The sequence below is a fragment of the Thermobia domestica genome, chromosome 14 (genome assembly GCF_964235325.1).
Source record: "Thermobia domestica chromosome 14, izTheDome1.hap1.1, whole genome shotgun sequence".
NCBI lineage: Eukaryota > Metazoa > Arthropoda > Insecta > Zygentoma > Lepismatidae > Thermobia > Thermobia domestica.
In genome coordinates this window covers 10,256,803-10,388,503 of record NC_137467.1, presented here as the reverse complement: position 1 = coordinate 10,388,503, position 131,701 = coordinate 10,256,803, and the positions used below count along the sequence as shown (strand labels likewise).

The window sequence follows — 131,701 nt, the reverse complement described above, 5'->3', positions numbered from 1 at the left end:
CATCCTTAGAACCGTCCGTATAAAACACATTAAAATCGGGGTACTGATCTAACAGTGCAGCAAACTTCTGCTGGTACACCTGGGAACTAGTAGCCTGTTTCGAATGTACAGACAAACTGGTATCATAACGAGGTATATAAAGCAGCCATGGTGGAATAGCACAAAACTGAACCAATGAAAGAGAGGGCCACACGAAATCATCAGCACGGAAACTCTCATACACCCGGATGTACCATGGACGTGTAGAACGAGGACGTGCGGCATATCGCTCGTAATTCTGACCACCACGGACACGTGGTTCACAAGGGTGGTCTGGAATACAGCGCACATGTGCAAAATAATTAAGAAGGAGCCTCCCGCGACGATACGCTAAGGAAGGTTCATTGTCTTCAACGTACAGGCTGGCAACAGGACTCATACGATAGGCGCCAGTAGCAATCCGAATACCCAGGTGATGCACTGTGTCAAGTTGTCGTAACAGAGAAACACGAGCAGAACCATAGGCAATACAGCCGTAGTCTAACTTGGACCGAATTAGACTACGGTACAAACGAAGTAGAACAGTACGATCAGCACCCCATGCGCGGTAAGCAACGACACGAAGGAGATTCAGAGCTCGAAGACAAGTATACTTAAGATTACGAATATGTGGTGCCCACGACAAGCGACGGTCAAAGACCAGACCCAAGAAACGGACCGTATCAATGAAGGACAAACGGGTGCCACCGAGATACAAGTCCGGGTCAACAATGCAAGTACGCTGACGGCAGAAGTGAACACATTGGGATTTCTCGGTGGAAAAGCAAAATCCTGTCTCATTCGACCAGCGAACAAGACGATTGAGAGTCAATTGAAGCTGTCGAGTAATGCCCCGAAGATGACGGGAGCGACAGATGATTACAAGGTCGTCAACATAAAGCAGACCAGACGCAGGAGCCTGGATCTGCGAAAGAACACTGTTGACGGCAACAGCAAACAACGTGACACTAAGGACACTGCCTTGTGGAACACCATTTTCCTGCACAAACCGCTCTGAGAGACTATATCCCACACGTACTCGAAAATGTCGCTCGTGAAGGAAATTCCTAATAAATTCTGCCATAAGGCCACGAAGACCCCAGTCATGTAATTGCCTTAGGATACCGTAACGGCATGTAGTGTCATACGCCTTTTCTAAATCAAAAAATATAGCCACAAGGTGTTCGCCGCGGAGAAAGGCGTCTTGAATTTCAGCCTCAAGATAAGCGAGATTGTCTGTGGTGGAACGGAAACGACGAAATCCACTTTGGAACTTGCTGAAAAATGAATTGGATTCCAAATACCATACCAGGCGCTTGTTGACCATGCGTTCAAACAACTTACAGACGCAGCTCGTAAGATCAATGGGTCTGTAGCTCCTGGGGCTAGTTGCGACTTTCCCAGGCTTTAGGATGGGAAGAACCAGAGCCTCACGCCAAGCAGGCGGAAAAAACTCCTCAACCCAAAGGCGGTTATACAGCTGTAATAAAGCCAGCTGAGTATCGCGGGAGAGGTGGCGCAACATTTCGTAGGAAATACGGTCAAGCCCTGGGGCAGTATTGGACGATTCACGAAGAGCAGAATCGAACTCAACAAGCGTGAAAAAGGCATTGTAATCCTCGCTGTTGGCGCTACGGAAGTTTAACGGGTTCCGCTCTAACCGAGTCTTAATACGTGCGAACGCGGGAGGGTAGTGTCCCGACTCAGAGATAGATGCAAAATACTGGCCTAAAGCGTCACATATCTCTGAAGGGTTAGTCTCAAGTACATCATTCACAGATAAAGCAGGGACATTGATACAAGAATAAGTGCCAGTAAGGGAGCGGACCCGCCGCCACACAGTAGACATGGATGTGCGACTATTTATGGAGGAAACATAAGTCTTCCAGATTAGGCGCTTCGAGAGCTTGATAAGACGTCTAGCCCCAGCACGCAAAATGCGGAACTGCTGAAGATTTTCGTCAGTGGGATGACGATTGAAAGTTACAAGAGCATGTCGACGAGCCAGGATAGCCTCACGGATCTCCGCAGACCACCATGGAACACGTCGGCAGGACACTTCGCCACCACATTCCGGAATGGAACCATGAGCAGCATCAAGAACAGTCTGCTCAAAATTCTTTGCAAAAGCAGCTACAGGGAGATCATCACGGCAATGAAACTCACTGAGCTCGCTAAATTTATGCCAGTCAGCACGCTTCGGATTAAAGCGGCGGAAAGGTAAGCTAGCTGCTACAGGGAGACCGTCAAGGAACAAAGGAAAGTGATCACTGCAACAAAGATCAGGGTGCACTCTCCATGTCAATGAGGTCAAGAGACCAGCACTGCACATGGAGAGGTCGATACAAGAATATGTGCCATGGGCAGTGGAGAAATGAGTAGGACTGCCATCATTAAGGAGAAGCAAGCCACTCTCCTCAAGAAATTCCGTTACCTGACGGCCACGACCGTCAGTGCGGACAGAGCCCCACAGGCGATGATAGGCATTAAGGTCTCCTACAAACAAGACTGGCGGCTCGAGCTGATGGAAGAGCTGAAGCAGATCGGAGGTGCTAAAGGCTTCTGAATGAGGAATGTACAATGAACAAACTGTAAGCGGGCGAGAAAAATATACTCGCACCGCAACTGCTTGCAGGCGGGAGACGAGGTGAATCTCCCGAGAATGAAAAGAATCGGAGGCACAGACTGCCACGCCGCCAGCAGCGTGGTCACTATCGGGCTTATCACACCGATACATAGTGTACCCAGAAAGAAGGAAAGACTGGGTAGGTTTGAAATGGGTTTCCTGCAAACAGATGAGAACCGGCGAGTGGTAAAATATGAGTTGTGTTAATTCCTCACGATGAATACAAAAGCCATTCAAGTTCCACTGAAGAAGCGCCATACTGGAAGGTGTCAACGTTTAAGGCGAACTTTCCCACGAGGTCCAATAACAGCCCACTCGGAATCCATCAGTTCGTCCTCCACCATGTCAGATTTCAGAGAAACTGCAGGTGGCTTACGAACGGGAGTAGATTTTGCTCTCTTGGGAGTAAGAACAGTCTCGTTCAGCTGGCGAATATGTTGACTCAATTTCAGGCCAGCGATATAAGGTGATCGGCGATGGGCTGGAGTACGCCGAAGACCACCACTAACGGAAATCCGTGGGGTTCGGGGAAGTTCGCTTGTTGTCGCAACTTGGGTCCTGGGGTCACTACTAGGCTCTGGGACAAAGTCGGTTTGGGTGGAAACGTCGGACGTCTGGGTTGATACAGATTTCTTACAACTTGCTGCAACAGTAGCGAATGGAACAGAAAGCGAGGAAGGAATGCTTTCTTTCAAACGACGCTTAGCATCAGCAGCAGAAATTTTTTCAACAACCATGAGCTCCCTTATACGCTTCTCGCGCTGGAAGGCTGGACAATCCCGAGACCAACCAGAATGCTCACCCTTGCAGTTGACACAAAAGGGCTTGGTTGCTTTACAGGGATCCGCACCATGACTAGCCTGCCACAATTGGCACAAAGAGCAGCACTCGCATTGCACGAGGTGCTGGTGTGCCCAAAATGTTGACATTTATAGCAGCCCAAAGGACTAGGTATATAGGGCCGAACTTTCAATCGATAGTAACCAGCCTTTACATATTCTGGAAGCATTGGCGGGTAGCGACGAGTTCACCTGACTTCTTACTTTTTATGCGAACTACGTCTATAACATGTTGGTCTGCTAACTCCGACTTAATCTCCTCCTCAGTGGCATTCAGGAGATCCCAACACGATATCACCCCTCGAGAGACGTTCAGGAGACGATGAGCTTCTACTAACACGTTCACAGGTCCAATCGAAGTTAATTTCAGTAGCTTCGCTGTTTGCTTTTCATCGACCGTTTCCACCAATAGAGTGCCGTTCCGCAATTTCTTGATGTCTTACCTGTCCTGTCCTGTCCGGCTTGGTAAGTAATAACTTTATTAATAACAAAAGGGGATAAGCCCTTAATAGCACTCGGACGGTTTGCATCATACGTGGCACTATCAGCATCTTTATCTTTAATTACAAGATATCGTACGACGGGCGCGGCGATACTTGTCTTTTCCACACTTTCGCTTTCACTCGGTTTGGGCTTCTTCAGTGAGGGAGAGCCCGGATCAGATTTTAAAGTTTTTGTACCCATAAAAGTATGATTTTGAATAAATATTTGTAAAGAAAAAAGGGGTGTGAGGCCACACCAGGGCGTTAACAGGGGAACTAACGCTACCCCCTGGCAATCCCTTCAGCACGCCCGACACCTTAGGATCAGCGTGGGGCCGACGCGGTCAAGGGGAATGGGAGTGCAACAAAACCATTCCCGTCGACAAAAACGCGTGGGCCCGGAAAAAGAAGAAGAGGAAGAAAACAAAAGAGACCTGTCCAACAAAAAGATAGACCCCCACCAGCCCAGGAAGAACAAAACAAAACAACAAGGTGCGGATTTTTTTGTATTTTTAATTTTTTGTTGTTTTTTAAATTATTTTATATTTTGCGCTCTTCTTTTGGTTTTTTACTATATGTTCAAAGACTCAACACTCCGGACAACACAAACACTGGACGGACACAACATTAGGTCGGGTTGGAGCACGTCCCCCCTCCAAGGGGAGGATGACGTCCACTAGACCTGCCTCTTCCCGACTCCCACCAACCACCCGCGAGTCCGGTAGCGGTATTAGCGGCTGAGAGGGCGTGCAATGATATGAAGATGAGGGGTGATAGATGAATGAATGATGAAACTGCCCTCTCAGCTCCACCCCCTCCCCGACGATGACGGTCCGCTACATGGAGGGGGAAAGATATTGAGGAGGAGCAGTTCGGGTTCAGAAGAGGCAAGGGCACAAGAGATGCTATTGGATTATTAAGAGCGATCGGTAAAAGATTTATAGAAAAATGGAAAGAGATGTATGTTGTATTTATTGATTTAGAAAAGGCTTTTGACCGCGTGAATTGGAAATTGTTGTTGGGAGTTCTAACGAACATAGGGTTGGAATGGAAAGATAGAAGACTCATAAGAAACTTTTACATGAACCAACAAGTAAGTGTTAGGATAGGGGAAGAACTGACGGAAGAGAGTGCAATTGGAAGGGGAGTTCGACAAGGATGCTGCCTCTCGCCAACACTATTTAATGTCTATCTAGAAGAGATAGTGAAAAAGAGCCTACATGATGATGATGGCATTTTGGTAGGAGGTAGAATGATTAGATGCATAAGGTTTGCAGACGATATGGCGCTTCTTGCAGAATCTGAAAAGAAAATTAATAAAATGTTGGAAAAAATGAGAAAGGGCTTTCAAGAATATGGGATGAAAATAAATGTTAGAAAACAAAAGCCATGGTGATTGGAACGAAGGGGTCTGTGTCAAATATAAAAGTAGGAGGGGAGAAAATAGAACAAGTGAATAGTTTTCGATACCTGGGTAGTATTCTTAGTAATGACATGAAATGCGAACGTGAAATAAAAGCAAGGATAGGAATAGCGAAAGAACCCTTTAGGAGGAAGAGAAGTCTGTTTTGTGGGACCTTGAATAAAGAGTTGAGAAAAAGACTCATAAAATGCTTCGTGTGGAGTGTTGTACTGTATGGGGCGGAAACGTGGACATTACGTAAAGGTGACGAAAATCGACTGGAAGCCTTCGAAATGTGGGTGTGGAGAAGAATGGAAAGAATTAGTTGGGTAGAGCGGAAAACGAATGAGAGAGTGTTAGAAATGGTGGGTGAGAAAAGAACACTTTTAGATATTATTAGGAAGAGGTAGAGAAACTGGTTGGGACATTGCCTAAGAAGAGATTGTATCATGGGGGACGTCCTAGAGGGTATGGTGGCGGGAAGAGAGGGAGGAGGCGAAGGAGACTACAATTAATGGATGATATTAAAACAGAAAGATCATACGTGAAGACCAAAAGGTTAGCGGAGGACCGTGGAGCATGGAAGCTTCTCAGCTGCGGCAAGTGACCTGCCAATAAAGGCAGAATACCTATGATGATGATGATAGACATCTGCATCAGCCAGGAAACATTTTTATCCAATACCACAAATAAAGACAGATGTATCGCTTTTCTTTCTCAGACACTTGCATTAGACGGTTATGATATTACCCAGTCTACTGGAGATGCTGACTCTCTAGTTGTTCAAACAGCTCTGAAACGTGCTGCCTCGGATTATTTTGATATTGTCATCGTGGTTGCTGATAAAACAGATATTATTCTGCTAGTATACAACTTCAGACCCGAAATGTGTAATATCCTTGTTTTAAAAATAAGGTAGAATGAAGAGCAGTGAGTGCTCACGTGTGAGTGTCTGTGAAATATGTAATAACACCAACTATGTTATCACATCTACTGACGATTTATGCCATCAGTGGATATGATACCCTATCTGCGTCTTTCGCTATTGGAAAACTTAATACATATAACAAATCCCAAAGTTCACAGAAAGTGACAGAGTTAAGTAGTTCACTCCTGACTTGCCCAGTAAACCTGCAGATGTCGCTGGAATCTGCATGCAATGATGTCGATTCTTTATGGTGAAGACCCTGACACATCTTTAAACAAACTTCGGTACTTGAGTTACATGAGAGGAATCGACAGATCAAAGAATGTAATTATTCCGGAAAGACTGCCTCCTTCGGAGAATGCTGAATATTTCCACATTTTAAGAACGTATCTGCAAATAGTACGTTGGAAAATACTTACCTACAACACTCTCGATCCAGCTAAGTGGGGTTCGATGGTTAACAATAACACTTCAAACCGACCTGGCACCACCGAAAGAGATTCTTCTGAAGGTAATCCGCTGTAAATGCAAATTTTCATCCAGCATTCGTGCAACACATATATCGTCTCATGTCGAAAACATGACTGAGGTATGTATCATCACGTGCTCATTGTCACAGTGGATCATGTTGCAGTGCTGGTATACTCCATGTGTGTGATAGTGACGATGAAGATCTTGATAATGAAATGTAAATGTGCACATTACGTTCAGTGTGTAATATTTTTTTTTAAATGAACATTGTGCTCACTTTCAGTTGTAATTCAGCCTGCTTATTTATAAAAGGTCAGATATTATTGTTACGTATTTTCGTTTTACCTGATTTAATTCGTATGGTAGCAGCTCTCACGCATAATTATACATTGAGAAGCGTGCAATTCTTTCACACTGCAAAATAGCTCAAACATAATTCACCGAAATTATAATGTTTGGAATCGTTTTATATCTTCAGCAGAATGTATATTGCTACATCTCTGCTTACATTACGTGAAAGAACAATAGCATTTTGTACCATCCTATATGTGCGCTATACCTGTGACTGAAAGAGGATGTATATATATGTAAAACTGCATTCTTCCACTTTGAAGGGATTGAAGTTCTCATGTGAGTATTTTTCCACTACATAAAGTTATTCTACATAATATCATTTTACGCGTTTTATATGGTAATTTCAGCAACATTGAACCACCCTGTATACTTATCCCAACTTGGATAACGGTGGGCTTTTCATGCGTCAATCTTGGATTGATTCTGCTTCAAATGAAACCAAAGTCAGCTTTATACCAATTACTTCTAGGTTGGCCCTATTTTTTCAGCTGGTGCACCTACACTACACTGAATGCAACCAGTGCCGTGCCGTGGGAGGGGAAAGGACGTTGAGTAACGTCCCTTTCAGCAGCGAGGCTATATGAGACGGGACCTATTGATTAACATGGAATCCGAACCACGAGCTCCCGCCGGGAACCGAATCCGGGTCTCCCACACCAAAGGCGCGTATGCAAGCTGAGTTGCACAAAATGGGAACGTCAGAAAAATAGCTAGGGAGCAGATTTATGAAATGTTGTAACTGGAATATTGGTTATCAACTTCGAAATAAAATCCTATTTGACAATTGACGTTTTAATGGATCATTACGGCCATAAGCAGTTTAACTTGTATCACTACACAGCAAATAGTTGGTACTACACACGATAATACATTCAATATTATATTACATTGCCTGCTTCTAAAATAATTCAAAGTAATATTTATGTATTCTACTGCGCGCTAAATATATATGCAAGGTGCTATGATTTGTTATAAACTCACTAACATATTATTTTTGCATATTTCCTGTCCTACGATCCTACACAATTCCTGCCACTTCCTCAATGCAAAATATCTGCTCTAAAAATGGATATTAACAATGTTGTAAAGCTTTACTGCATGATCTTTCTATCCAATATATATACTATGCTCACATGGGTGCTGAACAGTATTTTGATATTGCACTAATATTCAGTTGGAATTCACGTTTGACTATACCACTGGTTTAAGATTTACCCGCCCACTGCCTTGACTCACTGAAGCAAAAGATTTACGAACATAGAGTCAGACAACGGTTTGATTGTTGATTGGCTAATTTAAGACACGTGGTTTGTGACGTATAATATACATGGTTCGGTTTTGCTGTACTTGCTGATGCAAGTTTGTCAAAATGCATTTTCCCAACACAAGATGGAACAAAGGAATGTACTGTCCCTTATTTCGGGACATGTGTGTCATATCAGAAGAGTGCAGTTTCCAAATGCACATATTTACCACAAACTGTAGAAAAAAAATCACCGAAAAATTTGTATGGTAAGAGTCTGTACGGACTCATTAAAATGCGTAGTCTTTTAATGAAGATTTTTGGACCATGCTACTGGCTTAATTTGGTTTGAAGATTAATTTTTGGTACGATCTGTATAAGTGTCCATTTACTTATGGATAACACTTAAACTATCTTACTTACTAAAATTACTTGAATAAAATATGCATACATTAGATGACTATTCATTATGGCAAAACAGTTATTAACTGAAAAAAAATTAAACTTCCTTTGACAAGGTACAAAATGCTTTTTGTTACGTAAAAATTGGTTAATATTTAAAAAGTTATAAACAGTCTAAAGAAAGCCCTTCGGCAGAGACGCGATTTAGGGCAGTCGTCTCCAAAAAGGTGTCATCAAAACGCTTTCTCGTCTCGAAAAATGTCTTTTCTCCTCTTGAAAGACTTCTTTCTGCTCCCATGTCTCAAGAAAATCCCGCCTCGTCTCATGTCGTGGCCAACACTATTTGTGGCAGACATTTTGAGATTACGGACACTCTAGATGCCGGTATTGAAATACTGAAGCGCTAATTAATTAGAAAACTGTGCTAATGTTGAAAGGGACTATATGGTAAATTAAAACTAATTTGGTTTTCCTGCAGAGGTTCCTTCCATGTCAGTGCAAAGCATGCTGAATCACTTCGTATTTGTTTAAGGCATACATAGAGTGTACGATATATCATTAACCTATTAATGCTCTTGCCATATGCATTATGATTTTATTGACAGCTTTCTATGGTATGAATACGAGACGCAAACACTTGTTAACTTTCTCGCCTAATATTGTCTTGAAATTGGCTCACCAGTAAAAGAAAATCTATTAATATTGTTGGGTACACAACGAAAATATAAAATAAGTAAATAATAATAATAATAATTTGATTTCACTGATTTCAGCAGCGACGCTATACAATAAGTGAACCTACAGCTTCACGTGGGATCCGAACCACATGACCTCCCGCGGGGAATCGAACGCGGTCTCCCATGCCAAAGGTGCGTACGCTAACCGGTTAGCCACGAGGGAGCTCAATAATAACATGTTTCTTTTACTACACTAAGTTTCTCACTGACGAGAAGATTGAAATCTAATTGATAACTGTGGAATTATAGGGGCATTGTGGCTCAGTGGTAATACGCTTCTCTCTAGTCCCTGGTTCGATTCTCGGCCAAGTATGTGAAGAACATCGTGTCCGTGGGTTTTCACAGGGTGCTCCCGTTTCCTCCCACATTTTATTAAACCAACCCTTCCATTAGTATTTCCGTACCTTCATCATCCGTCTCCCTTAGTCCAAAGGGCATCATCATGGGACGTTAAATTCAGTGATTTCATTTCATTTCAACTGTGGAATTATGATTTTGGAAAGATTATGTGTGCATCCAAATGTAAGTATACAACCCTGCATTGATTAACTATGACATTCTAGCTTATTGATTTATTTGTTTCAGCTGCTCTGAGCTTAAGATATAAGTGCAAACACATTAAGAACAAATAATAAAGAACCCACCAATATGAGAAACATACAAATATGAAATTCAGGATGTCACAAATTATAAATATATCACAGTTTAATTCGAAGCTTTTATTTCGATACAAAAAAAAGTATTAACACAAAGAAAATGAATTAAACCTTAAACGAGACGCAAACACTTGTTAACTTATCGTACAAAGAATGATGTATGATTCAGAATATAAGGTGTGATGTGGCAACCTAACATATGACATAAATCTAGAAGTTTTTTCTTCTTTTTATAAGAAGTGGCAACCCATGCTAAAAATGTTGTTTTACATCTTGGCTAGTACGTTCATTGCAATATTTTGTTTTTGTGTTATTTTATTATGAACGTACTAGCCAAGATGTAAAACAACATTTTTAGCATGGGTTGCCACTTCTTATAAAATATTGCAAAGTGTTGCCAAAATACAATTTACGTTGCATTACACCATTATCTTAAGTACAACACAAACGGAGTCTCTTCTAGATTTATGTCATATGTGACATACCACACATCTCTTACTGGCTTTCCGGGACCATCGTCGATGCGGCAAAATTTAACATCGTGAAGGTGCTTGGTTTCAAATCCGAAAACACACGAGGTTTTCTCTGCAGCTTCCTCGTACCTCTTGATGGCTTCATCCCAGTTGTTGCGAACAATTACTTTGGTTGGATATTCTGGCGGGATTTGTGTGAAATATATGGCCTTTCCACCTTGGCCTTGTTCACTACGGAGTAATCTGAATGACAAGAGGATTTTTCCGGTAGCCTTATAGTCAGTGTAATGGTATAAGGACTCTGGCGGTATCTGAAAATAAATAATATTCGAAGAAGTTTAATCATTTGATTATACATATATGCACTGACAATGCAATGCACGGCAAGAAATAATATTTAGTATGGGTGTTTTCTTTCAATTCCTTGAATATAAATGGACAAAAAATTCCGGACGAAATATTTCTTGCCGCATATATATGGTGTTAATGAACTACACCGACAAACTGTAAGAGATGGTTCATCACATCAAAATATGAAAAATGGCGAAAAGTGCATAGTTCTCTGTACACCCTTTGAACATTAATGAAAAATGCATTTTCGGATCCCTTACGCTGATAAGGACCACCATTCACAGTTCCTCCAATTCGAAATAGGGCCTCTTGAAATTTGGCCACATGTCTTATTAACTTTTTTCTTATTTTGATGTAAGGAATCACTTCTTACAGTTTGTCAGTAGTTCATTAACACCGTATACATATATATTTTACATTATTATTACATTATTCACAATCTTCACTGGAACTATTTATCGTTTTGCAATAACTTGGGAACTCATGTTAATCGAACCGTTCGAAGAGTCAAAAGAAGTAATGTGCTATATTACGTTAACATGGCGCCCTTACGATGTTCAACTTCAAATAATTATTACCCTAGTTTCCTACATCACCCTTCTTACACCCACATACGCGAAACGTTTACTAGTACATTTCTTTACCAGTTTACGGTTCTATTTTAACTTTTCTTCCTTAATTTCAACTAATTTTATAACACAGGATGCAACTGTTGCAAAATGGTCTACTTGGTACAACTTCGTAGATCTTTTGCCCTCTCGGGGCTAGAATCATATTCACCTCTATAAACATGAATTACGAACTTTATTCGTTTTGACATTTAAATTCTTTCCTCATTAAAAGAAAACTAACCTTTATATTTTCTAATTACACGATTCTAATTTTATAAAATTGTTCATTTTTTCCACCCACGTAATCCATTTTCTCAAATTAAAATCAAATAACTGAATTTAATGGTACGATTTGCAGAAAGCAGGATCGTAACATATATAGATATTTAAATATATTTACCCTTTTAACTGGTGTACCAGCATCTACGAGGCCGCCACCACCTCCTTCTGCCGCACCCGCCCCTGCTCCATCCAGCCCTGTTTTTCCTGCGAGGCCGTCACCACCACCTGCCGCAGCCGCTCCTGCTCCATCCAGCCCTGCTTCTGAAACATAATGACACTTGCCTAAGTAATAGTTTTAAAAGTAAGTGATTTAAATAAAAAAAATCAACAAAAATGATTTTTTAAAGTCATGATTTCCCCCCACCCTGTTAAAACTTCATATACAACGTGTTTATTTATTATGTAGCTAAAATCCACTGGTGAAATCCTCACTCCTAAACAATAAAGTCCCTGTGAACATAGGGTGGAAAACGCATTGTTTCAAAGTTACGGGATGCCGAAAACTAGAAAATTCCAGTTTAGAGTCTGCCTAGCTCGAAAACTTTCGCCCTACGTTCATATGGATTTTTTTTTGTGAGAGTTTCACCAGCAGATTTTGACTACATAATAAATGAACACCCTGTATATGTTTACAAGTTTACTACTTAACCTAATACCAAGGATGGGTGGAAGGATTAAAATTTAGTACAATTGAGACATTCTTGTGTAAGTGGGGGCTAGCTCCTCACATGTTCTTTTTATTTAAATCAAATCTTGCTCCTCGTTTAATACAAATCGCGACCTGAAGAAAAAGTATACGAATTAGCATTAAATGTTAATTATGCCATTTAAGTGAAACTACTGGGGTTGAATTTTTGAATTATTCCCAATCGTTAACCTATATCAACCCCAATGTTTCTTAACCCTTTTAAATTGTTTTTTTAAAGGGAAATTATAGACTTTTAGTCAAGCAGCTACATCATCCCTCTTTATCCTAGGATCATGATACATACACTCTTCAGAATAGAACAGCAGTAGATAGGGGTCACTTGGCGCAGTTTTTTTCCTACTGCGCATGCGCAAACTCTTGACGCTGATTGGCTGGCGCAGGTCACGTGACCCCGCCCCCTTGGCCACGCCCCCTGACGCTGATTGACTGGCCACGCCCCCTGACGCTGATTGGCCGGTTCCGGCCACGCCCCTTGACGTTGATTGGTCATGCTCTTTTACGACCTCCTATCTACTGCGCCGACTGGCTGGCGCGGGAGCCCCGCCGATTGGCCGGCACCGGTCCCGTTCTCTTGACGCTGATTGGCCGGCTACGCGCACCTCGGGATATGGGAGTTTGCCACATGCCACATAAGATTCGTTCCCTTTTATGAGCACTTTACGAACACATAGCAGAGCAGATAAAACATTGTCCATACACCTATTTAACATAGCACATATTACATAAGACTTGTTCCCTTTTATGAGCACTTTTAACATAGCAGAAATTACACAGAGACTACGAACACATGACATAGCACATATTACATAAGACTATATAGGATAGCAGGGGTGCACTCGTTCCCTTTTATGAGCACTTTTAACATAGCAGAAATTACACAGAGACTACAAACACGTAACATAACACATATAACATAAGACTATATAGGATAGCAGGGGTGCACTCGTTCCCTTTTATGAGCACTTTTTTTCAACATAGCAGAGAATGGAGACCAATTTTTGACCTACTGCGCATATGCGCAAAACTGTTCCGATTCCGCCGGAGCAGAACTGCCGTTCTCTTTATCAATGGTACCAGAACACACACACACAGCAGACCGCAGACTGTTCCAGTTTAGGAGCAGATTACGGCTATGCGCAGAAACATAAAATAAGACATAACACCCCCGTTCTCTTTTACGAGCACTTTATAGCAACATAATAGAGCAGAGAATAAAAAAATAACAACACACACACACACACAGCAGACCGCAGACTGTTCCAGTTCAGGAGCAGATTACGGCTATGCGCAGAAACATAAAATAAGACATAACACCCCCGTTCTCTTTTACGAGCACTTTATAGCAACATCATAGAGCAGAGAACAAAAAAATAACAACACACACACACACACACTTGATTGCTTATGCGCAGTAAAATTAAATTTCTAATTAATTACACATTGCACGTACACGCAGAAAAATTACACTAGACTACAGACTGTTCCAGTGGCAGTCCTGGTTCCGGTTCAATAGAGCAGACTACGTGCAACGAGCAGGTCATAAAAGACTATGACCTATTTTTCATTCCCTAAATAACATAGTATACACACACACTTGGTTGCGTATGCCAAATCCGATTTAGTACAAATAACACGCATGCGCAGAAACATTTACATTTCCGATTTTTATGAAACTCGGCATATGTGGGTTTCCGACCATGCTGATTACCAATACCACACTTACTTTTACCTGGGTCTTATAGTTTATGTGGGATACGTCGTTTGTATGACACTTAAAACCTAATAACTCAAAAACGGAGCCACATGTTTAGGTCGTGTTTCCACATTTAGTAATTGGTCATCAACTACCACAAGTTCCAAAATAATGACCATCGAGGTCAAAGGTCAACATACTTAAAACCTAATAACTCGAAAACGGAGTCACATATTGAGATGGTGTCTCCACATTTAGTAATTGGTCATCAGGTACTGCATGTTCCAAAATAATGACCATCGAGGTCAAAGGTCAACATACTTAAAACCTAATAACTCGTAAACGGAGCTACATATTGAGATGCTGTTTCCAAATTTAGTAATTGGTCATCAGGTACTTCAAGTTCCAAAATAATGACCATCGAGGTCAAAGGTCAATACACTTAAAACCTAATAACTCGTAAACGGAGCTACATATTGAGATGCTGTTTCCAAATCTGGTAATTGGTCATCAGGTACTACAAGTTCCAAAATAATGACCATCGAGGTCAAAGGTCAACATACTTAAAACCTAATAACTCGTAAACGGAGCTACATATTGAGATGCTGTTTCCAAATTTAGTAACTGGTCATCAGGTACTTCAAGTTCCAAAATAATGACCATCGAGGTCAAAGGTCAACATACTTAAAACCTAATAACTCAAAAACGGCACCACATATTGATATGCTGTTTCCAAATCTAGTAATCGGTCATCAGGTACTACAAGTTCCAAAATAATGACCATCGAGATCAAAGGTCAACATACTTAAAACCTAATCACTCGAAAACGGAGCCAAATATATAGATGGTGTTTCCAAATCTAGTAATTGGTCATCAGGTACTACAAGTTCCAAAATAATGACCATCGAGGTCAAAGGTCAATATACTTAAAACCTAATAACTCGTAAACAGCCCCACATATTGAGGTGGTGTTTCCACATTTAGTAATTGGTCACCAGCAACTACATGCCCCAAGAAAACGGGGAAGGAGCATTTTATTTAATTTTGTAGTACTCAAAATATACAAAGATATAAATCTGTGTGACCCATCCAGTTTTGTACTAAGCAGAAAATTTGTTGGCTTTTTTAGAAAGACCATTTTATCTTTTGTATTCAGATTTTCCGGCTACTTTTTGTGCTCTACAAATAAACGGAGGAAAAGCAAAGAGAGACCATTTTATGTGCCTTTTGTAACGAAGAAACAAATTTGAAGGAGGTTCATTTTAACTAATCCTGCTGCGAGTAGATCAATTAGTACATAGTAAAAAAATAAAAAATATGGCATTATTGCGACTTTTCATTTTCGAATACATACGAATTAAGCCACTATGGCAAAAAATTCTACTCTCTCCTTATGCTTATTTGGAGCAGACTTAAGAGGACCAAGCATTAGAAACCCGCTAGTAGGGCGTCGATTCAGTAAACTCGTTATGCTTTAGAAAACAAAATCCATATTGGAGTATACCTTTTATACAACAAACAAGCTTTTTAGCCCCACTCCAGAAATTTGAAAACAAATTCTTTCTTCTACAGTCTTCGGCACGCATTTTAGACCAAGGGCAGCAAGACACTATATTAATTAACACTTCTGCTGGATAGAAATTCGATTCTCTCGATCTTCTGCTTTATCCAGCAACTTTACTTGGAAATTATCCACATCTTAGAATTTATCAGGTTACATCTAGTAAAAGAAAATGAATAGATAATTTTGAGACAGTTCCATATGGGTAAATACAGTATTAGTAGAAACGATAGTTTTTAATTAAGTAGAGATAAGGAGAGAGTGAAAAAACGGAAAATTAAATTTTAAATCATTATTATTATTATTTTAGAGGTCAAAAGGAAGAATAAATGAATTTGAGTGGCATATGTACGGAATTTAGTTTTGTACCGGGCAAAAAAAGAAGTGAAGAATTAATAAAATTTGAATGGAATATTTTATTTTGTACCAGCTGGGAATTTAGTGTTGTACCATTGTATCAATTTAAGTATTTTGTACTATTTAGTACCACCGAGAAGGTGTAGAATATTTAGTTTTGTACCAAGCAGAAATTTGTTGGCTTCTTTATTTTGTATTAACGACTAAAACCTTTAACACATACTTGGTTGTGTGCATTACAATGGCCGAAGTTTTTCATTTCCCTGTGGTACAACGTAATGGTCGCCCCGCTTATTCTAGGTCTACAGTTAGATATTTTCGATTGGATAATGGTATAAAGCCATGTTTTGTTGAGCACAATGCCCACTATAACGATGTGGTAGACAATTATTTGATGGATACATATTTGTTTAATAGTCGCTATAACAAATGGTATATGATAGAATTTGTTAAGCATTTATCGCAGATAGATATTAAGATAGACTTTTTGTCGTTGGTTACTCGTTTAACCGCACACAGTTCTCTTTTCCAATCAGCTACCTTTTTTGCCATGAAAACTAAGGGTAATAGTTATACTGTGACAGCTTTCTTTCGCTATGGGGGAACGCAGGACACTTTGGATGAGTTATTAAAGTTTTGGAATCATGTGTGCGAGTTCAGGCCAAGTATTCAGATTGCAGATTTACTTGGTTGCTTTACACGATGTGGTAAAACTGGCCTTTTTGCGGTATCTCCTGATACCTATCTGTTGGACCTCGCGTCCCTTAGACCGGGTTCGAACCCCGAACATCGGCGAAGTATCAGCCCATTACTTGAGATCCGAAGACCACATTGCACCTTGGAGTGTTCCTACTGCAGAACTATTTTAGAAGAGAAATTCAACCCGAACAGATCTCCGCCAAGTAAGTACTATTTTTTTAAAATTTATACCTGGCGCGCTTTTTTATCCCTGACCTCTGACTTTGTATTCTTCTTAGACCAAGTTGCCAATTAGATGGATAGAAGATGGAGATAATCTTAATTAGTTTACGATATAATTTTTATAAATTGTTCCTTTTTTATATCCTTTTCCTTTAACAACGAACGTTGTTATAAGATTAATTCTGTTTACTTAAATTATATTCAGATATGATAGTTTAACTCATTACAGTATAGGATTGTAGTTGTATCAAGTATGTTTACTGTTCGCAGGAAAACAATAATAATTACATTCCTTAACATGTTTGTAGTTGGACTAGGAAATATTAATTCAGAATCTCCTGTCATTTGCTGTCATGAAAGGCTTCCAATAAATCAATCCCACATATATTTCTTTTAATCGAACTATCCATATCGTGCAAAAGGTAATCGCTTATTAGTCGTTAAATATTCATACTAAGAAGTTGTCGGTTCGAGTTACGTTATATCAAACCCACTTAAAAGATTTCTATCAACATATGAAGTAAATATTGACTTTGAAACTGAATGATATAATAAATCTTTATTTTGTTACAAACTGATTCTTCCATTTTTCTTCTTATTTTATAAAGAAAGATATATTGAACCTTTTCTAATGTTAATATTATAAAACCAAATATAAAACAACAAAAATATGTGTGTGTGTGTAATTGAAATGTTAAAGTTAGGTAGGTAGGTCCGTGCTGCCTTAGTAACAGTGCGTTCACCTCTTGAGAGGTGGATCATAAATTCAATTCCAATTGGTGCCATATGGGATTGATGATGAGTCAACAAAATGTTCGTAAGTTTACACAAAATTATCTCATCATTTCTTATTTTACCACTTCATCAAATAAGCATTACTTTGCAATTATCTTCTAATTATTTATCTCAGATAAGTAGGGAACAAATACTTATTTTTTTACCGCTTTAACGAAACACCTATAACCAATTGTACTTTTCTTCTATCCAGTATAATTATTTTTGTGCTTTGATGCTGTAATCTCCAAAGTGTCTACTTGACCGTAACTTTCTTAATGGAATGATATATGATCAGTACATTGGCTCGTACTCTCTCCATTTTTAGACTGTTTTATATTTTTTTTAAATTTTCTTATTAGCTTACGATGCTTGATTAAAACCAAAGTTTTATCTACATCTAGAATGGAATCCGGGATGTGTACAAACGCTTACCATTTGTATTCACAACATTTTCCGCTAGTCTAGTTGCTAGTGCATGCGGATCTTTGGTGCAGAAGGTCCCGGTTTCGATTCCCGCGGAACATTATTTGGTTTTCAGTTTAGCGTCCCATTTAACAGGGAGGCTATAGGAGATGTGGACCCATAGCTTAACGTAGGATCCGTACCACAGAAGATCCCGCAGGGAGTCGAAGCCGGGACTACGTACAACAAAGGAGAAGACCACTAAAGGCATTACTGTGGTTCAGATTTCATCTTAAGTCGTAGATATAACTCTCTTATAGTATTGGTCCTTAAAGGGAACGTTAAACTTAAACAAATAAAACGATCACAAAATCAAGATTCACATTAATGCAAGGGAAGAATTATTTTCAATTTCACTTCACATTTTTACCGTCCTCTTATCGTTCTATGGTTCTAATTTTTGTTATCCGTGTGCAAGATTCGTGGTGTAATTTTAAAATAATTCTGCCGTTTCTAAATGTTGTATGTTTTAAAAGTGAATAAAGTAATTCAGATCATATGAAACAAAATTGCAAAAAATATACATAGATATTTGGTTTGTTGGGGATTGAACTTCAGTGATGGCCTAACAAGAAGTTACTATAACTAAAACACATGTTACATATTAGGCTTGCTTCTTTCAGTGTACTATTAACTGTCGAGTCTAAATTATCTAGGAACACTATGATAATTTCTTGGAGACACAGTACTCTATTGTGTTATTGAGATTTGACAAATGTGTGGAATCAGCAAAAATAAAATAAGGTGCACCAAAGCAGTGGCGTAGCCTGAGGGAGATTGACTCGGCTCAAGTACTCCCCTTAATGCAAATATTGAAAATGAATTGTACAATCAAGCAAAACAAAACTTCTGCCTTTCAAGTCATACAAAAGAGAGAAAATATACCCAACCTTATCTCAATGCATGTTGAAGGCTCTTGTTTGATGTACTTCATTTTGCATTCTGACGAACCAATCACGGCAAGAGAATAGATAGTCACAACTGTTTTGCTTCCCTTCATTGTGTAAAAAGAGAGAGCCCGAAAGAGAAATGTGAATGATACTTATTTTATGTAAAAAACAAAATAAAATATGATATTTAACTTATCCTTGACATTCAACGTTTTAAAACCCAAACAATGTTTTAGAAATCTACTTTTTAATATTCATAAAATAATAGAGGAAATTGTTTAATACTTCTTTCAAAAATATAATAAAATACATTTGTATTGTACCCATCTTGCTGACAGTAATATATGTTTAAAACTTCTTTTTTGTCTACGTTTGAACACTTTGTACCTTCATATTAGTATTAGGTTTGAACAAAACACGTTTCAGATTTAAAAGTTTTGTAAAAAAAAAATCTTTTTAAGACTATCTGTATGTCAACACTCCATGATTATCATTTCCCGGTGCCTTGTATACGTTAGTCTGTCTTATGGTGTGCAAAAATTAGTGTTGCTTTCAAACACACTTCAGAGGGAGAAGGACAAACCCTCCTGGATATGACAGCGGCATGATGAACATCTAAGCGCGAAAAAGACAGTACGTTTGTAGCACATGTATAACGTATGCTCCGTATAGATTTCCGTATAAACATATGTATCCCGTATATTTGTACAATATACCGTTGTCCCGCGCTGTCCGGATAAAATTAATTAGCTCAATTATTTTTAAAGATATAGCAATGATATAGGTGTCATTTGCAAGCTCATAAAATGCGTAATTACATTTACTTCAAATTGTTTTCGAAAACGTAGTTGTTTCCTAGTTATTAGTCCTGAAACACAAGAATTGTAGTTCAGAAATGACTTTTTTCCGTTTTCAGGTGCCATATTTTAAAATGGCGGCCATACAAAAAAGTTTTTACTATTGAGATTGAGATCTGGAGTATATTTTCGGAAATAAATCAAGAAAGAAGTTTCTATCTTGAACGATAATGAAGTTATTATTTTTAAAATTATATGAGGTGAAATCTTACAATTGTAACACTTTTACTTCTTAAACACCCTGTAGCGCGTATCATGACTGGTTTACGGTTGTAAGAGTTACATTTTCGAATTCCTGAGATTTTTTCACATTAGAATCGACTTTCAAACCTTTTGACCTCGTTGGGTTAAATCAATGTGTCTGGGCTCTTGGACTATTACACTATTCTCCAAACTTTAGTAGGTATTGTGTAACGGAGACATAAGCAGACATTATTGGATAAGGATGCTGAAGACGAAAATGGCAAAGGGGTTTCTTGTTTTGATGTTACAGAGAAAAGGGAGGAAATGGAAATAATGGAAACAGGTTCGGGGTGAAGAAGCGGGGAACAGGAGGATGTAGTTGTTGCCCTCTGAAAACTTCTACGATAGTTTATTACTCTCCAAAGGCAAACTTTTTCTCAGAGTTGCCAGGTATATGGTGAATGCCATGTTTGTGTGAAATCCAAAGAAATGCTCCCTTCTGATCATTTGGAGGGAGGAGATGCTGTAAATCAAGCTTGTGACACCTGCCACATTGCTAGCCAGCAGTTAGAGCAGAGAAATTCCGTCTTAGTCTTTAAGATGAAGGATAAAAAAAAGGAACGCGTTTGAAAAACTTATCAATGAATATATTGTATTTGAGAGTAAATATGTTACTCATTTTGCTATAGTTTAATTTATTAGACTACAGGGAAAATCTGGAGAGATTGCTTGAAAAAATAAATACAAATTGACATATTTTTGTCTCGATACTTCCATAGCTAGAAAGTAAAATTATAAATCAATTTACCTCGCATCACCATTGAATTTGTACTTCTTGCAGCTAGCATTCATTATCGACTCATTATTATTATTATTATTATTATTATTATTATTATTATTATTATTATTATTATTATTATTATTATTATTATCTCTTATATTTTGGTTTAAAGTACAGTAGAGCGTCGATTATCCGAACGTCGGTCAACCGAACGACCGCTTAATCGAACTGTACTCGCTCGCACCAGTTACTCTCCCACCCTACCGTCCATCATCCCCCTCACTCCCAAACCGAGTTTCCCACAGTAGTTGCCGCATGTTGCGGTATCTAAGTAAATTAATACTAAACCGCTCGGATAGTACGTTTTGCGGTGTTTTCTCAGGTTAAATATAGAATTAAAGATTTGAATTTCAACTAAACAAATATAACAAATTTTATTAATAAGCCAAAATCGGAAACAAATGCAGAAATAACTTCTTAAAAATGAAATCTTTGACTCGAACAAATATAAGTTAAAAATCAAGTAAATTTGACTATCCGCTATCTAGTCGAAACAGCAATTTAAGAAAAAGTTTACTAATAAGGATGTTATCTGAATATGCAAAATAAATTCCAAATCAATGTTCCTTTTCAGTCGGCATGCCAAATATAGAAAATTAACAAATACATACCAGAAGTCTTCTTGTACTAACATCTATATGTCCAATTCAATTTAGATTTTGTTTCGTAAAACAGGTAGTACATTTTCTACAACAACAACACAATTTTCTTTTTCAATTTCGAATTTAACAAAACTTAACTTTCTTACTTTTCATTTTGCAATTTCAAATCACTTTGCACTTTTAACTTTTCACGCAGCACTGAATAATATAAATTTACAGGATATAACATGCTTTCATATAGAAAAATGCCTACAAACGAAAAAGTAGGTAATTCTAAGCTTACCTGTTCATCACAACTGAAGAGGGGAGGTTTGCGGCACAACCACGAAAACTCGTAGAGGGCAGCACCTACCACTGAACAGTCATGAGACAAGGTAACCAGCTCGTAAACTTCTAGGATAGTTACCTATCCAAGAGGCTTACTTCTGCTGAGGCTTATTTTACCTCTTTTTTTTTTCAGAACAAATAAATTTAGTCACACAACAAAATATCTCGGGGGGCGCACAAACTATTCCTGAACACTTCACTGAAAAATTTATTTGTTCACCAATCACATCCACTAGATCTTCTTCATCACTAAGTTCAGATTCTTGAACAGTTCCAATCTGTAATCCATATGTATTCCAAGGGCCCTTTTTACGTAGAAATACAAAGATGATCGTTTGAAGAAAGTCCTCCATCCAAAAATCTAGATGACAACATTTAGAAGGTGGTACCACTTCCTCCTAAATCTGGGTCGAAAAGTCTCTCATGTCTGTTTGGTAACACCCCAGGTTACAAAACTGTGAAATAATAAACACAAAACAGTATCCTTTTTCATATAAACATTTCCTTAAATATATGAAGATGTACTCCCATGCGCAAAAAAAAAAAAAAAAAAAAAAAAAATTGCGCGTATACTGTAACTCACGATTTTCCGTATTTATTCCTTTTTCCTTACGTTTATGGGTAAAATTGAGTTATTAGTATGTGGAGATAATAGAGAGCAATCCATCTAAGGAGATATTTCAAAAAAATATAATAAAATAATAAAAATATAAACAAAAACAAAATTATGCTCGGTTTTGTGTATACTGGCAACGATGATTTCTAGGGATTTTTTCAGTAGTACAGCACGATTGCGGAGGGAATTCAGTAGGGAAGTCGAGGAGATGGATCAAGGAACTGGATACTGAACTAAAATGTTGCATTTATTGGTTAAAACCTAGTGTGTAGATTGCCTGCCAAATATAAATTAGCTTCTGTAACTAAGATGTCGTACGAAAATATAGAATTAAACAGAAAAACTCTTATGTTAAGGTTCGAAGCGATACGCACCATGGTTATGAAGATTATTTCTTAAGAAAAAAGAACAAATACAACGTAGCCTCTGTGGTTAGGTGGATAGAGTGGCGGACTCGTGGATATTTTATTATTTTGACACCACATCGAATCCCATCCTATCCCATCCCATTTTTTTTAACAAAACATTATTGGAAGTGTATAACTTTGATGTTAATAAGAACCGAAACAGTATAATAAGGAAATAACTTATTGATAGTATCCTTTAATCGACGTATTTATTCAGTATTAGAATACGTGTACTATTGCAAACAGTTATTGTTTTCAGTTTATGGTCTTGTATGTTACCTGCCCGTTCTTGAACAGCAGACAACTCACTTCGGATTTGTGTGTCAAGAACAGGAAAAATAACATACGCGACCTTGACAGTCTTCCCAAGTTTACCCCTTGTTATATCGACATGACGTTACATCGAATGATGCTTGTTGTCGTAAAAAAAAAAAAAAAAGGAAGAAAGGAAAAAGCTGATGTCAAATTATCGTTTGTCTGTGTGTGTGTGTGTGCTTGTGTTTTTTTTTCTTTTTAGAGTATTGACTTTCTCCCTCTCTCTTTTTTTTTCATATCCACAATTGCAAGAAATTATGGCCGACCTTTGTGGGTTTATTGGGAATAGGACGATTTATTTTGGATTGCTAACAGACGACATTTTTTTTAACCATTTGCTTTAAACTTTGGCTTTGTGGCTCTTAGCACCCACGAAAGGTCATTATAAACTATATAAGCAGTTCCCGTTTTCACCGGCCGCTGAAAAGATATTGAGGAAGATAAAAGTGCTTGCCGTAAAGATAATGAATAAAAAAAAAACAAATTAAAACAAATAATTTATAAATCTTTATAATACACTGTAAAATTACGAGCGATTACGGTTAAGAATTTAACGTGAGATTAAAATTACGAGTATTATGTACTATGATTAAACAAATAATATACAATAAGTAAACTACAAGCAAATTATATATTTAACAACCTGAGTGCTTAAAAACAATTACTTTATTTTTAATTTTTATTTTTTTTAATTATTTACTTTGATTAGATGGCCTTTTTTATTTATAGGAATGATTTTTTAAAAATTTTATTTATAATTTGTGCTAGCGGCAACGAATGAGAGTAGGGGATAATTTATATAACACTTGCGTTTTATTATGCACTGCACAAGGAGGGTGGGGATTAAGTCAGCCGCAGTTTTTTTCTTTTGGGCTTTTTTTTTTTTTACAGAAATTTGGTTTTCTTTAAAAGTCAAAAACTAATTTGAGTGTTATCCTTATATTTACTAAATTCCAACGATGACAAAAACACGATTTCGAAATGCAATCATAAGTCTGTGTAAGGAATGTTTTCGTTGAACGAAGCTAAATTATACAGATCTATGTATGCGGAACACGAATATTTCCAAAAGATAGCATGAATATGAACGATAATCATACCATATTTCTACACTATATAGTAGCGTGAAAAACTGATATTAAAATGATATAACAAACAGGCATAAGCTTTTTTTCTAGCACGGCAACACATTAAACTTAACTCATTAAATTTTGCGAATTACAAATTATCACCTTACGTGTCGTTGTATTCCTATTCGTTTTCACGTTCGAGCGACGAAAGAAGAAATTGTAGTAATAGTGATAAAAATCGAATTCGAGATTTCAATGAATTCAAGTTTCACGCCCCCACATATCGAAAAAGTAATTTTGATGTCTGTCCATCTGTTCGTCTGTCGGTTCGTCACGCTTTTTCATGTATTCAAATAGAGGCCATACTGTTTGACGTATCTGGACCGAATTCTAGACATGAAGTTTTTATAACACTTTAAAAAAAACTAACTAACTATATGGCCTATGGAACCCGGAGGTTCAATGCCGCGTTCACAAAAGCTCTCCACTGACTTCTATTCTTAGCTAACTGCATCCAGTTTCTACTTTGTATTCCAATCTCTGCGAGATCCATCTTAATATTGTCCTCCCATCTGCGCCTAGGACTTCCTAATGGTCGTTTTCTGATTGGTCTTCCAGTCAAGACTTTGAAAGCATTTCTACTTTCTTCCATTCTAGCTACATGACCCGCCCACCTAAGCCTCCTAGACTTGACGACCCTAACAATGTTGGGTAGATCATATAAATTGTGTAGTTCCTCGTTATGAAGTTTCCGCCATTCCAAATTCCCGTTCCTCTTGGGTCCGAATATTCGTCTCAGGATCTTGTTCTCAAATACTTTCAGTCTATGTTCTTCCCTCAGAGTAAGTGACCATGTTTCGCAGCCATACAGAACAACAGGCATAATAATCGTTTTGTATATTTTAAGCTTCAAATTCCTCGACAGAATTCGCGGCAACAAGAGATTTTGAACCGAATAGTAACACGAATTCCCTGCTTTGAGTCGACATTTAATTTCTTCGTGAATATGATTTCCCTCTCTTAATATTGATCCTAGATATTTGAAACTATCCACTTTACCAAAAGTATTATTTAATATTTTAATGCATCCATAACTTGCTGTATTCCGGTCCCGACGCACTTCCATGTATTTAGTTTTCTCTGCATTTACTTCTAAACCCATGTCCCTGCAAGAGTTTAATAAGATTTCTGCATTTCTTTCTATTGTTCTCCTATCATCCCCTATTAAATTTACATCATCAGCATATGCCATAACCTGGTGAATACCGTTCAACTGTAGGCCCTGGTTGCTATCTTTGATTTTCCTTATAGCGTATTCCAGAACGAAGTTAAATAATAATGGCGACAACGCATCTCCTTGTTTCAGGCCATTTTCGACGTGAAAACTCGTGGACAAAAATTTTCCTACCCGGACTTTACTTTGGGATTCATTTAAACATATCTTAATTAATCTAATTAGCTTTCTCGGTATTCCAAGTTCTGTAAGGACGTTGTATAATGTTTCTCTCCTAACCGAGTCGTACGCCTTTCTAAAATCAATAAATAGTCGATGTACCGGGGTATTGTATTCCCACTTTTTTTGGAGTATTTGGCGAATGGTAAATATTTGGTCGATAGTTGATCGATTTCGTCTAAATCCGCACTGATAATCTCCAATAATTTCATCTGCGTATGGGGTCAGTCTTGCTAAAAGAATATTTGAAAGGACTTTATAGGATGTTGATAGAAGAGAAATGCCTCGATAATTATTACAGTTTTGTCGCCTTTCTAGTAAATTGGAACAATGATTGATTCTTTCCACTCTTGTGGCAATTCTACCTTGTTCCATATAAGGAGAATGAGTTTGTGTATCTTGTTCCACAATTTTTCACCCCCAGCTAAAATTAACTCAGCCGGAATTTCATCTACACCCGGAGATTTGTGTTCATAACACTATCGTTTCGAATTCTATATCCTCCGACACCTAAAAATAAGGGTAGTTTACTGAAGGATGAAAATTTAAAATCATTATATTGTCTCAAAAACGGCTGTAAAGATTTTGTTTGTATTTTTACAAATATAGTATGAATCATTGCTCTGAAAAAATACGTAAGGTGTATTTTACTGTATGGGATGCATTTTTTTGAACAATTTTCTCAATCACATTTTATAAATAAATGTATCATTAATAACCTGACAATATGACACAACTCGTTCGTCCTGTAAACATTCAGAAGAGGTAGTTTAGCCTACTCTTCGACGATTTTCCCATTAACGCCTGACCCAGTTTTGTTCATATTTCATAAATAAATGTTACATAAATAACCTAACGATATGGTATAATTCCATCATCCTAAAAAGCTAGAAGTGGTATATTACTTTTCGGAGCAAGTTTTACCCTACGATTTTGTCGATAATTACTCTGGCAATTTTGTTCGTATTTCATAAATAGCATAACTCGTTTGTCCTGAAAAGATATACAAGGGATATTTTATTCTTGGGGATGACTTTTTTAACGATTTTCTCAGAAAGTACTCAGACGCTTTTGCTCATAGTTCACATACAATTATCTGCTTAATAATTCTAATGTATGGCATAAGTTATTTCTAACAGAAATATGACGAATGGATACTTTACTTTTGGACGTAAGTTGCTTCGAACAAAGTTTTCTAAAACACATTATTTTATTCACATTTCCCAAATAAATGTTTCAGTAATAGCTACAGCCTAACACGAGTCAGTTTAAGAAATTCGAGCGAGAAAATTCAGTGCGTTTCATCCGTACCCATTCTTAAATATATTTTTAAATGTTACACCCAATCACAATTTTCCTAAGAAAATCGAAACTTCTTTTTAAATGTGCCTTGCTGTGCCCAAATGGTTCAAGTGCATTGGTTCTGGATTTGATTCCCGGTGAGAGCTAGTGTATTTTTATCCAACGCTAAGGAATAGGTGCAAAGAGAAAAGTGTTTAAACAAGTCTAACCAAGCTAATGAATAATACAAAGAAATAATACAATATTACGAAATTCTAGAAGAAACGTTGTTAATATTAGATATTTGCGTGTAAAAGTCCAACCCATGACTGTCAACTCCAAAGGTAAGAAAGTGAAACATCCAATACCAGGTTAATCAATGGTCTCTAGTTAAAGCTATCCTACTGGGAAGTGATTGAGATACCAAAAAATATTGTAATCGCTGGGAGACATGTTAGGAGAATACATTGGGTGAGAGAATTTAATACTGGAACTCATGAATAGTCTCTGTATCTTCGCTTAGTATTGAAGTGCGTAGGTCTATATAGGTTTGCATTGAAATGAGCATTAATGCACAACATCTGTTGGACATTACGGAGGGCTTGCGGACAGGTTTGCAGTATATTTTTCGGGGTTCGATATTGTAACGATCCTAGCAAACTCCTCAGCCTTTCCGCACTGTACTCTATAAGTTAAATTCGTGCTTAATTAAAACTATGTGTTTAAATTTAACACTGTTAACCGTTAATACCTGTGCACAACGGGAAACAATCCGCCAGTAATTCTTCATTTTTGTCCTTTGTTTTAGCGCCATAAATGTCTTTGTTCATAAATTTCTTTGTCTATGGTTTTGCATATACGTAGCGTGGACATTAAATTTTGACTTATACGCCATATGCATCTAATTACAAACACACCTATAGAACGAACACAACAAACTTAGAATATATATGTATGTATGGAAAATCATACACGAGGCGCTGCACGGGAGAGCAGTGTGCATACATATGGCAGTCAATTTCCTAAGAAATTTATAATAATAATAATAATAATAATAATAATAATAATAATAATAATAATAATAATAATAATAATAATAATAATAAAAACAGAAAACGAAACAGTTATTTACATAATGTATTTATTTAAGCATGGAAGTGCAATAGACTTAAGTTATTTCTCTCTCTCTCTCTCTTTGAAGGCAACAACCTTTAGGGTGCCAAGACGTAGAAAAGGACTTGTGGCACTCATGACTATAGAGTGGTGTGTGTTTGGCACATCGGGTTCCTTCGTTGTTAGCCCCAGCTTTCTAGACCGGATGCAGTTATTCCCGGTAGAAAATACAAGAAAATATACCTTTCTATTACTATTAAAGTAAATAATTACACTCATTCCCTCAACGTGATACTTGTTTGTTTAACTGTATACAGACAGCTGATCCATGGGAGAATCGTTGATAATAATAAATAAAATAAACCCGACAAATATTCTTGTAATTTGCTGGGCACGCCAGTGTGCCTGTTATCCGGTTGTGGCACACTGGAATATAGGGTATGGCTTTCTAATTTTTCCCCAACTATTTTAACTGCTTCAATTGAAATTAATCTATAATAATAAGAGTGAATTTAGTCTTCTTACCCTTCGATTTAGAAATAAGGTCCGCTAGAATTGTATATTTAAAAAATAATAATACTGTACTCAGAATTTTATAGTGTAGTTTGTTTTATTCCAAATGACATACTTCCTGCAACTGTTTGGGTTGGAATTATTTGAGATCAAATCTTTAAGTTTTACGACCCATGGTTATACCGACTAGGCTAAAGGACACGGTGATGATGAGAAATGAATGAAATGGTGGAATGAAGAAAGTGGGAGAAAAACGGGAGAACCCCGAGAAAACCCATGCACATGGTGTTTGTCCACCACAAAATTCACTTGGTGCGAGCTGGGGTCGAACCAAGGATCCCATGCACCAAAGGTGAACGCTTTATCACTGAGCCACCGCGGCCCCTCTGAAATTATTTATAGGAGAGAGTGACTACTTTATGAAAACTTGATATCGAACACATTTGTTTAAAAATACCAGCTTTTTGTGAAATATTGCTTAATATTCAGGAAAACCTAAGTCAATAAAATAATAATAATAATAATAATAATAATAATAATAATAATAATAATAATAATAATAATAATCTTAAATTAAAAACTCTCTAGACCTAGTGCATTGGCACAATTCCACGAATTAAAAAGAGTTTGTTTACTTCTCATGTAAGTGTAGAAGGACTTAATCCCTGTTGCTTTCAATATACGAAGAAAGTGCCCAACTGTCAAATGTTTCATTTTAGCAAGAAAGGAAGAAAATAGAAAATACTCAGTTTTAACCTAGTAGAAAGTTTGCAGATTTAAGAGAAAATGTACAGAGTTGTTGGATATTAAATGTAGTTCGGATTAATGGAGTAAGACCGTAGTTTATTGTATGAAATATGCTGGGAGTGACCAAGCCATTGCCTATGGAAATATCGAAAGAGATACGTTAATGGTGTTAGTTGCCAACTGTTGTAGAAATGAAAAATTTAAGGAAATCTCTAAAACTCTAAAATCACAGATCCAAATTGACTAGCTGCTAAGTAAAACTGCTAAATCTGACTAAAGCAAAAAAAAAAAAAAAAAAGTCTTAATGACCTGTGTTACAGTTTCAGACACATCATTCTCATATCAAAATGAAATGAAATCTTTGAGTTTTACGTCCCACGGTTATGCCGGTTAGGCTAAAGGAGACGGTGATTATGAGAAATGAATGAAATGGTGGAATGAAGAAAGTGGGAGGAAACGGGAGAACCCCGAGAAAACCCACGCACACGGTGTTTGTCCACCACAAAGTTCACTTGGCGGGAGCAGGGTCATTCTCATATCAAAACTACGATAGAAGTAAATTATGAATACAGGTGAATTTGCAGTTCTGGAATACCAACAAATGATTTTGCTAGATGTAAATTTTGGGAAAACATTTTTATAAGGTTTTAGATTTATTTAATGGTTTGTTTGTTTATTAGCTTCTCCATGCCATAAACGTCGCCAACACCTAGTGGCCCACTTGCTGATAAATGGCGATCGTCAATATAGCGACGCGTCGAAGGACTGCCGCTAGTGTGCCACTAGTGGCACGGATTCGTCGAGTCGAAGCAGATATCTAGAATCGGGGATATTGAAGTTACCACCACGTAACAGCGAGGACTTCATTTTGATCCCCGCTCCTTTGATTTGTCACGGAGAATCGCAAAGGGACCAACACGAACTATCCCAGTCATGTGCATGCGGTTATTATTATATATTACTTTTCCCTGACGAATTGTTATTATAAGGACAATACTTGAGCTCCGGGGGTCAAGAGTAACTCCTGCCTTTACATCATGAAGTGAAAAATCTTGAGATGGGTGCGTATAATTGTATGAATTTAGTTGGCAACTGTCGCCGATCACTAGCGAGTGAATATGGGAGAACTATGAAAAAAGTAAATAGACGCTTGCCATTTTGTTATAAAATTACATGACGAGTGCATTTGATCTGATTCCAAACAGTTATCGTCAAATATACACGGTTAATGGAGCACTCTGATTAGAAATATTAAAAATACTTCAACGATTTATCACTCTACAAGCTGTGTCTTCACAATCGCCTCCGTGGCGAATTCGGAAGAACACGCACCTAATAACCCTAAGGTTGGTGGTTCACGCCCAGCTCAGGGCACTTTATTTTTACTTTTTTTTTAAATGTTTGTAGACTCACCTTAATGCAAAGGCGATTTAACGTATTTTAGGGGAACAATTTTGTGGTTCGTTGGCGTTCCGTCGCTTCTCTGCCAGTGGTGGTATAGTTTTCAAGAAATTCGAGCGAGGAAATTCAGTGCGTTTTATCCATATCCATTTTTAAATATATTTTTAAATGTTACACTTAATCACAATTTTCCTAACAAAATCGAAACTTCTTTTTAAATGTCTTTTTGTGGCCAAATGGTTCAAGTGCATTGATTCTGGATTTGATTCCCGGTGAAAGCTAGTGTATTTTTATCCAATGTTAAGGTATGGGTAATAAGTAGGTAAAAGAGAAGTGTTTAAACAAGCCCAACCAAGCTAATGAATAATACAAAGAAATATACAATATTGCGAAGTTACAGAAGAAACGTTGTTAATATTAGATATTAGTATTATACAAATAGTAAAATTATTCTGTTAATAATATATGTTGTACTATTTGTATAATACTGTATGTGTTGTAGCCATATATGAAATTTCACTTCCACCGTTTGGAAATAAATATTCCATGTGTAGATGCGTAAGTTTCAAGGTTATTATTATCAGATTACACTATATCCTGTAACCAAGAGATAAATCCCTATTCATATTTCGAAAAGTTATAATAATAGAAAATTATATTTGTATCTACATTAAAAGTACCTATTTCATTATGTATAGCTGTCTTTCTTGTGCAATAAAAGAATACCTGATACTACAGTTCACTTTCTCCTACAAATGCGCTCTGTAAGAAGAATGAATGAATGAATGATGGGGGTCAATGGGGACGTCAGCAACGAGGCTATATGTCCCCGTCATGATCAAACACGTTGCTCAGGACTGCAAGGTTAAAAAGGAATTATAGGCTAAAATGAAGACAGTGCAAAGAAACAAAAGTGCTGCTAAATGAATAATAAAATGAAAAAAGCAAAAGTGGAAGATAAAAGAATAAATACGATAAAAAAATAACAATAACAATATACAAAAATAAACTTAAAACACGTGACAAAATATAAAAATTTAGCAGCAATAAAAAAAATGCCAACAGCAGGGTGTCTACTGGAATACCAGAAAGTAAATTCATGACTTTTAATGACCTTTTTGTTCAAATTTTCATGACCATGGCGATAAGAATTTACCATTAGTAATAATAACCCCCTACCATCAGTGGTGCATCGGAACTATGCGGGTTGCTAGTCTTAAATATCACTTATTGTGAATCTTAAAGAAAGAATCTAAAAATCTGCCGCCTTGTGCTCGAGCACAGAATAGCACTTACCTAAATACGGGCCTGCTCTTACCAGTTAATCACTCTATACTGTATTTGAAGTTTTAATTCTGAGTATAATTATCCATCTAGCAGAAATTTGTCTAAAATTAAGCACTCACAGAACTGCCCAAAGACAAAACAAATTATAAAAGAAATTCGTTAAAAAAAATAGATCATCAAATTTAAAATCTGCAAACTCAAACGAATAATATTATTTGCATAAGTCTAAAGGCCAAAATACACAATTTACATTTAATAGAAGTAAAGAAACAGCAGATCAAAGTTGGACAGTAAAAAGTTGTTACTATATTACAGAGACTAGAAGATGAAATGGGGAGCAGCTAGGAAGACAGTAAAGTACCAGTTAGCCAGCACTAACTGGTGGGGGAAATTCTCACAATTACTGACCTGATACAACTGTTTCAGTACATGCAGTATGAGGTATAAAAGTATGAAATATAAAAGTATACTCTGAGATTTCAGATTTTCATGACCAGTTGGGTAAATAAGGGACTTTTTCATGACTTTCATGACCACTTAGCAAAATATATGACTTTTTCATGACTTTCATGACTTTCATGACCAGTAGACACCCTGAACAGGCTAAAAACAGCTCAGAGAACGTGAGCAACGCCAATATCATGCACGAACTCAAGCACCCGGCCAATAACATCACTATCATCCCCCAAAGCACGGGTGAGAACGGAAGGCAGTCCGTAACGTTCTCTGAGATCTGAGTATTCAGGACATTCCACAAGAATGTGCTGAATACTCAGGGGGACTATACACTCCTCACAATACGGACGGTTCAGTCTCTGTAACAAGTAACTGTGCGTCAGATGAGAGTGTCCGATACGCAAACGCGCCAGGAGCACTTCATCTCGACGACAATGGGACGAGGACGTACGCCACTCGCCTAGGAGTGGTTTGACTGCGTGTAATTTATTCTCAATGGCCTGGTCCCAATCGGCTTGCCAGTGAGAGCGCATCAAGATATGAAAATAGGAACGAAGATCGGAGCAAGGAAGGCTATGCTCCAGCGCAACCCCGGCCAAGGCGGCGTTCTTGGCAGCTGTGTCGGCAAGTTCGTTTCCCCGGATGCCGACATGACCCGGCACCCAGCAGACAACGACAACACAACCCTGTTGCTGCAATTGATGGCATCTCACAAGAATGTCCTGCACGAGAGAGTTCATACTAAAGACATTCTGTAGACTCAGAACCACGCTCTGAGAATCGGTACAAACAAGCACACGACGTAATGAAAGACTGAGAGCATGGTCCAAGGCAAGCTGAAGTGCAGTCAATTCAGCAGTGAACACGGAACACAGGCGATGCATATTGAATTCTAAGCTGCCCTCGTCGGTGACAAAGGCACAGCCTACAGAATCCCCATCCTTAGAACCGTCCGTAAAAAACACACTAAAATCGGGGTACTGATCTAACAGTGCGGCAAACTCTTGCTGGTACACCTGGGAACCAGTTTGCTGTTTCGAATGCAGAGACAAACGTAAATCATGCCGAGGTAGACGAAGCAGCCATGGCGGAATAGCACAAAAGCGAACCAACGAAAGAGAGGGCCACACGAAATCGTCGGAAAGAAAGCTCTCACACGCACGGATGTACCATGGACGTGTAGAGCGAGGACGTGCAGCATAGCGCTCGTATATCCGACCACCACGGAGACATGGTCTACACGGGTGGTCTGGAATACAACGCACATGCGCAGAATAATTAAGGAGTAGTCTACTGCGACGATATACTAACGGAAGTTCATTGGCTTCAGCATACAGGCTGGTGACGGGACTAGTTCGGCTCTGTAAGAAGAGTAATGTGTGGTCAGTTCCTCAATTTCCCAATTGATTCGCGGTACTGAATCAATACCGAAAAATTTATCATCACTAGGAATAGAATTCGACAGTATTCACGCTAAGAACAAATTTGTGTAACAAAAGAAGGTTTATTTCTAAATTTTTTTCGCATGAGGTAAAAAAAATGATTACTATTTAGCATAAAAATTCTATAATAGTATTCAAAGTTGTTAAAGCGATACATATTATAATTATAATTATTAGTCCAAAATGCTACCTTAACTGGTGTACCTGTTTCCGTGAGATTACAAAAGTGAAAGAGCGATAGTGTATTCAATGTCAAAACCCAACTGGTGTCGGCACGGAAACAATGAATTGATTTTAACGTCCCTTTCAGCAGCGAGGCTATATGAAACGAGACTACTGATTAACGTGGATTCCGAACCACATAAGCTCCCACCGGGAATCGAATAAGGATCTCCCACGCTAAAGGCGGCAGGGAAACGAGCATTACCGGCAAGGGAGAACCGATGTGGTGACCTCACATTTTAACTAGGTTACTAGTGTCAAAGCCGCACCGAGATTCCCTGCTCCTTACAGGCTCTTGTTCCACGGATTCCCTATAATAATAATAATAATAATAATAATAATAATAATAATAATAATAATAATAATAATAATCGATATATATCACGATATCGATGAAACTCATTCAATCTTTAACAAACTTGTCATGGTGATATATCTCAATTAGCTTAGTAGGCATATCACATGTTATATGATGTGCATACCTTCGATTCCCGTCTTGTTAATAATTAAAGTCGGAGTTTTGACTAAGTGAAGTGCCTGTTTAGCATCCATGCAGTGCCGGACTTACGTATAAGTTAAAGAAGCTATAGCTTAGGGTCCCACGCTCTTGGGGGCCCCAAAAATTAAAGAAAAAAAAATGAATTCACATTTTCAATATATAAGAAAAACAATAAATAAAGTAAAATCTACACATAGCAACAGTGCTTCGTTTGTGTAGGTCCCTATGATTAGGGTTGCCATAATTTTTTGATCCAAAATATGGACAAGCCTTAAAATGAATGAATGAATGAATGAATGGGGGATAATGGGGACGTCAGCAACGAGGCTATATGTCCGCGTCACGATGAACAACGTTGCTCAGGACTGAAAGATTAAAAATGAATTACACGCTAAAACGAAGACAGTGCAAAGGAACGAGAGTGCTGCTAAATGAATAAGAAATGGAAAAAAGCAAAAGTGTAAGATAAAAGAATAAATAAGATAAAAAGATAACAATAACAATATACAAAAACAAACTTAAAACAAGTGACAAAATATAAAAATTTAGCAGCAATAAAACAAGGACAACAGACTAAAAACAGCTCAGAGAACGTGAGCAACGCCAATAACATGCCCAAACTCAAGGACCCGGCAAACAACATCACTATCATCCCCCAAAGCACGGGTAAGAACAGAAGGCAGTCCATAACGTTCTCTGAGATCTGAGTATTCAGGACATTCCACAAGAATGTGCTGAATACTCAGGGGAACTATACTCTCTTCACAATACGGACGGTTCAACCTCCGTAGCAAGTACCTATGCGTCAGATGAGAGTGTCCGATACGCAAACGCGCCAGGAGCACTTCATCTCGACGACGAGCGGACGAGGACGTACGCCACTCACCTAGGAGTGGTTTGACTGCATGCAATTTATTCTCAATGGCCTGGTCCCAATCGGCTTGCCAGTGAGAGCGCATCAAGATGTGAAAATAGGAACGAAGATCGGAGCGAGGAAGCCTATCCTCCAGTGCAACCCCGGCCAAGGCGGCGTTCTTGGCCGCTATATCAGCAAGTTCGTTTCCCCGGATGCCGACATGACCCGGCACCCAGCAGACAACGACGACACAACCCTGTTGCTGCAATTGATGGCATTTCAGAAGAATGTCCTGCACGAGAGAGTGCATACTAAAGGCATTCTGTATACTCAGAACCACGCTCTGAGAATCGGTGCAAACAAGCACACGACGTAATGAAAGCGTGAGAGCATGGTCCAAGGCAAGCTTAAGTGCAGTCAATTCGGCAGTGAACACGGAACACAGGCGATGCAAATTGAATTCTGAGCTGCCCTCGTCGGTGACAAAGGCACAGCCTAAAGAATCCCATCCTTAGAACCGTCCGTATAGAACACACTAAAATCGAGGTACTGATCTAACAGTGCGGCAAACTCTTGATGGTACACCTGGGAACTAGTTTGCTGTTTCGAATGCAGAGACAAACGTAAATCATGCCGAGGTAGACGGAGCAGCCATGGTGGAATAGCACAAAAGCGAACCAACGAAAGAGAGGGCCACACGAAATCGTCGGCAAGAAGGCTCTCGCACGCACGGATGTACCATGGACGTGTAGCGCGAGGACGTGCAGCATAGCGCTCGTATATCCGACCACCACGGAGACATGGTCTACACGGGTGGTCTGGAAAACAACGCACATGCGCAGAATAATTAAGGAGTAGTCTACTGCGACTAACGAAGGTTCATTGGCTTCAGCATACAGGCTGGTGACGGGACTTGTTCGGTAGGCGCCAGTAGCAAGACGAATACCCAGGTGATGCACTGTGTCAAGTTGTCGTAACAGAGAAGCACGAGCAGAACCATAGACAATACAGCCATAGTCTAACTTGGACCGAATTAGACTACGGTATAAACGAAGTAGAACAGTACGATCAGCACCCCACGTGCGGTGGGAAAGGACACGAAGGAGATTCAGAGCTCGAAGACAAGAATATTTAAGATTCCGTACATGTGGTGCCCACGACAAGCGACGGTCAAACACCAGACCCAAGAAACGGACTGTATCAACGAATGACAAACGGGTGCCATCGAGGTACAAGTCCGGGTCTACAACGCACGTACGCTGCCGGCAGAAGTGAACACATTGGGATTTCTCGGTGGAAAAGCGAAATCCAGTCTCATTCGACCAGCGAACGAGACGATTGAGAGTCAGTTTGAAGCTGTCGAGTAATGCCGCGAAGGTGGCGGGAGCGACAGAAAATGACAAGATCGTCAACATAAAGCAGACCAGACACAGGAGCCTGGATCTGCGAAAAAACGCTGTTGACTGCGACAGCAAACAACGTGACACTAAGAACACTGCCTTGTGGAACACCATTTTCTTGTACAAAGCGCCCTGAGAGAGTAGAGCCCACACGCACTCTAAAGTGTCGCTCGTGAAGAAACTTCGAAATAAAGTGGGCCATATGCCCACGAAGACCCCAGTCGTATAATTGTTTTAGGATTCCGTAACGCCATGTGGTGTCATACGCCTTCTCTAAGTCGAAAAATATAGCAACAAGATGTTCGCCGTCGAGAAAGGCGTCTTGAATTTCACCCTCAAGATAAGCAAGATTGTCGGTAGTGGAGCGGAAACGACGAAATCCACTTTGAAAGTTGCTCAAAGGGGAATGCGATTCCAAATACCACACCAGGCGCTTGTTGACCATTCGCTCTAGCAGCTTACAGACACAGCTCGTGACAGCAATGGGTCTGTAGCTCGTGGGGCTAGTTGCGGCTTTCCCTGGCTTTAAGATGGGAAGAACCAGGGCCTCACACCAAGCAGGTGGAAACAACTCCTCAACCCAGAGGCGATTATACAGCTGCAATAATGCAAGCTGAGAATCGCGGGAGAGGTTGCGCAACATATCATACGAAACACGGTCAAGCCCGGGAGCAGTATTGGACGATTCGCGGAGAGCAGAATCGAACTCAACGAGCGTGAAAGGAGCGTTATAGTCCTCACTGTTGGCGGTACGGAAATTTAACGGGTTTCGCTCCAGCTGAGGACGTGAACGAGCAAAGGCTGGTGGGTAGTGATCTGACTCAGAGATAGTGGCAAAATGGTGGCCCAAGATATTGGCGATCTCTGAGGGATTGGTCTCTAGAACACCATTCACCGTTAAGGCTGGGACAAGAAGTAAAGAAGCTGATCCGTTTAGGGAACGAACCCGACGCCACACATTTGACATAGGTGTGCGACTACTGATGGACGAAACGTAATTCTTCCAGCTTTGGCGCTTCGAGAGCTTTACCAGACGTCGAGCACGAGCACGTAGAATGCGGAATTGCTGAAGATTGTCTTCTGTGGGATGATGATTAAAAGTGGCAAGAGCGCGCCAACGAGCCTGGATAGCCTCACGGAGTTCCGCAGACCACCATGGAACACGCCGGCGAGAAACGTCGCCACCGCATTCTGGAATGGAACCATGAGCAGCATCAATAACAGTCTCCTCAAAAGCCTCAGCCACAACAGCTACAGGGAGATCATCACGACAATGAAACTCACTGAGCTCACAGAATTTACGCCAGTCAGCACGCTTCAGATTGAAGCGGCGCGGAGGAAAAGGAGGAGTAACTGGGAGACCTTCAACAAACAACGGGAAGTGATCACTGCCACAAAGATCAGGATGCACTCTCCAGGTCAATGAGGTCAAGAGACCAGCACTGCACATGAAGAGGTTGATACAAGAATATGTGCCATGGGCAGTGGAGAAATGAGTAGGACTGCCATCGTTAAGGATAAGCAAGCCACTCTCCTCAAGAAATTCGGTGACCTCGCGGCCACGACCGTCAGTACGGACAGAACCCCACAGACGGTGATAGGCATTAAGGTCTCCTACAAGCAAGACTGGCGGCTCAAGTTGATGGAAGAGCTGAAGCAGATCGGCGGTTGTAAAGGCTTCTGAGTGAGGAACGTACAATGAGCATACTGTAAGCGGGCGAGAAAAGTGAACTCGCACCGCAACGGCTTGCAGTCGGGACACAATGTGAATTTGCTGAGAATACACAGAATCGGAGGCACAGACTGCCACGCCGCCAGCAGCGTGGGCAGCGTCTGGCTTGTCACATCGATACATAGTATACCCAGAAAGAACAAATGACTGGGTAGGCTTAAAATGGGTTTCCTGCAAGCAGAGAAGTACAGGCGAGTGGTCAGTTAGCAGTTGGATCAATTCCTCACGGTGACCACAGAAGCCATTGAGGTTCCACTGAAGAAGCGCCATACTGGGAAGGATTAACGTTTCAGGCGAACTTTCCCACGGGGTCCAATAACAGCCCACTCGGAATCCATAAGTTCGTCCTCCACCATGTCAGATTTCAGAGAAACGGCAGGAGGCTTACGAACTGGCGTAGATTGTGTTCTCTTGGAAGTGAGAACAGTCTCGTTCAGCCGGCGAATATGTTGGCTAAGTTTAAGTCCGGCTATATAAGGTGATCGGCGCTGGGCTGGAGTACGCCGAAGAGCACCACTAACAGAAACACGTGGGGTTCTGGGAAGCTCGCTTGTCGTTGCAACCGGGGTCTTCGTGGCACAACTATTCTGTGGGACCGAGTCTGTCTGGGTGGAAACGTCGGAAGTCTGGGTGGCTACAGATTTTCGGGAACTAGCTGCAACAGTAGCGAAGGGAACAGAAAGCGAAGAAGGGACGCTTTCTTTCAGACGACGCTTAGCATCAGCAGCAGAAATCTTCTCAACAACCATGACTTCCCGAATACGCTTCTCGCGCTGAAAGGCTGGACAGTCCCGTGACCAAGCTGAATGCTCACCCTTGCAGTTGACACAGAAGGGCTTGGCCGCTTTGCAGGGTTCCGCACCATGACTACCCTGGCCACAAATCGCACAAAGAGCAGCACTCGCATTACACGAGGCGCTGGTGTGCCCATAATGTTGACATTTAAAGCACCGCAAAGGACTAGGGATATACGGCCGAACTTTCAAACGATAGTATCCAGCCTTGACGTACTCCGGAAGCGTGGGCAAACTGAAAGTAAGAATCAGGGACTGGGTGGCGACAAGTTCACCTGACTTCTTACTTTTGATTCGAGCTACGTCGATAACGTGTTGGTCCGCTAACTCCGACTTAATTTCCTCTTCGGTTGCATTGAGGAGATCCCAACACGATATTACCCCTTTGGAAACGTTCAGTATACGATGTGGTTCGACTGACACGTTCACTGGTCCAATAGATGTTAACTTAAGTAGCTTCGCAGTTTGCCTCTCGTCTGTCGTTTCCACCAATAAAGTGCCATTACGCAACTTCTTCATATCTTTAACCTGTCCGGCATGGTAAGTGATAACTTTATGAATAACAAAAGGGAACAAGCCCTTAATAGCACTCGGACGGTTTGCATCAGAGTAGATTGGTTACCTAACTACTAGCGCACTTTCCCCCTCCAACCCCTAACTAACAAAAACTATGAAGCCACCACTGACTATTGAACTTTAATAAAGAAGGTTAGAGCAAAGTAGATTAGATATTGTACACTGCGCATATGCTTTTATGACATTTAAAATCATAAAAACTTACATCTAAAACTTACATCTAAAAACATAATCTAAAACTATTTCTCTTCTATCTTATAATGTCCCCATGGTAGAGTATCTATCCCATTCTTTAAAACACATCTCTTATCATCTACGGAACTTAAAGCTAACTTATTTACTTCTATACTGTACAAATCGTGCTTATAACTTCTAATCAAATTCATCTTCTTATAATATTCTTTTTGGCTAATTAAACAGTACTTATACTCGTTAAATGACAATTCTTTATACACGACACTCTTCTTAACACCTTTAGCCTTCTTACAACACTTTTCCTTATCGAACTTACCTTTAAAGTCTTTATCTGTTAAATCTATTTGAGGTGCTTTTATACTGTACATCTTACTTCTTAAACCTACAAACTCTTCTATGACTGTACCTTTTATCTCATCCTTCATCTTACCAAGTATTTTCTTATTGATTTGTGGTATCTTATATTTGTTATCTTTAGGGTAGTCACTGGTATCGAAGTAATCAATGTAGTTTTTCATGTCCTCGTACACATCTTCTGTTTGGATATGATATATATAGCTATCAGTATCTGTATAACATACTTCTATTTTGTCTTGGTATTTTGGTTTCATCACATTGTAATGGAAGTCGTACATTAAATATTTCGATAGATCTAAGATACTCATTCCAACATATATTGGTTTATTGAAAGTTAATTTTGTTTTATTCATTATGATCGCACATAGATTCTCAGTATAAATAATTCTATCTTTAAAATTTGGTTTAGCAATTAGTTTTTCTACTCTTGTTGGATCACATTCTATTTTTATAGGTTTACATCTCTTTCTAATATTTTCCATAGTCTTTCCAAAAACTGAATTGTTCATGAGCTTATAGAAGTCTTTTTCAAAGTCATTTGTTGCTCTAGTTCTCATCTGCGTGTTTAAATCAATATATTTCTTTAACCAATCTGATTGTGTTCGAACTCTATTGCTCGATGTATCTTGGTAAGTTTTAATCCAAGTGAAAGACATTGTTTTAGGTTTTGATAGTGAATTACATATTTGTCTTTGTCATATAGGGTTGTTAAGAGTTTTGATTGTTTTGAACCAGGTGGACACATGTTTTGAGGTGCTAATGGGTAGTCTTTGTGATAGTCATGCAATTCTTTAGGATATTCAAGATCAACTTCTAATATGTAACCAGTATCAGAATCATCAGGTATATTTGTGAAATCTATTTCTCTTATCTTATCTTCACTTAACCATCTGAATCCCTTATACGGCATATATTGACTCATTGCCCACCCATACAAGTTATTGGCATCTAGATACATTAAGTAAGAATCTTCTTTATTCTTATTGTAATCTTCCATATACTTATTGTTTGCTTTCACATATCTTTTTGAGCATTGACTAATCCCGCCTCTTATACCTTTTTCTATCATCAATACCATATCGTAATCAGTTAATAACTCTAGTTTTATAGTTGTCATCTTTAACATTGCATCCCAAGCTAAACCTGGTGCTGTCATATACCAAGCTGGATCGAGACCATAAGCTTTAAGACATGTTTCTCTAAAGTTCTCAAACACATCTGCTAATAACAACACATCGGTTTTTAGATATAAGTCATGGTATTGTCCGAGATTCTTAATTTTAAATGTTTTCCACACTTTCTTTGCATGCTTATAATCCTCATCGCTTATATGTGTGTTGTTAAGCTTGTTGTAGAATGCTTCCTTTGGTGGTAATTTTCTTTCTCTAAGCCTAGCCCAATTGTTAACATAATCGTACGGGTAAACACCTTTTCTTGTTACAAGGTTAAATTGTTCTTCATCAGGATAGAAGTGTTGTGTATGAATCATTTGTTCTTTCGTTAGGTTTGATGATAATTTGTCTAAACTACATGCCATAAATCTAAATGAATCTACGAATTTTAATTTGATAGTTCCAACTTTTTTACTGAATGATATGTAGCGTTGCTCGTTATTAGGTATTAATTCTATTTGTTCTTTATTACATCCTAGCTCTTTTATAAACAAGTGAGAGTTATAAGTTATGTATAATCACTGGTACGAACTTAGGTATTCTAACTTTCAAATTACAGTTGTTACATAATGCAGCTACAAACTCTCCTGTTATATGATCGTGATGTTTAACTTTGTGGTTTTCTGGTGTATATTTTGCTTTACAGTAAGAACAGGATTCGGATCGGTTGAACTCCTTTATCTGTTTACGTGTTAATGGTAGTTCATTATTTTGACTATATATGTTTGATATTTGTTTAGCTTCTTTCTTTAACATTCTTATGAACTTTTTTGCCGTATCTTTACCTCTATACACAACAGGATTAGTTTTACTTCCATCACTTTTTACAATATAGTAACAGAACCCAGATGGTTTGTGCTGTTGATATTTTTTGGTATATGACTCATCTTCCGGATAGCATTGTTTACATCCCATAACCTTATGTAGCAGACATTCAAAATCAGCGTAAATCGTAAATGGCAACTTCATCGTAAATTGATAGTTTTAAAATTCAACGTATGTATCTTTCGGTGGCATTTCTATCTTAACAGCTTCGTGAGTGGAACAATCTTTTTCGTGTTTATCTAATGCACTTTGTGAGTAAAAATATAACAAGCATCTATCACATAAGTATTTTCGAGCTCTCCATTTAGTTATTTGACTGCTTACTAATCTACTTAGATCTTTAATCCAACAATAGTGTGTTTTAACTTGGTCTTTATTTTGTTCTTTTACATATAATAAATTCACATGGATGTCTTTCTTGTTTTTAGTATGATATAAAACGTATATTGTATATTTTCCATCATCACTATATGTATAAACGTTAAATGATATATTGACCCGTCTTTCAATTTTTGGGATGTCACTTAGTTTTACAGGAAAATGAATATCTTTTAATATTGTTTCTAAGTCTTTAACAACTTGCTTCTACTTTGGTGGCCGTTGAGGATCTTTTTCAACAGGATGCAATGCAGAGGCAATTGAATACAAGAAACATTTTTCATCTTTGTTCTTTACATTGATAACAGCTTTTTTCTTTTTAATTTCATTTGGTAGTTCTATGTATGATGATCCTCTATATGGCGCATATTTATTAAGAGCTAACTCTAAGTAGTTTATATTTGTAAGAGCCCATCCAGAACCTCTAGCTTGGAACTCATCCATTCTTGCTCGTAATATTTGTTTAGCATCACTTAAGAATTCTTTTAGATTGGTTGATTGGAATACCTCTTTGTTATTAATGTTGAAGTAAATGTCTTGAATCTCTTTACCTTTCTTATATTGACAGCTTATTAGTAGATTAGCCTTTAACGATCCATGTTTTTGTAAGCTGATGTTCAATCTATTTATTAAAGCTTTTGATGTTGAGGTGATATATTGTTCTAGTGGATCATGTTCTTTATACGTTGTTGTAAATCTCCATGTTTCTAATCTTGATTTGAATGCTGTGCTTTTAAGTTTTACATCGATTGGTTGTGATTCAACTTTGATTCTTGGTTCTTCAAATACTTCTTGTTGAAATGGGTATATATTTCTAATCTGCCTTCTGCTTTGTTCATCGTCATGTTGTTTAAGAAGGTCTATCAGTTCTGCTTTTCTTAATCGGGAATATCTTCTGATTCCCCTCTCTTTACATTGTCGTCTTAAATCTATTACAGTAAATCTATTATAATTACTCATCTTATTTATTATATAGAAAATCTTCGTTAGTACTCTTCACCGGGTTATTTCAGCTCATTTTCATTTTTTCTAACACATCGTTTAAACATCTGCACGCGTCTGCCATTGCCTACATATGTTTCCTCGTTGTGTTAGTCTAGAACTTTCATGGGAAGACCCATCAAAGTCACATATACACATTTAAAACTGAATCATTTTTGTAAGCTTTCTCATCATCATCATCATAATCATCACTACCATATTTATATTCATCATCACAACTCAAATCAGATGTTTTTTGTTGCATTACTAATAACTCTTTTTCCTTTGACAGTATTTGCTTCTCTAGTAGTGTTGCTAAGAGTTTAAGATCATGATGAATTAGTTCAAGTCTATCATGTAATAAATCAAAATCTTTCTCCATATTTGTTATATAGAAAACCAACAAAAATGAAATAAATTTAAAAATCTAAGAATAAAAACAAACATGACTAGTGCTAAGGAAATATTATCTTACAAACCTATATTTGATTGTGTATGTAAATATTTAGATATTGGTGGTTATAATGATAAAGACAAAATAAATTTTAGCGTGTCCATAGGTATGTTAGATCATTTGTTCAAGAAAGCCACTAAAGAAAACAACTCATTTCTTACACAAAACATTCTCTATGCGAACGTTATGAACTTGTCTGATGAAATATTAGATTCACTGACTGACGAACAATGGTTATCTATAGGTTATGATGATTATGAGGAGGAATATAACTATGATCACATTACAGAAGACTTCATACGCAAATATCTGCAGAAAGTTAATTTGAGTGAAATATGTTTATGGAAAAATTTATCGGAAGAGTTTATAAGAGAATTAGCTGATAAAGTTGATTGGGAGATTATTTCAGGAAGCCAAGACTTATCAGAAGACTTTATAAGAGAATTTGCAGATAGAGTTGATTGGAAAGAAGTATCGTATCACCAAAAGCTATCTGAAGAATTTATTAATGAGTTTATAGATAAAGTTGATTTTGATGCTATATCTTACAAAAACGAACTCTCTGAAGCCTTTATACGAGAACATGCAGATAGAGTTAATTGGTGGTACATATCTGGAACTCGTCAATTATCAGAAAACTTTATAAGAGATTACGCTGACAAAGTAGATTGGGAAATGATTTCAATGTCTCAAAATTTAACAGAATGTATTGCAGAGTTCGAAGGTTGAGTTCATTGGACTAACATTTCAACTTATCAAGACCTATCTATAGACTTCATATATGCATATAAATATTTTGTGGATTGGAGAGCTATAATAAGAAAATATCATAATAATCCCAATTTAGGTGATATGTTGAATGTAGCATTCACTGTTGCAGCAGAGGGTAATGTATAACTAATTATCTTTTATGGCTATTATACCATAAAAGTTGTAACCTTTACAAATATCTAAACACACAACTTATTGTTGTCTCTTATACTCAAAAACAAATCAACAACAAACTCATCGTCGTCTTCTCCTTCAATATCCACGTGACAACCATACGAAACAACACAGCTGTATTTTTCTTGGACTTTGTTTAGGAGGTTGACCGAGTTTGGATCTTTGGTTTCTGATAGCACTGACATTCTTGGGTACTTTTCTTTGAGACACTGAAGTCTTGCTTTGATGTTTCGCTGCTGAACCCTTCCAACCCAATATTTGTATGACTCGTAACGCCTAACCTGATCGTGTTTGTTTGTGTCGTACTTGTCTACTATGTCTTGAAGCTGACCAGCCGTGAGGTTCTTTTTAATAATAACTAGTTTGTGTACTTTCCCTGGATCTTCTGTATGTTCTGCAGCTATCTCTCTAAGTCTTGTGTTTTCTATTCTTAAATCGTTCATTTGTTGTTCTATCTCTTCTACTCTTGATTGTAACTCTTCTTGGTCTTCTTGAATCTGTTTAAAATTAGAAACGAAATAGTCTTCGATGATTACAGAACATTTTTCGTAAAAGTCATGTGATGTCCAAAAAGCAATAGCTAGGAAAATTCTTTTGTATACATATGTGCCGGAGATTAATAAATCTTTCTCGTTTGTACCTTTTGGTTCTATAAAATACGTTAAATTTAGCCTCCTACAATTATAGGAAGCTAATTTTTCATTGTAGTATTCCAATAATTCTTTAGAATCTTTATTTTTCAGCCAGTTGTCAAACCTCTTACCACCACTCTGACACAGCTTAGTAGCATTGAAGTATCCAGTGCTCTTATCTATAATCAGTTTAAAGTCACCGAAGATACCATACCAATAGTTATCTTTGATCTGTTCATAGCAAATGTCATTAAGACTAAGAGGACTATCCATAGTAACCATATTTATTATATAGAAAATCTTTATTTTTAACTTCATTTTCGTTACCAGCTAGTTTTACTGTGTAAGATGAGTTTCTGAAGTTCCTAGCTTCGGAGGAATTTTGATGTTTTGTTTTGTGTCATGATGGTGTATTTTGCAACCGGAAAATCTTCCGTTCGGGGGTTTGTTTGTTCTAATACAACGCTCGTACTTTGATGGGCTAACCCATGAAAGCAATGGTATATTTAGTTTCTCGTATTTTTTATACTTAAATGTCTCTTAACTGAATAAACCTGTCAACAAGATCTATATCACTTAAATCTGTGTTCATATGCGAACCGTGCCAAGTTATTCTATCATCATATCTTTCTTTAGCTCTGTTGTATAAGTTGACAGAGTTTGGATCGTCGACGTTAAGCAGAATACTCATACTTGGATACTTAAGTTTGAGTTGTTTAATCCTACTTTGGTAATTGCATGTTTGTACTCTTCCAACCCAATACTTATATCGTTCTATTCTTTCTTTTTGATCTCGTTCTTCTTCATCATAGTAAAGGAGTATATTTTCAAGTTGTTCTTTAGTAAAGTTTTTCTTGATAATGAATAGCCTATGTATCTTTCCTGGATCTTCTGTATATGGTGCTGCAACTGTTTTAAGATAATCAACTTTGCTTTCTAGTTCTTGATTGTGCAAACGTAATTCATCCATTTGTTGTTCTATCTCTTCTACTCTTGATTGCAACTCTTCTTGGTTTTCCTGAATCTGCTTAAAATTAGAAACGAAATAGTCTTCGATAATATCATAGCATTTGTCATAGAAGTCTTGTGATACCCATAAAGCAATAGCGAGAAATATCTTTTTATACATATATGTTCCTGATATTAGATTGTTTATTTCGTTACCAGCTAGTTTTACTGTGTAAGACGAGTTTCTGAAGTCTCCAGAATGCCGGGAACTTCGAAGTTTGTTGTAGTAATCTAATAACTCTTTTGATTGTTTGTTTTCTAACCAATGATCAAACCTCTTACCACCATCTTTACACAACTTAGTAGCATTGAAATATCCTGTATTCTTATCTATAATCAATTTGAAATCACCAAAAATACCATACCAATAATTGTCTTTAATCTGTTCGTAGCAAATATCATTTAGACTAAGTGAACTATCCATAGTACTCATATTTATTATATAGAAAATCTTTATTTTTAACTTCATTTTCGTTACCAGCTAGTTTTGCTATGTAAGATAAGTTTCTGAAGTTCCTAGGATCCGAGGGACTTCGAAGTTTGTTATAGTAATCTAATAACTTTTTGCTGGCTTAGGTCCCCGTTTCCGGGACCTTGATTTGTTTGTATGTAACTTTGTTTTGGAGCGACCGCCGGAATTCTGGCAGTCGCTTATTTTTTGATAATTTCATCTCCTATAATACGAGCTCTGGAAATATATGTTATGGGGGTATCGTTTCGTTACCCCCGTATCTTATTTAAACCAACCTTTTATGGCTATTATTCCAAAAAGACAAACATTTATATTTACACTACAACATTACTCTTATCTATCCAACTATTATGTGAATCATGAAACCCTAGCCATTTGACATATACTTTATCACCTTTCTTTCTCAACACCTTTTCTACCAAGTATTCATCTTTATGTTTCGTCTTTAATAGTTCTGGTTCGTAAAATCTACCTTGCACATCCTCTTCTTCTAAATCTTTAATTCTATATGTTGGCGGATTGGATGGAATAACTTCACTAATAACAAATACTTCTGTTGACCAATTAGGTGTATATCCTTTCTCAAATAACCCTTTCGACTTACTTATACGAACATGATCACCTAACTTGTATTTGGGCTTAACACGCTTATATTCTTTTTGATACACTTTCTCCAATATTGTTTGCTCATTCTTCTTATTAACTTCTATAGGCTTTAAACCAATTGTTCTATGAATTTGATGATTGTACTCTTTAACTAGTGTTGGTAATATCTCTATCCATTTGTAATTCCCTTGTGTTGTGAACCTTTTCCACATGTTCTGTTTAAGTGTTCGATTAAATCTCTCAACAACAGAAGCTTTCTTACCACTATAGGTTGAGTAGTGATTAATCTTATTTTCCTCCATCAACTTCTTAAACTCTTTATTGTAAAACTCTTTACCTTGATCAGTTTGTAAGTTGCTAGGTTTTCTCGTTCTTAATATGGATTCGAATGCTTCTGTAACATTCTTCCCACTCTTATCTTTAACAGGAACAGCAAACGCATATTTCGAGAACACATCTATAATCGTTAGCAAATACTTATAACCTTTATTTAATTTGGAAACACCTTTTAATACTCCACTATCCATTTCTACAAGATCAGCTTGCGAAAGATCATCGATACCTTTTATAACTACACTTAATCTGTCAAAGTTTTTTCTAGATGGTTTGTGAATTTCTTCTATAATGTCTTCTCTAACACCTTTACCTTCTTCTAGTCAATCAGGCTTTTTAACGAATTGAGTTTTAGTAACACCACATACGGAACAAATACCTTTCTTTAGATATCTTCCATTCTTTGTTTGTTCAATTCTAATAGTATCTTTCTTCGTATCTGTTGATTTCTTACACTCAACACAATACATCCTGTTTATTATATAGAAAATCAATAACTATCGCTGTTTAATATTATGCTATCAACATTCTCACCATCATCATCACTATCTTCATCTTCTCTTTCTACATGCATAAGAAGCAATAGTAATTTACCATGTTTAAGATCAGAACCTTTAGATGGTCTAACTGCTAGATTATCATTTGTATTAAAGTGCAATGGAAAAGTTTCAACTAGAGAATCATTTAAATATATATCTATATAATACGTATTGTAAGATGATTCTATATGCATTAACCTACCTTTATAAAGAAATTTGTATGTGATAGATAGATTATGTATTAAAAAGAACGGAGTTTCAACATTTTCTGATATCAATCGACTATGAAGCTCTATAACATAACTCCGTTTGATGAAGTTAAGCTCTTCTTTCAACATAGCAATATCTTTTCTCACAACTGTATTATCTGATGTCATTTTAACATTACCAAAGATATCCATATTTATTATATAGCAAACGTCTTTAGGAAAGCTCTCTTTCTATGTACATTACAACAAACAATAATTGTCCTTCTTCCATAGCAGAATTTTTATTTGGTTTAATCGTAATTATATCGTTCTTCTTAAAGTCAAAAGGTATCTCTTTAATCAAAGTATCACCCAAATATATATCTAGAAAGTATTTATCCAAACTTAAGTCCATGTGCATTATTTTCCCATTATAGAGAAATTTGTAACCGTTAGAGAGATTAAATATTCTAAAGATTGGCTCCTTAACGTATTTAACTTTTAATCGATATAGTAGAGGCATGGTTTCTTTTTGCATAACCAGTTTAGTAGTATCCATCCTAATCTTTTCAATATCTTCTTTCTTGACGTATGTGTCTTGTAACGTTTCTAATGCATCTTCAAATCGTTTTCTATCGTTCTCTAATTGGGCTTCTATTGATCTAAGTTGACTTACGCTAACCAGATCATTTAAATTCTCCAACAATTTTAATTTTTCTTCACTAATATCAACATCACCTTTTCTATCTTTAACATTACCAAATATATCCATACTCATTTATTATACAGAAAATGCCCATCCTAATTTTTCAAAACATTTCTTTAACATCTCTATTTGTCTAAGTGAGTGTTTAAAATCAATATCAACATGAACATCGTGCTTTTTCAATAGATGGTACAATACACATTTTAAGTTAATAAACAATACTCTTTTCGGATACAGCTACCTAAAGACCTCGTGTAAGTTTTCGAAGTCGTTTATAAGTGTTTCTTCCATATGCCGTAAGTTTAATGGTTTTTGATCGGTAAGGTGATAGTGTATTAAATAGACATCATCATAATATTTTGTGTATTTGTTTTTCTTCAGTACTTCTAGAACATCTTTTGTTGATATTAAATCTCTTGGTATATCTCTAAGTTCATCATTTAACACCTTGAGCACCTCTTTGGGAATAATTCTATCCTGTAAAGCTTGCAAACGAGATAACTGCAACTTAAATCTTTTTATAGTATCATACCATGGTTTTCTTATACAAGCAGCTTTCGTTTCTTCACAAGTACTGTAAACCCAACCTCTCTCTACAGAACAATCATCACAAATGTAACTACTCATACCTTTTGTTAATGACTTACTACCACAATAACTGCATTGTAATGGTCTAGAGCTATAATTTGACAACAAGTCCTTTAAGGTAATTATTGGACGTAACTTTTCCAACTCTTCTCCCGTGTACAAAAATTTTGGTATTAACCTTTTCCATAGATCAATAACATTATATACGTTGTTTTTATCTTGTAAGTCTATCTCGCTAACATCCTGAAAATACTGATAAAAATTATAACTAACTAGTGGATCTAGTTCATCCTCATGCTTCTCAAAATAATCTAAAAATCTATTGTGTATAGCTTCCATATTTATCTTAAACAAAACTTTTATGGATACAAACCATAAAAGCGCTTAATCATTTTTAATCATATACATAACGTCGCTAAAAGAATACCCTTGATTTAGAAGATTTAAAACCTTAACAAAAAGATGACCACATATAACTGAGTTAAAGTCTTGTATTCGTTCGTCATTGTAAAGTAAGTTTTCGGTACCAAGATATTGTACCAGTTGTTTAGGAGGAACACCACCATAAGAATCGAACACGTACTTTATGTTGTTATCTTTCCAATAGCATATCCAATGAGTAACAATGTTTTCTGATTTATCAAGGTTAACTATACCACACTAATTTACATAAGGTTTTTGTGGAAGTTCATCACTCATAAATACACCTCTAAATCGTTTTATCTTTAATTCTTTAACAAACCTCTCTATATCGAAGTTGGTCAATGGTTTTAGTTTTTTGACTTCTTTAGTTTACCTGTCCCCTGCTTTTCTTCCATAGCCATATTGTGTCTTTTTTGTTCTTCAAGTTCTTGTTTATTCTTCTTAGCATCAAGTACAGTTTTAGTAATCGCTGCTGCACCACCTGCTAATGAGCCAACTGCTCCTAAAGCTGCTAGAATGGCTGGAATTGTAAAGATAAATCCGCCAATATGCTCTTTCTTAATCTTTTTCATTTGTGCAGTAGTTAAAGTTAAATCCATTCCTTTACCTTCTTTAATTTTCTTAGATTTATCGTTAAGTTGTTTCTTTGTTAATACATGATCAATATTTAGATCCTTTAGTTCGTTATAAGGAACACTAAACATACAACCTTTAATGGAACACATCTTCCTATTTATCTAAGAGAAAATCTTGGTTTGCAAAAGTACAGTTGTTGTTGCTCCACCAAAATCAATTAAGGAATCATTCTCATCTGTTATCCTTATCTCAAAATTATCAACCTTGTCTTTGGAAATAGGGAAAAATAATGGATAAGTAGGCTCGTAAATAATACTATGTTTGAACTCAGCATCTGTTTTGAATGAGGCAATAATTCCTGTTTCTCTATGTGTGTATTCTGTATCTTTAACAAACATGGCATCTGCTATATTACAGTGAACATTTATAGTATTAAACGGATGAAACTTTGGCAACTTACTTCCAATATGTGCTTTGTTCTTTTCTAAAACTTCAAAAACATTAAACCCGAGGACAGTGCCTATACTCCCAATTGTAACATCATTACTATCAGTTTCAATTTTAACTCTATTTCTTAAATGATCTTCTGATAATGTTATGTTGATGGATTGAGATTTTAAATATTCATTAAGACTGTTTAAGCTGTATTGCCCTTCTGGTATAAAAACTTGTCTATCACCATATGAGAAACTGTTTTTTTGTGTTGTTATGTTTGGTGTCAGATATGTACTGTAAAACCCAACTAGTCCTATACTTAAATAGTTGTTCCTGTTGTCTAATTCGTAATGGAGATTCTTCTTTAAAACCGAAGTATCACTCGTTAGCTTAAATACCTTAGCCATTTATTATATAATAAATCAATGAGTTTGATTTACCTAGAGATATTCCAAGAGAGAAAGTAATCAAGTTAATAGAAGATGTCATTCGAAAGTTACAGTTTAGAGAAGAAAAAGAGAAAACTACGAATTGTTAAATATGCATACTACACTTTGATCACGTTGTCGGTTATTCTTTCTGCAACAACTGGGTTTATTAATATTTTTATACCTGTAACAATTTACTCAATATTAACAACGTCTCTTGCAGCTGGAAGTGCTATAATAACAGGTTTGTCTTCGAAGTTAAACATAAGCAAAAGAAAAGACGAGTATAAAACCATTGTCACTTGTATTAACTCATTTAAAGAACAGTTAGAGATGATAATAACATTGAATGGTGAAATGGATAGCGAATATATAAAAGATACGTTGCTTAAGATCAGAGAACAACTTAAAGATATAAGATCATAAAAGAGATGATTTTCTCTATTGTGGCGTTCAGGACTATGCTTGGTTCAATTGATGGAGGAGAGCCCAGAAACGCCATCCAAGATCATGTAGACGAAGATGATAAAACACAACTGTCACATATAAAGGGGGTTGTACAGGAAACGCTACCTGTCAATTCACAGCCTCATACAATCTTCATCAACGAATTTGGTCTGTATTCCTTAGTGTTATCATCAAAGAAGCCCAAAGCCAAAGAGTTTAAGAGATGGATAACAACCGAAGTGTTTTAACATCTACACAACAGCCATCGATTTTCCCGACGTCTGTAAAGAACGATTTTCTCTATAATAAATGAGTAAGAAAACTATTAATTGGGATGTACAAGAGATGATAAAAGAAACAACGGTTAAGAAAAGAAATGGAGAACTTATACCAGATGATATTCGTTGTCTTATCGTAGGTTCGTCGGGGTGTGGTGAAACGTTTTTGCTTTCTAACTTCTTATTACAGCCAGGTTGGTTAAACAATAATTACTTCTACATATATTCTAAAAGCATGAATCAGCCAAAGTATGAGCAGTTAAAAGATCGATTTGAGAAAGCAGAACTAAAGTTTAAGAAGCAGATAGCAACGTTCTTAAGCGGTAATGATTCTATTGTGCCTATTGATGAATGTGAAAAATACTCTGTTGTTGTGTTTGACGATTACATTTTGGAGAATCAAGATACTGTTAGAAATTACTTTACAAGAGGTAGGCATAGACATTTAGACTGTTTCTATCTTGCACAAACATATTCAAAAGTACCTAAACAGCTTATAAGAGATAACGTCAACTTCCTATGCATATTCAGACAGGATGATACTAATCTTAAACATGTGTATAATGAGTTTGTTGGAGGAGATATGTCTTATGATAAATTTAAAGAGATATGTTCAAAATGTTGGCAAGAAAATTATGGTTTCATAGTAATTGATATGACAAGGAAGGTAAACAATGGTAAGTATAGGAACAAGATAAAACACTTCTTGAACGTTTGAATAAGAGTCTATCGTTCTTCGTATTCATTAATAGGCTTGATGAACATGTTCATAAAGCTAATTGGTGTATGTGAGTTATTCTTTATCGCTGTCTTGGGCACTGTCTTCAACTTGATTAAGCTTGTCCTTGTGAACTTTAAGTATCTCCATCATTAGGTCCGACTCGCTCAATGTTGAACCAAGTGATAAGTGCATCTGTTTTGTTTTTATCTTGTCTTGTAAGCGCTCTTTAACCCTATTGAATAGATTGATTGAGTTGGGGTCTGTTACTTGCATTATGATTTCCATTTGTGGGTAACGTTTGCGCGCTAAGTCGAGTCTTGATTGTAAGTTTTGTTCTTGGACTCTAATGGCGTAGTATTCAAACTCAACGTTGCGTTGGTTTGTCTCGTCGTCTGAATCATCTCCATCTTTGTAGTTCTTCTTGATTAAAACAAACTTGTGTAACTTGAGCTCATTGTGTGTGTTGGGTACTATCTTGGGCTCTACGGCTTGGAGTAGGCTTTCGCGTTTAAACAAGTTGTGGCTTAATGTGTTGATCGTATCTGATTGGATTGCTAACATATTCTTGAAACTTGACACTAGCTGGAGAATGTTGTTTCGCTGATCTAGTTTGTATTGGCCTGTTCGTCTGATTGATGGTAGTACTTCGGTTGTTATCCATCTCTTAAACTGAGCTCATGTGGTTCGGATTCCACATTAATCAGTAGGTCCACGTCTCCTATAGCCTCGCTGCTGAACGGGACGTTAAACTCAAAATCAACTCAACTCAACCATCTGTTAAACTCTTTAGCTTTGGGTAGTTTTGACCGTAGAACCAGAGAGTAAAGCCCAGACTCATTGATGAAGATTGTATCTGGATGTGTTTTTGATAAGGGCGGTGAATTGCCGCCCTTAACTTCTGAATTTTTTTCTTATCTTCTTCGTCTACATGATCTTGAATAGCATCTCTTGGTCGTGAATACTCTAAAATTGTGGCAACGTCTTTGCCTTTGAACCATACATTGCCTTCTACATCTAATAGTGTTAATAACTCTTGATTATCAAGTTTAAATATCGACATATTTCAAAACGTTTCTAATGTCTCTTTTGTTGCTTCATTTTCAGCGTACACATACTTCCAACTCGAACAAAATAAAACACTTCTTAAACGTTTGACGTTTTTCACGTTTTTCGTTTTAACGTTTGACGTTTTTCACGTTTTTCGTTTTAATGTTTGACGTTTTTCACGTTTTTCGTTTTAACGTTTGACGTTTATTGACGTTTTTTCACGTTTATTGACGTTCTTTGACGCTTATTGACGCTTGTTCGTTTGCTATACAATAAATGGATGAGAAAGAAATTGATAAGAATATTAAGTTGAAGGAGTTCTTGATAAAGGGCTTCAAATCTTGGAAGAAAGAAAGAGCAGGTATATACGATAAATTTAAGACACAAGAGCAACCTGTAATTGATGCTATTCAAAACTTGGGAAGTGAGATCAAAGAAGTAGCAGAACAAAATAAAAACCTAATAACTGAACTTGTTCCAGTTGCACATAAGACGGCTTCAATAGATCCCAGTCTACTAGAAACACCTAAAAAGATAACTTATGATAGTTCTCCAAGTAGTAGTGATACGCCTATAACGGGAGAAATAAAACAAATGAGAAAACAAATTAAAGACAAAATGGAAGGAGTAGAACCTTTAACAACAGCACAGTCATTTGGTAAGATTGCAACGAAATATTATAGTAAAAGAAATGATACTGTGTTTGGAATAAGAACTGTAGAAGAAGATGGAAAAATAATAAACAAGATAGGAAATTTGGAAGTTAAAGTGAATGGCGATGATTTGATAATTAATGGTAAAACTTATAAAGGAACAGAAGGTCTATGGGAATTGTTAACGACGAATACTAATAAAACCATCGAAGATTATGACGATGATGATTTTGAACAGTACAAGGAAATAATAATAGACTCAGATGCTGCCTTCCAAAAATATAATCGAGATAAAAAGGTAGCATCTAGTAGAGGTTCAAAGTACATTAATATTATCAAGCCTATCTTGGATAATAATATTAAACCAACTTTACCCCCAACTCCTAAAAAGAACACGACACCTAAAAGGACTGGTGAAGGAATTAAACAATATACAGAGATGTCTAAAGAATATATATGGATGGATGATGTGAGAAAGCTTATAGATAGATTAATAGTTATAGATGGAGAAGAAAGGGCTGGTAATCATAACGTTTACAATGAGAAAGTAGGTATAGTGAGTATGATTAATAATAAGCTTTCACAGTTTATTCCTAATGATCCAAAAGGTATAGGTTATTTGATTAAGATCTTAAATACATTACCATTACGATTCTGGAATGATGAGAAGCTTGGGAAAGGATTAGTAAATGATTTGATTAATAAGCTCCCATTTGAATTACATATTCCAGGTTTTAGATTTTGCGGGCCTGGGACTAAGCTTCAAGAAAGGTTAGAGAGAGGTGATGAAGGTATTAACCCATTAGATGAGGCTTGTAAAGAACACGATATATACTACAAAGACAATAAAGATACAGAGTCAAGACATATTGCAGATAAGGAACTAGAAACTAAAGCATGGAAAAGAGCATTTAGTAGTGATGCACCAATTGGTGAACGATTAGCTGCTTTTGGGGTTGGTACTGCTATGAATGCTAAGGTTAAGTTGGGATGGGGATTATAAGTTTTTGATTGTTATTATGTATGAGTCTTTTATGGGTATATCCCATCAAAGCGTTGTTTCAAGATTTTCTTTATAATAAATGGATAGTGTTGAGAGTTATGAGTTACAGAGTTTTAAAGCTAACGCAAGAACATTTAATAATTTGAATGAAGCTAACAAAGATATTGAGTTCGATTTCAACGTGGGTGATGGGTTCGTACATCCACACAAAGCAGATTGTCATATGACTTTTGAAGTTGTTGGTGCATCAGTTGGAGGAACATTTGGCGCAAACGATACTATAAAACTTGTAGATAACTTCTTCCCATTCTTCTTTTCTCAAATTGAGGTTAGAAAGCATGGAGTTGTTATAGATAAGATTGAGCTACCAGGAATAACATCTACAGCTGTCGGAACATTAAAGATTTCCAAGCCAGAAGTTGAATATCTAAAACAAGCAGGATTTGAAACAGATGATAAACTTGGTCTAAGAAAGGACTTTAGTGTTTTGTATCCATTAAGATTAATTCCAGGCTTCTTAAGTGATTATAAAGAGGTTATGTGGAAAGGTGGATTGAGAATAACATTTACAAAAGCTAATAACAATAACGATGTCTTGTACAAATGGGCTGGATCAGGAGCAGCTCCTCATGATGGAAAAATAACAATAAAAAGTATGGAGATAAGAATGCCCATTGTTGAATACGAATCTAATTACGAAAACAAGTTAAAGTTGAATATTCTTAAAGAACCCAAAATCATGTTTTCATTCCATACTTATCAATGTGTTCAAAAGAATGTTGTAGGTTCTTTCTTAGAGTTTGATGTTACTACTCAATTTAATTCTAGACAATTTGATATGCCTGATTTCGTAGTTGTAATGTTCCAAACTGATAGAAGTGGTAAACAAACAGCAGATGCAAGTAAGTTTGATCATTGTAAGGTAAAGAATATCTATCTTAAGAATGGGAGGAATGAGGTATTTCCAAAAGAATCAAGAAACTTAGATATTGCTAACAAGGATTACTTTAAGATGTACGAAGATTATACTGCATTTAAGAGAATAACATGTGGCAACACCGAAATGTACTATGACCCTAAAGAGTTTATAGATAACAGGCCAATGTATGTGATTAATTGTAGTAAGAGGAAGAATGTATCGACAAATGAGAGAACAAACATAAAGATTGTTGTAGACTTTTCAGAAGCTGTGGCTGCTGATACTATATGTTATGCGATTTTAATTGGGCGAAAGAACTTTACATATGATCCCAAGAATGAGAAAGTAATAGAAGAGTTTTAGATAGTAATTTTCACTGTCCTTAACCTCGACTTACTTTAAGGGTATCGTAAAGATACCCTTGCATCCTCAAACCGTTTTCATTAACGATTGTTTTATGGAAGTTTTTCCATCAAACGAAATTGATAAAAAATGATTAAATATTTTTTGATGAAGATAAAAATTGAAGAGTGTTGATTTTCTATATAATAAATACGATGGCAAAACACGTTGATTTTTTAAACAAGCTTGGAAGTCTTGAACCAAAACAGGTTATTGGATTAAGAGAATTAGAATTAAATACAGAATATGAGATTGTGAAAATGGAAAAGATTAAAACTAAGTATGGAAAGAGCATTTCGGTCGAGTGTGAGAAGTTCAAGGTTTTTCTTCCACCTAGATTTACAAAACACATAACAGATAAAATGATTGATGAGATCGTTAAAGATGGAGCAAAAATCAAATACACTGGTCTAAAAGGTAATTATCCAACTGTTGAGTTCTGTATGTAAATCCAAAAATGAACGAAAATGAACTAAAATATTTCGTCACAAGTAAAAAATGGAGTGTTTAGAAATGGATCCTCAGAAAAAGTTCATTCTTACTAATAATTTCAATGTAATTGTGAAAAATGTGCAAACTGAAGTTCAAGTGGTTTTTGATATTAACGGCTGTCTATTCAGCTTGAATTACGATCAGTGGACAGAGTTTAAGAAGTCATTGTTTCCTATAGAGAACGAGTTAACAGAAGATTCCATTATCAGTATCCGAACTTGTAATTTTAAGTATGTTCTAAGTGTTTTATGGTGATAAAGCCATAAAACTGAGATCTTTAAACATACACAATGCATAAGGAGAAGCAGTACTTTTGAATGTCATTCGAATTTTAAATATCCATACATAAATAAGAGATTTATTTGTTTTTTGTAATTATATTCTTAGAGTTATGCAATTTATAAGACATTCGATAGATGGGAAATTTATTTGTCTATTGATTGTCGTTTGAATTTTGAAAATCGGTTAATAAACAACGGAGATATAACAAATTCGGAATAGTATCCTTAGAGGTATGCAACCCACAATACATTCAAAAGATGGCAAATTTATTTCTCTGTCGAATGTCGTTTGAATCTTGAAAATCGGTTAATATTCGGTGAAGTTACAGCGAATTTTTTTAAAAAAATTCAAAATTTTCGGGAATTTTTTGACGCTTTATTTTTGAGTTTTCGGAAAAATGTTATTCTTTAAAAAAGTCTTAGAATTTTGTGAAGATTATGCTAGTATTTTTTATTTTTCAAATATCTGAATTTTTATTTTTGCAGTGTATACCAACCATAGATGGCCATTTTCCATTGGGCTCGCTCGCGCTCGCGCTCACTTCTCTCAACTGAGCTCGCACTCACTCGGGCTCGCGCTCATCTCTCTGGACTGGGCTCGCGCTCACTCGCGCTCGCGCTCACTTCTCCTAACTGGGCTCGCACTCACTCGGGCTCGCGCTCATCTCTCTGGACTGGGCTCGCACTCACTCGGGCTCGCGCTCACTTCTCCTAACTGGGCTCGCGCTCACTTGAGCTCGCGATCACTTCTCCCAACTGGGCTCGCGCTCACTCGGGCTCGCGATCACTTCTCCCAACTGGGCTCGCGCTCATTCGCACTCGCGCTCATTTCTCTTAATTGGGCTCGCGCTCACTCGCGCTCGCGATCACTTCCCTCAACTGGGCTCGCGCTCACTCGGGCTCGCACTTACTTCTCTCGATTGGGTTCGCGCTCACTGGGGCTCGCGCTCACTAATCTCAAGTGGGCTCGCGCTCACTCGGGCTCGCGCTCAATTATTGAGCCCGAGCCCGGTTGAGCGTGAGTGGCGAGCTCACGAGCGTCGGGCTCGCGAGTTTGGACACCTATGATACAGATACGGACAATGACACGGAGAACCAGTCGTATTAACAAATGCTGAAACAAATCTTCAATTATGCGCTTATTCACCTAAAAATCACCTTCACTAACATGTCTGCTCACTAGGAGCGAATCCCCAGCGTGTACGTTAACATATACTTACGAGAGAATACCTATAACGACGAATGATGTACTCAGATTTTTAGTACAGTTTCAAAAGTTCATTTCCGTAAGCTGTAAAGGCAGTAATTGCTATGCTATCACAAATTGCTATCACAAATTAATTGCAACTTTTGAGTTGCATACACACAAACTACTAGGGAATGAAGAGCATGTACTAACAAAGAGTACACTGGAAAATGAAATAACATGTTATAACAAAAATTAAAATAAGATGATAATCGATACAAATGTAGAGGATGAATATGGCATGTCCGAACTTCGCCAAGTATGGTGGAAGAAGCTATTTGTTTACTTCTTCTTGACCAACCGCTAAGAACATTTATAAATCCATATGTGGCTTTGTTATACGCAATTAGTACATTCAAATTCACGAACGATGACGAACTGAAGGGTACGAAGGTACAGTTGCAAGTAACAACCATAGTCATAATAATATAGTTCAACTAAACAACGTTGAAAATAGTGGACAATCAGGTTTAAGTAGAAATGACCAAAACTGAATAGTTTGCATCGATCATTCCGAAGAAATTTGGAGTTATACTGAGCATAGTTTGGGGGGGAAGCGAGCATCCCCGGTGGATATACTTCAGCTGACTTCTTTGGGGGGGAAGAAAATGTGATTGAGGGGGAAATTCCCCCTCATCTCTCCCGGTAATTTGCACCCTATATATATATATAGATAGATAGATAGATAGATAGATAGATAGATAGATAGATAGATAGATAGATAGATAGATAGATAAATAAATAATTGGCTTGGGGCAATATAGTGCTAAGCCGCATTTGTAAAAACAAAATCTACCCGTTGCTGTTGACAAATTTGCAAAAATTGAGATTAGATGGCAGTAAATATCGTAAATGGTGTTCTTGCCTTCATTAATTTGTATTGTAGTGCAGTGATAAATTTCGTTGCACAATACGTATAAATGTGGCTTAAAGTTATATTACTCCAAGCCCTTCATATATATATATATATATGCAAGTTAGTTGGAAACCTGGGGCCCGTAAAATAGTGTTTCTAATCGAGTCCCACGTCTTGTAAGTCCATTAGGTTATCTTTTCTCTCTCACTTGAAGAAAGAAAACTAATTTTTTAACGGTGACTTCCCTCCGGAGCAGCCTCTACTTTTAATTATGTGTTTGCTGTTTGAAGGCATATTGTCCTGTTACAATACAGTAAATATGAACATTTCTTAATTTAAGTCAAATTTAAGAGTATTAAAACTGAATTTTTGAAATTGTGCGTTGATTATAGCCTGTAATTTGTTAAAACAACACCTATCAAAGAAAATTACAAGTTAATGAAAGGTCAAGCAAGATGTTTGTGAATATGAAACTTACATCATAATATCACTTTGAGTCAAGAAGTTATATATGATAAGCATAATGATAATGATAATGATAAGCATAATGTGGTTTTAGTTTTCGATTCATCTTTACATTTCTTTAAGTATATAAATGCCAGTTTTTAAATCGCATAACATAACGGAAAAAATAGTAGCTACATTATATAAAATGAGGTAATTTTACGAACTGCGTTAAAACAGGAAATACAATTATGTTAAAATATTGAGGTAGTTTGGAATCTCTTGCCTGTCAGATGTCAATTAACAGATTAATAATTTCCTTCTATAACAAGCAAGACTTTATTTTACATGAATTAAAGACCAAAATATAAATTCAGATTATGCTCTTTCGCAGGAGACCAATCCGACAAGCTTGGAGCCTTATATAAATGACAGCGAGATGGTACAAATGAAAAATACAACTTACGGTATAAATGTTAATTTTCGACCCATGTTGTGTAGATGCTGGTCGATTACTCGACGAGATGCTGCTTGGTTGCTCAGATGATCCTTGGTCCTCTCCCTTACCTTTTTATATTGTATAAATTTCGTCAGTCAGACCCTGAGGTTCTCCATAACAGCCTTGTTTGTTCACTTAATTACCTTTTACGCTGCGTGACTGCCGGAGAACCTCATTAGTCCACGATAAGTGTGACTGTTTATCCAAAATTCTTTTGTAACCTAATTTAAGTACACATACATTTTTTACATATAATTACTAGAAAACAATGCTAGTTATTTCACAACTTTTTTGATATATTCCTTTTTGCAATATGTTGAGCTTTTTTTTTTCTCAACTCATGTCATAGTTCCATTACAGTCCCCCACTGATGAGGAACTGTTCCTGAACATCACCGTAGTGTGTGTCACTCCTTTTTTTTCCCCTCAACTCATGTCATAGTTTCATTACACAACTGTAGTTGAAAAAAAAAAGAAGAAGTGACACACACTACGGTGATGTTCAGCAACAGTTCCTCATCAGTGGGGGACTGTATTGAAACTATGACATGAGTTGAAAAAAAAAAGTTAGCTCAACATATTGCAAAAAGGAATATATCAAAAAAGTTTAGTGAAATAACTAGCATTGTTTTCTAGTAATTATATGTAAAAAATGTATGTGTACTTAAATTAGGTTACAAAAGAATTTTTGAATAAACAGTCACACTTATCGTGGACTAATGAGGTTCTCCGGCAGTCACGTAGCGTAAAAAGTAATTAAGTGAACAAACAAGGCTGTTATGGAGAACCTCAGGGTCTGACTGACGAAATTTATACAATATAAAAAGGTAAGGGAGAGGACCAAGGATCATCTGAGCAACCAAGCAGCATCTCGTCGAGTAATCGACCAGCATCTACACAACATGGGTCGAAAATTAACATTTATACCGTAAGTTGTATTTTTCATTAGTACCAAAACGCTGTCATTTATATAAGGCTCCAAGCTTGTCGAATTGGTCTCCTGCGAAAGAGCATAATCTGAATTTATATTTTGGTCTTTAATTCATGTAAAATAAAGTCTTGCTTGTTATAGAAGGAAATTATTAATCTGTTAATTGACATCTGACAGGCAAGAGATCCCTAACTACCTTACTATTTAAACAATTATGTCAATTGACGAAGCTATCGTAAAATTTAGTATGTTTTGCGTTTTTTTTTTTCAATTAGTATACGATACCTCATTTGTCCGGAAGACGAGAATACATACCACTTAATCACATTAAATCAATATGAATATAAATGCCTGGTAACCCTTAGCTGTTTCGTTAGGTATGTGCTAAACTTCACTGTAATATGATCTGATAAATCCGTATGAAAATATTGTGACAAACAACACCAAAATCGAGTAGTGGCAAACTGAATGCTATCGTTTCAGAGTAGATTTCGAAAAAAAAATAAATAAATAAATAAAAAATAAAATAAAAAGACTTTAAAGGAAGGAAGTGTGGATGTATGTATGTATGCATGTATGTATGTATGTATGTATATACAGGGTATCCAATATACAATGCAACGCGGAGTTTGGGATAGTAGAACTTTTGAACCTGAAGTGATACACGAATAATGGTTATACCAAAATGAAGCCTTGTTCATGTATATACTTTTAAACTAGGAAGCATAGATTGAAGTACACTAGGAACCACACAGTGTTGCTACATGTAACCCAAGGTGTAAATCAATTGTTTTGCAAAATATGTTAATTGAATCATAACTTATACGTATGGATGTTCTGTCGTTAATTTTCAGTTTGTTTAGTTGGAGTAGCTTGAAAAGTATGGAGCAGAAAAAAGATTTTTTTTTTTTCATTTCCACCGATAACTAATCGGATGAGGCCCCTGTAAGGGGTTACTAGGGAAATCGTATTTTTCATAAAATAACACACTGAATTGGCAACTGCTGATGTTTCAATGCATCAAAAGGTGTGTTAAGGATCTGTCTACGTTATTCAATTCCTGAAAACAATGAAAAACAAACTTTGAAATTATCATGATAAAACGTTTACTTACATGCACCCGGTGACACTGCTACTATCAGAAATGAGTTACCAGCTCTACAGCGGATGCTGGGAGTGTCCTCTGTTTTGATTCAAACACTGGTTCACACGTTTCACCAAGTTGGCAACAACTTTACGAAGATTAGAAGTGTTAATGTTCTCAATGGCACCGCGAATGTTCGTTTCCAGGTCTTGAATAGTTCGAGATTTGTTCTTGTATGCCTCTTGCTTTAAATAGCCCCATAGAAATGAATAGCAGTGTTGCCGGATGCATATAAGTAAAAACAAATTTCATTATAATTTCAAAGTTTGTTTTCCATTGTTTTCAGGAATTGCATAATGTAATTAGATCCTTAACACACCTTTTGATGCACTGAAACATCAGTAAAGTTGCCAATTCAGAGTGTTAATTTATGAAAACTACGATTTCCCTAGTTACCACTTACAGAGGCCTCATCCGATTAGTTATCGGTGGAAATGAAAAATTCTTTTTTCTGCTCCATACTTTCCAAGCTACTCCAACTAAACAAACTGAAAATTAACGAAGAACATCCAAACATATAAGTTATGTGTCAATTTACATGTTTTGCAAAAAAAAAAAAAAAAAAAAATTACACCTTTGGTTACATCTGGCAACACTGTTTGGTTTCAAGTGTACTTCAATCGTTGCTTCCTAGTTTAAAAATATATGCATGAACAAAGCTTCACTTTGGTATAACCATTATTCGTGTATTACTTCAGGTTCAAAAGTTCTATCCCAAACTCCGGGTTGCATTGTATATTGGACACCCTGTATATTTCTCCTTCTGGTCTATTTAAGTGTCCCTTGCTTTCAAATTTTCTAAAATATAAATATAATATTGCTTCAGTTTTTTAAAAATAAATATTAAAATTACATAGTGCAGTAATTAAATTTCGCGTAAAATACATTTAAAGATCTCAAGAAGAATTCAGTAAAATTAACTTGCTAAAACTGTCGTTTTTTTGTTGTTTTTTTTAAGAATAAATAAAATGTTTCGTAATATAAATTAATAAGCTAAGAAAAAATTATGTTACATGTATTTAACACTATTAAGAGCTACTCTTGTTTGTTGAGATTTAAAGAACCTACAATTAAAATAATACATATTTCGCTCGACTTTTCTATGAACGTAAGCTTCACATTAGTAGCTATATATAAATTTCTTACCTTGTAGGGTCAAGAAGTTTCCTTACTCTATGATCTATTAGAAAAAGAAAATGGCCATGGAATTTGCAAAACAAAAACAAATGCCAGCCTCAAACACCACTAATAATAAGTATGAAAAAATGGGATTTCCATTCCCAAAGATGTTTCGACAATGAGATCACAGGTCTGATGTCAAACATTCGTCGAGTGGATAAATATAATACACTTCAGATAGTACAGAATGCACTTTTCCTTCATTTTCGTTTGCATAGCGGTTAAAATCTTGCAGGTCGTTATAATCTGGACTTGGAATACATTTCTTATATTTTATTCCTGAAGCAAACACCTGTTTAATGTCGGTCTGCAACATAAGCTCAGCTATACACTACCGTATGTTTACGCGCGTAAACTAACGATGTGAGTTTATGCGCGTCATGCAGTTCATGCATTGTGCATGAATTTACGCATATAAGCTGAGGAAAGCAGTTGCAGAATGGATCGATCGAAAGCAAAGTTTTAAGGGCGGGTACTACCAATGTTATATTGTTGAGAAAAATAATAAAGAAAAGACGCTAAAGAAATAGGTATGTTTGGACAAGGAATAGGATTTTAATATTAGACAAGGAAGGATAATCCAACTTTCACTGATTATATCAAATTTTTATTTAGATTGTGATGGCTCAGTAGTAGAAGGTTCATCTCTGGTGCGTGAGGTATCTGGTTCGATCGCAGCTCGTATCAAATGGGCAGGGGTGTAGCCAGCAGGTTTGTGTAGGGGGGTCCGTCGTTTTTGAGGGGGGCAGCTACAATGTACAAAGCCAAGGCCTGAAAGAAAGGAAAATTTTGGTTTCCTTCTGGAAAACTAAAAACACTATTTTAGCTTCTTCTTCTTCTTCTTCTTCTTCTTCTTCTTCTTCTTCTTATTATTATTATTATTATTATTATTATTATCCATAAATTATATTCAAGATAGTTTTTATTATGCTAAATCAAGAACTACTGTCCGGGACCAAACGCTATACTTTTGTGCATAACTATAAAGGTAACCAAGAAAGTTCTGTCCCTTTTCGTGGATGTCTGTGTTCAATTGGACCTCACACCGTGAGTTGAATGCGAGTGGAGATAAGGCGAAGGTCAATTGTTGGTGTGTATATCCAACCATACTACCTGGTTGTGGCAATTCAGATACACCGTAAAGACAGAGGGAACGGCTTGGGTACAAAACCTCGCAGCCAGAACCTCGCGGACCAAAACCTCGCCTCCCAAAACCTCGCAGCCCAAAATTTAGCCGGGCCGAAACCTCGCCTGGCCAAGACCTCGCCGCCCAAAACCTCGCGGGACAAAATCTCGCCGGGCCAAAACCCCGCCTGGCCAAAACCTCGCGGCCAGAAACTCGCGGCCCAAAATCTCGCCGGGCCGAAACTTTGCCTGGCCAAAACCTCGCCGGGCCAAAACCTCGCCTGGCCAAAACCTCGCCACCCAAAACCTCGCGGGACAAAATCTCGCCGGGCCAAAACCCCGCCTGGCCAAAACCTCGCGGCCAGAAACTCGCGGCGACAACCTCGCGGCCCAAAATCTCGCCGGGCCGAAACTTTGCCTGGCCAAAACCTCGCCGCCCAAAACCTCGCGGGGCCAAAACCTCGCCTGGCCAAAACCTCGCCACCCAAAACCTCGCGGGCCAAAATCTCGCCGGGCCAAAACCTCGCCTTGCCATAACCTCGCGTCCCAAAATATCGCCATACCCAAAATCTCGCCTAACCAAAACCTGGTTGTAATGATCGCGCGACACATAGGGATGCATTCGAGTCGAGTCGAGTCGAGATTTAAGCCTGTCTCGACTCGTCTCGAGAAAATGTTGTCTCGACTCGTGTCTCGACTCGAAAATATGTTTCTGTCTCGACTCGTGTCTCGACTCGACAGTCTCTGTCTCGACTCGACTCGAATTCGAGTCGAGACGTCTCGAAATTCGAGTCGAGACAAAATGTACGAGTTAAAATATACGCACACATCAGCCAGACCATCATGACTACCTACCTAATTGTCAGTATGTCGACTTTTGGCATGGATAAAAACGGCGACACGTCTTGGCATACACGCAATGATCCTTGATAGGTCGCTGGAGAGAGCTGGCACCACATGTGCTCACTCAAGTCACCTAATTCCCGTAAATTCCGGGAAGGTGGGCGATGTGCTCTGACGTCACATTCAATCACATCCCACAAGGGACATCACTCAAATGTCCGGCTCCAATTTCAATGAAACTTTTTTTGCTGATAGAAGGCATGTATGCATCATTACTTGTGATGACAAATTTTTGCCATGGTGCATGTTTTCTATTTTTTAAATAACTTTTAAGAGTTGTGATGTGGTTATTAGAGATTACTACAGAAGTCCCTTACTACCCTTTGTAAACGGAGCGTTAATGAATAAAGTGAAGAAAAACCATGTGGATACATATAAGTCCTGGGGGAAAGTCGTATGGTAGATATGACCTTGATGGCAGCCATCTTGAAATCCACCATTTTAAATTAAGGTCAAGTTTTCAAAATGGGAATAGGGTAATATGATACATAATTTCGAGCTAGAATTTAATTAGAAAAATAATGGTGAGGTTAGTTTTAAGATACACCCATTTGGGGGAAAGTTACAGACATATTAATTGTTTTTACTTACTGTGTGCGTAAGTAGTCCCTTCTTACTTTCGTCTCAAGACATGTAAATCGATCGCAACGGCAGAGCCCGGTTTCGCACTAGTGTTTAGAAATCTTTAAACTCACTTGAGGCAATATTTGTGGATTATTGTATTGTATTTTGCCTTTAATTAAATTTGAACCCACTTCATGATCTTGTGTAAAGTATCACTAAAAGAGAATTTCTGTTTTTTATGGAGAACGTAAGCATGGCAATTATAAAAGGTGAGTAAGGTGCGTGTGTATTTATAAGAAAGTCTTTTGTGGTTCCGCCAACCTATTCTTTAGTTTTTTTTTTCAAAATACTCATATCTCATAAATAAAAGAGTTATTATAAAATCTCTTACCACTATTCTTTAATACTTATAAAATTTTATTTATTGTAAAAGCACTGGCGAGATATTTCTTAACGCCCACTAAAATTATGGTGGAGCTCCTTCGTGGCTAACGATTAACGTACTTGCCTTTGGCGTGGGAAACCTGGTCTTGATTCCCGGTAGGAGTCCACGTTAATCAGTAGGTCCACCTCTCACATAGAATCGCTGCTGAACGGGACGTTAAACTCAGAATCAATTCAACTCAAAATTATGGTTTTGACTTTATTATGATATCATTAGTTTAAACGCCCAACTGCCCAGTAATTATAAAGATTGACTACATTATAAAATTGTAATTTGTGACGACTAAAATATCAGAAATTAAAGATTATTCTTTGGGTTTTGGAACATTTTGAAAAACGTGAAAAACTGGTATTGCACCGATACAACACACCTTTTGGATTTGTCATAACATGTCTTACATAGCTTTGGTTCGATTCTCAACACGGACTGCAACTACCCGTTAAATTGTGCATCCGAAAGGCACTCTTTGTTAAACCTCGCTTATCACCGCTCATCTTAATAATATATATAACTTCACCGCCAAGCAAATGTTGCATTTCTCTCTTTCATCCTAACACAAAACAAAACTAACCACAGCTGTGACACGAAGGAGCTATTTCGAAAAGAAACAAGCTGTGCTTCATAGAGATGTGTACCAAATGATAGAAGTATAAAGTATTGTTTTCTTTCCTGTTTATTGATATCAGTTGGTGTTCTTAATGAGTTTACTCATTAGTTTAGAAAGAGCATATATGGAATTTGGACATATGTTGTACGTATTCTCCTGAGAAATTGATGAGACCAGAAAAGTTATAAGGACAGATGGAATAGGTTTAAGCGCATCTACGTGACTTTATCAAATATTTATTCTTCGTAATGGTACCACGCGGAATACTTGGTATAGGCCTACTTTTATCTTTGACTCCCTCTGTTAGCTGTTTCGTATCATATTTTATATCGGATGGTTTTGATATTTCTTCTGATCATTACAACAACAATGGTACCTGCGTGCGTGCAGAAATGCAAAAGCACAAGGTAACTTCCTATTTGTTTTAGAAACAACAAACCCATTTCACGTGTGCGAGAGAAATTGAGCACAGCGAGATCGGGTGTTTACTCACGGTCAGTTCGCAGCAGGAGTCCATGGTAAAAGATTTAGCTATCTCGAAAACACTCGCAAAACCTTACAAATACAAAAGACTGCGCTTCAAAGAAAGTTTAGACACAGATGTTTCAATTTTCTTTTAGCATCTTTCTTCAGCAAAAGAGTCGGTTCATTGTATTCGAAAAAGGGAAGGGAGAAAGGGTGAATTTATATTTTATGTGGGGGTAAAGTTGTAAGTAGTATAAACAATACATACCGCTTCCGACTCTGTACTGAAGCACTTCCTTTAGCGGTATATCACTAGATCTATCCTGACCCTCATCCCACCTCAAGTTGTAAAGTAGAAAGGGACAGAAGTATTCAACATGACTGCGCACTTGAGTTTCAGTTCACAATACGAAAACCAGTGAGCAAGTAAACAGTCTTTTGTAGGATCGTGTTTTACTTCTTGAATTTATTTTTGAACATTTCTGTGAATTCAACAACAGAACGCAGTAGAAATACGGACTAGTTTTTACTCCAACCATTACTTTCGCTCCAACCCAGGGATGCCACATTTATGATTTCGTACTAGATTTAGTGATTTTACTATTAAACTAGTGATCTAGTACGTACTTTGGGTAAATAGGCACATTCTAGTGATTTTTTTTGCATTTTTTCTGATGCAGACAAATGAGAAGGAAATGGTTCTTAAAATAAAAGGAAGAAGTATATTGCAGTTCAAAACAAATGTAGAAACCTTAAATTATTTTTTCTTTTCCCTCTGACTGAATGAAACCCCTGCTCTGTAACGGCCTTAGGTAAACAACGGCTATCTTTGGTCCGCTACCTCCTTTTGTTAGCCGACATGAGATGGGTTACTTTTTTTCTGGAAGAAAGTGAAGAAATAATTATCCAGTACATTTACGTTTTGTCAGGCACACAGGCGCAGTCTGTACTTGTTTCCTAACGAATTTTAGCAACATAACATAAATGAAATATATGTACCAGAAAATAGAGGCAGTACAAACGGAAATTTTCATCTGTGACACATTTGATGAGAAATATAGTTAGATGTCACGTGCAAGCAATCTAAACATGTCCTATCCTGTAATTCTATTCGTATGTTTAAGTAGGTGAGACTGAGAAATCAAGAAACAATAATAACTGGTTTTCTTCCAGGGGAAAAATCTAAATGTGAAGGGGTGTTACACTGGGACTTTAATTGCGTCCTTTGTACAAGATTAACAAGTAATAGCAATTTTTTAATTTATTTTAGTTCTTGGGGAGAGGAAGATGGAAGCGAACCCTCGTAAGGACCTCTGCAAGGAAACATGAATACTATCCGCCACTGTTTGTTACATTACACAAAATAGTATATATATATATATATATATATATATATATATATATATATATATATATATATATATATATATATTGAGTTTTAGTCAGGGTTTTCATTCTGCAGGAGAGGGGGAGATAGTAATACCCGACGAACATTTTCTATTCTCAGAGTGTTGCAATAATAGCATTTCCTCCATTATAACTTGGCCAAGCTAGTTGCATTATATGTAAGGATTAAGTTAGCCTAAAAAGCTTAAATTTCTATGGCTGTTTTACTCTGTACCCATGTTTCTCATTTTCGGTCTACGGGACTCTGTGTCCGGAAATTTTCGATGGCTTCCAAGTCGGAAAATAAGTGTATCAAAGGCATATATATTATATCTATGGTTATATGAGGCATGGATCTACAGTTTAAAGTGGGATGCCGGTAACAACTTCATGAGCTTCCACCGTAAATCGAACCAGAGTCTCCCGCGATCAAGGCGTATGTGTTAACCATACAGCCACGAGGAAATTCACATAAGCACACACACATATATATTGTTGAGTTGATTTTGACTTTACCGTCTCTTTCAGCAGCGAGGATATATGAAATGTAGACCTACTGATTAACGTGGAATCCGAACTACATGAGCTCGTGCCGGGAATTGAACCCGAGTCTTCCACGGCAAAGACGCGTACACTAACCGCGGAGTTCACACACACACACAGAATCAGAGTCCTCACACGCCAAGGGTGAGAGCTGTGTCACTGAGTCAGAGCGGCCACGGGGCTAGGTCGAGTCCACTTTACGTTCATAGTTTCTTAGTACATAAATGTTACGATTATGAAGTAGATTTTCCTTAATGAGCTGCATAAAAACAAAAGCTTTCGAAATGCATTAAACAATTAGCTCGATTTGAGTGCGAACTTAAAGTTATATCAGAGTGTAAATACGGATACGCACCAAAGCTCGAAAACTTAATACACTATTTCTCCTATATAGTTAGCATGTATCAAGCAATCGTTCAGCTTTCATTTGAGAGGATGGAAATCGAAGGCCCCTGAACAACTATGTTACTAATGTGCGGAATGTATTTATCTTACAGTGAACTGCTTTGATGCCAAGTGGCCTAACCCCAAAATTGAAATTTTCCAGGAGTGAAAGTTGAAATTCAATATCTCATGAACAATCCATATTTCTTTTATGTTGGGAACCAAAACCATAACTACTGTATGTAGTTCATTGTTTTATAATTTAGTATTTACAAAAATCCTTTTAAAAAATACCTATTCATAGAAGTGAATGGTTCTTATCTGTAATAGTTCTTGACATCCAAGCAGTCCATTTATTGTAATACTAGCTTAATATACCCATTCTTCGCATGGGGGCTGTATTTGGAAGTCAACACCTGTGGAAGTATCACCATTCATTTCAGTGACCGCGAAAACTATGGATTTGACACTAGTATCAATCAATATGGGCTATTTTTGCATGTCTAGGTATTTCTCACCCGCTGACACCCGGCCTGCATACAGTAGTAGCTGAATTTGCAAGTCATCGCTGATGGAAGTGTCACCATTGATCTCAGACCAAATTTTGGGAACTCTCGGTCCACTCGTCTGGTCCCCAGGTCTCACACAGACAGACAGACAAACACACATACAAACTCTTTATTTTATTTATATTAGATAAGATATACTATGTAAAATAGTCTCGTATCATAATATGTGATTTACAACAAATGTTACATTATATATTATCCGTAGCTCGTGATATGCTGCAACATATTAAAGCCTCAGAATAGTTGGGCAAGCGAATAATCCAGAAGTTACGTAACCCTATTGCGTTCATGGGAACGAAAACACAATAATTATAACTATGCTAAATTACTATAGACTACCAACTGCTCATTCAGATAATTTATGAATTTCACTTTATCGCAATAGTTTTATACAAACTAGATTTAGACTACGGATAATAGTTTTATACAAACTAGATAATCAATTATTATTATTATTATCATTATATTTGCAGTACAACCAAATACAATGACATTAACCATTAGTTCTAATTAACTGAATTGAGCTGAAAATTAAATCTTGATCTTTAAAGATTAAGTATTAATTTTATGCGTTCTGTACCTTTCTGAAGGAATGAAAGCTGGAATTGGTTTCAAGGCTGTTTCTGAGTGAATACTTTCTTCAAAATAATATTAAAAATTATAGAAAGATTTTCGAGACATTCGAGTCGAGTCGAGATTTTTAAGAGCCGTCTCGACTCGACTCGTGTCTCGACTCGAAAATTCGAGTCGAGAAATACGTTTGTCTCGACTCGTCTCGAATTTTACAAAGTGTGACTCGACTCGAATCTCGACTCGAATTCGAGTCGAGTCGAGTCGAGATTCGAGACATGTCTCGACTCGAGCGCATCCCTAGCGACACAGAATCTCGCCTGGTCTAAATTAAGCGAGACGTAGTGTCGCCTGGGAAGAAATGTTGTCAGAATAAAACCTCTTCAGGACGGTTTCTTCAATGTAGAATGTTCTATCGCCAGATTTACAAAACTTATTAGGTTTTGAAACTTGACATTTTGTATAAATCTTCTTGCTCCACAAGGGCACTAGCTCCAGATAAGACAATATTTTGCGAAATGCATGCCCTAAGGAGGAATGGAATGGAATGCCTTGAATGAATTTTGCCGTTCTCCAGATCTAAAAAAAACTACTAAGCATAGAACCTTTACGTTTTGGTACAAATCTTCTCCTTGTACCATAAGAAGGTATGTTGCAAAATACTCCTCGTAAGGGAGTGTTGAAGTTTGGATAATTCTTGAACGTTGGCTTGATCTCAGGACCCACGAGGTTTTGGCGGCGAGGTTTTGTCCACGCGATGTTTTGGGTGGCCCCGTGTCATTTTCCTGTTTCACTTTTTATTATGTTTATTTGTCTCCAACCGTTTTCTGTTGGACTTCGCTTATCAAAATATTTCTAAAACTGGTTTACTGGTCCCAAAATCTAAAATTCAGAGTGGGGGTGGGGCGACTGCCCTCCTGCCCCACTGGCACCTCTGTCTAGCGGCTGCAATATGAAGCTATTCCACGCCCTTTCATATGGTTTTAGTTACATTTACTTCGGACTCTTGACTGCGAAGACATTAGGTTTTTAAATAAAATTAATTTGCTGAGCAAAATTGAACTTTATTGAAAATGAACTTGGATTCATTGTCCTCTGAACGTCCTAAATATTACTTTACTTCAATAAATTATTGACTTAAAAAACAACCAATTACATAGGCTTGCAGAAAATATTCTAAAGTTAGCACAACATGAAGTGTCCTTCAAACATTACTTTTGAAGCAATGGTTTTAAATGCAGGTACTATCAATGTTGTGTTGTTGAGAAAAAGAATAAAGAAATAGACATATTTGGACAAAGAAGTGGCTAATATTTAACAAGGCAAGAAAGAATAATCCATCTCTCACTGATTATATCAAAACTTTATTTAGATCGCGGTGAGTCAGTAGTAGAGGGATCATCTCTTGCGAGTGGAGTCTCTGGTTCGATCCCAGCTTGTGCAAAATGAGTTTTGTGGTTGACAAACACCGCGTGCGTGAGTTTTCTCGGATTGTCCCGTTTCCTCCTATTATTTTTACATTCCTCCTCTTTAGTGATGAGCGCAAGAGTCTTTGTCTTGCAGTTTTTACAAGAGTCTTCACCAAGACCAAAACCAGGAATCCCGATGCAAGACCAAGACCAAGACCAAGATCAAGTGTGCCAGTGCAAGACCAAGACCAAGACTCGGTGTGCAAGACCAAGACCACCTGGGTCTTGGTCTTAGTCTTGCATTTGCTCATCACTACTCCTCTTCGTTCATGTCATCGTCGCCCTCTTCTGTACCCTACACAGTAGCCTATAAGCGTGGAACGTAAAATTCGAAGATTTAATTTTCTTTTATTTAGAACATACAATGTAACAAGACTAATTAACATATGTAATTTTTATACTTGCGAAAGTCTTCTATTCTGTACTTTCCTCCTGGAGATGTATTTTGGCGAATAATCTTCGCAAGAAATACTCAAAGTTTACATAGAAAAAATAAAACTGGGAGTAGGCGGCTTCAGCCTTTAATCAGCGGTTACTTTCCACCGGTCCAAAATATAGCTTAGAGAGAAAATTATTAATACTGACACCTCCTACTTTCTAATTTTAGGTAAATATCCTATAAAGGTAGATGCTGGAATTAATTTCTTGTCGGAAAATAAATTGCGAACAATGGCGGATCCGCTTCATTCGCTTCACTCAGTAAGGCTTAGCTTTTTCTTTCTTTCTTTTCTTTTTTCTTTGTTTTTTTTTGTTGTTGTTGTTTGTTTGTTTGTTTTTAATCGCTGGACGTTTTGGGGGGCTTGAAGCTTACACACATAGGACTTACTAACATTATTTTTTAAAAAAAGAAATCCTGAAATTTGGCTCGGCTTCAGCCTGAAATCCCCAAACCTCGTAAACCTTCCAATGATTACGGTTGGATGATATTCTTGGGCACAAAGAGCTACCAAGGGAAATCAGTTCACGGGGATTTTTTTTTCGTTCCTGAGTTGACATTTTTGTTGGATATATGCTAAAAAAATCAGAATGTGGTTCCTGTGCCGGTCCAGAAAATACACAATTTTCTTTACAAATATCGATAAATCATACTAAGTACTGATACCAGTACCATGATTCTAATATCAATATTTGTAGATTTCATGCAGTTTTGTGTAGGAAGTGAAATGTATAAATACTGAAGGGAAAACATTGCACAGAAACATTATGTTCCTATGTTCAACATATTTTTTGTATGTGGTGCAAAGTATCCTGACCTATGATGTTACTTTGCACCAAAGTTTATATTATAGTAATCACGGTCATCGTGAATGTTTACAAATGCACTTGCACGAATGTTTTCCTTATATATCTAGCTATTATATATTTAAAATATAATGTTCTAAATCATTACGTTTATAAGTTACATGCGATTTTCTTTAAAATTCATTACATCTGCTGCAAAGTAACCCCGTCTTACGGTACTGGATGATCTTTGTCTTAAACAATATCACCTACTCACGAAGCTGTATACATTTCTTGGAAAAGCAATCAGAACGAACATAATGTTTCTGTGCATTCACTTTACGGTACCCAAAGAAAACCTTTTATCTGCAGGTATAACGCCTACAGGTAATCTATTATTGAAATCTAGGCCCTGATCTAGGACGGGCTCCTGGGAGGGAGGGGCAGTGAAAGATTTCTGCGATGGTCTGCCAGTGGGGAGCGGCGAATGACCCTTCGTCCCGTGCTGCAGAGATTTCTTTGAATTTAGTGCAGGTGTCTTCTGTGGTGCGTATTGTATTCAAATTTTAAAAAGTGGATCAAAGAATTTTCCACATAAGAAATATATACCATATAGGCCTATTACAAAGAGTATTATTGCTGGAATTTTAAACGAAATTTACTAAACTAATTTCGTGCAAATTACTAACTCAATCCTTTATATAAATTTTATATCTCTCTTTATTGTTAATAATTATAAGAAACAATATGTTGAAAGTTACTGTTGAAAATAACACTTTTTGAACCTCGTCCCGTTATCACTCTTACAATTTTCTCTACGAGACGAGACATTTTTCGAGTCTCGTGAGCAACACTAGTTCATCCAAGTCTTAGATTTCAAACATCATTTCAGTGCTAAATGATCCGTATATAAAACCTATAAATTATAAAAGTAATTATACGATCACAATGAAGAGCATATAGGAACGCCTAAGATATTCAAATCATTACACAATATACTCCAATAAGAAATATGGTTTAAAATATTGTTAAATTACATCCTTCTTAGACTTGTCTCCTGAAGCAGAAGGATTCTGAGAACTATTAGATAAGGGAATACATTTTGTACTTAAATTTACAAAACGAGACGAGAAGTGAATCCTCGAGAATCCAGACAAGAAAGAAGTTTTCGAGAATTTATACAAGACGAGACAAGACTTAGGGTTCGGGAGAAGTGGTGTGATCACCAGTGGGAACTGGCAAGTCATCTAATTTAGATTCCAAATTAATATAGAGGTTTCCCTTTCATAAACCTCGTTAAACTTAATCAGTCAACTAAGCTTTATTAAGCTGAACGAATGTAACTTATGCGTCCACAGGTAAACGTTTATTTACAGATATTTCTCTCGAAGATGGTTTGAATTATGTTGTCCAAATTTAGCGCTATCATAATGATCGTGTATCTGGTTTCAAAATTAACTAGATAAAAGGCCCATTTAAGAGCTGTATGTCAACTTGACATCGAACAACTTGCACCAAATTTACTTAAAGCTGGCCATTTTTCACTTCCATTCTTGGCAATTTGCCGAACAGGTAATTTTGTCACCGAAAATTTTGTCACAGTAATTTCGTCAGTGGTATTTTTTTCACCAAAATATTAGCATATAGGTAATTTCGTCACCGGAAAATTTTACACAGTAATTTTGTCATCGGTAAATTTATCACCACAGCATTAGCATATAGGAAACTTTGTCACGAAATTTTTTCCCCTTTGTTGAACTAGGTATAAACAAAGTAAACGACCAAAACAGCTTATTTATCTTAATCAAACTTGGAAAATAATTTAATTGGTGTTATATTGTCATTTTGAATTTATTCCTACATCCATATTAATATATGTATCTGTATACGAAAAACAACGTATCAGTCTCGGTCTTGTTTCGATCAATATTTGCAGCTCCTCCCTGACAAAGCGGTTAGCGTACGTACCTTTGGCGTGGTAGACCCGGGTTCGTTTCCTTGCAGGTTATGTGCTTCGGATCCCACGTTAAGCTATAGTTCGCATCTGATGTGGCCCCGCTGATATAGTCGCAAGAGCCTGAGCAACAGGAAATTTGTTTGAGATATCCTCGGTACCGAAAACCAACATTAAACCCCAATAAATAAATTCCAACACTTTGCATTACATTATACTTAAATAGCCAGAGCACATGTCTTTGAAGCATGGGGTTCCAGGTTTGAATCTTGGTGGGAGATCATTAAGAAGTTTCAACTCATAACGGTAGCTTACATTCCATCTTAAACCGTACGGCGACATCTCGTACAGCTTTGATGTTTAAAAGGGACGCTAGATTCCAAGCCAACCAACTATGCAATTTATATTTTGATATTTTAACAAATACTCTGGTTTAATCTGATAGTTTTCCTTTTCCCATGATCTTGCCTTATACTGAAATTCTAATCTCTACCAATCGCTGCTCTGTTGAGTGAGCTGTCGGCTCGACTCGATAGTGAATGAGCTGTAAGCCGACCCGCTCGAGCCGTTCAGAACCCTAAACCCGAGCCGAGCAGTTTTGAACTTGTTTGGCCGGCGCTCTCTAACTTGTAACGATTTTTGGTTCGAGCCCAAATACTTGCTCCTCCAGAAATCAGACCCAGAACCACGTGAATAATGCCTTCCCTCCTAGACTTCACGACTACCGAAGTCAACAGTCAACTCGCTTTTAGTATTTAGATACAAATCGCCTATCTTTCATGTATATACACGGTGTTGTAATAATAATAATAATAATAATAATAATAATAATAATAATAATAATAATAATAATAATAATAATTTGTAGTAGCAGTAAGTATCATTGATAATAATTATATTGTCAATGTAGGATATCTGAAGAAAGTATTTGAAACTACACACAACATTGGGCTCGATTTGGCTCGACTCGACTCAAATTCGAGTCAAGTTTAGAGCCGAGTTGGAGGAAATTTTTCGATCCGAGTTTTCGAGTCGAGCTCAAATATGCCTGTTTCGAGCCGAGTTGAGTTTCAATGAAAACTCGCTAGAACTCGCTCGTGCCCATTCTTAACTGTCTCTCGTTCACGGTTTTGTTTAGGACTCTCAAGTAAGGCTCGATCGATATGTTGTATCTCGGTCTAGTTTCGATTTACTAAAGTCTGTCTCGTCTCGAAATTTAAAGAGGAGAAACATGATACTTAGAGTAATCTCGGTCTCGGCATCACCATTAGAATATGTTACGTATGTTCAAGTTTAATTCTAGAACGCTTGGAGCAATTTCAACGAAGTTTGATACACATATGACATACAATCACAATAATATTGTAGGGCAAGATATCTCCGGTCTCCCTAGCGGTGGATAGAAGGGTGACGTATAAATAATCGAGAACGACCTACATTCATGTCGAATACACATTTTTAGAGTCGCTATACTGATTGTTGAGAGTCCAGATGACATTTAAGCTCAAGTTTAGTCTAATAGAACAATAGATCTCCGTAGAACCTTATGCTAACTGTTAGTAATGAATAGAACTATTGAACCTACCAGAAATTTTGAAAACAAATAAATTGCACGTCAAATATACATTTCAAATATTTGAATAAACTTTTATTCTTCCGTGTATACAGTTCAAAGACTAAACCATATTCGATTACCGATTAAAGAAAGAAAAAAAAACGAAAAAAAAATCATAATTTAACGTCAAACCATTAAGGTCTTTCGGCTGAAGGAGGTGAGTGATTAATGAAAGTGAATGATGATGAAAAATTAAACTTTGTGCTCTCCTACTCTGAATCAAACCTGGAACCACGTACAACAAAGGAAATACGCGCTAGTCACTACACTAGCAGAGAAAATTGCTTATTGCACTCTTTCGAGTACAAAGGCTATATGACACGGTGACCTTCAATTTAAGGTAGAACCATAAGCACCGCAATACGATCAAATTTCAAGGCTCTCCTCATCAGGACTCCAACCCAGGACACGGTGTAAGGAAGGCGCAAGTGCATGATTGTAAATATTTTGCCGTAATTTAAATGTGTTATACGGAGTATTCATATAGTTTTTGGCCAAGAAGAAGAAAAGAAAAGTTGTAAGTTGTTGTAGTTTTATTCATTGCTTATAGCATTGTTTCAAATTCTTTAGAAATAAATAAATAATAATAAAAATAAAAAACTTCCACTGAAATCTAGTTACATAAATCTAGTTTCATACTATCCTTCGATATGGACAACAAACCCATGTGCAAAAATCCTGCTGCTCTGTAACAATAGATAGCAATTTCCAAGAATTGTCTCACTTCCCTCTATGCTCTATACTTTCAACCATAAAATAAAGCATCATATGATCTCTGCATCTTTCGGAATGATGGGAAAATTTTGAAAACGCTACGTCTCATTCAGAGCTTACGAAGCAGAGATGGGTATTTTTGCTAACTCTCACTCACACTCACCTACCAAAATCTTCCTTTTCAATGCTGCACATGGAATGCGTTTCTTATGTTCTTGTCTCTGAAGCAAATGAGTCCACGTAAGCGCGAAGCGAGTGCGGGCTCGCGATCACACTCACTTCTCTCAACTGTGATCGCGCTCACTTGGGCTCGCGATCACACTCACTTCTCTCAACTGTGATCGCGCTCACTTGGGCTCGCGCTCAGTAATCTTAACTGCACTCGCGCTCGGTCGCACTCGCGCTCACTTCTCTCTACTGGACTCGCGCTCACTCGCGCTCGCGCTCAGTTTTCCCAACAGAGCTCGCGCTCACTTGGGCTCGCGCTCACTTTTTTCAACTGGGCTCGCGCTCACTTGAGCTCGCGCTCATTTTTTTCAACTGGGCTCGCGCTCACTCGGGCTCACGCTCACTAATCTCAAGTGGGCTCGCGCTCACTCGGGCTCGCGCTCACTTTTTTCAACTGGGCTCGCGCTCACTCGGGCTCGCGCTCACTAATCTCAAGTGGGCTCGCGCTCACTCGGGCTCGCGCTCGCTTCTTTCAACTGGGCTCGCGCTCACTCGGGCTCACGCTCACTAATCTCAAGTGGGCTCGCGCTCACTCGGGCTCGCACTCACTTTTTTCAACTGGGCTCGCGCTCGCTTGGGCTCGCGCTCAATTATTGAGCGCGAGCCCGGTTGAGTGCGAGTGCCGAGCTCACGAGCGCCGGGCTCGCGAGTTTGGACACCTATGATACCAACTCAATTTTTTTTTCAGAAATTTGCCAACTTTTTTATTTGATGAGTTAGCACATTATAACTATGGGGACGTAAGACTACCCTATTAAAAATATTTTGGGTAAACACTATAATATTGGGCAAGTGAGTTGGCAACATTGATATTTTTTTTCTTTTTTTGAACATTGATGTTTTAGCTATTTTTGCTAACTAGGTGGACATTCTAAGAAGTTACTCAGTTACTCAGTAGATAGTGCTGTATATCATGTAGTTTATCACTTTGCTAATAGATGGCGTTGCTTGTAGAAGTATTTGCTCATATATAAGGACAGATTTTCACTTGATTTCTTGAGCGTAGTGTTAGCCAAGATCGCTCGCTTGCAGTCTGGCCAGCTGTAAGTAGTTATCGGCGTGGACGTCGCAGGTTCGAGTCGCCTCCAAGCCAGAAGAAGGATTTTCACTCTCTCATCTATAAGCAGCAAATCAGATTGAGTTGACGTGAATGGAGACTAGCGCTAGTCGGGAAAAGAAAACGGAGGCACAAGAGAAGCAGCAGCAGAAAGAGAAACGGAGGCACAAGAGAAGCAGCAGCAGAAAGAGAAACAAACAGAAAAAGGAGCCTGAGAGGCAGCCAAAAGCAAACCAAACAAACAAATAAGAGAAAGGCGTAAGTCCTCTCAGGTCCATCTGTGCACAGGTTTTGCCGCTTTTTACTTTGAAAATTTATTTAAAATGTCATAAAAGCCTATGCGACATACTAACCTTTATCTTCTTATAATTCAGCTATTTCTGAACCGATTTCGATCAAACAAAAAACTATTTTTTCAATCAAAGACAGCCCTATAAGATAAGTTTTAGATGTAAGTTTTTATGATTTCAAATGTCATAAAAGCATATGCGCAGTGTACAATATCTAATCTACTTTGCTCTCACCTTCTTTATTAAAGTTCAATAGTCAGTGGTGGCTTCATAGTTTTTGTTAGTTAGGGGTGGAAGGGGAAACTGCGCTAGTAGTTAGGTAACCAATCTACTCATCAGAATTGGCACTATCAACGTCTTTATCTTTTATTACAAGATATCGGACAACAGGGGTCGCGATACTTGCCTTTTCCACTACTTCAGTTTCATTTTGTTTGGGCTTCTTCCGTGAAGGAGAGCCCGGATCTCATTGTAATGTTTTTGTACCCATAAAAGTGTGTTATTTATTGAACATTTACAAAAGAAAAAGGGGGTGTGAGGTCACACCGGGGCGTTAACAGGGAAACTAACGCTACCCCCTGGCAATCCCTTCAGCACGCCCGACACCTTAGGATCAGCGTGGGGCCGACGCGGTCAAGGGGAATGGGAGTGCAACAAAACCATTCCCGTCGACAAAAACGCGTGGCCCCGGAAAAGGAAGAAATAGAACAAAACAAAAGAGACCTGGCCAACAAAAGGATAGACCCCCACCAGCCCAAAAGGAACAAAACAAAAGAATAGGTGCGGATTTTTTTGTACTTTTACTTTTTTAATTTTTTTTTTTTTGGCTTTTTGTTTTAGGATTTTTTTTAATTTTCTCAGACTCAACACGCCGGACAACACAAACACTGGACAGACAACAGCAGGCCGGGTGGGTGCACGTCCTCCCCAAGTGGAGGAAGACGTCCACTATACCTTCCTCTTCCCGACTCCCACCAACCACCCGCGAGTCCGGTAGAGGTATTCGCGGCTGAGAGGGCATGCAATAAGATGAAGATGAGGCGTGATAAATGAATGACTTATGAAGCCGCCTTCTCAGCTCCACCCCCTCCCCGACGATGACGGTCCGCTACATGGAGGGGGAAGCCTTAAAATGACAACCAATTAAAGATACAGTGGTCAAATACACAATATGAATATGAATAAATATTTTCAAATTTCTTACCTAAAAGCCGTCTTTTTAGGTTAAAACTCTATTGGAAACTACATGTTCTATATTTTTTTATGACTACTCAATGAATCAGATGCCATAAGAGACGATCCAAATAATAGAAAAGCACTGGCGCAAATCACGGAGAGGATGGGGGGCATCCATCTTGGAACTTGGGAAACTGCTCCCAAATAATCCAATTTCTTTCTTTCTTTTTTCTTTTCTTTTCTTTCTTTCTTTTCTTTTTCTTTTTTTTGCGGAGGGAAACACTACTTCACAGTACCATCGCCTGATATATAATATACAAAGGTTCACCTCAGAAATCAGATTCTTCTGCCTAATATGAGTCTCATCTTCCCTCCTCCCCCAGAATAAGCCTCAAATCTGCCCGCCTCCCAATGTTGATGACAACTATGCTCCCCTGATTCTCCACATCGTTGTTTTTCAACTTCATAAATATTTTGAACATCGCTTAAAAAAAACGATATGGGAACGGTCTTACACCGCTCCCCACACACTGTTGAAGACATTTGTGTCGAGAGCGGTCCCGGATTCGATTCCCGGTGGGGGCACTCGGTCAAAAAAGTGTAATAGTTTTTTTTAGGCCAGACACCTTGAATGAGGTTTTCCTGGGTTTTTCTCATTCACACCAGGCAAATGTCGGGGTGGTACCTCACTTATAGGTCCCAGGCCGCTTCCTTCCTTCCCCAATTCTTTCTTCCTTCCCTTTCCCCGGATAGTGTGCTCGCCGAGGGACGTCATCCCTCAAACGTGACGGGCTAAATGGCCATAAGATGCCGAGAGCCCAGAAATTTAAATCCTAAATCCTCAATATGTGTCGATGTAGGAAATCATTCGCTAGTTGTATATGACCTTTACTATTGAGAATTACGAGAATAGAATAGAATAGGGGGGGTTAATGGGGACGTCAGCAACGAGGCTATATGTCCCCGTCACGATAAACAGGGTTGCTCAAAATTGTAAAAAAAAAAAAAAAAGAACAGGTTAAAAATAAAAGTGTTCAAGGAACCAAAGCGCTGCTAAATAAGAAAACGAAAAGCAAAACAAAAAACGAGAATAAAAGAATAAATAAGATAAAATAGATAACAATAACAATATATAGAAAACAATAAAACGTGACAAATATAAAAATTTAGCAGCAATAAAATAGTAGCAACACACTAAAAGAGCTCAGAGAACGTGAGCAACCCCACAAGCTTTAACAAAATCAAGTACCCGGCTAACCATATCATTGTCATCCCCCAAGGCACGGGTAAGAATACAAGGTAGTCGATAATGTTCTCTGAGATCTGAGTATTCAGGACATTCAACGAGAATATGCTGAATACTCAGGGGGACAATACACTCTTCACAGTACGGACGGTCCATACCACGCAGAAGATAACCATGCGTTAGATGAGAGTGTCCGATACGCAAGCGCGCCAGGAGCACTTCATCTCTGCGATTCAAGCGTGAAGACGTTCGCCAATTACCTAGAAGGGGCTTAACGGCGTGAAGTTTATTTTCATTTGCCTGGTCCCAAAGTACTTGCCAGTGAGTGCGCATCAAGCTGGAAAAATGACACCAAAGATCAGAGCACGGTAGGCTATGCTCCAAAGCAACCCCAGCTAAGGCGGCGTGCTTGGCAGCTGTGTCAGCACGTTCGTTTCCCCGAATGCCGACATGACCCGGCACCCAGCAGACAACGACGACACAACCCTGTAGCTGTAATTGATGGCACCTCACGAGAATGTCCTGAACGAGAGAGTGCGTAGTAAAGACATTCTGTAAGCTCAGAACGACGGACTGTGAGTCGGTGCAGATAAGCACACGACGTAATGAAAGCGTTAAGGCATGGTCCAAGGCAAGTTGAATTGCAGTCAATTCAGCAGTGAACACGGAACACAGGCGATGCAAATGGAATTCTGAGCTGCCCTCGTCCGTGACAAAGGCACAGCCTACAGAATCCCCATCCTTAGAACCGTCCGTAAAGAACACATTAAAATCGGGGTACTGATCTAACAGGGCGGCAAACTCCTGCTGATACACCTGGGAACTAGTCTGCTGTTTCGAATGGAGAGACAAACGTAAATCGTAGCGAGGTAGACGAAGCAGCCATGGGGGAACTGCACAAAAGTGAACCAATGAAAGAGAGGGCCACACAAAATCGTCGCCAAGGAAACTCTCACACGCACGGATGTACCAGGGACGTGTAGTGCGTGGACGTGCAGCGTAGCGCTCGTAAATCCGACCACCACGGAGACATGGTCGACAAGGGTGGTCTGGAATACAACGCACATGTGCAGAATAATGAAGAAGTAGTCTGTTGCGACGATGCGCTAACGAAGGTTCATTGGCTTCAACATACAGACTGGCAACGGGACTAGTTCGATAGGCGCCAGTAGCAAGACGAATACCCAGGTGATGCACTGTGTCAAGTTGGCGTAACAGAGAATCACGAGCAGAACCATAGACAGTACAACCATAGTCTAACTTGGACCGGATTAGACTACGGTACAAACGAAGCAGAACAGTACGATCAGCACCCCACGTGCGGTGGGAAAGGACACGAAGGAGATTCAGAGCTCGAAGACAAGAATATTTAAGATTCCGTACATGTGCTGCCCACGACAAGCGACGGTCAAACACCAGACCCAAGAAACGGACTGTATCAACGAATGACAAACGGGTGCCATCGAGGTACAAGTCCGGGTCAACAACGCACGTACGCTGCCGGCAGAAGTGAACACATTGGGATTTCTCGGTGGAAAAGCGAAATCCAGTCTCATTCGACCAGCGAACGAGACGATTCAGAGTCAGTTGAAGCTGTCGAGTAATGCCGCGAAGGTGGCGGGAGCGACAGAAAATGACAAGATCGTCAACATAAAGCAGACCAGACACAGGAGCCTGGATCTGCGAAAGAACGCTGTTGACTGCGACAGCAAACAACGTGACACTAAGAACACTGCCTTGTGGAACACCATTTTCTTGTACAAAGCGCTCTGAAAGAGTAGAGCCCACACGCACTCTAAAGTGTCGCTCGTGAAGAAAATTCGAAATAAAGTGGGCCATATGCCTACGAAGACCCCAGTCATATAATTGTTTTAGGATTCCGTAACGCCATGTGGTGTCATACGCCTTCTCTAAGTCGAAAAATATAGCAACAAGATGTTCGCCGTGGAGAAAGGCGTCTTGAATTTCACCCTCAAGAGAAGCAAGATTGTCGGTAGTGGAGCGGAAACGACGAAATCCACTTTGAAATTTGCTCAAAAGGGAATGCGATTCCAAATACCACACCAGGCGCTTGTTGACCATTCGCTCTAGCAGCTTACAGACACAGCTCGTGAGAGCAATGGGTCTGTAGCTCATGGGGCTAGTTGCGGCTTTCCCTGGCTTTAAGATGGGAAGAACCAGGGCCTCACACCAAGCAGGTGGAAAAAACTCCTCAACCCAGAGGCGATTATACAGCTGCAATAATGCAAGCTGAGAATCGCGGGAGAGGTTGCGCAACATTTCATAGGAAACACGGTCAAGCCCGGGAGCAGTACTGGACGATTCGCGGAGAGCAGAATCGAACTCAACGAGCGTGAAAGGAGAGTTATAGTCCTCACTGTTGGCGCTACGGAAATTTAACGGGTTTCGCTCCAGCTGAGGACGAGAACGAGCAAAGGCTGGTGGGTAGTTATCTGACTCAGAGATAGTGGCAAAATGGTGGCCCAATATATTGGCGATCTCTGAGGGATTGGTCTCTAGAACACCATTCACGTTTAAGGCTGGAACAAGAAGTAAAGAAGCGGATCCGTTTAGGGAGCGAACCCGACGCCACACAGTTGACATAGGTGTGCGACTACTGATGGACGAAACGTAATTCTTCCAGCTTTGGCGCTTCGAGAGCTTTACCAGACGTCGAGCACGAGCACGTAGAATGCGGAACTGCTGAAGATTGTCTTCTGTGGGATGATGATTAAAAGTGGCAAGAGCGCGCCGACGAGCCTGGATAGCCTCACGGAGTTCCGCAGACCACCATGGAACACGCCGGCGGGAAACGTCGCCACCGCATTCTGGAATGGAACCATGAGCAGCATCAAGAACAGTCTGCTCAAAAGCCTCAGCCACAACAGCTACACGGAGATCATCACGACAATGAAACTCACTGAGCTCACGGAATTTACGCCAGTCAGCACGCTTCAGATTGAAGCGGCGGAGAGGAAAAGGAGGAGTAACAGGAAGACCTTCAACAAACAACGGGAAGTGATCACTGCCACAAAGATCGGGATGCACTCTCCAAGTCAAGGAGGTCAAGAGACCAGCACTGCACATGGAGAGGTCGATACAAGAGTATGTGCCATGGGCAGTGGAGAAATGAGTAGGACTTCCATCGTTAAGGATAAGCAAGCCACTCTCCTCAAGAAATTCGGTGACCACGCGGCCACGACCGTCAGTACGGACAGAACCCCACAGACGGTGGTAGGCATTAAGGTCTCCTACAAGTAAGACTGGCGGCTCAAGTTGATGGAAGAGCTGAAGCAGATCTGCGGTTGTAAAGGCTTCTGAGTAAGGAACGTACAATGAGCAAACTGTAAGCGGGCGAGAAAAGTGTACTCGCACCGCGACGGCTTGCAGTCGGGATACAATGTGAATTGGCTGAGAATACACAGAATCGGAGGCACAGACTACCACGCCGCCAGCAGCGTGGGCAGCGTCTGGCTTATCACATCGATACATAGTATACCCAGAAAGAAGAAAGGACTGGGTAGGCTTAAAATGGGTTTCCTGCAAGCAGATAAGCACAGGCGAGTGGTCGGAGACCAGTTGTAGCAATTCCTCACGGTGACTACTAAAGCCATTCAGGTTCCACTGAAGAAGCGCCATACTAGAATAAATCAACGTTTAAGGCGAACTTTACCACGCGGTCCAATCACAGCCCACTCAGTATCCATGAGTTCGTCCTCCACCATGTCAGACTTCAGAGAAGCTGCAGGTGGCTTACGAACTGGAGTGGATTTCGGTCTCTTCGGAGAGAGAACCGTGTCGTTCAACCTGCGGATATGCTGGCTAAGTTTCAGGCCAGCCATGTAAGGTGATCGGCGATGGGCTGGAGTACGCCGAAGACCACCACTAACAGTGACACGAGGAGTGTTCGGACGTTCGCGAGGCGTTACAACTGGAGACTTGGGATGTTCGCTCGTTGTTGCAACGGGAGACTTAAGAAGTTCGCTCATCTTTGTAACTGGGATCTTCGAGTCAGAACTCTGCTTTGGGGTCAAGTCCGTTTGGGTGGAAACGTCGGAAGTCTGAGTGGCTACAGATTTTCGGGAACTAGCTGCAACAGTAGCGAAGGGAACAGAAAGCGAGGAAGGAAGGCTTTCTTTCAATCGGCGCTTCGCATCTGTAGCAGAAATCTTCTCGACAACCATGAGTTCTCGGATACGCTTCTCACGTTGAAAGGCTGGACAATCCCGAGACCAAGCAGAATGCTCTCCCTTACAGTTGACACAGAAGGGCTTGGTCGATGTACAGGGATCCGCACCATGACTAGCCTGGCCACAGTTGGCACAAAGAGCAGCACTCGCATTGCACGACGTGCTGGTGTGCCCAAAATGTTGACATTTATAGCAGCGCAAGGGACTAGGTATATAAGGCCGAACTTTAAGACGATAGAAACCAGCCTTGACATACTCAGGAAGCGTGGGCAAACTAAAAGTAAGAATCAGTGACTGAGTAGCAACAAGTTCACCTGTCTTCTTACTTTTGATGCGAGCTACATCTACAACGTGTTGGTCCGCCAACTCAGATTTAATTTCCTCCTCGGTGGCATTGAGGAGATCCCAACACGATATCACCCCGCGGGAAACGTTCAGTACACGATGCGGTTCTACGGACACGTGCACTGGGCCAATAGTAGATAACTTCATGAGCTTCGCTGTTTGCCGCTCGTCGATTGTTTCCACCAGTAAGGTGCCATTCCGCAATTTCTTAATATCCTTAACCTGTCCGGCGTTATATGTTATAACTTTATTAATAACAAAAGGGGACAAGCCCTTTAGAGCACTTGGACGGTTAGCTGTAGCATCGGCACCATCATTTTCCTTATCTTTAATTACAAGATATCGGACCACAGGTGTCGCGATACTTGTCTTTTCCACATTCTCTACAACAGAACGGTCAGTCTTGTTCTCAGTAAGTTTGGGCTTTTTACTAGAGGGCGAGCCCGGGCCCGTTTTTAATGTTTTTGTACCCATAAGAAAAGGAGTTTTTGGAACATTTAGAAAAGAAAAAAGGGTGTGAGGTCACACCGGGGCGTTAATAGGGGAACTAACGCTACCCCCTGGCCATCCTTTCAGCACGCCCGACACCTTAGGATCAGCGTGGGGCCGACGCGGTCAAAGGGAATGGAAGTGCAAAAACCATTCCCGTCGACAAAAACGCGTGGCCCCGGAAAAAGAAGGAGTAGAACTAAACAAAAGAGACCTGACCAACAAAAAGATAGACCCCCACCAGCCCAAAAGGAACAAAACAAAATAGGTGCGGATTTTTTTGTATTTTTATTTTTTTTATACTTTTTTTGGCTTTTTTTGTTTTTGGGATTTTTATTATTTTTTTTAATTTTCTCAAGGACTCAACACGCCGGACAACACAAACACTGGACAGACAACAGCAGGCCGGGTGGGTGCACGTCCTCCCAAGTGGAGGAAGACGTCCACTAGACCTTCCTCTTCCCGACTCCCACCAACCACCCGCGAGTCCGGTAGCGGTATTCGCGGCTGAGAGGGCAGGCAATAAGATGAAGATGAGGGGTGATAAATGAATGACTTATGAAGCCGCCCTCTCAGCTCCACCCCCTCCCCGACGATGACGGTCCGCTACATGGATGAGAATTACGAGAATATTACCTTTGGTCCAACGGTTTCTAGTGGGAGCAATACGTAAGAACTAATAAGCTTGTGTGGGACTTTTAATATACCTATGGCGGAAATCCCATGATATCTATATATTTCTATAATATTAGAATCCATTTCTTGTATATAGTGGATACAGCAACTTCCCTAAAAGCGAATGGATTAAAACCAAATGTGGTCAGTTCATTTATCTTTCGCTTATTTTCGCGATCCCCATGAAATCCTCTCGCAACCCACCTAGGGGTCGAGACCCCAGGTTGAGAAACCCTGTTCTAGATAAAGGAAATTTATGTGTTCAAGTTTTACATTCCATGATTACGAGGTGTAGACTACAGAAGATGGTAATGATTACAATAAACGAGGTGGCACAAGGAAGAAAGTAGGAGGAAGCGAGACAATCCGAAGAAACTCATGCACACGGTGTTTGTCAACTACAAAACCCATTTGGCACGAGCTGAGATCGAACCAGAGATCCCACGTACCAGAGACGAACATTCTACCAATGAGCCTCTGCAATAATGTTTGAACAATGAAATCAGCTCAGATGTCAAACACTCGTCAAATTGATAAATTAAATGAAATTAAATATTACGAAATTAAATATTAAATGAAATTAATGTTTTACGTCCCACGAATACGTCGGCTAGGCCAAAGGAGACAGTGATGATAAGATATGAATGAAATGGTGGAATGAAGAAAGTGGGAGGAAATGGGAGAACCCCGAAAAAACGCACGCACACGGAGTTTGTCTACCACAAAGTTCACTTGGCGCGAGCTAGGCTCGAACCAATCGTCAAGTGGATAAATGTAACACACTACAGATAGTATAGGACAATGAGTTCGAGTTCGAGTTAGCACGAGCCCACCAGTTAAGAAAAGTGAGCGCGAGCCTAGTGCAAAATGGCCATCTATGATAGGTATATCATGATTTTACTATAAACTTTCAAAAATATATAAATAATAGCTTCAACTATATTTGTCACTCGAAAAACTGGGGTCTATGTCCCTTCGGGCCGGGTCTAGATCCGCCACTGGTTTTAACTTTCCATATCTTGGGATGGGATCTATCTATACATGTTAGCAGTTTGTAGCTGCTTTTCTTAAGGTATAATATTTTCTAATTATCAAAGTTGTTATTTGTATTAACTCTTGTTCTTACGATTAGGCCTAATTTTAATCAAAATTGCATGTATAAACATGAATGTGAGTATTTCAGGCAAATCTTAATAAAATAAATATCAAACACCTTATATTGAAAGTAGAACTGTAAGATTTAAAAAAATAATATTTAATATTTACATTCGGTAAATTATTAAGTTTTTTTTTAATTTTCTATAAATTTTCATGATCGTCCATCGTAAATTTGTCAAGACGCCATTTTTTTTTTTAAAGAAAGCGTCTTACAAAATATATATTATATACATGATTATTCATCCAACGGGTTGAGGTCGATGTGGCAATTGGTCAATTATTTTGCGTGTCATAATCTGATTCGTTTAGTCATAATCAACTACTCTACTCCAGCCAATAGGAGTCATTCTCTGTGCTGTACATTGTTCCCGCCTGGAAGTTATTCACAGTTAGCGTCAACAAGCGAAAGTAGAAGGTTGGTAGTGAGTATTGGTGCGTCCCGTAACTTGCTAACGCGTACGAACCACGTGTTCTTCAACTTGTGAGGTGGAAGGTGTGGAAGCCGTGGTAAGAATTACATTTCTTAACCTACATGAATTATCTTTATGAAGTTCCAAAACATCCGCAAATGAAAAATTGAATAATTGAAAAAAAATCACGAAAATATTAATTAATGTAATGCGTTTTGGTTAGAAATGGATAGAAATGGGCAAAATTAAATGATTTGCTCTATGTATTTATATTACATATGGACAGAAATAAGTGTTGGTATTATGCAACAACAGGGTTATTTGGAAGGAGGCACATAAGCTTACCGTTTCTCGGCTTACATTCGAGAGAAATTTTCTCTATTTGGACTCGAAACCGGGACTAATTGGCCAAAAATGTGATGAGTCTGCGGACTCACTCACGAAGAACTTCTAATAAAAATACGTCGTACTGATCTTAAAGTTAATGTTGGAATCTACGTAAAAGTTTTTTTTTCGTTAAGAACAATGGTTTTTGCCAACCCTGGTTACGAGGGGTACACATTTAAGAACGCGACAGATACTTGCAGAATGGGTGAAAATAAACCAACTCAACTCAAATACAGCGAAAAAAACACGCACAACAAGCATACAGGGTGTCTACTGGAATACCAGAAAGTAAATTCATGACTTTTTCATGACTTTTCATGACCTTTTTGTTCAAATTTTCATGACCATGGCGATAAGAATTTACCATTAGTAATAATAACCCCCTACCATCAGTGGTGCATCGGAACTATGCGGGTTGCTAGTCTTAAATATCACTTATTGTGAATCTTAAAGAAAGAATCTAAAAATCTGCCGCCTTGTGCTCGAGCACAGAATAGCACTTACCTAAATACGGGCCTGCTCTTACCAGTTAATCACTCTATACTGTATTTGAAGTTTTAATTCTGAGTATAATTATCCATCTAGCAGAAATTTGTCTAAAATTAAGCACTCAGAGAACTGCCCAAAGACAAAACAAATTATAAAAGAAATTCGTTAAAAAAAATAGATCATCAAATTTAAAATCTGCAAACTCAAACGAATAATATTATTTGCATAAGTCTAAAGGCCAAAAATACACAATTTACATTTAATAGAAGTAAAGAAACAGCAGATCAAAGTTGGACAGTAAAAAGTTGTTACTATATTACAGAGACTAGAAGATGAAATGGGGAGCAGCTAGGAAGACAGTAAAGTACCAGTTAGCCAGCACTAACTGGTGGGGGAAATTCTCACAATTACTGACCTGATACAACTGTTTCAGTACATGCAGTATGAGGTATAAAAGTATGAAATATAAAAGTATACTCTGAGATTTCAGATTTTCATGACCAGTTGGGTAAATAAAGGACTTTTTCATGACTTTCATGACCACTAAGCAAAATATGACTTTTTCATGACTTTCATGACCAGTAGACACCCTGGCATAGCACTGAGCATAGGGAGAAAGAGAAGCAAATAGATTAATTTTAATATGTCGATTGCTCAGACGCAACCGACAACGTTGCTACCAACCTTCATCCAAATTCTCCCAAGTTTGGATGACTATTGGCAATGCATGATATGCGTCCTGGTGAGAGAGAATTATTGGGAATTTATTTTTACTACGTACTGATTTTGGCAAGGGTAAATTGACGCAGCCTCTCCACGCCGCGATAGCCTATTGAATTGGTTCCGCCCAGGAAAAAAAATAATAATTTGATATTTAAATAGCCCTGGAATAAAAGAATTGTTTACACCTTAAAGATTTTGACTGTTTAATCGCGAAAATTAGTTTTGTTGATTACCGGTATTGAGAAAAAAGTCAACGCATACCATGATTTGTACATTGTGAATGAAAAGTGTGTAGTATCTGTTGTTTTAACATGTGTGTTAGAGATATTAGCTTGACCTTAGTGAATTTTTAGCTGCTTTTAGAGAAATTATCAGCTTGTTTTGCTGTCAGTTAAACACAAAATGTCAGACTATTCAGAGGTAATACGAGCTTTGCGCGCAGTGCTTGAAGAGAACAGGTTGTTAAAGCTAGAACGGAAGGAATTTACATAGTGATGTTAACCAGATGCGTGATAAGATTTTTCAAAATTAGGCGGCCCGACACAGAGTAATAATGGTGAACAAGATGATAGTAGCGAGAGTTATGATTCCGATCATGCTCAGCATAGCTTAAGAGATAGTCCGTTTTTAACTAACTCAGAAGCCTATTGCGACACAAGAAACCCGTGATTTGTTTACTTAATAGTGCAATGCCAAATGATGAGACATTCTTTGTATACTTTTCGGTATTAATCAGATTTGTTGAACGCACACGAAGATGGTGTTGCCGGTTCTCTCTACTTCACAACGCAATCCGTGTTTAGAATTGTACACGACACGCCCACATATATTTTCTACTTCCCCATCATTTAGTAACGCTTTGGTCGATGTATTTGGGTCGGAAACTGCTGCAGGCATGTTAACAGCTCTTAAAAGCACCTCATTCAATTCTCGAGTGCGTGAATTAGTTCCTGAAGTCGTAACTACGCAACACTGTCCTTTAAGTGATTTGAACCCGGAAAGTTCACTTCCAGATATTAGTTTTGACATCGTACCACCACTTCTGCATGGATGTAAAGAAATGTTTTGTGTATTGGGTTTTCATTTCCGTTACTGAAAGTAATTGTGTAGTTAATTCGTGGGACTTCTCGGATAATCAGAATGTACAATTTAATCCCGTGAACACAGAATTTGGAATTCTACCGGAAAGATCTATAACAAATGTATTCTCATGTTTAGGAAGCACTTATTCGAAAAACAGATAGTTAAACTGAGAGACATTTCTTTCCATCCTTCGACACAGGAAAAATCCTTACCTTTAATCTATCCAGAGGTAGAAATTTCTAATCAGCCCGAAAAGCTCGAAGAAAGTGTTTCAGAAAGAGTAATAAAACAAGCTTGTGTCAAAGTACGACATTGATTGTTTATTTCTTACATAAATTAGATCTGTACATTACGCATCATTGCCAACATTCTACCTGAAGAATGTCTTAATGACTAATCTCTTTATTACTGCTACTTCATTGAAAAAAAAAGTACCCCTTATCAATCCGTTTCGTTAGGGATTTTTATTACAGCATGTTAAAGAAGACCACCCGACCAGCTGTCTCAAACCACAATAGGTACGTAAAACAATAAACATGTTTAATTAAAAATTTCTTTCAAGACTACCTAGAAGTTGACATTTGGAGGGAGGAAAGGATCAAGCAGAGGCGAGCAAGTGATTAAAGGTAAAAATGGTTTAAATTAGATCGCGAAATTTTGGGAATTTGAAATTTTATGCACCTTGACCCATTTTTATTAAAACTCCTTTCAATATGTGGACCTCACCACGTTTATGCAGTTTTCGATTTCTTGCATGATGTTTTAAGGACAAAGAAGGATACCTGAATAAGATATAACATTGTGTAAAGTTTATTATTTTATAGGATCACGCCGGAAAATGGGAGACTCTAAAGCTGAGGACTGCCTGTTGTACATCTATGCAGACTGTGATACGATAAGGCATCACGTTCAAAGGGTTTAAATCGTATCTGGAAAATCAGTAGCAAGTAGTAGAAATCACATTCGTAGAAACTAAATCATCCGTTCATAGTCATACAACGAAATTGAGCATTAAACAAATCATTTTTACATTCAGATTCTTAACTTAATATACATTTAATTTTAGATATACGAATTTTGCACGTATTCTTTAGCAGAGTAAAAGTATTGTTCTATCAAACACGTTTTTAAGTAAGATCAGTGCTCATAGTGTCACGAAAAATAGTAACTTCTTTAATAGTTCAATTTACTCAGTTTACCATAACTACAAAGCATACTTAGAAAACCTAAGAAAGGAGGAAGCTCAAAGAGGTAAAAATGAAACAAAACAACAAAGAAAGAGGTGATGAGCCCTGTAAGATTCTAAACCTGTTTACAGAGACTATTTTTTAAAACATGGTGGATGTAGACTGTATCTCTTGTGTTGTATCTGTGAATGTCTGCTAACAATAAATTCACTATTATGTTTTCCCAAATATATTTATATTTGTAGGGAACAAGTTGCCGTTATCGACATGAGCCGAGTGCGAAGGGGAGTGAGGTACAGTGTGAAGCTTGGAGTAAACATGAGTGTACCAAAGTGAATTGTCCATACCTTCACACAGACATGTTAGGGGTAAGAACTTTAATGACTATTACAATTTCCTTTTATGTAATTTATTTTAAAATTTTCTTATATAGTATCATATAATAAGTGAATTATCAATAGTGCATAAAGTTTTTTTTATTAATATAAAACAAAATAAACAATTAAAATAATATTTTTCAGTGCGAATAGTTAAAGCATCCAAAAATAAGAATAACCTGAGGCCAAGGTTGTGTGAACTGAAAAATAAACTTTCCCATAACAAGCTATAGCGTAACACCTAGCTGACCATGATAGGTGCATCGGTGATCTCACAATTGTTTGCAGGAAAAGTTAAAAACACAATATCTGGTGATGTTTTGGTAGACAAATACACGGATTTTCCAAAACTGAACGGAAAAACAAAAATAACCTTTATATTTGTATACATAGCAATAATATTTATTAGAAAACTATTTTTTGACTGGTCTAAGATTTAAAAATATAGTGCCAACTAGTTGTGACAAACAAGAACATTTACGAGTATAAAAAGACAGATTTTATAAACCAAGCATACATTCTTTTTGGAATCATTCATTCGGATTCCACCATTTCGGATTCACTTCGTTCCGTTCAGAGCTTCGATATGAAGTCTCTGAGTAGCTGTCGTCAGGACATTAAATATAAACTCAAAAAGAAATTATAACTAATGTATGGTATAGTATAACAAGTCAAAATTATCTATTAGCAATTTACATGCATTTGTAGTTATTGTATGCTTCTTTCTTTAGTACCGTAATATATTTGTGCATTTGACTTATAGCTATGTGTAATTGTTTCTTTTATTCTGAATATTAATTAATTACATTATGCATTCTTCTTCTTATTTTTATTCAATCTCTTTTATTTTACTATCTGTCAGATCTAAATGAAATGTCATGGATCATTTGGGTAATGGTCTCCATGTGACAGGCAACACACTATAACTCTAATCCCACTATACTACCCGTTCCATTATTGTGGTATACTAATACACTTTACAATTTACAAGAATCAATTTTATATTTATTTTTGTATATATGTTAATAGATCATCCAGAAAAATCACCCCGATTTTCTTTCATAACGACAAGGAATTTGGGGGGGGGAATATCGGGGTTATTTTTCTGGATGATCTAAAAATTTTAAAAGAAATTACATAAAAGGAAATCGCGATGTTTTGAGTGCCGAGGTTTTGAACATATCCAAGTAAAATCGCAAGATAAGTGAATCCGTTGACCGGGAGTTGCATTCGAACCAATGTTTGTAGTTTGAAGGAAATTTCCCCTGTGTAAATTTAGCAAAAAGGGGAAATACCTATAAACGGAAAAGTAAAAAAAAAGTAAAAAAATGTAGTTGACACTTGCTTTAATATAGCTAAATTAATGTTGTCACATGACTTCTGTCATAGGAATTGGACACTAAACAAACTACGAAATTTTGATAGGGAACGGGAAAATTTTGTCAGTCGAGGGAAATTTTCTTTAAATCTACGAACACTGATGCGAACAATGTCAGAATTACTTTCTGTTAATTATTATTATTGATGGGGAATGTGTTAATATATTCGTATACTGCAGAAGATAATGCGTGTATGGTTATTTTCTTAAGTACTACTATGAGCAAAATAAATGACGCGTCTCTTTATTTTGAAGTTGTTTGAAAATAAGCTTTCATTATATGTTCGAAATTTCGGAAGGTTTCCCCAGCAGGATAGGTTAATAACAAACCCGTTTTTAATATTTGTGTTAGATATTAGCTTAAAATAAATAAATTAGAAGAAAAAAAACATTAAATCGACAGAAATCTCGAGAATTACTAACTCTGCTAAAGTGGGAAATTTTCAAGAACGCGAGGGAATTCTGCAGTTCAACACGAAGCAGCGGCATCTATGTCATTGAGAGAAATGTGAATTAAATCTACAAACGAAAATTTTAGCGAATATTTCTAATATGTCTTATTACTTGCATATCTGCAAACTCCAAATATATGAATATATGCTAAGTATTAACGTAAAGATAGAGCAAATAGTGGAATTATCTATGGAAAAGGACGGGGTCCGGGGGGGGGTCTTCAGTATAGGGGGGCTACGGCTCTTATGGGAAAAGGCAAAAATATGAAAATGTTTATAACTTCCGAATTTTTCGTCTATTTTAAAGAAATTATTGGCTTCACGTGACAATTTCAGTCCGTGTGGACAATGATCAAATCTCGGAGGGCTCTTCGGTGTAGGGGTTTCGGCTTCTTTATGGGACAAGATTCACGTAGTCGATATTGCAAAATTGTTTTGTATACATGAGTGGAAACTTGCACCATTTGGTTAATATTACCTCTTATATTTTGCAATTCCAAGCAATAGTTACTTCGCAAAGCTAAAAGAAGGCACTTACTAGTTTCATTAAAATGAAATGTCTTTTATGAGAAGTTGTCATGGAACAGACGAACGAACAGGCACCCAAACGTTGGTTGAGTCGGACGATTGAAACCCGTTAAGCTCAGTATTTAATTTTCGAAATGTGCGTCCTCCAATCAGAGAGCGATTTGAACCATCTGGCATTGAGATAATGCTGTTTATTGATTAATTAAAGGGATGTTTGCTATTTATGAGTGTTTTTATGTTATTTATTGCGTTGAAAATATGTGTTTGTTGACAATTTATGGTTGTGAAAGTTAAAATTCGTAGAAAAATACAATTTGACTGAAGGTTATCTTGAAAAAATAAAACTTTATTGTTGTGTTTGGTACGTTGTTTCATCATTTATTATTGACTTTTTGTAATAGAACACCTGAATTCTCAGAAATTACAATTTACTCGAGGTTTTTGAGAGTTGATGGAAGGCTAAGTTGAAAATAACGCTTTATTATTGGTTATATACGAATTCTTTGAAGATTTACCTATTTTGTTATAGGATATACTTGATTCTGTGTTGGTATTTATGAAATACTGTCCTTCACCCGAAAGGAGCCGTGAAAAAATTAGGATTCACTGTTAGATACAACCATCAGATTTAATTACAGAGTGACCTTCACATAAATACCAGAGTCCCCCTCAAAAAGATTTTTGGAACACAATTGTGCAATCTAGTTACCGTTAAAAAGAAAATGTTAGGGATTATTGTCTACTTTTTAGAGAGCTTTGTGGAAATTGCATTCTAGGAATGTGAATGTCCTTCAAGAATTTTTTTACTCCCTTACAGAAAAAAAGAAAATAAAACCCAAAGTTGACATTGAACTTTGAAAAGCTTTATGTATTGTCCCCCTTTTACGTAACAGTTAGGTTGTTACATGAATTTGTTTTCCTCGATTTTTTGTAAAGATTGTATTGAAACGAAACTTAAAAACATTCTTTCTTTTATTGCTTATGACCGCCAGAAAAAGAAAGATTTACGCCGAAACACATGTTGCAACGCAAGGGTGGAAGGGACGGAGGGGTGAACTGAGTTGCCCAAACTTGTTTTGGCGGGAAGATGGGTTTATAAAATTGATAGGAAGAGAAACGAACATTTTATTATTGAACAAGTATTCCGTTCGGACTTGATCTCTGTTTTGACTTGGTGATTTTGGCTGATTGATATTATTTGTGTGATATTACTCGTTGTGATTGTTTTTGTATGAAACATTGCTGGTGATATATTTTTTGTTCCTGTGATTAGTTCATCATTAAGGTAAGAATATTTATTATTTTTATGCATTTGAAATGTGGACATAGGGAGGGAAACAGTTTTCTTAGCAGACATATCTTTGAATCAACGAGTATTTGTTTACATGTTTTAGAGGGAACAACACTTGATTCTGTGAGGGGAGACACGGGTTTGATGCCGGCGGGAACTCATATGCTATCCTTGATGTTTAATGGAATGAAATTGCTACGACTTGGAAATCGTTTGAAGTAAATGGTAGTGGATATAATGAATGCAAAAAAAAAAAAAAATGAAGTTGATCAGTTTAACGTCCCACAATTATGTCAGTTAGACTAACATATTAGATTAGATTAGATTATAAATTGCAGTTAATGAAAGCGGGATGAATCCGAGAAAAATTAGACAATATTGTCCAACATAACTTTGTACGGACAGAAATTGAACCCGGGACCAGAGTAAACGTTTTATCACTGACTTACCGTACCACCCTTAGCAAAGAAAGCAAATAGTTATTATATGTTCGATTGAGAAATAGAATAATACTGTAGTAAACATACTTATCGATTGTAGGTATCGGTGTTTGAACTCTTGTATTGGAAATATAAATGATAGAATCATATCTTAACAGATGTTTCAATGTAAATATGGACTTCTATAAGAGTAAAGTACTATTATGAGACGATTATATGTTTGAATTTTTGGGTTATTACAATCCACTGAGATGTGAAAAGTATTTGGAAATGATAAAAGATTAAAATCGGGAATAAATTATGTTAATTTTATTCATTTTATGTTAAAATATACGTGAATTACAGGCATTTTTGTGTTCCTATAGACCAGGCTACTCTAACAAGATAGGAGGTATACTTTCTCTTTTTGGGAGACTCAGGTAATCCTCTAAGTTTGTGAATGAAATAGGAATAATGGCTTGCTTACGTCCATAGAAAAAGAAGAAAAAAATAGTAGCAAAAATCGTGAATGAACCAGTCCTCCCTTTCCCCCCTAGAACTCCCTTTCCGGGCTACGAAACTATCAATGAATGAGACAGGTACGGTTGTTATTGTTGACATTTTTTTTCTTTTTCCTTCCTGGCCGGAATCTCCTTGAATGACAACTGATGTTTTTATGACGGTCGGCCGTAAAAAGGAAGACTTTTCCTGTTTTGACTGAATAAAATGGAACCAGTATTCATTCATTCATCGGAATCTTTTTTATTTTTTAAAAATTAGGCTAGAAAGATTAAATATTCATGAAAGAGATAGGATAAAACGTTTTATACGCATTTTAGGGACGTGGTAAGACATATTTACAATGGGGTGACTGGTATATTTGTATCTTACATACATGTAAATGACATTTAATAGTTTTATGTCCCAAGAACACACATGTTGATCTATTTTATCGTAGTTTTTCTTTATGATGCGTGAAATGGTGGAATGAGAAAGGGGAGGAGAACGATATCAAGACAAGTTTGTAGCATATTTTGTATGAACTTTTGATATGAATCCGTTATTTGAGAGTATGTGACTATGTTTTTGTTTTATGATCAAATATATTGTTTATATATGTGTATATATCTATATATGTACGTGCCCACAACTGTTTATATGTATATATGTTTATATGTAGGCATCTATTTACAAGTATATCTGTCTGTTGCTTGTTTTGCGCGTTGATAGACATCCGTTTCATTCTTTCTCTCTCTCTCTCTCTTTGTGTACATGCTTGTATGTATGTATGTATGTATGTATGTGTGTATGTATGTGTGTGTGGTATTGCTGTGTTTGTACAGATACATGCCTTTGTAGGCCTTGGTAGGCTTCTCTTCGTGTTTGCTGGTGTAGTATTGCGACATTCCGTATGTAGGTGATGTGTGTGGTGGAGCATTGCCATGCATGTACATAGGTTTACCTCTGTAGGCCATGGTAGGCTTCCGTTTGTGTTTCCTGCTGTATTACTGTGGCTTTACACATGTATGTGATGTGTGTGGTGCCGCATTACCGTGCATGTACATAGCTTGCCTCTGTTTGCCTTGGTAGGCTTCCGTTTGTGTTTCCTGGCGTATTATTGCTGTTTTGCTTATGTATGTGATGTGTGTGGTGGTGCTTGTATATAGGTTTGCATCTGTAGGCCTTGGTAGGCTTCCGTTTTGTGTTTCCTGCTGTAGTATTGTGGCTTTGCCTATGTATGTGATGTGTGTGGAGGAGCATTGCCGTGCATGTACATAGATTTGCCTCTGTAGGCCTTGGTAGCCTTCTGTTTTATGTTTCCTGTTGTATTATTGAGACATTCCGTATGTATATGATGTCTGTGGTGGAGCATTGCCGGGCATGTACATAGGTTTACCTCTGTAGGCCTTGGTAGCCTTCTGTTTTGTGTTTCCTGTTGTATTATTGAGACATTCCGTGTGTAGGTGATGTGTGTGGTGGAGCATTGCCGTGCATGTACATAGGTTTGAATCTGTAGGCCTTGGTACCCTTCTGTTTTGTGTTTCCAGTTGTATTATTGCTGCTTGCCTATGTATGTGATGTGTGTACATATGTGTGTCTGTATGTGTGTTTGTGCCTTATTTTTTTCGATAGTAGACAACCTTTTACCTGTATGTACATATATTTCTATCTGTGGGAGTTAATTATTCTAGACCTACATATATATGTTTGTATGTGGTGAACCATTAGGGTGTGTGTACATGTATATGTTTGTATGTGTGGATGTGTGTTGTAGCTTTTCGTATGTATGACTGTATGATGTGCATCGTTGTATGCATCTGTATGTATGTGCACTTACATTGTTTTGTGTCCTGCAATGGTACACATGATTTTATATGTGGTATTGTTTTGTATGTATTATATCTATACACAATTTCAATTTTAATATTATTTGAATAAAAAAAACACTTTGCCACTTACCTAATGGCTTCTGCATAAACATATTTGCTTGCACAAGTAGGAAACTGTCTTAGATCTGAATACGTAATCATTAATATCCGGTTGCGGCAACGCGGGTCCTCGGTAGCGGAAATGCGTCGCGACGCGGGCTGCGCGAATGGAAAACGCGTCCGAACGCCTACGCGAATGCGAAGACGAACATTATAATGTAACGTGCGGGGACAGGTACGTGTTACGCAAAGATCAATAATGCTTAGACAACATATGGTATCTATACACACCGCTCCCGTACGCAAGAGATCCATAGTGATTTTTATATAGGTATGATATGTAGTATTTGTTTTTTATTGTACACAACACATTCAGTAAATAATACAGGCTAGATATGTGTACTGTCACTATTCAGGTGTACGTGTACATTTACCCGCCAAGCACAAATTTGTTCATTTTTTCTGCGCGAAGGCTAACAGTACGTGACATGCTTGCGCAGTAGGTGCATTACATGATAGCTAGTAGCCAATGATAAGATGACCGTGTACATTTCCCGCCATGCACAAAATCGTTTATTTTTCTGCGCGACGGCTACCAGTGCGTGATATGGTTGCGCAGTAGGTATATTATATGTTAGTGAACAACCAATGTTAAGATGGACTTGTACATTTGTCCCACCACGCACAAATTATAACATTCTTTATGTGCAAAAGCTAAATATGAATAAACTGGAGGTGCAGAAGATATAGTTACTTATTATGCAGTACTTAGAAAGGCAACTAACAGAGTTGAGTGCAAACTACAAACTTTTACGGGAACTTATAATAAAATGTTGGAAGTATCTTTCATGATGGCCGAAATGTTAAATTTCCTTTGTTAAGATTAGAACATTGTTTTCCACAATTCCACAGTCCCTATACTCAATTTAAGTATACTGTTTAAATATTCTTATTTCTGATGTCCAGACGGACATGTTCACTTTTTCCTTTTCTTCATTTTTTGTTTTTCCAATCTCCTGGCGACCCTATGTTGATTTTCACTATATTGTTTAAATATTCTTATTCTTGATGTCCAGGCGGACATGTTCACTTTTCTCTTTTCGTCATTTTATGTTTTTCCAATCTCCTGGTGTCCCTATGATGATTTTCACTATACTGTTTAAATATTCTTATTTCTAATGTCCAAACGGACATGTTCACTTTTCCCTTTTCTTCATTTTATGTTTTTCCAATCTCCTGGTGTCCCTATGATGATTTTCACTATACTGTTTAAATATTCTTATTTATGATGTCCAGGCGGACATGTTCACTTTTCCCTTTTTATTATTTTGTTTTTCCAATCTCCTGGTGTCCCTATGATGATTTTCACTATACCATTTAAATATTCTTAATGTCCAGACGGACATGTTCACTTTTTTCTTTTCATCATTTTATGTTTTTCCAATGTCCTGGCGTCCCTATGATGATTTTCACTATACTATTTATATATTTTTATTCTTGATGTCCAGACGGACATGTTCACTTTTATCTTTTCATCATTTTTGTTCTTTTCTAATTTTGGAGTTTCTATAATGATTTCAACATATTATTTTAATATTTTCACTAACATTCAAGAAAGATGTCTATGTAAGGCAACCCTTATAATTACACCGTAGGATACATGACTTTCATTTCCCCTCCCACAACTTATTTATTCTCTCGTTTCCTTTAGAAACTTGTTCTTATTTAAATTCTCCTAATAAATTAGTCGGAACACTTTGTGTGAACTGATGAATAATTGTTTTCCTCTCCCACTCAGTCGGCATTCCTTTGATATTCCCTCTCTCAGTCGGCTTAACTTTGATTTCCTCTCCCAGTTAGTCGGCATTCCTTTGAATTCCTCTCCCACTCAGTCGGCAATCCTTTGTTTTCCTCTCCCACTGTAGGCGGCATGGCTTTGATTTCCGCCCCCTTCATATCTTTTGCAGTATCGTTTGCACTGCAAACTCCAAGGAAAATTGCAAAACATGTTGAAACTTGTTTTTAACACTTTATATTTGTGTGACGTCATACTTTGTATTGTATATATACCGTATTGTTGTACAATTATAATCATTTGAATGCTGACGACGATACCTGCATGACGTAATTTTATTACATCTTCAAATTTAAATTTATTGTATATTATTAGTCAAGTTAAAAATTGGATATAAGAAGAAATTATTGTGTTAAGGAAAAACAAAACAAGACAAAACAAGTAGATATATTGAAGTTGAAGTGACTGTATTAACAGATATACAGAAACATCAAATTATTATTATATATATATTAAGAAGAAACTCAATTCCTGATTACAGATGGAGTTCTTCAACTTGGAGTTTAATGCTGTGGATGAAACCCTCTTCCAAGAGGAGTTGAAGGGGTTGCATAATGCTGAAAGAGTCCTGGCGGCTTGGCAGAAAATTGTTAAATTACAGAAAGATGGCCATAGAGGGAGTGAAAGGTGTGAGTATTTGCTTTCATTATTACACCAGTATTTTGCTTCTAACGAACACACAGTTTTGAATACATGTTTTTCCTCTGCAGATGTGTTAGATCTTTTTTCTGCAGGATTTTTCAGAGGGGAGAACATGTATCATTTAGCGCACGAGAGGTTTATTCATTATTTTAATAGGGGAGAAGGACAACTTGATAGAGTAAATGATAGAGAGGTATCTGAATTTTATCAGTATGGCTCGCGTTTTGTTTTGGCCCAACGTAATGTTCTAGCATCATCATGTAACAATTCCATAGTCAATACCCCCAAGGAAATTCAAACTTGGGTAATATGATGAATGATAGAATGATTGTTGATGATGCTGAACAACAAGAATATAATCAAAATTCCGTTGATAATAATGATGATTATATGGAGATACTGGGTAAGTTTTTAGAAGAAGAGTTGGGTATCGATGCAGTTTCATCTGCTCAAATAACCCAAGGGGCAAATCCTGTAAACAATGTTCATCCAGATGTGCAATGTTCACGGGATACTATTGGCTATGGATCAGTATCTCCTCAGGCAGGACCATCTCATGGAAATGTGTCGCATAGGCGACACAGATGATGGTAACTTCGAAATCGTAAGAGACAGCACAAAAGATTTCACGAATTTTAATATTCGTGGAAGAGAAATCGCTGTTCGTCCAACCGGTGATCACAATATTGAAAATCCGGAAGGATATACTAAGAAATTAGTTACCTTTGCGTTAGACGAGGTTCTCGCTGACGCCCGAGCAGAGGATTACGTTGGTCTCTGTGTCGATAGCTCGAACAGTAGAAACATAAAACCAGCGTATATTCCTTGCAGAAGAAAGAGCGATTTAAGTGCTGAGGTCATTTTAACTTCATTGGAAAATATACTAAATTCCAATGAAGAATTCTTGCTCGGAAATGAACTCCAATTTCGATTCCATATAGTTAAAAACGTAAGCTGCCAAGGTATTAGGAATGATTGTAATGCCGCCCGTTACGAAGACATGGAAAAAGTGCTTAACCGTCACATTGTTTATATTAACGGCTTTGATATGCTCTGTCTGCCAAAGAGTATTGTTTGGTATTTGGAGAAATATGAAGGAACTAGAAAAACTTTATATAATCTAAAAAGAGATGAAAAAATTGGAAAAGTAAAGCAGAGCAACTTTGTAGGGATGCAAATGTTAATGTTAAAACAAAGAATAGTTGCGATCTAAGCGATGTTGATACTTTTCAGAAATATTTTTCAGGAAAGTATCAAATTGTTGTTTATATAAGAGATGAATCCGTTAATGAACGTAAATATAAGGTACTTGTCCCTGGAACTACTGCACCGAAAAAAAATGTATATTTATTATGAAAGAGGTATTACAGTTGGCCATTTCGCACCAATTAAGTGCATTACATCGTTTTTACAAAATAGAAAGTACTGCACCAAATGTTTGGAAGCATACAATGAACAAATACGTAAACACAAGTGTGAATTGCGGTGTTCGGATTGCAAAAAGCAGCATTACCAAAACCCAACATTAAGAAAAATCAAATGCGATGCATGTAATAGAAAGTTTCCTGAGGGTGAATGTTTTAATAATCATTTGGCACGTAATAAAGCTGGCTTTAGTGAGTGTCATTATGTAAAGGTTTGTCCCGATTGTGATCGCATGACTGACAGTAGACTTCGAAAAGTTGCACATAAGTGTGGTGAACATTTTTGTGCCACGTGTAAGGTTCACGTTGAACCTAACCATCAATGCTTTGTGCAAAAATTGAAGCCTACACATATCAAAAGGTTTATGTACATTGCACATGATATAGAAACAATGTTAATGCCTGAAAATGAGAATGGTGAAAGGAAACATGAAGTCGCCCTGATTTGTAGCAGACATACATGTTCACACTGTATGAGTAAATCCTTGGATGATCCCTGCAACTTTTGCGGTGATAAAAATCGAAATCGTTTGTTTTCTTTTAAAACAATGGATGACTTCATTAAACGTTTTAATGGCGCGTCCAGTGTTTCAACGCATAGTAATTTTGGCTCATAATTCTGGGCGTTTTGATGGTATATTCTGTTTAAGAAATCTAATTGAGAAGCAACATATTATTCCTGATGTTCTGATACAGGGTCAAAAGATATTTTGTATGAATATTGCAAATAGATTCTTCTTCCGTGACGCTTATTTGTTCCTTGGAATTAAATTATCCAAAATTCCGAAAACGTTAGGTCTATCTGGAAATTTGAAAAAGGGAGATTTTCCATATTTATTTAACACTTTGGAAAATCAAAATTATGTAGGTCCGGTCCCCGCTCTTGAATATTTTGATCCTGACTCGCGAAACACGGAAGAGAGACAACAACTAATCGCCTGGCACCAAGAACGTGCTGCAAGTGGCGAGGAGTATGATCTCCAAAAGGAAATATTGGCTTACTGTGAAAATGATGTTAGAATTCTTACAGAAGCTATCATCAAATTTAGTAACATCATAGAAGAGAAGACGAATGGTCTCCAATGTTTTATTGCTTGTTCCACAGTTGCAGGGTTAAGTATGAAAACGCACCGTACTCTGTACTTACCGGAGAATACCATTGCTGTAATTCCACCAAAGGGATTTCAACATAATGAGCGACAAAGTGCAAAAGCACTCTTGTGGTTAAAATATGTTGAGCATCAACTTGGTAGGAATATCCAGTACTGTGGTACTGGTCCAGAGGTACGCTTTGGTAAATACAGGGTTGATGGATACGATCCAAGTACAAATACAGTGTATGAATTTTATGGATGCAATTTCCACGGGTGTGTTTCATGTATTCCTACTAACCGTGATGAAATCATTCACGGTTCTCAGGATCCTTGCGATACGTATGCAAGACGGTACGAACAAACCATGAGACGCCGAGAATACATTCAAAATCTTGGTGAAAAGTTACACGAGATCTGGGAATGTACTTGGGACAATAAGGTGAAGACAGATAAAGATTTACAAAAGTTTATTAAAGAACATTGTACTCATCTAGCGGATCCTATTGTTCCAAGAATGGCATATCAAGGTGGACGTACTGAAGTCTTCAGATCATACGTTAATTGCAAGGATAATGAGACAATTCAATATTACGATATTACATCTCTATACCGCTATGTAATGGCACGTCGACCAATGCCGATTGGAATGCCTAAGATTCACAGGGGGCCAGATTTTCCAGAAGTGGAAAATACTCATGGGTTAGTGAAATGCACCATTATGACTCCTAAAAACATGTATTTTCCTATTCTCCCATATGTGGCAGGTGGACGTTTACTTTTTGGTCTGTGCCGGATATGTATGGAAGAAGAGGGAAATGAAGTTGTAGGGGAATGTACACATGAAGGAATGGAGCGTGCAATAACAAGTACATTTTGTACTCCAGAGCTACACCTTGCTCTTAAAAAAGGTTATAAGATCATCGATATTCACGAAATTTGGGAGTTCGAACTCATGGACCCAGAAGAATGGAATTCAGGTGGTCTGTTCGGGAATTACGTAAACTCCTTTCTTCAAATGAAACAGGAAGCCTCAGGTTTTCCTGCTTCTTGCAAAAGCGAAGAAGACAAAAAGAAATACATCGATGAATATTATGCCCATGAAGGCATTAAATTAAATTATGCTAATATAAGGAAGAACCCGGGATTGCGCGCTACAGCGAAATTATACCTTAATTCGCTGTATGGGAAATGGGGTCAACGCCCAGACACGATGAAGTGTACAATCCTCAACAACTCAGAAGAGTTTCTTAGATACCTTTCATCGGCAAGATATGAAGTTCATTCAGTGATTCCAGTCGGTGATAGGCATTTACTAATGAACTACAAGGACTTGGAAAAGGATAACACCCCGTTAGCATTTTCCAATGTCGTCTTGGCAGCATTTATTACTTCGTGGGCCAGACTTAAACTTTATGACCTTTTGACTGCTGTAGGACCTGAACGAGCACTTTACTGTGATACGGACAGTATTGTTTTTGCAACGGAAAGATGAGGAACCCGTGTTACAGTTGGGTAATTATCTTGGGGATTTAACTGATGAAATAGATGAAGGGTGGGAATTTATCACTCTGATTGCTCTTGGCCCCAAAAATTATTGTATGCGGCTTAGAAATGCTGCAGGGGAATTTCGGCACATTTACAAAATTCGGGGGATAACACTGAACCATAGAACCTCTGAAAAAATTAATTTTGAGAGCTTCTATGCGTTAGTGCGAGAAGAAATTAATTCTGTAGTAATAGAAAATCCTACAAGTATTATCCGCAAACGTGGGTTCCAAATCTTTTCAAGACGTGAGACTAAGACACACCGTATGATTAACAAAAAACGTAAACGTATTGATGACCAAGACGATATTCTTTTACATAACATACACAAGACTAGGACATTACCATACGGTTACCAAGAGACTTAACGTTTGACCCACGAACGCCAAATGCATATCTTTGTTAAAATTCATATTGAAGCTCTATTTATTTATTTATTTATTTATTGACTCCTATTGATTGTGATTATATTAAGAACATGCTTTAATATTCTAGTCATTTTAAATATTTTAATCATTTTAAATATTCTAGTCATTTTAAATATTCGAGTCATTTAACATTCGTCATTTTAATAGTCTAGTCATTTTAATATTGTTGAGTGAGAGTGTGTTTGCGAATGTATAAAAAGGTGAGCTTTCTATTCCATGCATTCATTTGATAACGAGATGTTAAAGTTTAATCATCCCTCTACGATTTTAATTGCTGGTCCATCAAGGGCTGGTAAAACTTGTTTTGTAAATCGTTTACTTAATGAACGTGAACATATGTTTACTACAACATTTCGTGAAATTGTATGGTGTTATGGGGCAGTAATACCACACTTAGATACCCATGCAAATATTCGTTTCGTAGAGGGAATTCCAGATATGAATACTTTTCATATTGAAGAAAATTCATTATTAATATTAGATGATTTAATGTCTGAAACCAATGGTGATGCCGCAAATTTATTTACAAAATATGCACATCATAAAAAATTAACTGTTATATTTATAGTACAAAATTTGTTTCCAAAAGGAAAATATGCACGTGATATTAGTTTAAATGCACATTATATTATAGTATTTAAAAATCCACGTGATAAATTACAAATTCAATATTTAGCTAGACAAATCATGCCACGACAAAGTAAACATATCGTTGATGTATTTGATGAAGTAACACGTTCGCCTCATACTTATTTATTATTTGATTTAACACAGAAAACAAATGATGCATTACGAATTCGTACAAACATATTTCCCGATGAAACAATGTACGTGTACATAAGCGTAAAAGACAATGAAATCGTAGTTTATGTTTAGTTGTTATCAAGATGTTAAAGGTAAAACAACACTTTAGCACACTCCGTGCTCTGTGTAAATGTAAAGCGGCAAAACGTAAACATATTTTGAAAAATGCTTCAGGTGATTTAATACGAACCATTTCACAAGTTGCTAAAAATACAATAAAAGGGAACATTCCTTTAAATTCTCGTCAGAAGCAACGATTACGTAGACATAAAAAGATCTTGCGAGTTCTTTCTCAACAACGTACAGCATTAAACAAGAAAAGGAAGATATTACTTCAGAAAGGCGGTACGTTCTTACCAATGTTACTAGGTCCAATTCTAGGAGCTGTAGCAAGTAGTATTTTTGGAAGATAAAAATCATGTCAGGCTTACGTAAAATGATTTTAGTTCCTGAGAATGCAATGCATCAATTTCAATCAAATGCTAAATCTATAGATACACATCAATCGCGATTAGATGAAGAAATGAGTAATATTTTACAACGTCGTGATCTTAGTGTTGAAGAAAAATGGAAAATGTACCAGCAAGCACTACATCAATATTTACAATATTCATCTACACAAAAACCTGTTACATTACCTATTGTTGAAAAAGAAATTCAAGGATCAACATCATCTGAAGAAAAGAATCATTCTATTTTACCCGTTGTATCGGACATTTTACAATCAGTACCGAAAACACATCGAAGGAAAACAGATCTCTTAATTAAACAATTAATAAATTCGAATAAAATAGATTGGGATCAATCAGGAACAGTAAAGATACATGGAAAACAAATTCCAGGTTCAAATATTATAGATTTAGTGAATGATGTTGTTCGTATGCGAAAATATTCCAGACAACCAGTAGGAATTCAAGAGTTTAAAATTTTGTTAGAAGAACTTAATGTTCCTAAAGAATTTATTTCTACTCCTGTGAGTACACCGAAAGTTATTAGTAGTAAAATTCGTAAAACAGATTTTTTAAAAGGTTGGAAAGAATATAAAATGTAATAAAAATGACAAAGTTATCAAAAATATATTATGATTATTCAAATCCCGCTTCTTTATCTAGTATTAAAACATTGCAACGTAAAACTAAATTATCACAAAAGAAAATAAAAGAATGGTTAGCATCACAAGATGCGTATACATTGCATGCACCAGCACGAAAAGTTTTCGAGCGAAAGAAATATTATGTTAGTGCACCGAATGAAACATTACAAATGGATTTAGCAGATATGCAAAATATTGCAAAGTATAATAATAATTATAAATATATTTTATGTTGTATTGACATTTTCTCACGGTATGCGCATTGCGTTCCATTAAAAACAAAAAAGGGTCCTGAAATGGTTAATGCAATCACAAAAATTTTTAAACAGTTAAAATTACCCGTGTTTCATGTACAAACAGATTTAGGCGGTGAATTTTATAATCAACATGTAAAACGTTTATTTCAAGAAAATGAAATTAATCATTATAGTGTGCATTCGGAAATTAAATGTGCATTAGCAGAACGTTTTATATGAACATTAAAAGAAAGATTGTATCGATACTTTACAGCAAAAAATATTTATCGTTATATTGATGTTCTCGATAAAATTGTACGTAACTATAATCATTCGTATCACAGAAGTATCAAACTGGCACCTGCAGAAGTAAATGATTCAAACATTAATCAAGTATGGAACACATTATATGGAACATCAACTGCGAAAAAGAAATTAACATGTAAATTTCATCCAGGTGATTGTGTACGTGTCAGTAAATATAAACACAAGTTAGAGAAAGGATATTTACCAAAATGGTCGCAAGAAATATTTGTTGTAGATCGATGTATTAAATCAAATCCAGTAACTTATAAATTAAAAGATTGGAATGGTGATGAAATTAAAGGAATATTTTATGCACAAGAATTACAAAAAGTAATAATTAATTCAAATAAAAATTATTTAATTGAAAAAGTACTTAAACGAAAAAAGGGTTGGATTTATGTAAAGTGGTTAGGATATCCGTCAAGTATGAATTCATGGATTAAAGCAAAATCTGTTCAGTCTTCAACATGAATTCAACATTTAAACACGACTTTTACGTTACTCTTCCTTCAAATGCAAGTAGTAAACTTTTTGATAATACAACAGCATCGTATAGAGTAAAACTTGCACAACCTATTGATTTAAGGGATGGAGAATGGGGTGTTGCATTAACACAAATTAATATTCCTTGGAGTTTTTATAATGTAGGTGAAAACGAAAAAATTACCATAAATACTGTAATTGATGGTAAACATGAACGTCACGAAATTAATATTGTGCCAGGATATTATTCTTCTATAAAAAGTATTTTAGATATGGTACCTGAAAATGTACGTATGATAAGATATCATAAAAATAAAAATCAAGTATTTATATCACATTTTAAAATCATCCGATCAATGTATGATTGGTATTACAAAAGGATTACAACACATTTTAGGTTTTAGTAATGAACATTCAACAGATTTTTCTCCTGTTGTATACTTAAAACCACCAAACACACAAGAAAGAATACTACCACGTGGAAAATTCCCGTGCAATTTAGATTATAATATTCCAACTGAAGTAAATGTTTGTGTTGATGTTGTAAAGCAACAACAAGACGTTGGACCTTTACTTCGAAAACTTAATGTTTATGATGAAGAGCATGCACGCATCAAATGTTTTCTATTTCACACACCACACTATGTTAAAGTAGAGAAAAAGTATTTTGACACGATAGAAGTAAACTTAAAAGATGAACACGGGCAAAAACTACCATTTCAATTTGGAACTTCGAACTTAACACTACATTTTAAGCAAAAATGATTTCTGATAGTATTGATGATAGTTTTTACATTACACTCGTTTCAAATGCTAGTACTAATGTATATCCTAAAAATAGTCCGTCACATTTTATTAATCAATTAATTAATACTATTCGCTTATCTGAATCCGATTGGTGTGTTGGTTTAAGTGAAATACACATTCCGCTAACATGTCGTAATGTTATCGATGGTGAAAATGTTGTTTGGTTTACATTAAAAGATGGGGAACCTCAGAAAAGTAAAATTACACCGGGATATTATTCAACCGTGTACCATTTAATTGAAGAATTAAATAAAGTTTCCAAATTCATAAGATTTAATGTGTCAAATACAGTATTCGTAGAATGTGATCAACGTGTTAAATTACTTACATTGTCACCAACATTGTCTTTACAATTAGGATATCCTGAAAATAAAGATCTTGTTTTACATAAACGTGGATTTAAACAACCTTACGTTGATATTGGTTATCCACATCAAATTTTTGTGTATAGTGATATTGTACAATATCAATATTTAGGTGATACCAAGGCACCATTATTACGTATTGCAACAATTTGCAATGTGAAATATGGAAAAGTTCAAACAATTACATTTCAAGATATTAATTATTTGCCAGTTTCAAAATTTTGTTTTAACAATATCGAAGTACTACTAAAGGACCATGCAGGGCGAAATTTGCCATTTCGTTCCGGGACATTGACGGTAACACTTCATTTTAAACGCGCTGCTCGTAAATAAAAGAAATGAAATCTAGACGTATATGTTATCAACGTGGTCGTGGAATACCTTATTTTTCAGGTCCAGTTTATCAACGTGGACACGGTATCGGTAGTTTCTTTAAAGGTTTAGCACGTATTGCATTACCATTCCTTAAACAAGGTGCCAAAGCATTAGGTCGCCAAGCATTACAAACAGGTATACAAGTTGCAGGCGATGTATTAGAAAATCGTCCAATAAAAGAATCCGTTCGCGCACGTGTAAAAGAAGCTGGTGAAACATTAAAGACAAAAGCTGTTAATAAAGTTGGTCAGTTACTATCTGGTAGCGGTAAGAGACGGCCACGAAAACGTAAAGCTCCTGTAATACGAATTGGACCACCAATCAAACGTAAACGTTCTCGTACTGTTAAACGTAAAACAAAAAGAAGGAAGACTAAAGATATATTTTCATAATGGCTTTACTTAATTCAAATAGCCATGAGTGTTGTACTTCAGAATTTGACCTATTTTCCGTTCCAATGACACAAACTGCAATAGAAGCAACTTCTCATGTGGAATATCGTCCTATTTCTACACTAACTTCAGAAGGACCTATTGAATGTTATTCCTGGAGAAACAGGTGAATTTATTCATCCTGCTTATCTTTATGTACGTTGTAAAATTACAAAATCAAATGGTAATAATTTAGATGCAAACGATGTAGTTGCACCAGTAAATAACTTTTTACATTCATTATTTAGTCAAGTTGATATTTCATTAAATGATAAATTAATTAGTTCATCATCTGGATCTTATCCTTATCGCGCATATATTGAAACCTTGTTAAATTATTCAAATGATGCTTCGCAAACTCATCTTACATCTTCTTTATGGTACAAAGATACCGCAAAACAATTTAATTCATTAGATGAAACAAATACAGGGTTTAATAAACGTGCTGCTTTTGTTAAGAATAGTACACCATTTGAAATGCATGGACGTATTCATGTTGATATTGCAAGTTTAGGTCGTGTGCTTCCAAACAAAGTTGGTCTTCATATTAAATTACACCGAACAAAAGATATGTTTTGTTTAATGCATGCTCCAAATACATTTTACAAAGTAGTGCTTCAAGAAGTTACGATGTATGCACGACGTGTTGACACATCTGCACATGTTGGTATGGAAATAAATTCAGGTATGGTGCATGAAACGGCCAAATTACCTCTTACAAGAGTTGAAACTCGATCATATACAATACCTCAGGGTCATTCCACGTCAGTTCATCCAGGCCATGTCACCCACCGACTCGGAATTTGATGATATTTGGTACACTTGGTCTACAACCACCAAAACTAACTTGTGCAAAATTTCAAAGTTCTCGCTCAACCCGTTCCTATGTTATGGTCCATCAAAATTTTCACATGGTAGGCAAAAATTTCTACTCGCAACAGCCGGAAATGGTGCGTCGAGGTTTAAAATTTCCCTCATAACATGCTGATATGAATCCTTTGAGACAACAGACCTATCCATTCTGGTGCAGAATTGTCCGTAGATTTCAAATCTGTGGTCAGATTTGACATATCATCAACCTAAAGTACACTTTTGTACAAAAAACTAGTAAAAAGTTTGCTTGAAAAACAAGCCTCAACTAGAAGTACAAAAATGGCTCTATTTCAAAAAGTAACAAATTCACAGAAATAATTCCTAGATATTCTGAAAGAGGATGAAATTTCCTATAAAATGAAATGAAAATCGTTTTGGGTATTTGACTTATTCCTAAAGAAGAAATAAAAATGCAGTTTTATACAATGTGCAGCTAATTGTAATATATTCTAGCACTCAAACACACTTACATTGGCCTATACATTTCATTTTTTGGCAACAGTTTTCCATTTCTGTTCAATTAATAATTTACATTTATTACTCAATTGGTATTGCCTACCTGTACGAGTAAATGGAGTCTTAATAACAGATAATAACAGATAAAATGTGCTGTACTGGGACCCAACATGTGTCAGCTCTGCTAGGCCAATAAAAGGATGCTGCAGGTCAAGCTGGGTGCATGAATTTTATATTTATATCCGCATTGTCAGCATCTACTTCTACTACTAATCCGATATACCACTTATTAACATAGATGCATGCTACAAAGCAATTAACTTTGATGTCCTGGCATGCCAACTTTTCCAACTGATCATATCCTGGTGCAAAGTTAAATTCTAAATCTGGTGTTTCATCTGTACTCAATCGTCTTGCTGTTATAACTGTATTTGACATTGGTACAAACTTACGAAAACTTCTTGTGCCTGCTGCAGTCTGAGCAATCTGGAAACGATTTGCTTACACACTTCTTACATTGTTAATCTCGGCTTCAGGTAGATAAAAAAAAATGTAATTGTCGACAACTGACGCTTGCAAAAGTCATACATTTGTTTTGGATTTGTTATCTGATTTTGAAATGGCCTCTGCAGATTTGCCTTTGTAACACATCGTTTCACACTGCCACCAATCCCATCGCAAGGTGACTTGCCATGGCTGGTGGCAAAGAAAGACCAACAAGCAGATATGCCAAAGTCTTGGAGATGATGGCACAGATTTAAAAAGCTTTTACAGTTCTTATATTGTGCAGCACACCCATCTGTTACATATTCGACCCTTTTAATATGTGGATATTTACTCTTTAAGAACGACATGGTTTCAGATTGGACTTCATACACAAAAGGCACGTCATGATGTAAGACATCAGATAAAAAAGAGATTTCTCAGTTAAACGGTTAGTTTCAATAAAATAAAGTACAACAGGGTGTAAGGAACTTGACACATGACTCCAATGGTAAGTCTGTATCTCATTTTGGAATACAAAATCATAATTCTCTGCAAAGTCCATCAATATAATGGCTTCATCATGAGAGAGATTTTGTTTACGTTCCTTTAGGTAAGTTGCCTGCCTTTTAGCAATGAAAGAATGAGGTATTAATCCTTGGAGCTTCTGAACAAAATGATTAATGAATTCTGGAATTGGCAGTGTTCTTTCTACTAACTGACTACGATCGACATTGACCCACTCTGCAAAGCTTACCTGCTCGTCATTCCAGTACTCCTCGATTTTGTTTTGGAGAAATTCTGTTATTTTACTGCTATCCTGGGGACATTTCACACACACTCCTAACATACAATTTCTATTACTTTTATCACACACCATCAGTGAAATTGCATGATCAAGATCTTCCCTTTTTAAACTAATGGCATGCAACAATAAATCTACATTTTGATGAGTAGTACACACACAGACACTGTGTGTACCTGTTGAACCTGCAACAACACACCATTTAGACCTTAATAAGCAGAATTTGGAAAACCCAATTTTAATATCAGGATGTTTTTTCTTTAAAAGCAACGTAAAGCTCACTTAGATTGCACAATATTAGTCGTTTTGCATGTGGAGATTTCTTTTAACACTCACAAAATCTTTTCTTCCAGGAAGTATCCGACTAAATTCGTCATCTTGATAGAAATTTTGAACTAAAGTTACAGTTTCTTCAGGTAGTCTTTTCCCTAATCTGTGTTCTGGTAAGGAGCATATACCCTTGCTTTTACTTAATGCCCTAGCCTGCCTAACCATGTATTCACTAACATTAAAAACAACAGTCACTTTTTTGCGGGACCATGACTCTGGAGCAATAGTGAGAATTTGAAGTTTTTCACGTCTATTTGCTATTGCTATCTTCTGCTTCATTAACAGAACTAAGCGATCCAGGTCTGCTGCTTTTTCTTTTACTTCACTTGCACTGGTTCTTAAGTCCGAATCACTGGTGTCAGATAACAAGTGTTCTGTGTCATCAAGCTGTAAACTGCGTTTCATTGTTAACTTCGCTGCTTCGTGCATCACTTTGATTTTTTACGCCCAACTGCTACACGCTGATGTGCAGGAACAGCATGTAGTTTTAAAGGTGAAAGACCTAAATGTGTTAAACTTGCATCAATCTTTGCTTTTTCTTCTTCCACTGCAGCTTCTCTTGTATCCGGATCAAATTTGAATTCGCTGTCGGAACTTCTGTGTGGAGATGCTGACTCTAGCGTGTCTGAAGACGATTTCCCTTGTTTAACAGTAGCGATTTCCTTCTCCACTCTTTTGCGGCAGTTGGAACACATTTTCTGGCCTGGGATAACGATAATGTCCAGATGTTTCCTGACGGTTTTAGCAAGTTCCAGCGTCACTGTTCGCAAATCACGTCGCACTATTTTCTTGTGTCTTGTAAAAGGATCACAACATTTCTTGTGAGCTAGTCCATAGTGATGCAAATACCACTGTTTATGATGAAAACAAATAGTCAGGTTCTCATTGGTACCTTGTAATTTAGACCTCCAAAAAATAAGTTCAATTTCACTCTCTGCGAAAGTTTCATTATTAAATGGCAGAATTTCCTTCGTAGAACCATATGTATTCTGGTGGTATTTTGAGTCTGGATGTGCACAACCTGTGCTGCAAGGAGGTAGATCAGTCTCAGTAACTTCAGATGAACCTTCACCTTCCATTTCAATCCTAAAAATGAAATCAGAAAATAAATAATTAATTAATACTGTATACATTAGTTAATTAATTTATAAACGTTAGTAACTACAAATCGCAATATTGAAACTTATGCAGCCAATGATGCTATTCTGTAATTCAAAATGTGTCACAAACTATGAAACTTTTGCTTTTCAAATTCTCTCCTCTGTTGTTCCGCACTCTTTGTTCACCCAGGGTACTTCTAATTGCTGCCACATAGTAACAGCCATGTCCACTAAAAGAGGCAGGAGGAAAATTTCAACAATTCTTTTCATTCATTTTGACATTTTTAAATGTAGTACATCACATGCTCAAATACCCAACACGATTTTCACTTCATTGTATAGGAAATTTCATCCTCTTTCAGAATATCTAGGGATTATTTCTGTGAATTTGGTACATTTCGAAATAGAGCCATTTTTGTACTTCTAGTTGAGGCTTGTTTTTCAAATATGCCTTTTACTAGTTTTTTTGTACAAAAGTGCACTTTAGGTTGATGTTATGTCAAATCTGACCAGAGATTTGAAATCTACGGACAATTCTGCATCAGAATGGATAGGTTTGTTGTCTCAAAGGGTCCATATCAGCATGTTATGAGGGAAATTTTAAACCTCGACGCACCATTTCCGGCTGTCGCGAGTAGAATTTTGTACCTACCATGTCCAAATTTTGATGGACCGTAACATGGCAACGGGTTGAGCGAGAACTTTGAAATTTTGCACAAGTTAGTTTTGGTGGTTGTAGACCAAGTGTACCAAATATCATTAAAATCTGAGTCGGTGGGTGACATTTCGGTTTTTCGCTGGATGAACTGACGTGGAATGACCCCTCAGCAAGTAAATTCATACAATCTTGATAATCTGTTCCTTGGAAATGTACCTAAAGCAATCGTTATCGGATTTGTCTCTAACGCAGCCTTTAATGGGAAATCAGAAATTAATCCTTTTGAATTCCGAAACTTTAACGTTAAAAAGTTGCAACTACAAGTTGGTTCAAAATCATTTCCTCCCAATCCCCTCACCCCTGATTTTTCAAATAATTTATACGTTCTAAGTTACCAGACTCTGTTTTCCGGTACAGGAATATTTTATAAAGATGATGGAAATACTGTTACCTATGATGAATATACACATGGATACACTCTTTATGCATTTATTCTATCCCCTACTGCTACATTGGATGATACTACTTGCGACGTTGTGCGCGATGCTCCCGTTAATTTAAAAGTATCATTCAAAGAGTCATTAACACAACCAATCACTTGTGTTGTGTACGCTCTATTTGACTCACTCATACAAATAGATAAAGATAGAAATGTATATAGTGATAATTCATTTTAAATTTAAATCAGTTGAGTAGCATGAGGGTTGTTGTTCACTTCTCCGCTTATCGTGGGGAGGACGACGATGAACTTATTGTTAAAGAGTTAGCAATAGCTAATCCAGATATACCATTCATACAAAGCTGGATATTTAAACCTCCGTGCGCTACTACTGAACTGTGTGAAACAATAATAGAAGCAAACAAATACTTGTGTGATAATTTTTATGGAATCCAATGGCATGAAGGAGATGTCGAATACTCACACCTTAAAGAAATTCTTCGCAAATATTGTACAAATATTTCATCTGTTTACACTTTCGGCAAAGCTCGTCAGGACTTTCTGCAGGAAATTCTTCAACGTGATATTATCAATCTCGAGGATTTGGACTGTCCACGGTACACATCTCTAGGATTTCATGTGTCAAAGTGTGCACATTATAATCATCGCTTTGGACATTACAAGTGCAGTGTGCATGAAGCTTTATTATACAGTGAATATGTAAAAGTGTATGACTGTTTTGTTTGTGAACAATACCAGTGATAAATATGTTCCTACTCCGTTAAAAAAATAAACAAAAATCATGTATACAGATGAAATTTTAAAAGTGCTTCTGAGTGATAAACAAACTGGATCATATGTGAATGGAATTTATTCCATTGATACAATTCCACAAACAGTGCAAACTCCTGTTGGACTAATTATTAATCTTGATACATCAGATTCCACAGGAAGTCATTGGGTTGGACTGTACATAAACAAAAATCATGAAGGATTTTATTTTGATAGTTTACGAATGCCTGTGCCAAAAGAAATTCATTCATTCTTATGTAAAAATAGTAAAGTTTATTATGTAAATAGTCAACCATACCAAGACGAAGAATCTGTGCTGAGTGGATATTTCGTGTTATTTTTCATGTATCATATAGTACGCAATAATTCATTTGAAAAAACTTTATTTCATAAGACAAAATTAAAAAAGAATGATAAAATTGTATATAACCACGTAAATAAATTTTTAAAAAGAAAACAAAATATTTATCTGAAATAATAATTTTATTGTTTGTATATATTATGTACATAAATATATATAAATAATAAAAAAAGATTTTTTTAAAATAAAAGTTTGAAATTTTACTTCATGTGTTTCATTTCACAAACATGAAAATAAAAAAAGAAAAGTTACATCATTGAAAACGTGTTAGTTAATGCTGTTGATCGTTGAAACTTCCACCAAAAATTAAGTTGTTGGGCATTTCGATATGCACAACCTGATTTTTTCTCAAGTTGTATATTTTGTTCATGAAAAGAACAATATTCATTCATAACATTTGCACATAATTCATTTAATGGTGGGCATTGTTTTGATTCAAGATCAATAACATTATCTAACAAAAATAGTTTCTTAATCCAAATGGATTTCTCTGCACCTTTACAATAAAAGGTAGCATCTTGCAAACATAATTGATATACAAGGTTACGTATATGTGATACAGTATATCCGTTTTTATTATTCCAAGTTAGTCCATGTAAGTTTGATGTTAACCAATCAACTTGTTTCTGACATCCTAAAGATAATTGATTGTATTCAATCGGAGATTTTACTAAACAATGGAAATTTACTGTATCATCACATGCAATTAAACAAAATTCACGAATAATAAATTCATTATTTGAAATCTTAAAAGCTTGTATGTCGATAATGTATTCATTAACACATGGTGAAATTTCATGTTTACGATTCAACAAAAACGGAATTATTTGTCCTACAAATTCCATGTTGTTTAAACATTCTCGCGTTTTTCGTATAAAGTTTATACTTGAGATTTCACTATGATGTTCTTCAAACACTTCAAACAAATCAATAAGAGTTATTTCATTGGATAAATGCTGTACAGCAAAAGTTCCAGTATCATGAAGAAGCAAACACCGGTGTTGAAGATTCAACGTGCATTGTTCGCAGGAAATAATATTTAAACGTAAGTATACATTTATAGTTTTTAAAATACACAGTTCACTAATATTATTGTCACTACAAGATACACAAATGTAATCACCACCCCACCACTGATATGAGAATACATGTTTTTCAAACACTGTCACTTCAGTTTGCATACACACACGCACAATCACTTTGACAAGCCTTTCTTTTTGTCTTTGCTTTCAAAAATTTTAACTAATTCACTTAAAAAATTAGGGTCCTTTTCTTCAATTAAGTCAAAAAAGGCTTCATAAAAGAGTTCTTGTGCAAATATGCCAATAATATGCGTTCTCGCATATACATAAAATAAGTCCTCTACTTCAACGTCCAGCAAAGATTTCAAAGCCCGATCTTCTAGTTCCTCTGGACTCAAAAACAAACAGTCATGCCCCATTTGATTAGCCAATGCTTCTGCGCATCCACCACAAATTAATATTCTATCAGTGTCCCAATTAAGAATTGCATCAATTACACAATCACGATCCACTTTTTGACTGGAACATGAACAGTTTCAACTCCAAAATCTGGAACTGGATCGGCTTAACAGCGATGGTGATGCAGGTGGCGTTGGCGACACCGTTGGAGATGGTGTCTCTGGTTCCTCCAATTCCCCTTCTTCATCCGAAGATGATGAATAAATTTCATCATCCGAAGATGATGAATAAATTTCATCATCCGAAGATGATATGTAGACTACTTCAATAGAGTCCGGGGAATCCCCCCTGTTGTCGGTCTTTAACTTCTTAGTTCCCGCAGGAGGCGATGATAATGTCTCCTCGTCGTCGAGTTCGCTAAAAACTAACTTGCGAACGGGAGCCATAGCGTAATACATAAAACACTCTCCTGAAACTCTGTATTTAAGCGTTTACGTCACAACAAAATGGCGTCCTAACAACAACAAGTTCATACAAGTCTCCCTATCACGTGATCATTAAAAATCTTGGAATTTTTTTTCCCATGCGTACGTGACTATTCAAGGGCAAGCGACATTCCTGAATACAATAGAAAACTTTTAACGCACACCTGTGTTCTACCTCTCCCCCAAAAAATCATAAGCTCTTCTTAGAAATTCCAAAAACATCTATTGTTCAAGTATATGGTCAAGGTCAACGCATTTCCTGAATACAATAGGAAACTTTTAACGCACACCTGTGTTCTACCTCTTCCAAAAACAATCATAAGCTTTTCTTAGAAATTCCAAAAACATCTATTCTTCAAGTATATGGTCAAGGTCAACGCAAATCCTGAATACAATAGAAAACTTTTAACGCACACCTGTGTTCTACCTCACCCCAAACAATCATAAGCTTTTCTTAGAAATTCCGAAAACATCTATTGTTAAAGTATATGGTCAAGGTCAACGCAAATCCTGAATACAATAGAAAATAATATAAACAATGTACGCTTCTCTCATCCCCACCCACTACATTCTTCAACTACTTCTATGTCAACAATAAATCGTTTAAAAGATTACATATACACTCATCTGCGGCATCCATTGTTCCCACCTGCGTATGTAAACCCTCAAGGATAAACAACATTCCTGTCAACAATACAAAATAATATAAACAATCAATAAAATATAATAAAAAAACATCTATTGTATACAAATATCGTCAAGGTTAAATAACATTCCTGTAAACAAAGACCTATTGTCAAATAACCTTCTCTTAACGCCAATGGCTCAACTCGCTCTCTGATTGGAGGACGCACTTTTCGAAAATTAACTACTAAGCTCGCTACAATTATTATTATTATTATTATTAATAATAATAATAATAATAATAAAGCATTCACCTTTGGTGCATGGGGTCCGTGGCTCGATTCCACTTCGCGCCAAGTGAAATTTGAGGTGGACAAATACCGTGTGCATGGGTATGTTTTCTTGAGATTTTCCATTTTCCTCCCACTTTCTTCATTTCACGATTTCATTCATAATCATTCTCCCTTAGCGTAGGTGCATAATCGTCCAACGTTAAACTAGATATTGCAATTGTTTTGTAATCTTTAGACACTTTTCCTATTCTTTGTCACCCTGGGTTGTGTAGGGCAGCCTCGAACAAATAGAGGTAATGTTACAGTTAAGGGGCGGTATAAATATATTAGGTATTTCTTTTGTTACCTAAACATAACTGGGTTGTCTTCAGTAGAATAAAAAAATGCTACTGATATTCCATTCACGAAGGAGGAAAGGATGCTCTAAATATATTTCTTATTCATTTTGTCTGCCCTGCTTCTCAGAAATTATATACTTTCTGTTGGAGGGTGCTGAAAGGAGAGGGGGAAATAAAACATCGTGCCCTCTCATACATTTTAAATTTTGTGACATGGTTGCTCAAATTATTACTAAAGAAAGCACTTAAAACTAAGATGTCTAAAGATACTACATTATGCAAGGGTGGCATATTCAGGAATAATAATAATAATAATAATAATAATAATAATAATAATAAATGTCTTTGGAGAGCCGAAATTATGTGACACGAATAATTATAGGTAATGCTTTAAGATGAGTGGTCATAGGGGAGGAAAAAACAGGATTTTTCTCTCTGACTCTCTAACGTTAAGATTATGTGCTGAAGGTAAGAAGCATCATCATTCTACAATAGGTTGCTTTTACGTAGAATATCAATTTCTTGAGTTCTCCTCCTTCGGGCAACTTTCCTTATGTACTAAATTCAAAACAATTTCAATTTAAGACAAATATTTATAGGGAAAATTAAACATTTAATAGGGAAATCTGTTATCAAAATATCCAAACACGTAGATAGAAGACTATGTAGTGAGAAACATTGTGAAACTATAAAATTCTTCAAATTAAAATTAACATTTACTGGAAAACATTCGTTGTGCATCAGTGAGCACAGGGGAAATAATTACGAAACTGTTTGCAAACAAAAATTAGACACACTAATGCAAATGGGACGACATTTTCTCTTTTTTTGGTATCGTTATGAGTAGAGACCGGATGTTTAGGCACTAAAAACCTGAAAAATAGGCAGACAAATAGGCACTAAAAATTTTAAAAATAGGCACTAAAATGTAACTCAAAATAATGAAATATTCAATAAAATTAAAAAAATAGATTCTAGTCATGGATAATGTTCAAATAATATAGAAACATACTTGTTTGTTAACATCTTTTATTGTATATATAAAAACGAAGCATTCCATATATACTGAGTGAACCTGAAAGATGTGCACATACTTCGGGAGGTGATTCGTGACATCAAAAGACAAAAGGTCCTCTTGCATGTTGTCGAATTCCCCGTCGTGTACGAGTGACAGGGGGGGCACTTGGAATTGAAAATCGAATCCTGACAATTGGAACGAGACATAAAGTTGTGCACATACTTCGGGAGGTGATTCGTGACGTATTTTGTCTTCTTTTCATGTCACGAATCACCTCTCGAAGTATGTGCACATCTTTCTGTTCCGTTCCAATTGTCAAGATTCGATTTTCGATTCCCAGTTGGCACCACTGTCCTCACTCGTACACGACGTGGAATTCGACAAAATACAAAAGGACTTTTTGTCTTTTGATATCACTAATCACCAACCGAAGTATGTGCACATCTTTGAAGTTGATCCTTTATATATATTGTATATGTGCTGGTGATTATAAACACCTAATATACGTATATATGTGTATATTATTTACGTTATATAAATTATATATTTTCCCAATGAAGGCTTATTTTGAAGAAAATGCATATAATAGGCAACATTAGGCACTAAAGCAATTATTTAGGCAGTAAAGGTCGAAATAGGCAAAATAGGAAAATAAAATTGGCTTAAATTGAAACTATAACCACCCATATAAACTTTAAAACGTTATTTTTGATCATATCTTTAATATTAAAGAATAGGCATTTTGCCTAACATCCGGTCTCTAGTCATGAGTTTTACACATGTTACAATTTGATTCTTTCCCAAATAAAAAATTAAGGTTTTCTCAGTATCACTAAGGTTATTTTATTTGTGATAAAAATGACATCACTTCCACGGGGTTCGAACCCACTACCTTCGGCATACAGACTCGTTACTTTAACTAACTGAGCTATTTGCCTTCTTACGTAAACTGACCCTGTTCTACAGTAAAGACGATTTTTCATTACGATTGGGCTAACAATTCGTCTTTTTCCATAGATAATTTCCACTATTTGCTCTATCTATACGTTAATACTTAGCATAGATTCATATGTTTGGAGTTCGCTGATAATGGATATAAGACATATTAGAAATATTTCGTTAAAATTTTCGTTTGTAGATCTAATCCACGCTTCTCTCAATGACATAGATGTCGCTGCTTCGTGTTGAATTGCAAATTCCCTCGCTTTCTTGAAAATTTCCCACTTTAGCAGAGTTGGTAATTATCGAGATTTCTGTCGATTTAATGATTTTTGCTTCTAATTTATTTATTTTAAGCTAATATCTAACACAAATATTAAAAACGGGTTTGTTATTAACCTGTCCTTCTGGGGAAACCTTCCGAAATTTCGAACGTATAAAGAAAACGGAGATATTTTCAAACAACTTCAAAATAAAGAGACGCGTCATTTATTTTGCTCATAGTAGTACATGTCATCACCCTGTAAGAGTTTTTCATTCACAGTATTTTTGTTGCGGAAGAAACTTGTGTGTTTGTACTGGGCAGTATCTTCATTGGCGGAATGAATGAAAAGGAAGTTATTGATAGTGCATATGTTTATTGACCCAGACTTGTTCCAGTGTCATAACTAAAAGAAAAATGTTTTCCCAAAAGAGTAAGAGAAGAAACATTGCTCGTTGAAAATGTTATTGTAAAACAATGTTTTGTTTTGTTATTTTTGAAATTATCGGGAAAGATGCAAGGCCCAGAGGAAAAAGGACTAAATTTCTTAGGGAAGGAAAGATCTTTCTCATAAAATTCTTGGCAATACGACTGACTGCAAGAATGTTATTGCTTATTGAAGGTTTTCTAGGATTTCCACCAAAAAGCAGTTTATCACGGAGAGAAGAAAGGATTTCAAGTTCAGCTTGAAGCTGTTCTGTTTGATAGTTAACCTGCTGTAAACTCATGATAGATTCACGTGTGAGGAAAATACTTTTCTCGCTACTGTAATATACCGCAAAACCGAGAATAATTCCTGTCCGCTGTGAAAAGGTTATTGAACGTTTGGGGAATAAAAAGACTGTCCGCGTCCGTATCTGAGTGTCCGTAAAAGGGAGGGTTTTGTTCCGTAAGAAAACATATTTTGGCCGGGACAAAAAATCTGTCCGTATTATAGAGGTCCGCGTTAAGGGAGGTTTCACTGTATTAAAAAATCCAAAATTTATTGCATGTAATTTGTGTTTAAGTTTATGTTGGTATAAGTTAGCTAAATAGATATTTCTTGTTTAAACTAGTTAAATAACAGTTGCTCTTTTTCCTTTAAGCGAAACTCGGACTTAAAGATGTTCTCACTGGCGAAGAGCAGCCAAGATTTTCCTATAGGAGTTAATAGCGGTAAGTGCAGTCAGCGTGTAATTTTACAATTACGTAGTTTATGTGAATTTATTCTTTAGCTTAGCAAATTGTTTGTGGTTAACAATTATAAAATATATATGAGACCTTCGGCCGATTGCAGTTGGAACAAATTACCAAAAATGTCGGGTCTGTTTTGTTGGCAGTTCATCAGCAGTTCCGTGAAGAGAAGATGGAGAATGAAATCTGCCGTACAGATTGGCTGTCCCTACAAAACACACTAGAAAAGGTAGGGCACGTTGACTACTAGGACCGCTTTAAACTCACTTCAATAATAATAATAATAATAATAATAATAATAATAATAATAATAATAATAATAATAATAATAATAATAATAATAATAATAATAATATTTTTGTGACGATTTTTTTTAAAAGGAATGTTTTATTTTTTTGTTCATTTGTTTGCAAAATGTTTGTAAATATTTATATGGACATTTGTAACACTAATTTATCCACAGATCCCAGGGGTTGGACAAAGGAAATAGCAACAAAGTGGTTCGAATGGGCTGCGAAGAAGCTGAACGCACCCATAAAGGTGGACGCAGTTCCATATGGACCTGGAGAACTTTGTTCATTTCCGAAACATAAATGGGAGGAAATATTTGGAATCCGGTGTGATCGTTACCTGTTCTACCACATGTCACTAGTGAAGCGAGGAGAGCTTGGTATTGGCTGGAAGGGTGGTGAACTGAATATTGGTAAGTAAATTTAGAATTTTTGATAGGACTTGTATTACATTATTGAACTAGAGAATAACTTTATAACCAGAATGGATTGATTTAAATCACTTGATTTTTTAAATAAAAATCGTTGATTTAAATCGAATTTTGAAAGAAATTAATTTAAATTGAAAATTTTGTTATTTCGATTATGAAAATGAATAATACAATGACCAGGCACGTAGCCAGGATTTCGTGAAGGGCGGGGGGTCCGTGACATGAAATACTGTGGTCATCACAAAAGGGGCTCGATCACTGAACTATTTTACTGGAACATATATTGGTTCATTTAGCCAGGATTTCGTAACGGGGGGGAGGTGGGGAATGACATGAAATTCTGAAGGCCCAGGAGCTCGATCAATCTAAACTACTCTCCTCGCCTAAACTACTCGAATACTTTATCTTGAAGCACGATGGATACACACTTAAAAAAAATGTGGGAGAACTTAAAATAAGTTCTAAATTATGGTGAAATGAAAGTATTCTTTACAAATGTGAACAATTAGCCATGTGATAAATGTGAAACAGATTGTCAAATGTCATGCTGAGAATGGACAATGCACACACCTAACACCACATCCTTGCTTCGTTTTCTCCAAGACCCTACCATTTCAAGAAATAATGAATGAATGAATTTTTAGGGGGGTAATGGGGACGTCAGCAGCTAGGCTATATGTCCCCGTCACGATGAACATGGTTGCTCTGAATTAAAAGATGGGAAAAAAGTCTAAAACAAGAGGAAGACAAAACTGCTGCTAAAGAAGAGAAAATAAAAGATAAATAGAATATGAAAATAGAAAATAAAACAATAAATAAATTAAAATATATAACAATAACAATATATAGAAACACAATAAAAGCTAACAGAAATTAAAAATGCAGCAGCAATAAAACAGTGGAAACACACTAAAACAGCTCAGAGAACGTGAGCAACCCCTGAAGCATTAACAAACTCAAGTACCCGGCGAACCATAACACTTGAATCGCCCAAAGCACGGGCATGAGCAGAAGGCAATCTGAAACGTTCTCTGCGATCTGAGTATTCAGGACATTCCACAAGAATGTGCTGAATACTCAGGGGGACTATACACTCGTCACAATACGGACGGTTCAGCCTCCGCAGCAAGTAACTGTGCGTCAGATGACAGTGTCCGATACGCAAACGCGCCAGGAGCACTTCATCTCGACGACGAGCGGATGAGGAGGTACGCCACTCTCCTAGGAGTGGCTTCACTGCGTGCAATTTATTGTCAACGGCCTGGTCCCAATCTGCTTGCCAGTGAGAGCGCATCAAGATAGAAAAATACGAATGAAGATCGGAGCAGGGAAGGCTATGCTCCAGTACAACCCTGGCCAATGCGCCGTTCTTGGCAGCTGTATCAGCAAGTTCGTTTCCCCGGATGCCGACATGACCCGGCACCCAGCAGACAACGACGACACAGCCCTTTTGCTGCAAGTGATGGCATCTCAAGAGAATGCCCTGCACGAGAGAGTTCATACTGAAGACATTCTGTAGACTCAGAACCACACTCTGAGAATCGGTGCAAACAAGCACACGACGTAACGCAAGCGTGAGAGCGTGGTCTAAGGCACAGCCTACAGAATCCCCATCCTTAGAACCGTCCGTATACAACACACTAAAATCGGGGTACTGATCTAACAGTGCGGCAAACATCTGCTGGTACACCTGGGAACTAGTAGCTTGTTTCGAATGCAGAGACAAACTGGTATCATAGCGAGGTATACGAAGCAGCCATGGTGGAAGAGCACAAAACTGAACCAAAGAAAGAGAGGGCCACACGAAATCATCAGCAAGGAAACTCTCACACGCCCGGATGTACCATGGACGTGTAGAACGAGGACGTGCAGCATAGCGCTCGTAATTCCGACCACCACGGACACGTGGTCTACAAGGGTGGTCTGGAATACAGCGCACATGTGCAGAATAATTAAGAAGGAGCCTCCTGCGACGATACGCTAGGGAAGGTTCATTGGCTTCAACGTACAGGCTTGCAACAGGACTAGTACGGTAGGCGCCAAGAGCAATCCGAATACCCAGGTGATGCACTGTATCAAGTTGGCGCAACAAGGAATCACGAGCAGAGCCATAGGCAATACAGCCATAATCTAACTTGGACCGAATTAGACTACGGTACAAACGAAGTAGAACAGTACGATCAGCACCCCACGTGCGGTGGGAAAGGACACGAAGGAGATTCAGAGCTCGAAGATAAGAGTATTTAAGATTCCGTACATGTGGTGTCCACGACAAGCGACGGTCAAACACCAGACCCAAGAAACGGACTGTATCAACGAATGACAAACGGGTGCCATCGAGGTACAAGTCCGGGTCAACAACGCACGTACGCTGCCGGCAGAACTGAACACATTGGGATTTCTCGGTGGAAAAGCGAAATCCAGTCTCATTCGACCAGCGAACGAGACGATTCAGACTAAGTTGAAGCTGTCGAGTAATGCCGCGAAGGTGGCGGGAGCGACAGAAAATGACAAGATCGTCAACATAAAGCAGACCAGACACAGGAGGCTGGATCTGCGAAAGAACGCTGTTGACTGCGACAGCAAACGTGACACTAAGAACACTGCCTTGTGGAACACCATTTTCTTGTACAAAGCGCTCTGAAAGAGTAGAGCCCACACGCACTCTAAAGTGTCGCTCGTGAAGAAAATTCGAAATAAAGTGGGCCATATGCCCACGAAGACCCCAGTCATATAATTGTTTTAGGATTCCGTAACGCCATGTGGTGTCATACGCCTTCTCTAAGTCGAAAAATATAGCAACAAGATGTTCGCCGTGGAGAAAGGCGTCTTGAATTTCACCCTCAAGAGAAGAAAGATTGTCGGTAGTGGAGCGGAACCGACGAAATCCACTTTGGAAATTGCTCAAAAGGGAATGCGATTCCAAATACCACACCAGGCGCTTGTTGACCATTCGCTCTAGCAGCTTACAGACACAGCTCGCGAGAGCAATGGGTCTGTAGCTCGTGGGGCTAGTTGCGGCTTTCCCTGGCTTTAAGATGCGAAGAACCAGGGCCTCACACCAAGCAGGTGGAAAAAACTCCTCAACCCAGAGGCGATTATACAGCTGCAATAATGCAAGCTGAGAATCGCGGGAGAGGTTGCGCAACATATCATACGAAACACGGTCAAGCCCGGGAGCAGTATTGGACGATTCGCGGAGAACAGAATCGAACTCAACGAGCGTGAAAGGAGCGTTATAGTCCTCACTGTTGGCGGTACGGAAATTTAACGGGTTTCGCTCCAGCTGAGGACGGGAACGAGCAAAGGCTGGTGGGTAGTGATCTGACTCAGAGATAGTGGCAAAATGGTGGCCCAAGATATTGGCGATCTCTGAGGGATTGGTCTCTAGAACACCATTCACGTTTAAGGCTGGAACAAGAAGGATAGAAGCGGATCCGTTTAGGGAGCGAACCCGACGCCACACAGTTGACATAGGTGTGCGACTACTGATGGACGAAACGTAATTCTTCCAGCTTTGGCGCTTCGAGAGCTTTACCAGACGTCGAGCACGAGTACGTAGAATGCGGAACTGCTGAAGATTATCGACAGTTGGATGACGATTAAAAGTGGCAAGAGCAAGCCGACGAGCCTGGATAGCCTCACGGAGTTCCGCAGACCACCATGGAACACGCCGGCGAGAAACGTCGCCACCGCATTCTGGAATGGAACCATGAGCCGCATCAAAAACAGTCTGCTCAAAAGCCTCAGCCACAACAGCTACAGGGAGATCATCACGACAATGAAACTCACTGAGCTCACGGAATTTACGCCAGTCAGCACGCTTCAGATTGAAGCGGCGGAGAGGAAAAGGAGGAGTAACAGGGAGACCTTCAACAAACAACGGGAAGTGATCACTGCCACAAAGATCAGGATGCACTCTCCAGGTCAATGAGGTCAAGAGACCAGCACTGCACATGGAGAGGTCGATACAAGAATATGTGCCATGGGCAGTGGAGAAAAGAGTAGGACTGCCATCGTTAAGGATAAGCAAGCCACTCTCCTCAAGAAATTCGGTGAAGTCGCGGCCACGACCGTCAGTACGGACAGAACCCCACAGACGGTGGTAGGCATTAAGGTCTCCTACAAGTAAGACTGGCGGTTCAAGTTGATGGAAGAGCTGAAGCAGATCGGCGGTTGTAAAGGCTTCTGAGTGAGGAACGTAGAATGAGCAAACTGTAAGCGGGCGAGAAAAGTGTACTCGCACCGCGATGGCTTGCATTCGGGATACAATGTGAATTGGCTGAGAATACACAGAATCGGAGACACAGACTGCCACGCCCCAAGCAGCGTGGGCAGCGTCTGGCTTATCACATCGATACATAGTATACCCAGAAAGAAGAAAGGACTGGGTAGGCTTAAAATGGGTTTCCTGCAAGCAGAGAAGTACAGGCGAGTGGTCAGTGAGCAGTTGGGTCAATTCCTCACGGTGACCACAGAAGCCATTGAGGTTCCACTGAAGAAGCGCCATACTGGAAAGGATTAACGTTTCAGGCGAACTTTCCCACGGGGTCCAATAACAGCCCACTCGGAATCCATAAGTTCGTCCTGCACCATGTCAGATTTCAGAGAAACGGCAGGAGGCTTACGAACTGGCGTAGATTTTGTTCTCTTGGGAGTGAGAACAGTCTCGTTCAGCCGGCGA

At 37.5% G+C, this 131,701-nt stretch overlaps 1 long non-coding RNA gene across 1 annotated transcript; it reads right to left on the bottom strand.

Moving 5' to 3' along the window:
- Positions 1–10,482: 10,482 nt before the first annotated feature.
- LOC145670563 (uncharacterized) lies at positions 10,483–61,796 on the bottom strand. The gene is made up of 3 exons (XR_014128335.1): positions 61,732–61,796; positions 11,994–12,136; positions 10,483–10,942 (listed from the first exon to the last, which is right to left on the bottom strand). It is a non-coding gene; the product is annotated as an uncharacterized LOC145670563 (long non-coding RNA).
- Between the last annotated feature and the right edge of the window lie 69,905 nt (positions 61,797–131,701).